The sequence below is a fragment of the Chiloscyllium plagiosum genome, unplaced genomic scaffold (genome assembly GCF_037043375.1).
Source record: "Chiloscyllium plagiosum isolate Xiang-an unplaced genomic scaffold, Cpla_swu_hap1 HiC_scaffold_2, whole genome shotgun sequence".
Classification (NCBI taxonomy): Eukaryota; Metazoa; Chordata; class Chondrichthyes; order Orectolobiformes; family Hemiscylliidae; genus Chiloscyllium; species Chiloscyllium plagiosum.
The window spans coordinates 88,029,523-88,142,642 of NW_028270140.1; the positions used below are offsets into that span (position 1 = coordinate 88,029,523).

At 41.9% G+C, this 113,120-nt stretch overlaps 1 protein-coding gene across 3 annotated transcripts; it reads right to left on the reverse strand.

Moving 5' to 3' along the window:
• Nucleotides 1–9,852: 9,852 nt before the first annotated feature.
• On the reverse strand, nt 9,853–100,939 carry commd10 (COMM domain containing 10). 3 transcript variants are annotated; one of them, XM_043711296.1, is made up of 7 exons: nt 100,739–100,935; nt 96,770–96,860; nt 93,192–93,302; nt 82,954–83,109; nt 81,734–81,844; nt 18,689–18,748; nt 9,853–10,481 (listed from the first exon to the last, which is right to left on the reverse strand). In XM_043711296.1, the coding sequence occupies exons 1-7, from the start codon at nt 100,765–100,767 to the stop codon at nt 10,443–10,445; spliced, it is 597 nt and encodes a 198-aa protein (XP_043567231.1). In that variant the 5' UTR covers nt 100,768–100,935; the 3' UTR covers nt 9,853–10,442. The 3 variants fall into 3 exon arrangements, with proteins under 3 accessions (XP_043567231.1, XP_087854541.1, XP_043567224.1); XM_087998415.1 differs by lacking the exons at nt 9,853–10,481; nt 18,689–18,748 and adding an exon at nt 26,700–27,107 and having other exon boundaries at nt 100,739–100,939; XM_043711289.2 differs by lacking the exons at nt 9,853–10,481; nt 18,689–18,748 and adding an exon at nt 68,390–68,653 and having other exon boundaries at nt 100,739–100,939.
• Between the last annotated feature and the right edge of the window lie 12,181 nt (nt 100,940–113,120).

Genomic DNA, 113,120 nt, shown 5'->3' on the forward strand with positions numbered 1-113,120 from the left:
AGTTCTTTATTTTATTTTAGTTAAAGCTGAATTGCATAAAACAGGCAACTGCTGGTTATGTTGTCAGAACTTTAAGCTTCCTATCCAAGCTTTTGCAAAGGATAGTCCAATATGGCAACAGAGTAGGATGGTCCCCTCCACCCATTCTTTTTTTCTCCTCTTAGTGTTGTTTCTTCTCCTTTGCTGGTCTCCGGCGATGATTCCTGGTCTCTGGTCAACTACCAACCTCCTGTGGCGGCATAATGACCATCCAGCCTGACATAGCAGCCTCCCGGCATGGCATGGAGACCTACCAGCCCAGCGCAGTAGCCTCCCATTTCGATTGTAGCAACCTCCCAGCATGGTGTCATTTGCCTGGTGTGGCAGTCTGAAGTGATCTCCCAACCTCATGATCCTCAGGATGAAGCCTGGTGCGATCTGGAGCCAGGGCCAAGTGTGAGCTGGGTTGGAAGACTGTTGTCCTGAACTTTTATTGCCGCAGTGTTAGACATTCTGTTTCCCTCTTCTCTAAGATCCTGTAACTAATGAAGCTGTGCCTAGGTACCTTTGTTCCCAAGTGGTGCTGCAAGTGGCGACTTACAAACATTTCACTATACTCATTGAGTATATGTCACAATAAATGTTAATTCTAATTCTAAGAATGATAGTTATATTTCTTTGCCTATTCAAGATTATTTTCCATTGTTTTGATATTCTGCAATGTCGTGACCAGAGCATTCATCTCAGCAGTACTAGTTCTAAATGTAACACAAAGCCATTAAGGTAGGCTGGATGATAGTTTGATTGTAATCTTCTGCCCACATAAGTGATGAGTGTTATTAATATCTCCCTTTCAAGTTTGCTACTTGGACTGCTGCACTTGACTCCTTTATCGGCTCATTAACCGGATCATCACATTGATCGCGTAGTGGTATGGCTGATGATGATTTTCAGTCTACTGCTCCACAATCAATTGATTCCAATGTGAAACTACTATGGCACTAGTGTATCAAAATACTTGCAAAAGTAGCAAGAGAGTAAGTGATAGGTGTACTTGAAAAAGAGATAGGCTACTAAAGGACTAAATATTTCTTGAATAAAAGCAAGTATGACTGATACTGGAAATCTGAAACAAGTACTGGAGATATTCAGGTCTGACAGCATCTGTGGGGAGAGAAACAGAATTAATGTTTCAAGTCTGATATGACTCTTCTTCTAAACATTACCTCTGTTTCTCCTGAAGCAGATGCTGTCAGATCTGCTGAATTTGAGACCTTTCTATTCTGATACTTCTACTGATAGATATATGGAAACAGGCCATTTGGCCCAACAAGTCCACATTGATCCTCCGAAGAGTAACCCACCCAGACCTTCTACTGAACATTTGCACCTGAACTAATACCCCTAACCTACACATCCCTGAACACTATGGACAATTTGGCACAGCCAATTCACCTAATCTACACAGTTTTGGATTGTGGGAGGAAACCAGAGCACCCGAAGGGAACCCACGCAGACACGGGGAGAATATGCAAACTCCACACAGATAGTCGCCCAGGGCTAGAGTTGAACAGGAGTCCCTGGTGCTGTGAGGCATCAGTGCTAACCCCTGAGAACTAAAACTAACTAAAAAGTACATTTAAGCAGGATCCTGAATGGGAATATTTAGTAACAAACACAGAGAAATCTAGAGAAGTTCAGCAGATCTGTCAGCATGTACTTTGGGAGAAACAGAGGCAACATTCTGAAGAAGAGTCATCAGACGTGAAACATTAACTCGGTTTCTCTCTCGCCACAGATGCTGCCAGACCTGCTGAATATCTCCAGCATTCTGTGTTTATTACTAAATATTTCCATTCAGAATCCCACTTAAATGAAATTTTAGTTCTTACTGAGCAGTAAAAGTATCAGAATAGAAAGGTCCAAAATAATATCCCTGATGTCTTGAGTTAGCTGATCTCAGCTGAGATGGTAGTAGGTGTACCAGTTCAAAGTCATTGTATGAGGACAAATATTCGCTTAGGGTCCTGCTCCTGATCACTCTTGAGTAACTTTCTGGACATGGCACCATATCCCTCTCCCCAAAAATCTCGCACTAATGTCAAGGTTCTAAAATGAAAACAGGGCAAACGTATGTGGGGAGTTCCTGGACTAGGGGGGATAGGACAGTGTCGAGGTCGGTAGAGATGATTTCAGTGGGGCAGGTGTCTAGCCATGTCGCTGGACATTTAAATCTCAGCATGGCACACTGACTGTTGTAAAAGGCAGCACAGTTGGACTTCTACTTTCCTACAGAATTTGGGAAGAGTTTTGATTTCAAGTACACACATTTCTGAAAGAGCTAGGATTGAAATTCCCAGCTAAATATACAGAGCTCGTTAGTAACGTTAAAACAAAATGAACAGATGGTAATCTGACAGTGCTTTCCACTCCGAATATTCTGACTGATAGTTGTAGAAATAGTTGTAGAAGTAATCCATGGAGTGTAATATGCTGGGGCTACAGAAATACACCTCACCATTTATGGTTAGTCGGGCTTAATAATATTCTACCAATATTTGTGGGCGGCACGGTGGCACAGTGGTTAGCACTGCTGCCTCACAGCGCCAGAGACCCGGGTTCAATTCCCGCCTCAGGCGACTGACTGTGTGGAGTTTGCACCTTCTCCCCGTGTCTGCGTGGGTTTCCTCCGGTTTCCTCCCACAGTCCAAAGATGTGCAGGTCAGGTGAATTGGCTATGCTAAAATGCCTGTAGTGTTAGGTAAGGGGTAAATGTAGGGGTATGGGTGGGTTTCGCTTCAGCGGGTCGGTGTGGACTTGTTGGGCCGAAGGGCCTGTTTCCACACTGTAATCTAATCTAATCACAAAATCTGACATGCTTGCAGTCATTGGTCAGAACATTGAGTATAGGAGTTGGGAGGTCATATTGCGACTGTATAGGACAATGGTGAGGCCATTTGTAGAATTCTACATATAATTCTGGTTGTCCTCTGAAACATGAGGGGACGCAGAAAAGATTTACAAGGAAGGTAAGTTTCCCTTTTAAAGACTTATCTCTTGAATAGGCAGAGTAAAGGCTCAACAGGGGTGAACACAGACGGGGGATTGCTGGGCTTGTGAACTTATATATTCAGTCTGTGCCACAGGCTAGTGAGATTAGGAATAGACAGCGAGTGCAGATGAACACATGGCTGCAGGGCTGGTGTAGGAGGGAGGGTTTCAGATATGTGGATCATTGGGATACCTTCTGGGGAAGGTGGGACTCGTACAAGGAGGACAGGTTGCACCTGAACTGGAGGGGCACTAACATCCAGGGTCGGAGGTTTGCACTAGATAGTCAGGGGCGTGGGAACTGGAGCTACAGATGGAGTAGGTAGTGAACAGCCAGGTACAAGATGCAGAGAGTCTGTGATAGGGCAACGGTGCAGTCAGTGCGATGGGTTGAAGTGTGTCTATTTTAATGCAAGTATTATCAGGAATAAGGGTGACAAACTCAGAGCATGCATAAGTACTTGGACATATGATGTTATGGCCATTATGGAGACTTGGGTGTCACAGGGGCAGGAATGGTTGTTTAATGTTCTAGGGTTTGGATGTGTCAAAATGGAAGGGGGGGTGGGGGTGGGGGTTGGTGGCTAAAGGAGGTGGGGGAGTGGCATTGGTCATCAGGCATAGTATCACAGCTGCAGAAAGGGAGGTTGTTAAGGAGAATATGTCCGCAGTCGGTATGAGTGGAAGTCAGAAACAGGAAATGAGTAGTCACTTTATTGGGAGTTTTCTACAGGCCCCCTAATAACAACAAAGACATAGGGGTGCAGATTGGGAGGCAGATTTTGGAAATGGGCAGAAGCAACAGGGTTATTGTCATGGGTGACTTTAACTTCTGTAATATTGATTGGAACCTGCTTAGTTCAAATAGTTTGGTTGAAGCAGTTTTTGGCGGTATGTTCAGGAAGAGTTGCTGCCTCAATATGTAGATAGACCGACTAGAGGGGAGGCCCTATTGGATTTGGTGCTTGGCAACAAACTATGCCAGGTGTCATCTCTTGGTGGGAGAGCATTTGGCGATAGTGATCACAACTTCCTGTTGATTGAAGGGTGGCAAATGTTATTCCCCTGCTCAAGAAAGGGAATATGGATAATTCTGAGAATTACAGACCTGTCAGTCTTACGGCATGGTGGGCAAAGTATTGGAGAGGGATCTGAGAGATATCATGGCTTTGTGAAGGGCAGGTTATGCCTCACAAACCTTGTTGAATTCTTTCAGGATGTGACAAAACACATTGATGTAGGTGGAGCAGTAGATGTTGTGTACATGGTGTTTGATAAGGTTCCCCATGGTAGGCTTATTCAGAAAGTAAGGAGGCACGGGACATAGGGAAATCTGGCTGTCGAGGTACAGAATTGGCTGGCCCTTAAAAGGCAGAGGGTGTTGATCAATGGAAAGTATTCAGCCAGGAGTTTGGTGTTCCACATGAATCAGTTCTGGGACCTTTGCTCTTTATGATTTTTATAAAAGATTTGAATGAGAAAGTGGAAGGGTAGATTAATACATTTGCCGATGATACAAAGGTTGGTGGAGTTGTGGATACGGTGGAGGCCTGTTGTAGGTTGCAAAGGGACATTGACAGGATGCAGAACTGGGCTGATAACCGGCAAATGGAATTCAACGTGGAATAGTGTGAAGACCTTCACTTTGGAAGGTCAAATTTGAATGCAGAATACAGGACTAAGACAGGATTCTTGGCAGTGTGGAGGAACAGAAGGATCCTAGGGTCCATGTCCATAGATCCCTCAAAGTTGCCACCCAAATTGATAGGGTTGTTAAGGCGGCATATGGTGTGTTGGCTTTCATTAGCAGGGGGATTGAGTTTAATACTCACGAGGTTATGCTGCAGCTCTAGAACCCTGGTTAGACTACACTTGGAATATTGTGTGTAGTTCCAATTGCGTCAATTAAAGGGAAGATATGGAAACTTTAGACAGGGTGCAGAGGAGATTTACCAGGATGCTGCCTGGACTGGACAGTATGCCTTGTGAAGAAAGGTTGAGGGAACTAGGACTTTTCTCATTGGAGCGAAGGAGGATGAGAGGTGACTCGATAGAGATGTACAAGAAGATGAGAGGCATAGAGAGTGGATAGCCAGTAACTTTTTCCCAGGATGGAAATGTCTATCACAAGGGGCATAATTTTAAGGTGATTGGAGGAAGGTTTAGGGTAGAAGTCAGAGGTAATGCAAACAAATATTCCAAGACAATACACAAAGTTTTTTTTAAAAGGTAGAATTATTTATGCACGAGGTTCTGAAGTGTGGAGCCAAGGGTGAGAGTGGATTGCTCAAAAGAAAGATAGATAGCCCAAATTAACTCTGGAGGTGAATGGTTTTAAATTAGGTAAAGCTTCACCCATCATGAAAAAGGTTGGTACAAAACCAAGGGTGGTTTGTACATTAGGGCAGTGATTTCAAATTGACCACACAATTAGATTAGATTACTTACAGTGTGGAAACGGTGGGAGATGCAGCAGGGGCTGGTTGGTGTAGGTCAATGAGGGCTGGTGATGGGTGAATGGAGAAGGGCTATTTTGGAGTTTTTGGTAGATGGAGTATGGGTAGCCAGTAAAGAGCATTAGAGGCACGAACACTGGAGGTCACAAAGTCACAAAACAAAGGTTTCATCAAAGTAGGAATAATGTAGTAGAAAAGGGATTGATATAGCATTGGAAATAAAGCATTTGGCAATGTAAAGTATTAGGGGTTAAAGCTCAGCTCAGAATCAGAGTGCTAAGTTTGTGAATGTTCTAATACAGGAGAATGGTTAAGGAGGAAGATGGATTCAGTGTCAAGATAGCAGTCAGAGTGTCTTGACTGATGGCTAGAGGAAGATAAATCCATCCAAAACTTGACACTAGCTAAGCACTATAACATGAAGGCAGACAAGATGTTGAGAGAAGTGGAGGAGAGAGGAACTTAAATGAGTGCGCATGAGAAAATTTATGGTTGAGGTCATGGAGGAGAAGTATGTAGATAAAGAGGAAGCCAAAGATCGGTTAATGAAGATCATCAAAATGGTTGTGCAAGGGAGGCAAAGGGAGTTATAATGAGGAATTGATTAAATACTTGTATTTATAAGAACAACTGCTTTTCTACTGTTATCTCCTGGGATAAGATGATGAAGGTGAATACTGCCATTTGGTATGGAATGTTTTTGAAATAGCTACTGATTGTATCTCTAAAATAGACATTAACTATGCATTTTACGTACTTCAGACCAAAATAGTTGTCCTTTTAGTTCAATAGGAAGGGTAGATAGTATATTGGGTGGATAAATATGTTGCTTTCTATCTGTTCCTGGGATTATTAGTAATTAAATTATCTTTAATAAAAGAACAAAGGCTGGACTGAGTTTATGTAACTAATCAAAAGAAGGAGCTGATCAGTAGCAGAAATTTACAATAATGTTAATACACTGACCATCCTCATGCTAGTGTTTCACCAGTTGGCCTACATGAAAAAATAAATGTGTAGAGAATAAAAGTCATTGTTCTGGATATGTACAACATCTAAATAAGTCTCTTTCCAGCTCTTTTAGGAACAATAAATCATCACAGAGTTATAATAAACCTGTTCTTTTCCTGCTGTCAAACAGCAAGCTACTGAATACCTAGAGAGTTCGACTGTGATAACATCATTTTTCTGTTTTTTAAAAACATATTTATAATATCACTCATCAGAATTACACAAGAGCTGCCTGGCCATTATAGAATCCTTGATTCTGTTCATGTTACTAAATTGCAATGTTGATAATATTACAGATAAAGACATACATTCACATCTTATTACAAGGGAATCAATTGTACAGCCCAGTTTTGCACAGTCTCAGGTTGTTAAACAGAGAAAATTCTCCCAAGGTGAAGGAACTGAAGATGTATTACGGTACAACTCTGAAAACCTAAGTAATTGTTTACTGGGTAATTTGAAAATATTCTCACTAATTTAAAGTTAAGGCTCTAAAACAATTAGGAATCCGTATTAGAAAATGTAATAGTAGCAATTTATAAATAAAAGGCACAGAAATCTTCCCTCCTGATGAGTTTCAATGTTTTGCATTGTCATCATACATTGTAAAATCAATATCTTCTGATAAGCATTAACAGGACTAATTTAGGCAATAATATTGTTTGCATTGTTTCTCCTTTCCGCTCTGAGCAAGTTAATTCAGTAATTATCCCTTGTACTTCTGACTTGCTCTCCCCTTTCACACTCTCATTTCATAATCACTGGGAGAATCAATGCCACACAATAGTTCAACCTTTCTGTCAGAAGATAGGACTTGGACGGTTTAAAAAAAAAATCAACTCCCCTAATTGCTCACTAAATATATTGGAGTCATGGAGACCAAGCAGATCTCTGTTCAACTCCAAAGGACGATAAATACCCTTGGTATTAGTGCACCAACTCACTGCCTAGAGCCTCTTTCTTGGTTCCTATTCTAGTAGTCACCTCTTGGTGGTCTCCTCCGCCACTCAGGAGATTTCTGCTTCCTATTACTTTTTATGTTTTCTTGCTTTTCTCACCCTCCAAGGCTTTCCCAGATCTCCAGGATTCTCTCTCACCTGCATCCAATACTTTTTGGACCACACGTGCAACCAGCATTTCACCATCCTGGCAACACCCCTGGGTTCTGTTTGCTCCACTAATTGTAGGGCCCAAACCAATTCTTGACTCCTGGTTTTCACTCCAGGTCTGTGAACCCCAATAACCTCGATTGCTAGACCCTTTAAATGTTGAAGGGGAATACTGGATGAAGCACTTGTTGCACTTTGCACATGCATCACGGCTCTCAGCTTGCTGGGGACTGAAGTTCTCAGCCTCCACCCAAACGCAAGGTAGTTTAGTTTTACAACATGTTACAAATAGGAACTTGCTGGAGACTGTCGTAATGCATGACACACCACAAAAAGACTGACTTCTTCTCTGCCTCTCAGGAGATTGAAATTTTTGCTTCCTGCCTAATTAGGCCACATTGCATGCTACATTTCTTGCCCTTGTAGACTTCATAAAATCATTCTCTATCCCACCACCCCCTCCAACAGAGTGCGGTAAATAGGAACTGTTCTGTAAGCAGTTTCCTCTAAAGCTGAAGTGATTCCTGGACTCCAGGGGGTCTTTAAGACTGTAGACGTCAATCCATCTGTGATCAGATTTTGATTCCTTCCATGTGTGTCAATTTACTGGCATGCTATTTTGTTGGTAAATTCTAAATGAAAAACATTTTCTGTAATGATGAAACTTTTTTTTTGTTTCCAAGACCATAGGATGGATTTTGAGGCTGGGAATGAAGGAAGGAGGGCTGCAGTAACACAGCTGACTGGTGTGGCAATTCCCTAGCTCCATCTAACATGTGGTAGCCACTTAAACTAACAAAGCATCAGTTAAGGCAAATTAAAGGAGTTCCTAGAAGTTGTTTGGGCCAGTTTACCTGCTAGTGGAAGTAACTATTTGGTGGTAGATTGGAGGTCCAGCACTCCAGGAAGGCTCAGGACTCCTGTCTATTTATAAAGTCATACAGCACAGAAACAGACCTTTTGGTCTAACTAATGCGCACCCCAAGCAGACATCCCAATCTGGCATATTCCAATTTACTAGCATTTGACTCATATCCCTCTAAATCTTTCCTGTTCATATACCCATCCAGATGTCTTTTTCAAACTAGTAATTCATCATCTGGCAGTTCTTTCTGACAAAGATTCCCCTCAGGTCCTTTTTAAAATCTTTCCCTTTCCACCTTAGACTGATGCTTTGGACTCCCCCAGCCTAGGAAAAGGTCCTTCGCTGATGTGGCAGCAGCTCCAGACTACCATGTAGAAGGGCTTCCCCAGATACCCATAGTAGTGACCCAGCAAAAAATACCGGTTTATTTTAGAGAAGGTGGAGGCAGGGCAAAGCTGTCATCCCTTTCCTACCCTGCCATGGCAGCTTCTTGCTGTTTCCAAGCAAAAGGCCTCCCTGGTATCTTTAACTGAGTCGAGAATCCCTTCTTGCTGTCCCTGCTCGTTAATTGGCTGCCCGAAGGAAATGTCATATTGGCCAAGATGTTTTCCAGAGTGCAGACTTTTAATCCCCATATGACCCTGCGTACAGGATTCACATAAAATATCCTTCCTTGTCTTTTAAAAGCTGGACTTCACAGCACTCTGGGAACCAAGCATATTAGACAGGAGTTGCCACATGGAAAAATTTGAAAATCGTTGATGACTAGATACCTTTACACAATGCTGCTGAAACAAAAAATGAAATTAATCCCTACTAACAGTCTGCATTACGATGAACAAAAATACATGAAACAATCTTTTAAAATATTACCTCTAGTATAGTGAAGTATGTAATCTTACGCTGTTTAGAAAATCAATAAAAGATTATGAAGAAAATAGTTGAAGATCCAATAAGAACACATTATAAATAGCATAGACACTGTTCTTTACACCACATAGAATGAAGTGAAGAATTATTAACACTACTCATATAAAAGGTCATCTAAGAGACAGTTGGCCATTGTAATTGCATGACCACGTGTGTGTACATGTGTAAGACAATAACTTACTTCATGCTGATAGGAATTTGATATAGATTATATCATGTCATGACATGCTAAAACATCTACAGCGCAAATCATCAATTCTATATTTATTTCATCTTATGCAAGTAATGATTCATGACTTGGGTTTCAATCCCATTATACTTAGCCTGAAAGGTCACTACCATTGACAATCTACTAACAGTTATCCAGGTATCTTAATTCAGCAGACAATATAAACCATGGTGACTCAACATATACATATTCCAGCCATTACTTAATCAAAAACATCACAAATTATGGGAACAAAAAATTAGCTTTATTAAGTGTAGCTTCGTAGAAAGGTTTGCTACTTTAATGTTATGGAATTAGTTAATAATAGATTTATATACAATGTTATCACAAAAGCTTAATTAACTGCAATACTTAAAAGAGGACATTGAATGTTAAGACCATCTATCTTCTGGTCTTCACAAGACAATGAAAATGAAAACCCTTATTGCTGCTCAAACCCTTCTAAAGCTGTGTCAGAATTTTATTTTCAAACAGCATTCAATCTTGCCCAATCTTCCGATAAATAAATCCAAACATCACATGTTGAGAATATTAGAATTTCTTAACTGACATTGATAACCCTGAATTAATACAAGACAGTATTTAGGCAGCTGATACTCCACTCGTGTGCTATTGAATTTTATGTAACAATTTGTCAAATTCCAGATTCACTGGTTTGCAAAGATCTCCAAAAGTAGTACTTTATAGCTATGCTGTGATATTTAATAGAAACTATTCATTTTATTTCTCCAGCATAGAGTGTTATGAAAATTCTTCAGTTATTCAACCTACAGTTGACAAGTACATATTTGCAAGACTATTTGTTCACTCAGTCACGTGAGAGAGTCCAGTTGTGCTTGTATAGTTTCCAACTGTAGAAAATGAAAAAGAAATAATTGTTAGTGTATAATAGCTAATGTCTATGCTTTTGAATGTTCCTACAACTGTTGTTTAACACCAAGAATGCAGAAAGCCAATGGTTTTTGTTCAGTTTTTTTCCCAAGGTCAACCCCTAACAATACAACAGAATTTGAACCTGCATGATAAATCCACCTTACCTCTCAGATAGATGTCTATAAAGCATACACCCAGACTGAATACACACTTGTATATAATACTTGCTGCTAACACAATTAAATTTAAAAGTACCATTAGACACCAAAAAGTGTAAAGGATAACTTGCTGATTAGAAAATGAGTGGCAATGAACCCTCATTAAAATAGTCAATTTTCCTTAAATTTTAGGGTGAGGAGTGGAAGTTACAGTCTTTGAGACTGGGGTTAATTTTCTTTTGTGTGGAAAAGGAATATTAGAGACCACTGCCCTTAAATTGGTTAATGGTGCCACTACACTGCTGAAGCTTGGAACAAAGTTCTAATAGAATCTGTTGAGTCCTAAGAATTGAAGCACCTCTTTCCGAGGTTGGTTGTGGAAATGTCTTGATGGCCTTCATCTTTACATTCTGTGGGGTCAACCTTCCGTGACCGACATTATGCCCCAAGAACATCACCTATGCTTTCATGAATTCAGTTTTGTTTATTACCGGATTTACTTCTCATAGTCATTCAAAGAGCTCTGCCAACTGTACATGTGATCTTTCCAGGACTTACGAAAGATCACTATATCGTCCAAATAGACTGCACAGTTTGTTAACCCAGCCACAACTCTGCTCATGAGTCTTTGGAATGTGGTGGGGGCATTCTTCATTCCAAATGGCATCACTTTAAATTGATATAGCCCATTTGGGGTCACAACTGCAGAAATTTCTTTCGCCGTCTCTGATAAAGGTACCTGCCAGTAACCACCAAGCAAGTCCAACTTGGTGATGTAACTGGCTACTCAGACTTTCTCAATACATTCCCCAATCTTGGAATTGGATAGGAGTCTGATTTTGTAACGGCGTTGATGTTCTGATAAGCCACTCAAAATCGTTGAGTCCCACCTGGTTTGGGAAACTAAGACGATCGGTGAATTCCACTCGGTCTGGCTCAGTTCGATGAAATCCTCATCAAATATGGCCTCCACTTTCTTCTGGACCTGTCTGGCTTTGAGTAGATTAAGCCGATAGGGGTGTTGTTTTATCAGAGCAGTCTTCCCTACATCTACTTTGTGCACAATAGCATTAGTCATCCCCATCTGATTCTTATGTATGCCCTTATACTGCACTAACAAATCTTTTAACTCCATTCTATGCTCCTGAGGCAGATAGTTCACTAAACTAACCCCTTAAGAACTTTTTCATTTTTAAATCTGTTTTGAGGCACCTCAAAATCCACATCATCTGGATTTGATTCCCCTCTCTGCAAGACAGTAACTAACACCTGTTTATCCATTTCTCTCTCTCTCCGGTATAATATGGTTTCAAAATGTTCACATGACATACAGATAATCCTTTTTACCCCTATCTGGCATCTTTACTAGATGTCAAAAAGTTGTGTGCACAGGTCCACTATTTGGAGACCTACCCCACAAAGGCAACAGCAGTCTTGCTGTTGGTGTCCAGTCTGGCTGCCCCAGAGGGGGTGGTTGCGTTCAGGATAGAGCGCCAGTTTGCAGTGTTGGACGGGGTTGGGGGGGCGGTTTAGGACAGGGTTGAGGGGCAGACGGGGGTGCTGCGTTGGAGGGGCGGATAGGGGATGTGTGTTGGATGGGGTGGGGGTGGTGTTGGATGGGGTGGGTGCTCATGTGCGGAATGCTTCTGCCTAGTCTCCTGAATGGGGAGCAGACTTAACAGAAAACTCCGAGCCCAGAGGAAAGGCATTGAATCAATTAACCGAATAATTAATTATCCAAACAAAATAGTGCCCGCCCATCTCTTTCGGATAATCGAGGTTCCTCTGTATTTGTTTATATCACTACCTTCTCTTTTAATCTCCATCCTGTTAACTTGACTTTGCTGACTAAGTTACAACTTAAAGTTCAGATTCTCTCTTTTTGATTTGGAGGTGCTGGTGTTGGAATGGGGCGAACAAAGTTAAAACTCACAACACCAGGTTATGGTCCAACAGGTTTATTTGGAAGCACTAGTTTTCAGACTGCTGCTCCTTCATTAGATGGTTGTGGAGTCTAAAAGTATGGTCTTTTTCTTTCCTTCTAAACTTTCTTGGCAAATTTGAGAACTATATTCAAATCCCAGAACCTCTTTAGCAATTTTAAGAGCCATTTCTCTCGCTTTTAATTTAATAAAACCAGAAGCCACTGAAATTAAATAATTGTCTCACGTACATTTTATTTAAAGATCTAGGACACTAACCTGCAAGTGTTTAAGTCTACTGGGCTTTTTCTATTTAAATCCATCCAAACCTCAGAGTGGATTTATCTAAACCTGTTCAAAACACAAATCCAAAACCCTAACTGTTCAAATCCTGGCAACAAATCCCCAAACTGGAATGACATGGGATAAACCCCTCTGTTAATTTAAACCAGCAACAAAAAAAAAATCACTCCGTGCTGTAATCTATTAAAATTAGAGGCAAATCACTACCCAAAAGTAACTAAAGTAAAAATTAATACTTTTATTTTTAATTTGCTGGCTACGTAGAACAGTTGATCTTCCGTAATTACACTGACACCACTCCCCACCTCTTCCTCCGCTACATTGATGACTGCATAGGCGCCACATCGTACTCCTGCAAAGAGGTTGAGCAATTCATCAACTTCACCAACACATTACACCCTGACCTTAAATTTACCTGGACCATCTCTGACACCTCCCTCCCCTTCCTGGACCTCTCCATCTCCATTGATGACGACCGACTTGACACTGACATTTTTTACAAACCCACCGACTCCCACAGCTACCTCGATTATACCTCGTCCCACCCTACCTCTTGCAAAAAATGCCATCCCGTATTCCCAATTCCTCCGCCTCCGCCGTATCTGCTCCCAGGAGGACCAGTTCCACCACAGAACACACCAGATGGCCTTCTTCTTTAGAGACCGCAATTTCCCTTCCCACGTGGTTAAAGATGCCCTCCAACGCATCTCGTCCACATCCCGCACCTCCGCCCTCAGACCCCACCCCTCCAACCGTAACAAGGACAGAACGCCCCTGGTGCTCACCTTCCACCCCACCAACCTTCGCATAAACCAAATCATCCGCCGATATTTCCGCCACCTCCAAAAAGACCCCTCCACCAGGGATATATTTCCCTCCCCACCCCTTTCCGCCTTCTGCAAAGACCGTTCCCTCCGTGACTACCTGGTCAGGTCCACGCCTCCCTACAACCCACTCTCCCATCCTGGCACCTTCCCCTGCCACCGCAGGAATTGTAAAGCCTGCGCCCACACCACCTCCTTCACCTCTATCCAAGGCCCTAAAGGAGCCTTCCACATCCAAAGTTTTACCTGCACATCCACTAATATCATGTATTGTATCCGTTGCTCCCGATGCAGTCTCCTCTACATTGGGGAGACGGGGCGCCTCCTAGCAGAGCGCTTTAGGGAACATCTCCGGGACACCCGCACCAATCGACCACACCGCCCCATGGCCCAACATTTCAACTCCCCCTCCCACTCTGCCGAGGACATGGAGGTCCCCTGGGCCTCCTTCACCGCCACTCCCTCACCAGACGTCTGGAGGAAGAGCGCCTCATCTTCCGCCTCGGAACACTTCAACCCCAGGGCATCAATGTGGACTTCAACAGTTTCCTCATTTTCCCTTCCCCCACCTCACCCTTGTTCCAAACTTCCAGTTCAGCACTGTCCCCATGACTTGTCTGGACTTGTCCTACCTGCCTATCTCCTTTTCCACCTATCCACTCCACCCTCTCCTCCCTGACCTATCACCTTCATCCCCTCCCCCACTCACCTACTGTACTCTATGCTACTTTCTCCCCACCCCCACCCTCCTCTCGCTTATCACTCCACGCTTCAGGCTCACTGCCTTTATTCCTGATGAAGGGCTTTTGCCCGAAACGTCGATTTCGAAGCTCCTTGGATGCTGCCTGAACTGCTGTGCTCTTCCAGCACCACTAATCCAGAATCTGGCTTCCAGCATCTGCAGTCATTGTTTTTACCCAATTTTATTTTTAAGTCTGACAGAATATCTACTAACAGCTATTTACAACTCTTTCCTCTTAAACCTATCTTTTACCTTCCCCTCTATAGTACTGGTCAAATTTTTAAAAAAAATCCCAATTACAATTTACAGAAAAATAATAATTTCAAAAGCAGTCAGCTTTGCAGAGTTTCCTCTGTAGATTCTCTCTCAAGGTCAGTTTTGATGTTTTTTCTGTGCAAACTCCTTCTCCAGACAGGTACCTTTCAGAGAGCTCTTACTAGCAGCCTACATCTGTTGGTCTTTTGACAGCTCTCTTTGCCACTCTGGCTAACTGTTCAAAATGTCTGATATTCATACCCCAAAACATTGAATTGTTTCATTGGTTTTCATATTATCAAAATACTAAATTCAAACTTGATTGGAGTTTGGTATCTTGGGGCATAATTTAAACTGATTGGCTGAATGTGAATTTGTTTTTGTCTCATGGCAACCCAGCTACTGCAGCTGTTTCAACCAAACCTTACACTGTTATCTTGTTCCAGACTCTGCTTCTCTAAGGCCTTGCTAGCTTTTCAATGCTCTTAAAATTACAGTACCCCTACATCTTCATAACAGATCAGAAAAGTAGCCAGTTCATAGTGACTCATGCTCTATTTGTCTTTCAGAGTTGCTTTACTTGAATAGCGTATGATGAACTCAATATCATGGCTTGATATCCTGATTAGAGAAAAAGAAACTGCAGATGCTGGAATCCCAGGTAGACAGGAGGTGGGAAGAACTTAGCAGCTTCAGGAGGTAGAGAAGTCAACCTTTCAGATGTAACCCTTCTTTCTGAATGGGGATGAATATAAGGGGGGATACAGATAAAGGGGGCAGAGGCAGCAGGATGGTGAGTTAGGGATAGGTGAACACAGGTAGAGGGTAGGACCTGGATGGTCAATGGGAGGAATGAATCTGGTTGGTAGCTGGAAGGAAGGGTCAATCAGAGGAATGGATGGAAGGGCAAGGGGCTGGGTAGGGAGTTCAGGAATAGTAAGGGAGGTTACTTGAAATTGGAGAACTCAACGTGGAGCCATCTGAGCTGTAGGCTGCACAGGCAGAAGATGAGGTTTTGTTCCTCCAATTTGCAGTGTGGTTCATTGTGGCAATGGAAGTGACCAAGGATGGTCATGTCGGAAAGGGAGTGGTTGGGGGAATTGAAACAGGCGATGACTGGGAGGTCAGGGCGACCCCTGCAGACCTGGATGAAATGTGCAGAGTATGTTTGGTCTCCCTGATGTAGAGTAGACCACATCAGGACCACCAGATACAGCAGACTAGATTGAAGGTGAGGTAGCTGTCTCAGGCTAAAGGACTGCTTGGGGCCCTGGATAGAGGTGAGGTGGGTGGTATGCCAGTGGCTTCTGTATCTTTTACAGGTTGCAAGGTAAGTTACCTGGGCATTCAGGGAGGTTGGTCGGGAGAGTGGCACGAACCAAGGATTGGTGAAGGGAACAGTGGGGTGGGGACGGAAAGATGTTCTGATTTGATAGCACTAGTCTAAGTCAGAAGGTATTGGATTCAAATCCCATTCCATGACACGTGAACAAAGAAAATGTCTGGTTCTTGAGCATAATAGAGGCAGTGTTACAGTTCTGAGACACTAAATTAAGGACCAGACTGCCGTCGCAGAAGGGTGTAAAAGATTCCATTGCACGATTTTGAAGAGGAGTAAGGAAGTTATCGCAATGTCCAGATCTATATTTAATTTTCAATCAGCATCAAAAGCTTAGATTATCATCACACTGTAAAGCTTGCAGTGTTTCATCCATTGTTTTATGTTCTACAATGCTGCAATAATTATACTGAAGGGTCTCTTTGGATGCAATTACGGAAGTTGCTACATGAATAAAGTCCTCCTTTCTTCACTCGCTAGGTATCAAATACTGAAGTATGCATTTGCTGACAACATCACTTAAAATTGCAGATGAGCATTTAAAAGGCAGCCTGGGAAGAAGTGTATGGGGGGGGTGGGGGTGTGTGTGACAGAGAAAGAGAGGAGTTCCCCCCAACTCACCCCGGCATTCTCAACCCTCTAACCCATTCTCTCCCCAGTCCTCCCCTTGCCATCACCAGCCTTTGTCCACTGTCTCCTCGCCTCTCTCCATGACTATTCTCTCTTCACTCACTGTCATCATACCCCCCACTGCACTATCCTTTCCTCTTCCCCAACACGCCCATCCTCCATGCTCTCCTTCCCCACTACCTTTTGTGCTCTCTTCGCACCCCCCCCCATACTGTTCTCTCCTTCCCCCTATCTGCAACCTTTCTGCTCTCCTTCCCCACTGTCCTTTGTGCTCTCTCCACCCCCCCAGCATACTGTCCTCTCCTCTCCCCACCATCCACCACCCTCTGTGCTCTCTTTTCCCTCATTGTCCTTTGTGTTCTCTTCGCACCCCCCACAATGTCCTGTTCCCTCACCTCATCCCCACTATCCTCTCCTCTCCCCCTCACCTGCCATTCTCCGTGCTCTCCTTCCCAACGCTATCCTTCGTGCTTTCTTTGCACATCCCCATACTGTCCTCTCCTCTCCCCCAATCACTGTCCTCGTTCCTCACCATTGAATTCAATTTCAAAAAAATGTGCCTCTTCTCAGCACATGTGCAGTGTGGCCTTTGTGCCTGATGCCATATGTAGATTTTATGGAATGATATTTTGGGTGAATTGTGCACATATGCCTTTCCAGATTAGCGAGTATGCACAGATTCCCACGGTTGCGGGTGTCAGCAGACACTGATAATACTTATTTGAAGGGCTTGTGACTGGCTGCTGAAGCTAAGATACATTGTTGCATTCGGTAGCATGTGGCCATAACCATGTCATTATAGGGAACACCACATCTGAATTTCTCTTCTCAATGTATTTTCCAACCTCTAACTTAGGAGCAGAGTAGAATGAGACTTGATCTTCCTTCTTCACACTTGATCTCGTGTTGCATCTTGAAAAGTGACACTTTAAAAAGTAAATCTGAAACAGTAACTCCAAAGGCTTCCCCATTCACTTAATTAGATTACCCTGTTATTAAGTTATGCATATCAGGAAGTATCAATTTCAATCTTTAGTTTTCACTCAGTTACTTGATCTCTATTTTAGTGATGGCACTACACTTAGCTTTGGCACCTTTGAATTGAGAGAAGATCAGCCAAGGTTCTAGCTCCTGATCACCAGCAACGTTAAGGTGTTATATACAAGTTGTGGGCAGCACGGTGGCACAGTGGTTAGCACTGCTGCCTCACAGCACCAGAGACCCGGGTTCAATTCCCACCTCAGGCGACTGACTGTGTGGAGTTTGCACGTTCTCCCTGTGTCGGCATGGGTTTCCTCCGGGTGCTCCGGTTTCCTCCCACAGTCCAAAGATGTGCAGGTCAGGTGAATTGGCCATGCTAAATTGCCTGTAGTGTTAGGTAAGGGGTAAATGTAGGGGTATGGGTGGGTTGCGCTTCGGCGGGGCGGTGTGGACTTGTTGGGCCGAAGGGCCTGTTTCCACACTAAGTAATCTAATCTAAAAAAAAGATGTACAATGCAAACAGGATAAAAGGTCAACTGCTAAACCCCTACCAATCAGGTAGTCTGCTGCTAAGGGCTCAACTTAAATGATGACCGCTTAGCTGAAGTGCCTCTAGTACTGTTGAATTGCAGGTCAACAAGCCTCCATCCTAATGAGAGGAAAGGTTGAGAATTACAGCTAAAATGGATTCACACTCACCAGAAGACCACTTGTGTAGTAGGAGCTGATATCAAGTGATTAGGAACATTATCAGGCAAGCACCCCTAACTCAGAGTGGTAGTAGCCTTTTTAACAACTCTAAAACTAGGGTCCAACATTAAGTACTCAACATTTCTCCAGATAAATGAGCTCACTTATAAGTGAGCAACAAAGGCTCTTTAAGACAGCTGTCACACTTAAACTAAGTTGAATGTTCAAAGTGGCAAAAACATTTCCCAAAAAATTACCAAAAGCATAAATAGTCAGCATGTTTGTAAAGTCATGAAAAATAGACTGTTAATTTGCTGACTTATTGCAGAGAACCTACTCACCTTGTTGTAAAATTCTAGAAGTTCTCCATGGTTAAATTCCACTAAAATCTTTTCTGTGTTCTGTATTCAAAACAAAACGTTTATTTCATTAGTCACAAAAAATGATATTCAGCTTGATTTATTACAAACATAATAAATTATGTTGTCCAAATACACACATCAATTATGAGATGCATGGATTTGCACCTGACACCAATTGGTTGCAATACATCTCTTACATAGCAGAGATGAATGCACTGCAGCATTCAAACACTACTTTCCAGTTTCAATTCAATCCTACAGTTACTGGACACATTTGCAGCTGCTATAACAGCTTGAAAATTTAAGTTATTCATTAATTATGAACACCTCCCTGAACATCAAGTACCCTTAAGCAGCAGAGAGAGAAATTATGTTTCAGGTTGACTGGTGGCCCTTTGACAGTACTCAATTCTGAAATGACTGAAATGGTCATCAACCTAAAATTTTACTGCTTTCTCTCTTCACAGATCCTGCCTGAACTGGTGAGCGTTTGCAGTATGTTTGGCTTTGTTTTAGATTTCTAGTATTTTGTTTCTCCATTAGGACTTTAAGTATCCCCTTATCTAGTCACTGCTACATTCTGAAATTATTCAGATAGCTACATTTCAAAGTAGTAACTCAAGAATTTTAGAAAATGTCAAAAACAGAATTCAATGTAATAAAATGAACATTAATAAATCTGTGGCAATTTACATAACCAACATGAATGGAGACTCAATAATATTTATTGTTTGGAGATCTTAGAGAAGAGTTGTAACTTAAGTTTTGGATCAGGTTGTAAATTTGCTCGCTGAGCTGTGGGTTTGTTCTCAGATGTTTCGTCACCATGCTAGGTAACATCAGTGAGCCTCTGGTGAAACACTGGTGTCATTCTGCTTACAGTTCATGTGTCTTGGTTTGTTGTGGTGGGTGATATCATTCCCAGTTCTGTTTCTGAGAGGTTGGTAAAATAGGGTCTAAATCTATTGGTTTATAATGGAGTTCTGATTTGAATGCCAGGTCTTGAGGAATTCCTACGAGTGTTTCTGTTTGGCCTGTCCTAGGATGGATGTTTCGTCCCAGTCGAACGGGTGTCCTTCTTTGTTTCTGTGTACGAATACCAGTGATTGTCGGTCATGTCTTTGTGGCTACCTACCTGCTGGTTTCTTGAACGAACGAGATATTCAAAGTACCCTGCAAGGACTGCACCAAACAATACATCGGACAAACCTGTAAGAAACTAGCTACCAAAAGCCATGACCAACAATCACTGGTATTCATACACAGAGACAGAGGGACACCAGTTCAACTGGGACAATACATCCATCCTGGGACAAGTCAAACAGAGACATGCACGGGAATTCCTAGAGGCCTGGCATTCAAACCAGAACTCCATTAACAAACATATCGAATTAGACTCCATTTACCAACCTCTTATTAACAGAACCGGAAATGATATCACCCACAACAGACCAAGACCCATAAATAGCAAGCAGGACAATACACCAACAGTTCACCGGAAGCTCACTAATGATGTTACCTAGCATGATGACAAAACATCAGAGAACAAACCCACCAGCTCAGCGAGCAAACCGACAATCTAATATTTATTACATCAATTAAGCAATCAGCATTTTCCCCACTGCAACCATATTCAGGAAATTTATTAATTTTTGCAGAGGTCTTTAAAATTTGAAGTCAGTGCAGCAATTGTAATGAACAACAGAGTGGTTAAATCTAATTCTTAGAAATGGGTCTTCAAGTTAAGGCAGCACTCAATTACAAATACTAATGAAACTCCAAAAATGCTGAAAATTGTTTATCGGAAAACTAAACCAGCTCAAATTTATTAACAATGTAGCTTTTTTGCATATAATATTTAAATTATTGCACTTCTTTTTCAGGTCTCAATTGAGAAATCTAGGTTTTAGATAGCAATCAAAGGAATGCAGATGAAATTTCGCATCACACAACAACTGTTGGCACAGCTGAGTGACTGTTTTGGCTCCATCATTATCAATGCAAACAAAATAGATAATGTTACCAAAAAGATATTTCTATTCACTATGCAATGATTTCTCCAACATCCTACTACTGTACACACAGATGGAAAACAGAGTTCAACAAGACTAAATATGAGTGTACATTTTTATTGCCATGTTCAGAGTGAAGTTCAGTTTTCTATAGCTTTAAAAAAAACTTTACCTAAAGCACCTGGGCAAATCAGAATGTATGAAGTATTGATTTAAAATGCAAAACGCATTGGAAAATAACAAAGAACACTTCTCAGAAAAAAATTCATTAGCATAACCAGTCAATTAAGCAAATTACCCTTCAAATGCACAATAATTTAACAGTGATTGAGTGCCATTAAGATACACAAACATGAATATTAACCACACAAATATCTCGAATGAATGTCAACACTACATCATTGATGCAATATCAAATGACTGTTATTTCTATAGTTGGCTTTGCTGGCTAGATATAAAAACATCGGAACATCGAAAATAGAAGCAGGAGTAGGCCATTCGGTCCTTTAAGCCTGCTTCATCATTTGTTATGATCATGGTTGATCACCCAACTCAATAGACTGTTTCAGCTTTCTCCCCATATCCTTTGATTCTGTTAACCCCAAGACATATCAAACTCCTTCTTGAAAACAACTCATGTGAGACTAACCTACCTTTTTATGTAGAAGTTTTGTTGAGATCCTCCTCTCTGCCTGCTGATTTTTAAGGGCAATTTCCAGCTCTTAGCAATGACGGAACCAGGAGAAACTGAGGACTGCAGATTTCTGAAGAGTCAGAGTCAAAAGGTGTGGCACTGGAAAAAGCGCAGCAGGTCAGACAGCAGAGGAGCAGCAGAGTCGATATTTCAGGCATAAACCTTTCATCAGGAATGAGGTGGAAGGGAGCTAAGGGATATATACGAGGGTCAGGGTGGGGGTAAGGTAGGTGGGGAATAATAGGTGGATACAGGTAGGAGGTGATTGCAATAAGTTGGTGGGGAGGGTGGAGCAGATAGGTAAGAAAGATGGATAGGTAGGTCAGGTCAGGTGGGCAGTGCCAGGTTGGAGGTTTGAATCAGGAATGAAGTGGGGGGAGGGGAGATTTGGAAACTGGTGAAGGCAATGATGATGTCATGAGGTTTTCGGGTTGCGGCGGAAGATAACGTGTGAGGGGAAGTTGAAGTGGTTGGCCACAGGGCGGTGGGGTTTTTTTGGTGTGTGCAGACCACAGATGTTCCCTGAACCACTCCGTGGGTTGGCGCTTGATATCCCTGCAACTCACCCAAGGACATGCAAATCCTGTGTGGCCTCTACTTCTAAATCAAAGCCACCCACCAACTGGAGGAAGAACACATCATCTTCTGCCTTAGGACTCTACACCCACACAGCAACATTGACTTCACCAGTTTCCAAATTTCCCCATCCCCGACTTCATCCCAGATCTGACCCTCCAACTCGGCAATGCCCTCTTGACCTGATCCATCTCTCCATCTTACTTCCCACCTAACTGCTCCACCTTCCCAACTGACCTTTCATATTTACCTCTCACCTGCCTGCCTCCCAGACCCACCTGTACCCCACTATTTATCTCTTAGAGCCCTTCCCCCTCCACATTCCTGATTAAGGGCTTATATCCAAAATGTTGACTCTCCTGCTCCTTGGATGCTGCCTGACTTGCTGTGCTTTTTCCACTGACAAGTGATGGAACTAGTCCACAGACAGTACCATAATTCTATTTCTTCCTGACTAAATGTCAGTACTATGTTTTGGCTGCGTTTCCCCATCCAGTTGAGCAAAGAAACAATTTCTAACGTGATTCAGTCAATTACCACTTGGAGTTGCTGATTATATACAAATTAGTTCATTACCTTTATTATTTGAGCCGAAATCTGGAACATTAAAGAACACACCTTAAGTTCCTTTTACCTTTGGTGTGTCAGGACAGAAAGTTGTAGTACCCATAGAATGGCAACCTAAATACTGTCATATCAAAAGCAGGTAATGCATCAACGAGTGCCCAAGGATGGTCCTGACATGAGAAAATAGAGTAGTTCACAAACAGCATTGCCTCAATCATGCTTGAGGAGGAAGAAAAAAATAAGGACATGAAATTGTAACTAGGAAATCAACAGTGAGACAGAGGGGTCAGGGAGCCCCCCCCGCCATAAAATATAATTTTGACACCTAAACAATCAACTGGCTTTTAAACTTAAAGAAAATTACATTTGCATTTTTAACAGAACAAATGAATCATAACTTTCCTAATTATCTAAAGAGGAGCTTCCTTACATTCATTCATCACTTTTTCACAGAGTCACATTCTCCTATTGCAATGGAAAGATCAAACACTCACTTGATTGTTAGTGTGAATACCTACTTGGATTTGCTATCGCTCATTACAGATTTAAAAGAATTCTAATCTTCCACAAAGTGTATCAATGTCAGGTGAGACTCAAGAAAGATGTAACCACATCACTTGCCCCCAATGTAAGTTCCAGATAAGTAGCTGAAGAAAACAAATTTGGTTTTACAAAGCTGGTATATGCATTAATTCTATTAGAAATGTTCCTGTGCTTAACCATTACCTGCTCAATGTTACCATCTAAGAAATTTGCAAAGCACTATAGTCAAGCAACACTATAGTTGGGTTCTAATGTTAGAAGTATATTCAGACTCAAATTGTTGTTCTGCCCATATATGTTTGATAAGCTCCACTTAGATATACATCAATTGTATTAAACTTGAATTTGTAAAAACAGCCTCACACGCTGATTGATTAATCGTGTTTTTACTGATATACTCTAAGTTTCTGACCAAAATCCAATAAATACAAAACTCCTCTGCTCATTACAAATCCTTCTGTGATTTTTTCTTCTCACTCCTGCCCCTACAACCTTCTCCAATCTCATGTGTGCTTCATTCTTGGATTTTCGTTTTCTAAGGATATACCACTATCATATACTCACCATTGGTGACAGAATCAGTCTCAACTGTATTAGCTCAATATCTCCTAGAACTTTTTACCCCTCTACTCTGCCCCATTAAGAAGACTTTAAAAGGTAAAGCAAAGCACATCTATTTCACCAAGCCTTGATCAACTGGAACACAACATGGTCTTTTCTACATCTGGATTAGAATTTTGTTGACCACCACAATACTGGACATTACAAAAAATGTCTCAACAGTCCCATAATCTTTCCATTCATCTTTTAATTCCTAACTTCACACAGTCTTCCAAGCTTTTCAAACTGCATCCCATTGTCTCTATCAGTTTGACCACCTTGCTCTATTCCACTTGTATAAATTTCTCTTCATCTGGGTGCCTTTTACTTTGTCTCTCTCTCATGCGTCAATGTATGGCTTTTTCATTTCTTTCACCAGGTCTTTCACACATTTGTTTACTGTTGCAAGTTGTCACCAGCCTTCACTGAGTCAAGCAGTAATGAGTCTGAAACTGGGCATTGCAAAGAACTGTTTTTTAAAAAAAATGTGGGGCACTGAATTATCAGATTTCAATTTGTCGCTTTCAATGGGCCCTTTCCTGATTCCACAATAGAGCACTCAAATTATACTTCCAAGTACAAACAGAACTTCCTTTCCTGTTCCTTCTTATACAAGAATTTTTAAAAATGTTTTTGATGCAAAGGATCAACTTGGAAAGCAAAGCTAAACCCCTGTCACTCAGTCTTCCTTTCTCATTTGTAAACCAGATTCTTAAACCGGTCTCTCCCACTCCTTTCACATTTACCTACAAGAATAAGTGAGAGGAGCTCATAGACTGTTATTTAGATTGGGACAATATGATCAGCTGCCTGTGGAACTTTCCTCCCCCATCCTCAAATTTCCTCCGATCCCTTTGGTCTTAGAAAACTAGGTTTTTTCCCCCAACTCTTCTTTCCAGAATAATCTTTTCCATGAGACCCGCCTCTTGCTTTGTTAATTTTATTCTCACTAAGTGGCCACTGATTTTCCTCTCCCATGTTCCACACTAGCTGACATTGTTGATGGCTCTTTCTTCAGATGTCAACCCCCTCTTTATATTTGCTGTCATCACCACTTACCTCAAACACCAAACCATTTGACATTTCCCTTTTACTTCATTCATTCATGGGAACTAATAATCATATTCAAGGTCAGCATTTGTTTCCATCCCTAACTGTCCTTGAAAAGGTGGTGCTGAACTGTTTTCTTAAACCTTTACAGCCCATGTGGCACAGGCATGTTCAAATAACAAGAGGAAGGGAGCTCCAGAATTTTGATCTAAATGACAGCAACAGAATGGTAGGGTAGTTCCAACTTGAGATGCTGTGCAACCTTGGAAGAGGATCTTGTAGGTGGTGCTGCTCCCTTGCCTTTAGTAGCGGAGGCTACATGCCCTTGCAAACTATCACCCTAACCTCCAGTTGCCACTTCCTCTCAAATTTCTTCGACTATGCTACCACTCTCAAATCCATTCTAAATTATACTTGAAGTTGGTGTTTGGATAAATCCCTCCAATCAAGTTTCTATCCTTACTACAGGACTTAAACAGCTTGTATCAGTCACTTTCCTTTCAATTCCTTCTCAACTGTCTGTAGTTTTCTGACATGGTTGAAATAATCACCCTCCTCCAACATCTTGCTGAATGCCAGTTGATTCCATTCTTACTTCTTTAAAAATAGCCAGTATCACTTTCAATGGCTGCTCTTCTCACTCCTTTTATCTCTGGTAGGACCCATCTCTCTCTCATTTACATTTTAGCACCTTGACAAAAAAAAATTCAAAAACAGAGCATTACGTTTACTTGTCCAACATAGAGCACTACGTGAGCAGATATTTTCTCCAATTAAACATGGGGCAAGCTATTTTCTTCAGTTCCTCTTCCAAACAGTTTTTTTTTGGTTCTCTGTCCTTTTCTGGTAAACTGTCAATGGCTATTTTAAATGCTGATGTCATATTTGAGCCAGAAATGAGCTTCTGACTACCTGTCTGCACCATCACAAAAAAACATCTATTTCTATCTAAGCTATTCTGAAATCAGAAGAGCCTTAACACATCTGCTGCTGAAACTCATGTTTTTGGTAACTCTAGATTTGACTATTCCATTGCATTGCTGATTGCTCTCCCACATTCTACCCTCTCATTATAGACCACTTGAGATCATCCAAATGGTTGTTGCCTGCACCCTTACTTGCAGATCATTTTATTCACCTTTCACACCTACGTTCGCTGACTTAGAGTGGTGACCAGTCAAACAACACATTCATATCAAACCACTCATCTTGGTTTCAAATTCATCCGTAACTTCACCCCTCCTCTGCTCTTCAAATTGCTCGCAACCCAAAAACCCTGAGATAGGTGCGTTCATCTAATTTAAGTCTGTTCACCAATCCCACTTTAATTATTGTATCACTACTGATCAAGCCTTCAGCTGCATAAGCCCCTAGTGCTGGACGTCCTTCCTTAAACCTCTCTTTTTTTTCTTTAAGGCGCAACTTAAAACCCAACTCTTTAACCAGGTTTTTGGCCATCTGCCTTCTTATAACTTAAGTTTAATTTTGCTTTATAATATTCCTGTGAAGCACCTTGGGAAGTTTTAATTCACTAAATAAAGATATAAATATCAACTGTTAAAAAGCATTCGAATTTACACTGTCTCTGGTTGTGAAAATTGTTTCTTTTGCAAAAGTAGTTGCAAAATTCTAATCTAAAGCAGTTAAATAATGCCTATGGAACTTCTGGGACAAGTATGAGATTCTGATTTATATTGTTTTAAAGAAATGCTTGAAACACTAGCAAATGTTGTTAAATTGGTTTTTGGAAAAAAATAGTTATGTGAACAGAATGAAAGAATCACTAATAGCGATTATAGTCATGATTCTGTAAAAAAAAACTACAAAGCAATGCTTTACAACTTTAGAGATTTTAGATGTGATTGTCATGCCTCAAGCCATCAAAACTTCAAAGTGCCAGAGACCAAATGCTAATAAATCTATAATCACTAGTTAACATCATTCTTTTATTAAAATAAATCTGCCATTTTATGGAGCAAATATAGAGTTGATGATTGCTACAGAATGCTGCTTTTGGGCAATCAAACATTAGCAGTTTAGGTGGATTTGTTCTGACAGCATGCTTGACTTGTTACTTTGGTGGTTCAAACCAATGAGTAGTAATATCTAAATTTGTATTATACTGTACAGGAGGAAAAATGATGGTAAAACTGGGAGCAATTACAATTAAGAAATGGTATATGCAGTAGGAGTAACAAAGCAGTAACTGAAAAACATTTACACCAGTTTAGAACTGGAACCATTAGGGAATTTAGGTATGCACAATTGTTATAATACTTCCAATAAAAAAAATACAGCAGTGCTGGAAATCTGAAACAAACAGAATGCTGGAAAACTTCTGCAGATCTGGCAGCATCTGTGGAGAGACAAACCGAGGTAACATTTTGAGTCCATTATGACTTTCATTAGAGGTCAATTGTCATCCATGACTACATATTGTGTAACAAAGGAAGGAATAATTGCCACTTTAGTTGTGCATAGACCCTTAAGGAAGGGTGACCACAATAAGATACAATTCTTCATTACGATAAAGAGTGATGTAGTTGTTTCTGAGACGAAGGTCCTGAATTTAAATGACGAAGGTTATAATGGTATGAGATGCCAGCTGGCTATGATAAAATGGAGGACAGTTAAAGTAGACAAGCAACGGCAAACATTTAAAGAGCTCATGGATAAAACTGCAAAAGTTATTCAATCTAATCTAGCACAAAAAGGAAATGGGAAAGGTAGTCAGACCATAGCTAACAAGATAGATTTTAATGCTATCCCTAATTTAAGGAAGACGCATACATTTTGGCCAAAAATAAAACAGACCTGAGGATTGGGGACAGTTTAATTTCCAGCAAAGGGAGACAAAAAGATGGATAAGAGGCGCAGAGAGCGTTTCAGGGGTAATTGAAAGAGGAAGTTTGTAGGGAACATACAAATCAATAGTAAAAGTCGATAGGTATGTGAAGAAAGAAAGAGATTAAAGACAAAACATAGGTTCCCTACAGGGAAACGTACAATGGGGAATAAAGAAGCCAATCAAATACATGCATTCACAAAGGAAGACACAAACATCACCACAAAAGTATGGGAGCACTTACGGTCTAATGGGAAGGAGGAATTGAAAGCTATTAGAACCAACAGGGAAACTAATGGAATTATAGACAGATAAATCACCAGGGCCCGATAACCTTCATCGCAGAATACTTAAGAAAGTGGCCCTAGAAGTAATAGATGATCTAGTTCCTATGCATTGGTGGGTAGCCAATCTAATCCCTACTATTGAAGAAGAGAGGCAGACATATAACAATTAATCATAGACTGGTTAATGTGACATCAGTGGTGGGAAATGTACAGTCCATTATAAAGAAATGTAATAGCAGAGCACATGGAAGTTAGTGACAGGATCAGAGAGTCAGTGTGGATGTAAGAGGAAGTTATGCTTTACAAATCGGCTGGAATTCTTTGAAGATGTAACCAGTAGAGTGGATAAGGGGGAGCCAGTAGACGTGATTTACTTGGATTTGCAGAAGGCTTTCAATAAGGTCCCACATAAGAGATTAACATGCAAAATTAAAGCACATACACTTCGATATTGTGTACTGAAATGGACTGAGAACTGGTTGGCATAAAGGAAGCAAAGATTAGGAAAAAACATCTCTTTTTCTGAGTACCAGGCAGTGACTAATGGGGTACTGAAGGGATCAGTGCTTGGACACAAATTACTTACAATACAGGATGTCCTTCATTTATGAACCCTCGAATTTACATACCTAACCCCATACAGGTGTGTAATTTTAAAAAATTGATGTACAAATGTTTCCTATACTTAAGAGTATCTATTTGTGTTGCCCTGCCTGGTGTTCCAACTTGCATACAAATTGACTTATGAATGGACTCAGGGAGGGAACCTGTTCACAACCTGGGACTGCCTGTATGTATTAATAATTTAGAGAAGGAAAACGTGTGTCTCCAATATCTCAACATCTGCAGATGTAATTCTGGGTGGGATGCTATGCTGTAAAAAGGATATACAGAAGATTCAGTGGAATTTGAACAAGTTCGGTGGGCAAATGCCGCTAGATGCAATATAATGATGATAAATGTGCAGTTATCCACTTTGAGGTTGGGAAAGGGGGAAGGTGCAATAGGGAGTGGCTGCCCATGTACACTGGTTGCTAAAAATAAGCGGGCAAGTTCAGTAGGCAGTGAAGACAACAAATGGTATGTTGGTTTTCATAGTAAGAATATTCAAGTACAGGAACAAGGAGTCTTGCTACAACTGTGCAGAGTATTGATAAGAGCACACCTGGAGTATTGTGTGGGGTTTTGTTCTTCTTCACAAAGGAGAAATGTTCTGGCTATTGAGAGAGAATGCAAAGAAAGTTTCCAGACTGATTCTCGAGATGGCATGTGTAATACACATGAAGAGACCGTTTAGTTGGATTGGTTAAGTCTATATTCACTAGTGTTTAGAAGAATGAGGGTAGGCTCTCACAGAAGTCTATAAAGTTCTAACAGGATTAGACAGGGTAGATATAGGAAGGATGTTCTTGATTACTCAAATTCAGGGACAGGGGTTACCATTTTCAGGATAAGGGGCAGACTTAGGACAGAGGAGGAGACCTTTTTTCACCCAGAGAGTGCTGAGCTCATGGAATTCTCTGCCACAGAAAATTTTTGAGGCAAAAACATTTAAGACTTAAGAAAGATGTAGATATTGTTCTTAGGGCTAAAGGAATCAAAGGAAATGGGCGAAAGTGGGAACTGAGCTGGATGATCAGTTATGATCATATTGAATGGTGGAGCAGGGTCAAAGGGCTGACTCCTGCTTCTAAATTCTGAAACCATACAATGTTCTTTTGTGCTAGATATGACTTCACTAGCAGGGATTTACCCTGATTCCAGGTTTGCTACTGCCTCATGATAAGGTCTGAATGTCAGGGACAGTCAAACTCACCTCATCTTTCGAATTCAGCTCTTTTGTTCACATTTGGACCTAGACTGTAAGGAGGTCAGAAGCAGAGTGGCCCTGATGTAAATCAAACTAAGCATCACTGAATAATTTACTTCTTTGCAAACACACTACATGGGCTATATAGTTTCCTATATGTCTTAACAATTCTTTTTAACTAAAAGCAAGGAAGGTACTGAGAGCTGCAAAACCATATTAGAAACAGCCTCAGAGTAATAAAATGCCCATCAGTCATTACCCTTTGCTTCTTGTCAGTATGCCAATTTTAGATCCAACTTATCTACGAATTCCACTAATCCTTTCAATTCTCAACAGGCTACCACTGGGACCTTACCAAAAGCACTGTTACACCTATGCAGAATCCATCAAACACCTTATTCTCATTGATGCTCTTTGTTGTCTCCTGAAAAAAATTAAAATCAAGTTTGTCAGACACAATTTCACTTCAATCCATGCTGACTCTCCTTAATTAATTTGCAACTTTCTAAATGATGCTTTAAATTGTTTCTCCACTGAAATTAGGCTGTCTGTCACTTCCTGCTCTTTTAAACAGTGGTATGTTAGCTGTGCCTCAGTTTTCTGGCACCGCATCTGTAGCCAGACAGGATTGGAAACAGATGGTCTGAGACACTATTTCTTCCCTTGCGTCTCTTAGCAGCCAGGGTGTGAATTACATAGGTCGTGTGAAGTATCTGTTTCTAAAGTTGCTGAACCCAAGATCATGCTCTGAGGATCCAGATAACAATGCAAACGTTGTGACTCTTAATCCCAGATCTTTCATAATATTGTTGATTGTTGTAAACTCATCTGGTTCGATAATGGCCTTGAGGGAAGGAAAAACACTGTCCTTACCTAACATGCCTGTGTGTGACTCCGGATTCACAGTAATTCAGTTCACTCTTAACTGTCCTCTGAAATGGCCTATCAACTCAATCGTATTGCTTGCTGGAAGCATCAAAAAAGGACTTAAACTGGGCTGACCACCAGGCAAAAGATAATGGCAAGCACATCCCTGGTGACACTGCAAAGTCATCCTTACTAACATCTGGGGGTTAGGACTAAAATTGGGATAACTGTCTCACAGGGAATTCAAGCAACAGCCTGACAGAGTCACATTCTCAGAATCATACCTTATACACAATATCTCAGGTACTGCCATCACCATCGCCGTCTTTGTCCTGACCCATTGGTAGGACAGACCAGAAGATGGGATAAAACAGTGGTATACAGGTAGGAGGGAGTTAGCAAGGGAGTCTTTATCATTGACTTTGAAGTTTGATGACATCAGGTCAACTATGGGGAAGGAAACACCTGCTGAATACCACAGTATCCCCCCTCTGATGAATCAATACTCCTACATGTTTAACATCACTTGGAGGAAGCACAGAGTGGCAAAGGTGGAGAATCTACTCAGGGTTGAGAAATTTTCCAAGAAAGGCCCAGCAGCAGCACTACAAATCATGCCTGATCAATCCTCTGGACATTGCTGCTAGACAGGATCTGTGGTAGCTGGAAAGGGAACCAATTAAGGGGAAGGAATATACTTGAGCTAATTTGTTTGCCACAGATGCATCTGTCCATGACAGTTTCGGTAGAAGTGACCACCATACTGTTTCCACAAGGAGCAAGCCCTACCATCACATTTTAGACATCGTTCTTCGTGTTATGTGGTGCTACCACCAAGGAATTTGGGGAAATAAATAGTGACGTCTTGAGAAGTGTCCATATTACAGAAGAGATGGTGCTGGAGGTCTTAAAACTCAAAGTAGATAAATCCCAGGGATGTGATTAGTTGTATCACAGAACTTTGTAGAAAGCTAGGGAAGTGATTGCTGGACCCCTTGCTGAGATCTTTGTATCATCGACAGTTATGGGTGAGGTGAATGGTATAATTTAAGAAAGGTGGTAAGAAAACTATAAACTGGTGAGCCTGACATCAGTGTTGGGCAAGTTGTTGTAGGGGCTTCAGAGGGACAGAATTTATATGCATTTGGAAAGCCAAAAATTGATCAGGGATAGTCAAATGGCTTTGTACGAGAGAAATTGTGGTCTCATGAACTCGATTGAGTTTTTTGAAGAGGTGACAAAGATAATTGATGAAGGCAGAGTGGTAGATGTCCAAATGGATTTCAGCAAGGTGCTTAACAAGGTTCTGCATGGTAGATTGGTTAGCAAGGTTAGATCACACAGAATCCAGAGAAAGCTAGCCAATTGGATACAAAGTTGGCATAAGCTAGGAGACAGAGGGAGGTGGTTTCTCGGATTGGAGATCTGTGACCAGCGGTGCACTGCAAAGATTGGTCCTGGGTCTACCTCTTTTCATCATTTATATTAATGCAAATATAGGTGGTATGGTTACTAGGTTTGCAGGTGACACCAAAATTGGTGATGTAGTGAACAGCGAAGAAAGTTACCTCAGAGTACAGTGATTAGATGAGCCAATGGGCCAAGGGGTGGCAGAAGCAATTTAATTTAGATAATAATGAGGTGTTGCATTATGATAAGGCAAACCAGGGGTTATGCAGTTATTGATAGGGACCTGGGAGTGTTCCTGAACCAAGAGATCTAGGGGTGCAGGTCCATTGTTTCTTGCAAGTGGAGTCCCAGATAGACAGGGTGATGAAGGTGGCATTTGGCACACTTGCCTTCATTGGTCAGAACACTGTACAGGTTCATGAATAGGAAGGGTTTAGGGGAATATTGGCCAAATGGGATCAGTTTAGGATAACTGATTGGCGCAGATGAGGATTGAGAGTCTGTTTCCATTCTGTAAATTCTATCACACTTTGAATAAAACAAATTTCCTCTTCAACTTTATTAATGCCACCTATTATTTCACATTGGTCCTCCTCAACTCAAATGTATGCACTGTCAATCTTCAGTGAAGACAACCAAAATGTGTTCATTAAGTACCAGGCCCACCTCTTTCATTGCCACACATGGGCAAGTGAAGGTTTAGAAATCCCACCAGTTGAACATATGTTCTAAACCCTCATCTTAAGCGCCTTCCACTGTTCTAATACGGATTTATCTTCAATTAGCTGTCTTCAAACCACATTTGTCAAATCAAAGTAAAATTAGTATTCTTCCGCTCTCTGCCCCACCTAGTTCAGAGCTTCGATTTTAGTTGCTCAAAATATTCCGTTAGTACCCTAAATCTAAAACTAAATTATGATGAGGATCATCAAAATGCTATTCTCTTGATAATCCATCCATCTGCCCAGTTTCTTTTCATAAATCTAAATCCAGAACTGTCCTGTCTCTTGTTGACTGCTGCATACTATCAAAAGAGAGGTGCTCCTCAATGCATCTGAAGAATTCTGCATGTTTTATACAAGTTAGTTTCAAAAAGTTGAAATTTACTGCCCTATTATTTCAGCACTTCTCAGGAGTGCGCTTACACATGGAATCTCTATGCTGCTCAGCAATCTATAGCATACTTCTATTAGTAGTACTGCCCTTTTTTTTGTTTGTCAATTCAATGCAGGCCAGCTGAATTAAAACTGAGCACATCATCCCTCCTTGCAGCTGTGATTGTTTCTTGAATAAATATTGCTGACCTCTTACCAGGTTGAGTCCACAAACATCAACAAATCAGCTTGCCATTTTCTCAGTGCTTGTCCAGTGGAAATACAGTCCAGCTGGCTTCTAAAGATCCCATCTCATCCCAGAATCAAACTCAATGTCCCAGTAATCTAAAAGTCTCCTCCCCCACCTTGAACCATCTCTCCAACCACTCATTCATCTGTATGTGTTCAATTCAGTGCCATAGAACAGACTTATGAACAAAGGTCATTGAATAAAAGGGACAACAGCAATGTGGTTGCAAAATTGGTTCAGTGAAAGGAAAGGGTATTTTTCAGACTGGTTTGCAGTCGTCGAGTTCTCAAGGATATTGTTACAAAAAAGCAAATTGCTAGAGAAACTTAGAAGGTCCAACAGCATCTGTGGAGAGAAAGCCAAATGAATGCTTTGAGTTCAATGATCTTTCTCTACAACCATTAAAAGCTAAGAAAAGGTGCTTTTATGCCGGTGACAGTGGGTGGGGACACAGGGAGAAGGAGTGAGAGAATACATTAGAGTAGACTGCATGAAGTGCTGGTAAATTGCTGTGTCTGGATCTTCAATAGGAGGTAAATGGATATGGATTGCACCTTCTGCAATTGCTTTGGAAGGTGACGTAGGGGTATGGGGTGGTGTTGGGAGTGGAGGAGGGTGTCCTGGTGGGAATGGTTCTTGCAAAATGCTGTATTCACTGCTCAAAATGGAGTCTCCTTTATACTGGGGAGATGAAATACACACTGAATGACTGATTCTGGAGGGTCACTGGATTCAAAATGAGAACTCTACTTTCTCTCCACAGATACTGTCAGATCTGCTAAGTTTCCCCAGAAATCATTTTCCAGATTTTCAACATCTACAGATCTTTGCTTTATTGTAGTCAATATTGAGGCCTTTGCTTTTTTCTGGTATTTGTGAATGAACCAGAACTTGGTGTGTAGGAGACAATTTGTGGATGACATAAAATTTGGAAGATTTGTAAATGGTGAGGAGGACACTATAGCATGGACAGATAGGCAAAAGATTAACTTCAATGCAGAGAGGTGATACACTAATAAAAGGAATGTGAGAGACAGCACAAAATGAAGGGTGCTGTTCAAAGATTGTGCAGGAGCAGAGAAACCTCGGTGTACAAGTGTGCATGTCATTATGAGTGACAGGAGGGAGTGTGTGTTGTTAATAAAGTACACGGTATTTTTGATTTCATTAACAGGGGCACCATTCATTAATAGGATACTGGTTACACTTCTGCTACAGTACTGCATACAGTTCTGGAAGACATTTTAGGAAGGATGCAATGCACTTGAGAGTGTGCAGAAAAGGGTCCATGAATGAAACACCTCAGTTATGAGGAAAGATTGGAGAAGTTGGGATTGCTTTACTTAGAGGTGAAAATTGACAGAAGTTTTCAAAATTATGGAGGCACATGGAGAGAATAGATATGGAGGAATTTCTTCAGCTTGTTTAAAAAAAAGAGAACTAGAGGGGAGGTTTAAACAGTGTTTTACAAAAGAAGCAAAAGTGAGTTTTTTTTCCCCTCACAGTGGTCTGGGCTTGCTATGCACAAAGTGAGATAGGGACAAGCTCAGTTGAGGCATAGGAGAGAGCACTGGATGGTTATTTATATAGAAATGATGTGCACGATTATAGGGAAGGGCTGGAGATTAGCACTTAGTTGAAGTGTTCAGCGACCTTACATAGACACGATTAGAATCCCTAGAATGTGGAAACAACCTATTCGGCTAAATAAGTCCACATAAACTCCGGAAAAATGAGGGAGAACTGTTAAAAACATCAAATGATTAGAACCTGGGATGTGGCATTTGAGAGTGTAATAGAGACAGTTTCAACGATGGCTTTTCAAATGCAATTGGACAATTATCTAAAGAGAAAAACATGCAGGGTTAGGAGGAAGAGACAGGAGAGTGACGCTAGCCAAGCAGGTTCTGCTATAATTAGTTTGAGTCGATAAAGATGACAAAAGGATTTTTCAGATAGATTTCTTAAAACTTAAAGAAATAGCTGATTTGTCATTTCTTACCAACATACAAGTAAAAAAACATATAGAGTCTATTTTTGAAAGGCAACTTGTACCTCCCAAGGAGCATACAAATTTGGTTGAAAAATGGAAAGTCGTCTTCTAGTTGCTCACTGGTGAGGAGCAAAGCCACACATACAGGTCCCAGCATCATTCCCTCAGGTTAGCTGCTTTCAACAAGGGGTTCTGGGGAACAGCAACTGATCTCAATAAAAGGTAAGGTGCAGACAGACAAGTTAAACCAGACAAGTTGCAAAAATACGTGTCTCTTGCCTCCCAAACTTAATCTCTATTATTTAAAAAATTGTCTGTGTGGATAATTAGCAAGGGCAGGATCAGGCTTGACTGTGATGTTTCTCAGAGCCAAAACATCTGCTTATTACTTATTGTTTTATTCACTTCGTCAATGGCAGCTAAACCTTTATCTGCGGAGGCTCCAAGCTGACGTTCTCTCCATAAAACTCATCAGCGCTCTCTTCTTAGAACCTACCTACCAAGCTTCCAGTCAACTGTATCATTTAATAGCAACTTTAGTTTGATAATCAGTCATAAGTAGTACCTAGAGATGAACCTTGATTTATTGCTATTGTGATTCAGAATTACACAATAATGATTACTTCAGCTAGGCAACAGAGGTCTGAAGCATTGTTGAATTGCTCCCAAGTACTACTTTCTGGAAAGGGTAGAAAACATGGAGTGAAATTAAGGAAAAAAACAAAGAGAGTATTTTAGGTTACAGGTCACAAGTTGGTCTTTGTGGTCGCTACCCTAATCATGAATCTTATCTATGATAATCGATAAAGAAATGGAACCAAGGGAAACAAGTCCAAGGAATAAATCTTGCAACAAAATAAATCTGAATTATAGTATGAAAAAATATCCATCACTATGCTGAATAGATAGGCAACCTGTATACTTAATATAAGCATTGAAGGGTTAAAAAAAAAGCTCAAGTTAATTACAATAAGTGGGGGAGAGGGAGAGAGAGAGAGATGAAAGAGGCCATGAAAAGAAATTATGGTTTACTAGTTAATCCACACCAAAGGGGTTTATGCTCTTGAAAGCTAGTTTTGTGGTTGGCCCCATGAACAAACCTCCAGCTTTATTCATGACAAAAGATCTTGAATTGAAAACAGTGTGTGGTCTAACAACTAGTTTGCTGCCAAGTAGATTTAAATGTAGGTTTTAATGTCTCTTACAATTAGATACTAGATAGATTATCAGCATATTAATCCAGCACTACTAAAAGTAGTATTTGTTCAAACAGATCTGCCTCACTCCAACAAGCACATCTATATATTTTTGACTTTTATAAATTCAAAGTGAATACGAGACTCCAATCCTGATGGCCTAATACCAAAATGTTCATGTATACTACTTCTGTATTCACTTAAAAGTTAAATCCAAACTTATAAAAGGACAGAACAAATAAATGGTGCAATTCTGCCAAAATAACAATCTGCTGCATACTAAGGTATTACTTAGTTTATTTTAATAAGAGAATAGCCTCTAGACCACATGCAATGAATTGCTCACAAATACCTACTGAAAGACAACCACCTTGAGAAGAGGAAGCTTCTCCCTTGAACAGCACATTTTAAAATAGATATTTCTCTTTTGAACTATTAGAATTACTAACCAGTTTCATTACAGCTCTCAAAACGTTCAAGTATAATGATCCTTATATTTTAAATCCTAAACAGCCAGGTAATATTTACTGCAATATTTGCATTCCACAAAAAAAAAGACTATTTTCTTTCCTCCTCCTCCTGCCTGCTAAGGAGAACTAAGAGCCAGATTTTAGCTATTGAAGCAGCAGCTCAAGTTGGCAAACTTTCCAATTTGACAAGTCCGCCTTGTTAAAGACAACATCTCATGGGATTGAGGTAGACATGCTGATCCTGATGCACTTCAGCCATGGATGCAGACGAGTGTAGAGACAGGGTGGTTAGATGCCCTCCATAAAATGTCATGGTTCCCCACCCATCCTTCTATCCCCTCATGCTCTCAAGGCCCTCTAATGCCTTCTATCCCCACAGCATTTCCGTAGTTGCCTACTCAGTATCTACGTTGATTAGACAAGAGGACCCATATGGAGGTGAAAAGAATTAATTATGTCACAACCTAATGGATTAGTACACACAATGCAGAAAACAAACTCACTTATGAAACACATTCAAAATTTTAAATTCCCTCAACTGGTCAATCTGACACAGAGATAAACAACTTTTATTCAATAATTACAAAGAGAGCTAAGCTTTTAAGAATCCATTTAAAATTGTCAAAATGTGAACTTAACACTAAGTAATACAAAAGCTACTGAAACTCAGCCACTGGTTCATAATGGTTTTTGCTACAATAACAGGTCTTCCAAAAACTTAGTTACTGAAACTGTAGGAACAAGTGACAATACTTTTTTTCCAAGCTACAGCAGGTTTAGAGGGCTGGGAATTTAAATAACTTTAAATCATGACACTTACACTTTATTCATTCTTCAAACATTTATATCTACTCCAGAAATTAAATTGCTCCCACATTGTGGGAGCTTCTGAAACCATAAAAATGATATTCAAACTTGACACTAATTTCTATTGGGTCTGTGCATTTGTGGTTTTTGCCTGTATTACTTATAGCCCATTTCCTTCCCTAGCTAGTAAAAATGGGATATGTCATAAATGATGGTAGAATAGAGAGACAGGGAGAGGGAATGACTAAGGTGTTTGGAGCTAATTTTACATACACACTCACTTACCTGATTAAGTTAAGAGAAGATAACTCCTTTTAGATGATTAACTAAACATTTTTGAAGTTCATTTGATTGTTTACTCATTTATGACCCAAAAGGCACAGCAAGATCAGTATACATTACTGCAGAATTGCAATCCTGGCAAGTGAAGCGAGTGAAGGGCAAGGAGGTTATTTTTAAATAGGTCCAGCAGGCTCTTGTCTTTAACAAAAGAATACTTTTAAAAATGCTCAAGCAGCATTTCTTCAACTTAGTTAATGATATATTTATAACGAAAAATATTTTCACAGTAAGTTCTCAATTGCACTTATCAAGACATACAGATGCATCAAAAGAAATTCATAGATAATTAAGTAATTTTGAGGTGCAGTCACTCTTGCAATGCAAGCAAAATGCGGAGGTGAGGAGCAATAACTGGAGGATGCCTCTCAGTGGGCCCTCCACTTTCAAGTCTTTGGAAAAGGCATTCCTGCTTCATTGCATATAAACCAGTAAGCAAATACGCCAGGTTTTGCAGATACGTGCAGTACAGAGTAAACCCCAGGCCAACCAGAGAGTTAATAACAGCAGGAGTAGGCACTTTGAATGGCAATTAATTAGTGACAGGACAGAACACACTGTCCATTGGCCTTCTCACCAAAAAACTTGATCAAGATAGAGGAAGGAAGGTGGCGTGGTTCCCCACCAGCCATCCTCCATCTGATTAAACCTTCTCGTCCACCATCACTAAAGCGACCATGGGAAGAACACAAGTTTACATCTGTAATCTATGTTTTGCTTTACACAGCTGCACCTGTTTTTATTCATTACTACAAGTCTAAGCATTTCTGAAGAATGACCATTTCTCACATCATAAGAGCTCAAAACAAGTCCATACAGTGCTCTACTAGGTCTATCCACAATATAAAACAGAGAGAAAGGGGATAAACATATGATTAAGGTGAAATATAATGAGAATAATGCGATGCCCTTCAGGCTACAGATTATATTATGATTGTTGAACTTTTGAAATTTCAACATAATTGAAGTCTGTAAAGCCATCTTTAGAAGTGTTAAGGCAATGATTTTAACAGTTGAAAGCTCTTTATCACCTTGCTGCCTGCTGGTGCTCAACATCATTACATTCACAATGTGCTTGTAACAATATTTCTGTTGTTGTTACATTTGATACATCAAAACTAACTCCAAAGCCCGAGGTTCCTGGCAGAATTTTAAACCATTTGTACAATCTTTCAACCATTAAATAAGAAGATTTGATTAAATTTAATTGCACACAAAAGTTTACATAACCAGTGCCAATAATTGCTAAAGCCATCTGTTCTCCTGAAAATCAAGATTCTAATACACTTTATGCAGAGATAACATATCAATGAAACCACTTTCTTATGTGCAGGAAAATTAAGAAAAATAGCAGCTTTCAAATAAAGCTTTTATCTTGTAGCCCAGAATTCTTCGCTTCTATATGTACAGCATAGAATTGTGGGATATGGAACTGTATCTGTTCCTTTAGATTCTCAACTGATATGTTAAGATGGACAGGGCAAAGCGTTGAATTTAAGGAAAATGAATCAAAACAACATAACTTCTCATACCCTGTTACATCACCTTTGCATTAGTTCTACTTTGTTAATTCAGCTGCATTTAACTACTATTGTATCATACAGCAGGATTTCTCTTAAGAAAAAGCTCTTCACCATTTTGTAGCTCTTACCAACAGATTGAGACCATGTCAACTTTTGGCAAGCTTGCCTTTATTGGTCTGCGCACTGAGTATAGACGTTGGGAGGTCATGTTGCTGCTGTACAGGACATTGTCAGGACATTTGCAGTACTGTGTGCAAATCTGGTCTCCCTCCTATAGGAAGGATGTGGTGAAACTTGAAAGGGATCAGAAAAGATTTACGATGATTTTGCCAGGGTTGGAAGGTTTGAGCTATAGAAAGAGGCTGAGTAGGCCGGGGCTGTTTCCCTGGAGCGTCAGAGGCTGAGGGTAACCTTATAAAAGGGTTTTAAATCATGAGGGTCATGGATAGAGTAAATTAGATTAGATTAGATTAGATTAGATTACTTACAGTGTGGAAACAGGCCCTTCGGCCCAACAAGTCCACACCGCCCCGCCGAAGCGCAACCCACCCATACCCCTACATGTACCCCTTACCTAACACTACGGGCAATTTAGCATGGCCAATTCACCTGACCTGCACATCTTTGGATTGTGGGAGGAAACCGGAGCACCCGGAGGAAACCCACGCAGACACGGGGAGAACGTGCAAACTCCACACAGACAGACAGTCGCCTGAGGCGGGAATTGAACCCGGGTCTCTGGCGCTGTGAGGCAGCAGTGCTAACCACTGTGCCACCGTGCCACCCACAAATACACAAGATCTTTTCCTTGGGATGGGGGAGTCCAAAATTAGAGGGCACAGGTTTAAGGGAAAGATCTAAAATGGTTTTAAGTGGCAATCTTTTCACAGATGTGATGCATGTATGGAATGAGCTGCCAGAAGTTGATACATTTGCCAGGGTTGGAGGATCTGAGCTACAGGGAGAGGCTGAACAGGCTGGGACCGGTTTACCTGGAGCGTCGGAGGCTGAGGGGTGACCTTATAGAGGTTTACAAAATTATGAGGGGCATAGATAGGATAAATAGACAAAGTCCTTTCCCTGGGGTCGGGGAATCCAGAACTAGAGGGCATAGGTTTAGGGTGACAGGGGAAAGACATAAAAGAGACCGAAGGGACAACTTTTTCACGCAAAGGGTGGTATGTGTATGGAATGAGCTGCCAGAGGATGTGGTGGAGGCTGGTATAATTGCAACATTTAAGAGGCATTTGGATGGGTATATGAATAGGAAGGGTTTGGAGGGATATGGGCTGGGTGCTGGCAGGTGGGACTAGATTGGGTTGGGATATCTGGTCGGCACGGACCGGCTGGACCAAAGGATCTGTTTCCGTGCTGTACATCTCTACGACTCTATGATTACAATATTTAAAAAGGCATCTGGATGGATGTATGAATAGTAAGGCTTTAGAGGGATATAAACCCAAATACTGGCAAATAGAACTAGATTTATACAAGATATCTGGTCTGTAGGGATGAGCTGGACCAAGTGTCTGTTTCAGTGCTGTATATCTCTCAACGTACGACTAAGAAAAATGCAGGGTGGGTAGTAAGACTGTTTTCAGAGAGCCTGCATCAACACAAGTCCATTTCTGTGCTATAAACAAACAGTCTAATATTTAGCTTTAATTAAGAAGATAGAAACCATTGTCTGTGATTCCCCCTAAAAAAATCTGCTTGCTTAATGTTGCCCCCATCCTTTTTCTGGCAAGTTGGAGAGGCTGAATTAGATAGTTTGCAACCTTGTTGTTGCACTTGATCTCAAAAACAGCTTCCAAGTACACATCCACATCATTATGATCACCCATTTTCCGTTCTGTAAAATTGTCCAACTTCAATTTCTTCTCAGTTGCTGCTGAAACACACTACTCTTGATTAATGCAACACACGTTTCACCAGCCTGCCACAAGCTACTCAAAAAATTTGAGGTCATTTCAACTCTGTTGCTCGATCTTAACTAGTAGTAGGTAATGTCCACACATTTATATTTCCCAGTTGAATTACACTGCTTCATGATCAAGTAATGCCTCAACTTCAAATTGTTCATCCCTGCTTTTAAATCACTGCCTTGTCCCTCCCTGTCAGAAAACAGAGATTGAATTAAATGGGGAATGTTAAAAATCACAACACCAGGTTGTAGTGCAACAGCTGTATTTGGAAGTTTTTGAAGCGCTGCTCTTTCGTCAGGCAATTAGTGGGGCAGGATCATAGGACACAGAATTTTTAGTAAAATATCAAAGTGTCATACAACTGATGTAATGTATTGAACAACCTAGATTACTGTTAAGTCTTTAATCACTTAGAATGGGTTGCAGGTTTTGATTCATTAATATGTAAATCCCAGAACACTAAGTCACATCATGCGCAACAATCACCATTCAGGGATGTTCCCTCCCAGCTGGTGAATACTTCAGCAGTCAAGGATATTTAGCCTTGGATCTTTGGGTGACCGTCATCCAAGGTAGACTTCGGAATAAGCAACAACATAGAGTTGCCAAGTTGAGGCTGATAGCCAAGTTCAGTATCCATGAGGATGGCCTCAAACTGGATCTTGGGTTCATGTCACACTACAGGTGACCTCACTACAGTAGCCACTCACACAGGCATATACTCGGTCTGTCACTGTCTCTCTCACACGCACACACGCGCACACACACACACACACACAAAGGAGTGAACTTGCATTTGCAGATACATTGTGTGTTTTGAACAAAATGTAATCTATAGGCAGTCAGTCCATGTGACATTTTATAAATTCCTATTCAGAAATAGAACCAGTCTGACTCAAGTTTGGAATAGTTTCTAACCTCACACCTTTAATGCATTGTCTGAGCTGAGCTGAGCTGTCACTTTATTTTATGAAACCTTAAGTTATCTTGGGCATGTGACTTGAAAAGTGTTCTGGGAGTTACATATTACTAAACTGAAACCTGCAACCCATCCTAAGTGATTAAAGACTTAAACAGTAATCTAGGTTTATTCAATACATTGCATCAGTTGTATGACACTTTGATATTTTACTATAAACTATGTCCTATGACCCTACCTCATTAGCTACCTGACTAAAAAGCAGCACCCTGAAAGCTTGTACTTCCAAATAAACCTGCTGGTCTCGCTACACCTGTTGGTGTTGAGATTTTCAATTTTGTCCACCCCAGCCCAACACTGGCACCTCCACATCATAAAAATGGAGAATGACTGCGGAATTTGAGGTGTAGAGGAACCAGAGTATACTGATGCATGAATCACAAAACATTAGGATGCAGGTGCAGTGCGCAGTCAAAAACACTAATGGGATGTTATCCCTTTTTCTAAGAGGAACTGGTAAGAGTGAAACCACATCTTCAATACGTGTGCAGTTTTTGTCTCCTTATTTAAGAAAGGATGGCAATGCGTTGGAAGCAGTTCAGAGGAGGTTTACGAGATTGATAGCTGGAATGAGGTGGTTAGTTTAGGTGGCTAGGTTGGCAGGCTGGACTTATTTCTACTGGGGGTTTAGAACACAAAGGGTGACTTGATTGAAGTGTATGTGATTCTAAATAATCTTGACAAGGTGGGGATGCAAGTATGTTTCTCATGAGTCAGTGCAGAACACAGGGCACTCTGAAAATAGGGGGTCTGTGTTTTCAGAGTCAAAAAGTGTGGCACTAGACAAACAGTCAGTCGGGCAGCATCCAAGGACAGGACAGTCGACATTGAGCATAAGCCCTTCATCAGGAATGTTTAATGATCCTCAGATGCTGCCTGACTGGCTGCGCTTTTTCCAGCGGCACACGTTTTGACTCTGATCTACAATTACAACATTTAAGAGGCATTTGGATGGGTATATGAATAGAAAGGGTTTGGAAGGACATAGGCCGGGTGCTGGCAGGTGGGACCAGATTGGATTGGGTTATCTGGTTGGCATGGACGGGTTGGACCGAAGGGTCTGTTTCCGTGCTGTACATCTCTATGACTCTATTTGCAGTCTTCACATGCTCCTGGTTGTCTTTTCAGGTCAGAGCTAAATAGAACTTTTTTTTCCTCAGAGGGTTAAGAGACTTTGGAACACTGCCTCAGAAGGTAGTGAAGGAGGGGTCATTGAATAGTTTTAAAGACAGAGGTGGATACATTCTTGTTAGGCAGGAGTTTCCTGGGTTATTGTGGGTAGATGGGAAAACAGAATTTGAAATACAAACAGATCAACCAGAACCATATTGAATTGTGGAGCAGGCTTGAGAGGCCAACGATTTACATCTACTCCCATTTCAAATGTTAATAGTTTTGTAATCCCCTTCAACCCTACAATCCCCTTTGCACTCCTTCAATTCTGGCCAATTGAGCATTCCTTATTTCAATCATTTCACTAATAATAACTTCAGTCGCCAAGAAGTCAAGTCTAGATCTGCAGCCTTCTTCCTTCTTACCTCCTTTGGGATGAACTATAAAACCTACCACTGATTAAACCTTTAGTGACCTGGCTTATTAATTCCCGACTTGGTTCAATGTAAATTATGTTTAATAGTGGTTCTTGTGATAAATAGCACTTAATGTACTAAAGTGAATGAAAGTTGTTGTGAAGGCAAGTATGTACAATGGGCAACAATGGAACAAAACGTAATATTAATCAACTGAGAATTCAGGGATCCCTTTGGACAATTCACAGAGACTAGCAGCCTGAAATATTTGAGACATTACAAAGAGCAGAGGTCAAAATTTAGCCATCTATAGATATGAAAGGTTCATGGTACAGTTGTCACATTTTTAAAATACAGATTCAGATTCTTTAACATTGTAACAAAGTAAATGCTATAGTTTTGAGTCAGGAATGAAGGGGCACAACCTCTCAGTTGTTCTTAATGCAGGCTTAGAGCAAAACACCATACTTCTCAAAGAGATAATGAGTATGGAACATTAAAATTGCAGCAATGTGTGTCTATCTGAGATCAAAGCTAAAAAATATTGTCTTATCATCTGCAGTTTAGAGGAAAAATAGGAAGTAATGAAAGGTTCAATTCTGGCAAGGCATCAGAGCTCAGAGACAAAGTAACTGAGCAGTTAGAACCAAGAAGGTGATCAAAGATGGTCAACATGAATCTATCAAAGGTAGCTCATGTCCAACTAACTTTGGTGATATTTTTGATTCGATTACAAATGTGATAGATGAATGGAGTGGCAACTCAGGCTGTCTCAAAGGATTTGATATGTTCCACACAAAATAGTAGAAATAAGAGTATGGAATTAGAGGTAACCTTGGGACACTTCAGTAACTGGGAAGTGAATTACTGGAAATATGGCAAATGGTGAATGTCTAGGGTCTGCACTGGATCTTTAGCTTTTTGTTATACATGATAATAACTTGGGTAAACGAAAAACGCTGAGGAGAGTAAAACTAATCAGATAGTTTGTTCAAAGACAGAACAGGCATGATAGTATCCTTCTGAGCTAGGAGGTTGTACAGTTCTTTAACTCTTATGAAGGATCAAAGCTAGGAAGATAGGAACAGGAGTAGGCCATTCAGCCTGTCAAACTTCCTCTGCCATTCAGCAAGATCGTGGCTGATCTCTGGCCCAACTCCAAATCCCAGTCTTGGGCCACCATTCCCTAGATACTCTTGCTTAATAAAAGTTAGTCTCAGAATAAAATTTAACAATTATCACCATTCGTTGTTTGAGGAAGCAAGATCCAAACCTCCACTCTTTGCTTTCCAGCATCTCTCCCGAAAGCCTATCCCTAATTCTTACACCCAATTCTAGGATCTTCAACCAGTAGAAATAGTTCACCTTAACCTACCCAGCCTTTCCTGTTAATATCCTGAAAACCATTATTAGATAGCTTCTAAACTCTAGAGAATAAAGGCCTGATTTGTCTAATCTCTCCTCATAATTTAACCTCTGAAATCCCATTTAATCTTTCTAAACCTGCGATAAACTCCCCCCAGGACCAAGACATCCTTCTCAAGGTGTACCATCCAGATCTCAGTGGGGTCTAACTTGCATTTGTGTAACTGCAGCACAACACCTGCATCCCTAAATTCCAGCTCTCTAGATATGAAGGTCAGCATTTCATTAGCCTTCTTGACTATTTTTTGAACCCTAGAAATAATAAAGTCACAACCCTTAAAACCATAGCTAATCCATTTAGGAGTGAAATGAGGAACTATTACCACACAAAGTAGTAGAAGGCTAAGACACTCCCTCAGAGGCTACAGATACAAGGTCAACTGGAGCTTCAAATGCTAACACAGATTTTTGTTGGCCAAATTATTAGAGGTCAGGGAATAAAGGTGCCTGCATGGGGATTGCTCTAGCATGTTCACATGGAATGCCTATGAGTTCAAGGGGTTAAAAAGACCACTGTTATTGCTAAGTTCTTTCAATGATCATCCATGCCATGCCTGACCTGAAAGAATTTCATGATTGTCAAATGTTCAATTAATCAATACCAAGCTAATGAGCACAGAAAATAACCAGTGCAAAAGCAGGACAGGTTACATTAGGACTTTTGTATCTACCTGGGAGTTGTCACTTACATCAGTAGCTGACAGAAATATTCTGAGTGGGGAGGGGGGTGGTGGTGGTGTTAAAGTGGAGGCCAACGACGTGATATGTTACAATGGAGACCAGAACAGTCACACACCACTGACAAGCAGCAGTTTTACATGCATCAGTGGTGCCTCACGTATGGCAATCTGGTCCTTTAAGTTCCAATTTCACTTATTTTTCTATTTGTCTAAGTTTTTGTTAAAAATTCATTAAGGTTGAACATTTATTGCTGCTGCCTCAGAGGTGGAAATTCCAAATCAAAACACTAAATCTTGTACCCAGAGTATAAAATAATTTTTCTAAAGCTGTCTGTATGGAATTACATATGTTCTGTTGTTAATTAAAGTTAGGTGTTTACATATTTGTTGGTCTCGAGTCAATTTGCTCCAAAGAACTAACACATACATTTGCTATTTGTAAAGAAATGATATTTTTAGGCACTTTTGTATTGTAAAATTTCAATTAACTGTTCACATACTACTCCTGGCAATTTATGTTCCAGCAATAACAGTGATCCATTTATGTGCACCTTCTACCTGCCACTGGATGCTTAGTACACAACAGTGCCACTGAAAATGCAAATAATGGGATAAATGACATCAAAAGATTGGCACAGCATTGTTCTTTCAAAGTAGTACGACAAAGTAAAAGATTCTTGCATTAGGTGTAACCATTACCTGGGTATTCTCTCAGCCCACATTAGGCCATGAATGCTTATGCCAGGCCTACAAAATTAAAAGTAAGCTCATTGGACTATTGAAGTGCTGTACTGCTGATGCTACTGCAATGTACTCCAGAATGAACTCTTCACCACTGGATGACAGCATGATAGAAACATAAACAAATGAACTATAAAAATAAGTGTACCACTACATCTGCAGGATGTGAGCATGCACTATCCTTCAACTCCCTTAACCATAAATTTGCAGACACTAATAGCAGGTGACAACACTCTCTTTAAGTGAGGGATTTAAAATACAAATTTGCATTTGCTTCCTCATAACGCTGCACAGCAACAATTATTTTTTTTCAGAGCAAAGTGATGAACATCTCCTTTACAAGTTCCTTTATCTACAAGGGCACATTGGCATAAATATTCCAGTTTCAGAGCAGACTTCCCAGGATATACTGTATGCAGAAAAGATACACTGGAAGCACTACTGAATCAAATAAAAAAGGTAATTTCTCAAAAAAAATTTGCTAAATTTAAATTTCAAACTTTACAAGGGAGCATTTCACTTGGCCTCACCATATGGTTTACTACGTAGTTTAAGCTGAAAGTACAAGTACACGCTACCAATCAGCTAACAATTTAACATAAATACTAATGATCTATTTATGATTACTATCATTAGTTGTAAGCATCTTATTTTCTGGCAAGTTTAATGTTGATTAGATTGTAAATGTGGCAAGTTTTCTTGAACAAAATTGAAATAATTTTGAAACTGAAAAATGTCCTGCGGTTAAAGAAAGGAAAACTCACCCAGTCTTTCTGTTCACAAATGCTATCTAGTGTTGCTCATCACAAGTTTTAGCTTTTGAACATCAGGTTAAGATCCAAAGGTTTTGTGGATAATTAAACAGCAACTTTGACCTCAGCTGATTCAGGAATTTCAACGGTAACAAACGGTCTTGATTCATTGGCTTAGGGAAGAGAAATAAAACTGTTGGGGATTGCAATGTACTGACCCAATGAGTTGGAGGAGGGATAAAAGGAAAATATTGCATGCTGTGGATGCTACAAATCTGAAACAAAATTCTATGTCAGAGAAAGTCAGCAGATTCGGCAGTATCTATGCAGACAGAAACAGAGTTGAAGTTTTGAGTATAGCATGACGACTCTTCCCAATTGAATTACTTGAGGAAACCAAGAATATGGCATTTAACTTTGCTGACAATACCATGCTAAATAGCAAAGTAAAAAGTGCAGCAGGTCAGGCAGCATCTAAGAAGCAGGAGAATCGACGTTTCGGGTATGAGTCCTTCTTCAGATTCCTGAAGGGCTCATGCCCGAAACGTCGATTCTCCTGCTCCTTGGATGCTGCCTGACCTGCTGTGCTTTTCCAGCAACACATTTTCAGCTCTGATCTCCAGCATCTGCAGTCCTCACTTTCTCCTAAATAGCAAAGTAAGCCAAGAGCATGGCACGAAACAGCTGAGGGGAGACAGATTGCCCTGCATTCGTACTAAGCCAGAATGACTTGGTTGCCCTGTAAAATGTTGGGTGGTTCCTGATCTTGGGATTCCTGATTACATTCCTGGGTTTCAGACTTTCAAGAGTGTTTAAGTGCACTGGCTAATTCATTCATAGACCTACCCCCTGCATTTCAGACTTGGCCATGTCCATTGTAGAGACATGCATGTTTCGTCATCTGGAATGTTCCTGGAGTCAGACCATCTCTGTGTAGAGTTGTGGTTCACAGCACCACAGAGGTATTGCAAACCACAGTCTGCTTGAGGAAATTGTTCAAAAAGGTCTCCCTCAAGCCCCACTCCAAATTATGACCCTCCACCAAACTCCCATGGCCTCTGGGACTCAGTTGTTTCAACAGACAATGGATTTCCAGAAGTCAAGCCAAAAAATGCATGAAGTGGCTTGACTGAGAGCCCAGAAAGTTGTTTTTTAAAAAGAAAATGGAAGACTAAATTAAAGACATTAGAGTTTTTAAAAACAAAATTAGATATTCTATTTTCACTACAGGGTTACTGGTTTCTATAGATTGCATAATGGTTGAATGTGCATGAAAGTGGCACTGTTTGGCAGAGGGGTAGGTGAAGGGCATGAGATGCATGCAACGCAGGCCTTACTTTTCTCACAATGACTCAGACCAAGTTCCATAGTACTGAGCTGCTCCTCTTAATCAACCATCTTTGATACCGGCAGCCTGTGAATGCTTGCCAATTCTTTGGGCCTGTTAGCCAGATTGTAGTCTGCACTCACCTCAGTTATGAAGAATGTGACTTTTGAGCTACTTTTTCCCTCCCCAAGGTGTGTGCGCAAAGTAGGGAATTTTTCTGACACTAACTACCTTCAAAGGATGAAAATCCAGGCCATTAAGTGAAAAAGAAAGTAGATGAAATTAATGCGAACCAAGGTGAACATGTACATTTTGGTTGTAATGAAACAAATGCAGAATTTTTTTTAATAAGAGACTAGGAAAAGTTGGTAAGGAAAATGATTTGGTCATTGAGCACTGGGATAAGTCAGATTGAATTGAACTTTTGAAAATCTCTCCCTAGACATTGGGAATTATTGCACACAGATTTAAGGAGGAGATCCACAGACTTTTAGATATCAATGCAATCAAAGGATAAGGGAATTAAGGTGGGAAAGTGTACTTGAGATAGATCAGTATGATGATATTGAATGGCAGAGCAGATTTGTGGGACAAAATAGACAATTTTTGTTCCTTTTTTAAAAAAAAAAAATACTTTTAGGGCCCCTGCAGATAAGTGCACACATATTTTCTAATTAACTTGTGCAGATACATTAATACACACCTTTGGAGGAGGAGGGACTTGAATTCAGGCCTCCTGGCTCAGAGGCAGAGACATTACCATGGTACTGAGAGAGCCCTTAAGTGAACATAGATTAGTTGAGATCAGATTGGGTTCAGCTACGATGCCAACATGACTGAATTTTCTGACAAATCTCTCAGATCACTTCATAAAAGATTTCGAAGAGCATCAATCCCTTTTTACTTTAGCCTCTAAGTAATCAGATAAATGACAGTAAAAATTCAAATTGACATGTTTGGTATTTGTGCAATGCATTCACTTCATATTTTTAGCTTTAAAGATGAGGTCTATGACACTTTTCAGTGACAACTGAAACCTTTGAGGCATCATACAGTTCTGAGCAAGTTGCTGTATGTTCCTGTAGATCACAAAGGTGAGACATTTGCAAATTTTGTAATCAATAATCATTCTTAAATATTAACAAATTCAGAAATAATGCAGAACGTGACTTGAAAAACAAAATTAAAAAAATACAATGTCCAGAATAGCTTTTGCTTTCTGGTAATGTTTCTTTGCACAGCTACAGTGTTCACACCATCTATTTCCAAAAAAAAATCCTGCCTGAAGGTTTTAAACAGATTAGATGTGCAACTCAACACTCCTGTTAAAATGGGATGCCTTGGGCAATGGACCACACCCTATCTTCAGTATTATTCACATACCTGTGTTGAATAGTGGACCTGAACCACTAAGTGAAACAAACCTTTTATCTAGTATATAGACATGCAGGTCATTATAGTGTACTGACAGTAAGTTCACTTCCAAGACATATAAAATTTCTTGCATTCTTTTCTATTAGAAGATGGCCTGTAGTGCTTCTGTAATTGAACAGTCATTTGCATAAAAGATTTTCTCTGGAAGCAGCTGTGTATATGCTATTTGGTCAGCTTATTCTAGTTCAGCAGTTGGAACACTCCAACACATGATCTTTTCTATGTTGGTGTAAGGAATAAAAGTAGAATCTATTTCCTGATTAAGCTCAAGTTCTACTTTTTTTTAAAAGTCACTGGGTAGGGACAAGATTGCATTCAACTGTGGTGTCCTCCAAAGTCAAAATGCTTAGAGTATTATTGATCAGAACCTGAGGTATCAAATTTTGAACAGTTTTACACAGAACCACAACCCAATAACAACTTTGACAGAGAAGACAGCAAATTGAATTTGAAATTCAAAAGAAAACTCATAAGGTAAATGATAAAACCAAGACTGAACCATGACTTGCAACTGAAATCATGACGCCTAAAAATGCTTGAGCATTAAACTTAAATCCACTCAGGTGTTGACATGAGGGGTTTGGAAATTAAATTTATCCTGGTCTGCCTTCTGAATGAGAAAGTTTCAAAAAGTTATTGGCGACCCCACAGTCCTAATCAACCAAAAGTCAGCAGAAGAGCACATGATTTAGACACAGATTTACATGGAATCATGAATCACTGCTGAAGTAATCACACTCTGAGAATCCTAATTAGAAAGCACTTTCCTTTTTAAAACTAGGACTACTTGTTGGACCAATTTACAAATAACAGATGATAAGCATGTTCAAGTGCCTGACATCAGTGGGGCTTCATTTTCAAGATGGGAAAAGCCAAGAGACTTAACAACTTGCAATCAAATAGTAGTGTAGGTTTATGAACAGGGTGCACAAGAATGTTGCACATTTAACTGAGGTTCACTCTTTTCATATTGCGTGTAAGCCAACAGTAGAGTAATTTTGTTCGCCTCAAGTAGAATGAGAAAAACATTCCATTTATAAGGTTTTAAAAAGTAAACAGGTTATATGAAAGTGGGGAAGCAGTAGAAACAGGAAGGGGAGAAAGAATATGTACTAGATTGTAGTGGATTTTCAGTCTGTTCCTTTTGTTTGTAAAGTTCTCTCAAGACTTAGGCTTTAAGTCGGTTAAATCAACCCAACTAAATTTAAATTTTGCATCACAATACGCACACATAATATTGCTAACTTGGGTTGCATCACCAATAAGCTACTGGATTTAATATCTAGCTCAACCTCATATGACCTATGGACAATACCACAACTAGTGAACTATCAACCAACCAGAGTTGCATTTCCATACTGTACTTCCAATTTAAGCAAAGTACACTGCTAATTCAAAAATTCTGAAAATCTGATCAAAGTAACAGTCCCAAAATACTTGAGCAGTCCTTTTAGATTTTTGGGATAGGAATACTTTAATTACTATACTGGTAATGCAAAGCCCTGCATTTTAAACACAAAATAGAAGTGTCTCCTAACTACAGCATACTTCCCATGTTAAATTCAATTAATTTAAATTATTTTATCACTTCTTTTACCTTCATTCCTCACTGTTTATTGTTACTAATAAAATCCTAAACAATACAATTTTAAAATACACAAATAGTCTTGTATTATCAGACCAGTGTTTTGTACTGCATAAGATTATGATAGGTCATATAAAAATTGGTATAGAAAGATTTAAATGAAAATTTTGCATAAGCATTTGCAAATCAAAGTGACCATTGTTAGCATGTATTAAAAATTTGAAAATGCATATACACTGTTCAAACAAAATGTTTAACTACAGTTTATTTTAAAATTGCATCGTTTAGAATTTTATTAGTAATAATAAACAGTGAGAAATTAAGGTATAACAAATGATAAAATAAATGAATTGAATTTATCATGAGAAGTATGCTGTAGTTAAGAAACACTTATTTTGTATTAAAATGGCTTTGCATAGCCAGTATAATAACTAAAGTATTCCTATCCCAAAAATCTAAAAAGGAGCTGCTCAAGTATTTTGGGACTGTTATTTTGATCAGATTTTCAGAATGGCTTTTACTTGAAATGTTGATTTTCCTGCTCCTCGGATGCTGCCTGACCTGCTGTGCTTTAACATCACCACACTCTCGATACGCATAAGAGTTAATAGAGTCATTTTTTAAAAATATACAGTTCAGCATATAAGAAATATTACAATTTTCCAATTATAACGCATACCTTGGATTGCAAAATAAAGTGGATAAAACAGCAATATCTTTGTAAACAAATGGCACTCATTCAATGATGACCTATCTGGGAAGAGCAAAGACTAAATTCAATGAACCTTAATGGAAAGTACTTTTTGAGGCTCATAAAGAGGTTACAGTAGTAAAGGTTAAAAAGGTGCAAAACATATCAGTCTGTTTTTTGAACTGGTTGTATGAATGTGGGTTAGGGGCAATTCATTTTGGTCAAAAGGAGCAGTTCCCCACATTTGAAATTTGTTGAAAACACTGGAACAATGAAGTCAATTCATTGTTTAACTAACTGATAGAAGACAGGAAATATAGTCTAACTTCAAAATTTAAAGCCACTTGTACAGCTATGTTACAAGAATTCTCAAATCTAAAAAAAAAGTGTTTAATGAACAAAAAGATTGGTTATGTTGAATCAATGATTGCAATGATTTTTGTTATATCAAAATTTACAATATTACTAAATATAGAGACTCCTTCACTTTCCAGTAATAAATCATTGCAATTGTACTTTGACCTGTTTAGTTCTACTCAATTTATATTTTTCCCGAAATAAAAAGTAGGCTTAATGTAATGAGGAGTCTCATTATTGCTGGGACACCACAGTTAACCTTTCTGGTATGCAGGCTTCACTGATCAACACTGTGAAAGACAAGATCGACTTTACAGTATTACTGTGGGAACAGAAGTCTAACAGCACAAACATTCACAAAATAGTTTCTTTAATGGTGAACTCAGAACAGGCTGGAATTCACTTTTTCCTCAGAATGTCATCAATAGGCCAAGGACTGACATAAATACTGAAATAACTTCTTTGTGTATTCATATTTGATCTCAGATTGTATATGGTTGAATTCCATTTACTAATTAAATTAAGTTTTAAAGTTAGAAAACATCATAAAATGATTTGGCAGCGAAATGATTGCACTGGCCATGTGATTTTACTCCAGTGAGTAGTTTTAAAAAATCTGAAAAACTTAAAAAAAACACAAAATACCATAGGCACACAACTTGCCACAAGTTATTAATTGTCCTATTAGAACTACCACTTTACTAGATTCGTGAAACAGAACACATCCATCATTATTTTTGTTGGGATTGCTGTGAACTAATGTACAATGGAGATGTTAGAAGCCAAGTTTGGATACCTCATTTTTGATCTTTTACCTCTGAAGGTAAAATAGTCATCCTAATTGAGAGGCATGAGAACATTAAGTGAATTGCAGCTTTTTATTGGAAAAATATATCCAAAAATATTTCATGTCGTATTCCATGCAAAAGTAGTTAATGCTATGTTCACTTGCTCCACTTGAATGTAGTTAGGAATAGGGATGATGGACCGGATATTCTGATAGCAGGAACACAATTCCAGTCTGTGGCAGAAGCTATGCACTGGAATCCCTGATGTAGAAGACACCACTGGAAATGCGAAGGATAGTGAAGATTTTGATAGGAAAGTCTTCCAATTCTGGAAGCCACAAAAACCTCTTCATCCGGAGTGCTCTACTTCCTGTAAATTCATAGTTACCCAAGAACAGTTAGACAACTAAAAACCTGGTCTAACTTCTGGTTAAGTATTAAGCTGCATATCCCCACATATTCACACACTGAACTACATTTCCCTTTAACCCCTTGATGAGATCATTGCCACATTCTTAGCTCCAACCTGATTTGATTTGATACCGCCTTGGGTCAGCACTGACTCCCACTCTGCCGCCTTAGTTACAGAAGGGATGTGCTGGTAAGTCTGACCTGACCACCACCCAGTCTGCCACAAGGTCACAATCACTTATCTGGCACCCTTACCCTATGCCACCCTTCCCTAATATCCTAACCCATATGTATCTTAGATATTTACAGAACCTGTCATGGTGGTAAAAACAATTACTGCAGATGCTGGAAACCAGATTCTGGATTAGTGGTGCTGGAAGAGCACAGTTCAGGCAGCATCCAAGGAGCTTCGAAATCGACGTTTCAGGCAAAAGCCCTTCATCAGGAATAAAGGCAGAGAGCCTGAAGCGTGGAGAGATAATCTAGAGGAGGGTGGGGGTGGGGAGAAAGTAGCAGAGAGTACAATGGGTGAGTGGGGGAGGGGATGAAGGTGATAGGTCAGGGAGGAGAGGGTGGAGTGGATAGGTGGAAAAGGAGATAGGCAGGTAGGACAAGTCCGGACAAGTCATGGGGACAGTGCTGAACTGGAAGTTTGGAACAAGGGTGAGGTGGGGGAAGGGGAAGTGAGGAAACTGTTGAAGTCCACATTTATGCCCTGGGGTTGAAGTGTTCTGAGGCGGAAGATGAGGCATTCTTCCTCCAGGCGTCTGGTGGTGAGGGAGCGGCGGTGAAGGAGGCCCAGGACCTCCATGTCCTCGGCAGAGTGGGAGGGGGAGTTGAAATGTTGGGCCACGGGACGGTGTGCCTGATTGGTGCTGCTGTCTCGGAGATGTTCCCTAAAGCGCTCTGCTAGGAGGCGCCCAGTCTCCCCAATGTAGAAGAGACTGCATTGGGAGCAACGGATACAATAAATGATATTAGTGGATGTGCAAGTAAAACTTTGATGGATGTGGAAGGCTCCTTTAGGGCCTTGGACAGAGGTGAGGGAGGTGGTGTGGGCGCAGGTTTTACAGTTCCTGCGGTAGCAGGGGAAAGTGCCAGGATGGGAGGGTGGGTTGTAGGGGGGCGTGGACCTGACCAGGTAGTCACGGAGGGAACGGTTTTTACGGAAGGCGGAAAGGGGTGGGGCGGGAAATATATCCCTGGTGGTGGGGTCTGTTTGGAGGTGGTGGAAAGGTCGGCGAATAATTTGGTTTATGCGAAGGTTGGTAGGGTGGAAGGTGAGCACCAGGGATGTTCTGTCCTTGTTACGGTTGGAGGAGTGGGGTCTGAGGGCGGAGGTGCGGGATGTGGACGAGATGCGTTGGAGGGCATCTTTAACCACGTGGGAAGGGAAATTGTGGTCTCTAAAGAAGGAGGCCATCTGGTGTGTTCTGTGGTGGAACTGGTCCTCCTGGGAGCAGATACGGCGGAGGCGGAGGAATTGGGAATACGGGATGGCATTTTTGCAAGAGGTAAGGTGGGAAGAGGTGTAATCCAGGTAGCTGTGGGAGTCGGTGGGTTTGTAAAAAATGTCAGTGTCAAGTCGGTCATCATTAATGGAGATGGAGATGTCCAGAAAGGGGAGGGAGGTGTCAGAGATGGTCCAGGTAAACTTAAGGTCAGGGTGTAATGTGTTGGTGAAGTTGATGAATTGCTCAACCTCCTCGCGGGAGCACGAGGTGGCGCCAATGCAGTCATCAATGTAGCGAAGGAAGAGGTGGGGAGTGGTGCCGGTGTAATTACGGAAAATCAACTGCTCTACGTGGCCAACAAAGAGACAGGCATAGCTGGGGCCCATACGTGTGCCCATGGCTACCCCTTTGGGCTGGAGGAAGTGGGAGGATTCGAAGGAGAAATTGTTAAGGGTGAGAACCAGTTCGGCCAAATGAATGAGTGTCGGTGGAAGGGTACTGTTGGGGACGTCTGGAGAGGAAAAAACGGAGGGCTTGGAGGCCCTGGTCATTGTGGATGGAGGTGTAGAGGGATTGGATATCCATGGTGAAGATGAGGCATTGGGGGCCGGGGAAACGGAAGTCTTGGAGGAGGTGGAGGGCGTGGGTGGTGTCTCGAACGTATGTGGGGAGTTCCTGGACTAGGGGGGATAGGACAGTGTCGAGGTCGGTAGAGATGATTTCAGTGGGGCAGGTGTCTAGCCATGTCGCTGGACATTTAAATCTCAGCATGGCACACTGACTGTTGTAAAAGGCAGCACAGTTGGACTTCTACTTTCCTACAGAATTTGGGAAGAGTTTTGATTTCAAGTACACACATTTCTGGAAGAGCTAGGATTGAAATTCCCAGCTAAATATACAGAGCTCGTTAGTAACGTTAAAACAAAATGAACAGATGGTAATCTGACAGTGCTTTCCACTCCGAATATTCTGACTGATAGTTGTAGAAATAGTTGTAGAAGTAATCCATGGAGTGCAATATGCTGGGGCTACAGAAATACACCTCACCATTTATGGTTAGTCGGACTTAATAATATTCTACCAATATTACCAATATTTGTGGGTGGCAAGGTGGCTAGCACTGCTGCCTCACAGCGCCAGAGACCCGGGTTCAATTCCCGCCTCAGGCGACTGACTGTGTGGAGTTTGCACGTTTTCCCCGTGTCTGCGTGGGTTTCCTCCGGGTGCTCCGGTTTCCTCCCACCATCCAAAGATGTGCAGGTCAGGTGAATTGGCCATACTAAATTGCCTGTAGTGTTAGGTAAGGGGTAAACGTAGGGGTATGGGTGGGTTTCGCTTCGGCGGGTCGGTGTGGACTTGTTGGGCCGAAGGGCCTGTTTCCACACTGTAATTAAATCTAAATCTAAATAATGTTCAAATTTCACTGGATTGTTATGGAGCCTGGAGGATAGAACACTGTTTGAAGAAATAGTACAGCATTTGGTCTCTTTCTTGGAGCAATTTCCCTCACTCAGTTAAAGGTAACAGAAGCCAAAACAAACAAATTATAAAACTGAAGCTGAAGTAAGATGCTCTGCAATCATGAAAAGATTAAGACTTCGAGTCAGATGTACAGCACGGAATCAGACCCTTCGATCTAACTTGTCCATGCCAGCCCAGACATCCCAACCTAATCTAGTTACACTTGCCAGCACCTGGCCCATATCCCTCCAAACTCTTCCTATTCACATACACATCTAGGTACCTTTTAAATATTGCAACTGTACCAGGCTCCACCACTCCGTGTAGCAACTCATTTCAATAAATGTACCACCCTCAGTGTGAAAAAGTTGCCTCTTAGATCTCTTTCATACCTTCCACCTCTCACCCTAAACCTATGCCCTCTAGTTCTGGCCTCAGCCAACCCAGAGAAAAGGCCTAGTCTATTTATTCTACCCATGCCTCTCATGATTTTATAAACCTCTATAAGGTCACCCCTCAGCCTCCAACGCTCCAGGGAAAATAGCCCCAGCCTGTTCAGCCTCTCCCTATAGCTCAAATCCTCCAACCTTGGCAACATCTTTATAAATCTTTTCTGAACCCTTTCAAGTTTTACAACATCCTTCCGATAGGAAGGAGACCAGAAATGCACACAATATTCCAACAGTGGCCTAACCAATGTCTTGTACAGCTGCAACATGACCTCCCAACTCCTATACTCAATGCTCTAGCCAATAAAGGAAAGAATACCAAATGCCTTCTTCACTATCCTATCTACTTGTGACTCCACTTTCAAGGAACTATGAACCTGTACTCCAAGGTCTCTTTGTTCAACAACACTCGCTAGGATCTTACCACTAAATGTATAAGACCTGCCCCAATTTGCTTTTCCAAAATGCAGCACCTCACACTTATCTAAATTAAACTCCATCTGCCACTCTGCAGCCCATTGGCCTATCTGATCAAGATCCCGCTATAATCTGAGGTAACCATTACTGACCACTACACCTCCAATTTTGGTGTCATCTGCAAACTTACTAAATATACCTATGTTCACATCCAAATCATTTATATAAATGACGAAAAGTAGTGGGCCCAGCATCGATCCTTGTGGCACTCCACTGGTCACAGGCCTCCAGCCTGTAAAACAATTCTCCACCACCATCACCGTCTTCTACCTATGAGCCAGTTCTGTATCCAAACAATTAGTTCTCCTTGTATTCCATGAGATCTAACCTGGCCAACCAGTCTCCCATGGGGAACCTTGTTGAATGCTATACTGAAGTCCATATAGATCATGCCCACCGCTCTGCCCTCATCAATCCTCTTTTTTGCTTCTTCAAAAAACTCAAATCAAGTTCATGAGATATGATTTCTCATGCACATGACTTTCTGAAGCTTACCCAATTGTTTCAGAATCTAGGTAGAAATTTTCAGAGGTTTCACATTTGGTTTGTCATCCCAGGTGTGGTGGCAGTAAAATGGAGGAGAACAGTGGTAATGAAAGGGAGGGTTAAAGAGGAAAATTGGATAGGAGAATAAAATTGAAGAGGAAAAAAAAAATGGAACAGCATACTTAAGGAATTAAAATAATGAGGACCCTTCATAAAACACAAATCTGGCCTCAGCCAGAAGAATGCACTTCATTCTGGCAACGGCACTTTACAAAGAATATGAAGGCTTTGGAGAGGGGTTAGAAAAGATTTATGGAAAGAGTTTAGGAAAGAGAGCTCAATTGCACGGTTAGTTTGAACAAACTATTGTTGTTTTCCGTAGAGGAGGGGCGAGGGAGGTTTTGAGAGGAAATGCTAAAAGTCAGGATCCAGAAACAGTAAACAGAGAGAAACTGCTTCCATTGGTGGGAAGATCAGGAATTAGAGGACAGTGATTTAAAATGATTGACAAAGGAACTAATGATGACACAGCAATAACATTCTTGCAGTTAGTAATTAGGATCGGAATGCACTAACAGAATGGCGAAGTCAGATGTGATCATGGCTGTAAAAAGCAGCTAAAGTGAAAATATTTGTAGAGCTTTAGAAAAAAAGAATGGTGAAAGCAGACAGGATGAACATGATGGGTCAAATAGAGTCTAGATTAGAGTGGTGCTGGAAAAGCACAGCAGGTCAGGCAGCATCCAAGGAGCAGGAAAATCGACGTTTCGGGCAAAAGCCCTTGAAGGGCTTTCATTTCTGATGACTGGCTTTTCCAGCACCACTCTAACCTAGACTCTGAACTCCAGCATCTGCAAACATCACTTTTGCCATGATGGGACAAATGGCTCGTTTCTGTGCTGCAACCATTCTATAATTCAAATGAGAAACTTGGCTAGTAAAAAGGGGTGGTAGTTGAAGGTACACACAGCCATCACCATCTCAAAAGGTATTTTGGGATCAGTTGTACAATAACTGTCTTGTAATATATACAGAAAATTCTTTGCATTCACTTCTGAACTAGACAATGGTTTGCACCACAAAACTTCACTTACCGGACTGTCATGCTGGTATTAAGACATCTTGCAGATATATACAAATGATGCTGGTTTTGGGCGACACGGTGCTTAGTGGTTAGCACTGCTGCCTAACAGCACTAGGGACCTAGGTTTCCTCTGGGTGCTCTGGTTTCCTCTCATCAGTCTAAAAGTGTGCAGGTTAGGTAGATTGCCCATAATGTGTAGGGATGGGTTGGCTAGTTCAATTACTCATAGGACGAGGACGAGGACCTTGGTGAAATGCTCTTCAGAGGGTTGATGTGGACTCGATGGGCTGAATACCCTTTCACATCAAATCATTCTGCTTGATGCATCCATCTGATTGTCCATCCATTTTGTCCCCACTTGTGCACAATGCTCCAAAACAAAGATTTATATGCACAAGCTGGATAACAAATCAACACTGTTCAGATTGTAAAGCAAAACTACAATCTCACAAAAGAGTAAGAGTTTCATGAACCCAATACATCACAACCAGAGTCATTACAAAAGTTAATTGCATTGTTAGGGATTACAATTAAGCTTGTAATACGTTTCAAAAGAATCCTTTCAAACAGTAATGCCATGTCATTGACCCAAATACAGAACCTTAAATGATTTAGTTTGGAGTGTTAATAATGAAATCTCTCACTTCCTATTTCATGCAATTAAAGTAATTAACTGCACCTAATGGTGACGTCAAGGATGAAATTTCATCATGCTACTTCATCCATTAACTACCTCCAGCAGTGAAAACAAATAAGTTGAAAATCTCACTTTGTGATGTGTAGAATCAGTGGGAGATACTTACCTATTTAAATAAAGCAATTAGTTTCTTAGGTATTAGTAAATTAATAGAAATAAACGTTTTGCTCAGAATCAACAGATTTTGCTAGAGAATTCAACTTCCTGTGACATTGTTTACTAAGGTAGCACAGTAACATTGGATAATCAGCTGGACACACCAGCTAGTATCATGAATCACATAAGAGTGTTACATGCACAAGATATGATTTGGAGATGCCAGTGTTGGACTGGGGTGTACAAAGTTAAAAATCACACAACACCAGGTTATAGTCCAACAGATTTAATTGAAAGCACACTAGCTTTTGGAGTGACGCTCCTTCATCAGGTGATCACCTGATGAAGCAGCGTCGATCTGAAAGCTAGTGTGCTTCCAATTAAATCTGTTGGACTATAACCTGGTGTTGCGAGATTTTTAACTATGTACAAGATAATGCAACTGATACAAAGAGGCCTTTGTTAGCAATTCAATCACAGTTGTAGAGAATTGGAATTAATTCAGGGAGAGATTTAAGAATAAGGAACGGATGTTTTCCTGTGATGTCCCCAGGTAGAATTGCTTTCGAATAACTATTACAATTTTCTTCAATTGAAACATTTATAAATTGGGAACTATCAAGAAGCATTGGCTGCAAAACATGATCCTGAAGTCATGAAAGGCATCATATAAACGCAAGTCTTCCTTTGATTATTTACTGGATGAATAAAGGCTTCCCAAATGGCTAAAGTACAGACATAGATGCTGAGAAAAAGAGCTAGCAATCTCACCCCCCCCCCCCCCCCCCACCCCCCGAGTGTAGTAGGCTGTTTTAAGCTAGCTAATTCAAGGGACTGCATTATTTGAACATTAGAAAATAAGAAATAGGCCAGACATCCCCATAAACCCATTCTGCCATTCAATAAAATAATATTTGATAAAATTAAATCAGGTTTTCCTTCCCCAGAGTAGGGGAATCCAATGAGTATAGGTTTAGGGTGAAAGGGGAAAGATATAAAAGGGACCCAAAAGGGCAACTTTTTCACACAGACGATGGTGTGTATATGGAATGATCTGTTAGAGGAAGTGATGGAGGCAGGTACAATTGAAATATTTAAAAGGCATCTGGATGGGTCCATGAATAGGAAGGTTTTAGAAGGGATATGGGCCAATCGCTGGAAAATAGGACTAGATTAATTTAGGATATTTGGTTGGCATGAACAAGTCAGACCAATGGGTCTATTTCCATGCTATACATCTCTATGACTGAGTCTATAACTCAATCTTGGTTTCAATTCAACTTTTCAGTCTGTTTCCCATTACCTGCATTTGCCTCAAAGTTCAAAAGTCTGTCGCAACCTGGAATACACAATAGAAACCCAATTGAATGAGTTTCTATGTTTGAACCTTTAGTCACAAAACACAGAACATTTACATGAGTAACATTTTGGAGAGACTGAAACCCTCTGATCATCTTGTTATCTCAGAGTTACAGTGCAAAGGCTGCTCCCCCCAAAAGATAGGACAAAAGCAGCCAAAAAGATGTGCACAGACAAAAAGGAGTTGAACAGTTGCCCTTAATGGTTTACTATTGTATGATTCTATCAAGTAGATTTGGACCAACAGGAGGTTTACTTCAGTGGAGAGTGAGAGCGCAAGACTGAGCGCGAGTCAGGGGTCAACATATGCATAAGATTATGAAAGAAAATGACTTTGTGGCGAAGTCATGCAGCAACCTTTACACACAACTGGTTATTCCTTAAGTTCAGGGTTTACACAATATCTCAGCTATTTTGGGTACAGAACTCCAAATATTAACAACCAAAGAACAAAATAAATTCTTCTGCATTTGACTTAAATGAGACCTGTGCTGAAACTAGACTTGCTGCATGTGGGGAGAGATCCTCTGAGCATCTCTCAAGCCCCATCGTAATCAGGTGTTTCAGTAAGATAACCTCTCATTCTGCTAAACATCAATGAGTACAGGCCCAACCTGTTCAACCATTCCTCAATATTCTCACCCCAGGAATCAGTGACATTTTCTGAACTACCTCTAATACAAGTATCCACCTCTTTAAATAAGGAATCGAAAACCTTTTCTGTATTATAGTTGTGTTCACACTAACAGTCTATCCAATTATAGTAAGACATCCTGATGTAGAGGCTCCACCCCCTTAACATTCCAATTGCCTTTTTAAGTACTGTGTGTATGATAATGTTTATGGAGTTTCATATGGGACACCACCCAGATACCTCTAAACTGCACCATTTTGTAGTGTCCCCATTTAAACAGTATTCTGTTTTTCTCGGGTGACTGGACCAGAAACACTAACTCTGCTTTTTCTCCACAGATGCTGCCAGACCTGCTGAGTGTTTCCAGCAATTTATTTTAGTTTGTTTTTCTAACCCTATTATAGTTGACAACTTTGTAATTTCCCACATGATGGTCCATGTATCAAATTCTTCTACATTCACTCATCCTATCCATATCTCATTGCAGATTCTGCACCTCAGTTTGCTTTCCACTTATCTTTGTATTGTCAACAAACATGGCTACACTACAGTGGTCCCTTCATTCAAATCATAAATGCAATTCTAAACAGTTGAGGCCCAATCACTGATCTCTGTGGCAGCACATTAGTTATAGTTTGCCAAATCTGAAAATAACATCTATTCTGTTTCTTATTAGCAATGGAGTATCATGGTGCTAAGTAGAGCATCACAAAGTCTTACCTCGTGTAGTAACCTTTTTTTTAAAAATGTGGTTCTTATCAAATGAGCTTTTGGAAATCCAAGAACAGCAAATCTACCAGCTCCCTCTTATCCACCATGCGCAGTACATTCTCAAAAAGAAAATCAACAAATTTGTCAAAACTCAAGGGAGTAAATGCCTGCTTATGTTCCCAGTTTGTATGCCAAACACTATTCCCTTCCTTAAAATCAAGTTGACTCTGCTTAATTGAGCTGAATCTGTAAGTTACAAAGATCCTGACTAAAGTGAATTTCTAATTGAGCCCATACGGAGATGTGATAGTGAAGAGCAAACATATTCAGGTGTAATCTGATTACAATTTAGAGACAGTTTAGCTATTAACACTTGCGTCATGATAGGATTACACAAATCCAAACAAAGGACAGATGTGCTAATAGTCTTGATTTTTCAAGACAGCATACTTGTCTACTATTCACATTTTTTTATTCTGTTCATCGATCGGTAGCAACTTTTGTTTTCTCTTCAGTTGTTACCCTACCATGTGCTTCTGTTCACGCTGTCAAAGCTTTGCATTTCTTCACATTTGACACTAAGATTTTGTCTACTAACCACCAATCTGACCACATTCGAACACCTGAGGTTAAAGCTATTGTAATGAAGGGTGCACCTACACTATTCACTGCAATCAGTGGGTGCCTGCCTCATGAACAGCTGAGCAACTGTGTAACATTAAATGGTACATGGTATTACAGTTGGTGATCTCCTAACAGCAGGCAACTGTTTTTTTTTGTCCGAGCAGAAAAACCTACTTTGCTAAAATTTTATCCTGATAAGCCAGTATATTGACAACAAGCTTTGAACTCAGAGGTGATGGTACTTCTAGGATGTCTATCACATGAATAGTTTCTACTGACAGCAAGATAATTTGTGGGTCAACCCACAGCAGGTGAACGGCAACAGTTTCAAGGCAGCTCACCACCACATTCACAAGGGTAACAAGAGACGGACAGTAAATGCTGGTCAGTGATGTCCACATTCCACAAAGTGAATAAAAAAAGGTATCTGCAGACACAAAATTGAAACTCTCACTTGTAATAGATTTGATCAACTAATATAAAAAAATTGGCATCCTGTCACACAGCTCCTGTATCTTTTGATTTTTGATTAGATTAGATTCCCTACAGTGTGGAAACAGGCCCTTTGGCCGAACAAGTCCACACTGACCCGTCGAAGCGCAATTCACCCAGACCCATTTCCCTCTGACTAATGCATCTAACACTATGGGCAATTTAGCATGGCCAATTCACCTGAGCTGCACATCTTTGGACTGTGGGAGGAAACCGGAGCACCCGGGAGGAAACCCACGCAGACACAGGGAGCATGTGCAAACTCCACAAAGTCAGTCAGTTATCGGAGGCTGGAATCAAACCTGGGACACTGATGCTGTGACCAAGGTGAACATGAAAAGGTCCACGGCACTGTTCCAAGAGAAGCAGAGGAATTCTTCCAACGTGTGGCCTTGTTGAATCTATACGCTCAATCTCGATACCCTCATTTTATTGATCCTGATCAGCTCAGAGGGCATTCCATAAATTTGCTGAGTGAATCCTTCCGCTTCTGCTGAACGTCTTCTAGCATCAGTATCAAAAGGCCTGTTAGGTGAGGAAGGGAAACACTCTCTGCTTGTCTTCTGACCTGATGGATACTTATTTGAACCAACTCTAAAGATACTCCTTCCAAGTATATCAGATTTTCAATTGTTGAATGGGAAGGTTTCTATTGCAAATGATCCCAAAACTGAAAATTCAGTCAGGCTTAATAACAGAATCATACAGAAGAGGCCCTTTGGCCCATCACGTCTGTGCTGCCAAAAATACATCACAATCCACACTAGTCTCACAGCCGTGCATGTCATGACATGTCAAGCGCTCAACTAAATGCATTTAAAAGGTTATGAAGTGACCAGTCTCAACTTCCGACAGTACACTGCAGGCCTCCACCACTCTGTAGGGGAAACAAACAACATTTCCTCAAGTCCCTTCTGATCTCCTGCTTTTCACCTTAAAAGTGTGCTTTCATGTTCTTGATCCTTCAAATAAGGGGAACATCTGCTTTCCATTCAACATGTCCTGCGCATACTCCATTTTACAAACCTCTATCATGTCCTCCCACAATCTTCTCTATTCCAAAGAAAACAATCTGAACTTATGCAGCCTCTCTTCAAAGCTCCATCCAAGGCAACATGCTGGTAAATTTCCTCCAAACCCCCTCTCACAATCACATCCTTCCTGTAGTGTGGTGACTACCAAAACTGCACTCTGACTGTGGCCTGACCAAAGCCCTGTACAACTCCAATATAACCTCCCTGCTTTTATAACCTCTGCCTCAACTAATAAAGGCAAATATCTCATATACATTCTTTGATAACCTATTAATCTGCCCAGCACCTTCAGAGATCTGTGGCCAAGTGGATAATAAACTGAAGTTCTAAATTCTGTTTGACAGCTGGATTTACCACTCATTGAGCATAGCAAGATGTGCCATTTACCATTACTCCCTGATCTGCAATGGAAAAGGATAAATCCTAAAATGTAGGAAAATTATAAAGGAAAGATAGACACTTAACTGCATCTGTGATTTTTCTTTTGACAGTAATAATGCAAATGTGTTGTTAGAAAGAACTAATCTGCCACTGACTCCCTCCCTCTGGGCTTATTCCAATAGAAGACTTAGGTTATTAGTTGCATTCAAAAGCTGTGTTACATCCATTTGCCAGACAACGAAGAGACACCCAGCATTTCAACTCATTTTTAAGTCGAACTCCAGTTATCCCTTTGGCACTCCTCACGAGATTAGTCCAATTTCCATCCCATACTTTATTCCTACACAAATACTCCACTTCCCAACATTCAAGACTTCCATGATCATAACCACAGGAAATATAATCAAAGGAAAAAAAGACAATATCTATGAATTTTTTTTTAAATTGCATGAGTCACAATATTGTATTTCAGAGATCAAAAGACAAGTTCAATCCCCAACAAACTCTAATTTAACTTATCAACTTTTATTCGTTACATGGTTGGTAGCACTGAATGGAACTTCCAATATAAAATGTTTGGCTTCAGTTTTACTTTACATGGGAGCTGAACTATACTTCATTCCTAAAGTGAAATCACTCAAGCCATACAAGTATAGAAAGAACTTAATTAAACAAAATTGCTATAAGATTGTCAATTAATTCTGAAAGTCTGCAATGTGGTCCAAACTGTAATATGCTCCTTTATGAGTAAAAAAGTAAAGATTTTCAGATGTTTAAACTTTTAGTATCACTAAATATACACTAAATTATTTGTTATTCTTCCAACCGCACAGACCCACTTCAAACTGATTTTCCATTGCAAATTTCAGTTTGCTATGGATAACCGGTCAGATCACTGGTGTCAGTCACTAGGTAAATGATCTGTGCATTTTACTTTTATCAGAGCTGATTTGCAAAAACTTAGTGATGTAACAACAGCACCCTCTTGTGAAGTAAACTGGAAATGTGCTCTTCAAACGCATATTTTTTCAATTGTTCTTAACAAAGTCTAAACAAATGCATGGTGAAACGAGATTGGACAGAAAGCCATAAATTATTTCATTTCAAACAGAACCATGAAGAAAGGTGATATATCTAGATTCAATTAATCTGTATAATTTATTGTTACTGAATGTTACAAAATAAATATCGCTGCACAGGGTGTCTTTCTTGATTATGATATCTCAATACCTGGTAGCATTTCAAGCTTTTTGTTCAAATTTTTTTTAAAACTACCACAAGCTCACAATAGCAAAGAGAACAAGGAGCTTGGTGAAGAGGTTTATCGCACTAAATTGCCACATGAAGTCTCTTATTACTGGCAGGGATTGCTCAGCTGCATGTGACCTCTGGTTGATGGAGTTCCATCAATTCCTCCTGGTGACACTGCCCAGAATGAAAGATGTTAACCTTAGAATGGTCAGTAACTTCTAGCAAACAGGACTTCTGTGGAAAGTTGACCGATGGCCTGTTAATTGGTTGATTGGGGAATATTATTGGACGACTTGATAAATTGATAAGGACTCAAAATCTTTACAATGTTTATTTAATCTATATGCAAGGAAAGCTAGTTTTAGCATCAGAGTATAAAACTAAAGGAATATGCCCAAGCTTCCTACTAACAATTTCAACACATTACACTATCTACTGTTTTCCAACAGATTTTCACAGGCATAGTCTGTATTTCATGTGAAATCAACTCTATATTGCTGATGGTGCACTACCATCCTAGCCTGCCTTGCACTTCTATGATTCCCATTTGCTTTTACAATGTAACTGATAATTTAACCCTTAAGTGAAACCGATCCAACTCCCTCAGGGAATGTCTGTTGAAATAGAAGCCAAAGAGGCAACGTGGGTGTCAGCCTGGCTCACTACTCAGTGACCAAGTATGTTTATGCACCAGAAGCTACAGGCATACCCCAGTGCTAGTTGTTCCCACAAAAAAGAATTTATCAAACAGTTGACATATCTGACATCTGGAAGGGCAAACATTTTAGTGTACAAAATGTCTGATGATATCTTCACTGGATTTATTAATTTACATTCAAACATCATATACTTTTTAAGTTTTAAGCTATCAAAAGGTGTTCTTCAGATCTTTCATGTTACTCAGAGACAAGCAAAAGGAAACCCCCAGAGGTCACAACACAGATTCCTTTTAAGCTCACTTTATATCTCCAGGCCACATGAAATGTTAACACTGGCCCAAAAAAAATTTGAACTTTGGCTGCATGATTGTCTAATTACTTGGCTGTGTGGGAAACTGTGGCATTATTCTCAACTTCTTATTGAAGAGAGCCTGTGATCGATTTTTGAGAGAGAAAAATAATGGCAGCTGAGCTTGCTCATTTAACCATAAAAATAAATCGAAAAAGGGCAGTTAATCAATCTGTCAACAAGTGTATATAATTTACGATGGTATAACACGCACAAGAGGTTGCTTAAATGATGTTTTTTCAAAATCACCAAATGCTACAGGAACATTCTAATTAGCCGCCACATTATGTCATTAATGAAGAGTCTAGGATACAAAAGAAAACCTGTGTCAAGATAGGGGAAATCTTTCACTGTCCCACCCACAGCATCAGTATTTATTTACATTTAACTCACATTTTGTCAATTTTAAAAATACATTTATCAGCAGAAAATACAACTACAATTTATTAAAACAAGACAACCTCAGGGTAGTATTGGTTCAGGACATGTTCAATGATAGCTTCTGTCAGCAACAAATATGGGCAGCTTCAGTGTGCATTCAATTCCTTCATGTTTCTTTTGGAGCAGGGAGGGGGTCAGAAATCAGTAAAATGCTTTGTACTGAAAACAGACAATCCCCAGGTTGTGAACTGGTTCCGTTCTGGAGTCCATTCACAAGTCAGAACACTATGCAGGATAATGGGAAGCAGCTGTTGGTAGTGCAGGAAATTTTTTTTTAAACAGTACAATCCCATATAGGATAACATGCATTAGTCAACATTTGTAAATCATGGAGCTCCCCCATATCAGCACAGGACAGCATAACTACTCATCAGCATGAATGAATCTAAAGTAATTTCATTGGCTTACAAAAACTAACGTTAATAAGATAATTCAGTTCTACAACCTACTGCAGTGTAAGAGTCCCTTCAACACCGTAAAGCAGGAAACACAGTCTAAAAGAAGCATTTTTCAGTTAATACTGCCAACAAGTGTTTAAAACGTCAAGAACAGCAGCTTGTATTCAATAAGGAAAACAAAGCGCATTTTCAGTGGGGCTAAACTGCATTATAGGTCAAAAAGTTATTAAATTCTGGCTATAGTTTAGTACCCTCTTCAATTCAAGATAGATTTCTGAAAAGCAAGAGTTGAAAAGTTAGAGGGTTGGTGGGAATGTAGAAGAATCAACTCTACAGAGACAATGATGTAGAACATGCAAATAGATCCTTCGGTCTGAGTCGCTCATACTGACCAATTCCTACATTAACCTATTCCTATTTGCCAGCATTTGGCCCATATTCCTCTAAACCCTTCCTATTCATGTACCCATTCAAATGCGTTTATAATGTTGTAACTGTACTAGCCTCCACCACTTCCTCTGCTCATTCCAGACACACACCACCCTCTGCATGAAAACGTTGCCAGTTAGGTCCCTTTTAAATTCTTATTAAGCCTCTGCCCTCTAGTTCTGGACTCCCTTACCCTAGGGAAATGACCTAACTATTCAGCCTATCTGTGCCTGTCGTCATGATTTTATAAACTTCTGTAAGCTGGAAATGTGTTGCTGGAAAAGCGCAACAGGTCAGGCAGCATCCAGGGAACAGGAGAATCGACGTTTCGGGCATAAGCCCTTCTTCAGGAGCCTTGAAACGTCGATTCTCCTGTTCCCTGGATGCTGCCTGACCGGCTGCGCTTTTCCAGCAACACATTTCCAGCTCTGATCCCCAGCATCTGCAGACCTCACTTTCTCCTTTAAACTTCTGTAAGGTCAACCCTCAGCCTCTGATGCTCCAAGGTAAATAGCCCCAGCCTATTCAGCCTCTCCTTATAGCTCAAATCCTGGCAACATCCTTGTAATTTTTTTTTCAGAACCCTTTCAAGTTTCACAACATCCTTCTGATAGCAGGGAGACCAACAGTGGCCTAATCAATGTCCTGTACAGTCGCAACGTCACCTCCCAACTCCAATACTCAATGCACCGACCAATAGGGCAAGTGTACCAAGCACCTTCTTCCCTACCCTGTCTATCGGTGAGTCCACTTTCAAGGAACTACGAACTTGCACTCCAGGTTTTTTTTTGTTTGGCATCACTCCCTTGGACCTTACTATTAAATTTAGATGTCTTCCCCGATTTGCCCGACTGAAATATAGCACCTCACATTTATCTGGATTCAACTCCATCTGCCACTCCTCAGCTCATTGGCCCATCTGTCCAAGGTCCCATTGTACTGAGGGAACCTTCTTCGCTGTCCACAGCACTACCAATTTCAGTGTCATCTGCAAACTTTCTAACCAAACCTCCTATATTCACATCCAACTCATCCATATAAAATGACAAAAGGCAGTGGACTCAGCACCAATCCTTGCAGCACACTGCATATTAACAGTCAGTCAATTAGGTTCCAGGAGCCCAATGGGCTGCTCTTTATTCATATGTTCATTGCAGATGTTTAGCTTACAAAAGGCACAAAACTAAAAGAACACAATAGGAAAAGGCTGTCTCATTAAACTTTTATACAGCTGATTTAATTATAGGCTTAGCAAAGACAGACCAATAAGGGATCATTGCGTTTAGACTTCATACTCCAATGGGACCATAATATACCATGAAAAAGTTTGACTTTAGTCATTACAATTACATTTTAATTCCAGCAACAGAAACAGCATATTTATCAATCTTTGTCATGGCAATCAGTGGCTGAATTAATGGATCAATTAATCCAATCATGCTTTTTCATCACTGCTTCATTGGTATGGCTGATTAAAGCAAGGAGGTAATAGTGGTTCGCTGTTGGGCTCTCCAAAGCAGCTCTCAAAAGGCACAGTCCTTGATAAGCACTATCAGGACGCTGGTTTCTCCCCTAACCACCTCAAGTCTGCAAGCAAATTTTACAAAATTTGTTTTACAAGGCACGAGCATAGTGACTGCCTCATCTGTCACTGAGTGGACACTGTGAAGCTGGAAGAGGCCTTTAAATGGGTATTATTGCTTAGGTGAGTCCTTAATTGGCCTAGAAGTAAGAAGGCCATCCACTGGACTTCCCACCCTAGACTTGAACGGGGCAGAGCTGGACAGCAGGGTTCTACCCATCCACTAACTGCACCTCACTTCCAAATATGCCCGATGGCAGAATTTGATCCTCTCCCCGAAATATCTGCCACTATACTTGATGAAATGTACGAAAGAACGGAGAAGTCCTCATTTGATGTAAAGTGAAAGTTTACTTGGAGCTTCTTCGCAACCTAGAAGCTCAGCATAGAACACCCAAGTAAATAAGATTGAGTGCAGAATAAGGTCATATTGAAATGTAAAGCTTTGAAACTATGATGAAAATATTTTACAAGTGCATGACTGATAAGTCATTCATCACAAAAACATGCTCAGATAAATTTTATCTGGCTGTTTCTTTTCAAGTATTAGGGGGTGATATGAAAGGAAACTGAGAGAAACACTATTTTGGATAAATCCACTGCAAGAATTGTTCCCAGGATGCAAAAGCTATAAGGTTACTCCCTTCAGGCTCATTTATATTTAGTGTTGTTAGCTGCAGAGCCAAGGGCAAACATGATATAAAGGAGGTGAAGTGCATTCCTTTATTGGAACCCTATATAATTGATCCAGAAAATGCAAATCTGCAAAACAAAGCAAACATTTGCTCACTACTGGCCCGAATGGCAACTTTTGGAAGAAAGGCATTAACAATGCTTTGTCATTGAGAGTCTCCATTTGGAGTTCACAGATCTTTCTAAAACAACATCCTCACAACTTGAACACCAATATAAATCTGTCTTATGATGACACTAATGCTTGACTACTCCAAGCATAGTAGTCATATAGTGCAGTCATAAGGTAGTCATAGTAGGCAACAGACATTCAATTTTAAAAATCGATTCATAATTTTAAGGACATTATAATTAAGCTCATTTTTTTTTTAAACTTAATTTTGACTAAATAAGAAAAGCTAGGTCATTGCTTTCAGATGCAAGCAGCACTCAAACCACTTATTTTTCAATTTTAAACCAATAACAGTGTTGATTGTCTAATAGCTTACACAAAATGATGGTACCTTTGTAATCCAAACAAAGCTTGATCCTAAAACACAAGTGACAATAACAGAATCATAGAATGCTTACCGTGTGGAAACAGGCCCTTCAGCCCAACAAGTCCACCGACCCTCCAAACAGTAACCCCCAGACCCATTCCACTACCGTAATACTCTACATTTACCCATGACTAATTCACCTAACCTATACATCTTTGAACACTATGGGCAATTTAGCATGGCCAGTTATGAAACAAAGATTCAAAACCAGTAAGAAGTGGTTGCTAGGTGTGCTGCAAAATAACAGAATTAAAGGGCTACACAAAGCACAGATGAAACAGAATATAACTAAAATAACACAAATAAGTTAAAACTAGTTCACTTTGCATCAAATCTTCATGTCATCTGCACAGTGACTTTGTCCAAGGAGATATGACAGAGCTGTAATTTTTCATTTATTAGATAAGGGAGAGACTAATTGCAATTGCCTCTTGCACATGTTGCCAAAGTGAATGTTTGCTTAGATATTTGCTTAATTTTTCTTGTGAAGCTTAATTCATAATAGTCACATTAATAACAGAAAATGATCCAAGCCATTGTTAGCTATTCTATCCAAAGTCTCCAGTATCCACTACAGCTGCAACTCAAATGCAAAGATCAGCTTAGAAATACAACATTAAACTCATACCTTTAGAAATGCATTGCAACGTTGAGGGAATGCCTAGATTATCAGCAATATCACAGGCAGAATCCAAAAGAAAAAGGCATTTCTTTTTAAGTGCAGATGAGCTGTCAGTCTTAGAAGATAACACTGGTAGAAAAACTCTAGTGGATCCCATGTGGCAAGGAAGTGCAACTATAACACATAAGGGTGGCCACAGGTATTGGATTCAGTGAGATGTCTGTAAACCAGGGGCCTCCAATGGTCTGATGAATTGGATATTTAAGATGCCAGTTGAGTACCAGTAGTTACTCCATCACAAGTCATGCCAGAAACCATTTAAAATCCAAGTCAAAGTAGCTCGCACAATGGAATCTTCACATATACATCAAGGTCAAAATCAGTCTTTAGTAGAAAAGCAACTCTTCAAACTCCAGTCAAGGTCTTTCCACAGTTTTTTTTCTTAATTCACTTGTGGGACATGGGCTTCGCTGGCTAGCCAGCATTTATTGCCCATCCCTAGTAACCCTTGATAAAATGGTAGCAAACTGCCTTCTTGAACCACTGCAGTCCATGTGCTCTATAGGTTGATCCACAGAGTCATTTGGAAGGGAATTTCAGGATTTTAACCCAGCAACAGTGAAGGAACAATGATATATTTTCAAGTCAGGGTAGTGAGTGTCTTTGAAGAAAACTTGCAGATAATGGAACTCCCCTGTATCTGTTACCCTTGACCTTCTAGACGCAAGTCATTGTGGGTTTCAAAGGAACTATCTAGGGATCATTGGCCAATTTATGCAATGCATCTTATAGATAATACACACTGCTGTTACTGAGCGTCAGTGGTGGATGGAGTGGATGCGTTGCCAATCAGGTGGGTTGTTTTGGCATGAACAGTGTCAAGCTTCCTGAGTACTTCTGGAGCTGCAGGCAAGTGGGCAGTATTCCATTACACTCCAGACTTGTGCCTTTCAGTTCTTGAAAGTCTGAATCAGGAAAGCAGAAATCTTTTTAGGAATAGGAAACCATTTATTAATGCTAATTTGTGAACAAAGAGAACAAGGAATGTTTAGATGGTTTGAAATGCTAACATACTGTAACCTTTTCATTAAGGGGGAAGAGAAGTATTCTCATACCAAAAATCAAAGGCAATTTCTCATTCTGAACATAACTTCACTCACCAGCACTACGAGGGCAAAAGACAAAGCCAATCCCACCTCTTCTCATATAGTTATCTAACATGAAAGATAAAAGTATCTTCTCCATATGGAGAGGACTCACATGCTAGCCTAATTTCCTTGGACACAGTCTGGCCAGTAGAAAATTCCAGCAGTTACTCCAGAGTAAAACAGAAGTTGAACATGGGAACCCTGCTGAAGTTCCATCACAGCAGACGCCAATGGAATTGCCCAGAAAATTGAACTTTCTGCTAGGCAACTCTTTTGTCTGGAACTTTCCAAAACTTCTATTTAAATCGGAGTCTTCAGAGGGTTTCAATGAATTTAGGTAAAATGTTTACTCAGGAAAGGTTAGACAAACAGATACATAGTCCGACTCCTAACAAACTGTTAAACTGACCAGTACTCACCTCACATGCCAACCATACCACCCCCAGACCAGTTACACCCCTACCTTCCAAGACGCCTGACCAGACCCCAAACCTCACTGTATCTGAACCCCTTGCCATCAGACCAGACCTGACCATCCAAAACTATGAATCAACCTGACCACTGTAACTTGTGATATTACAGATCAGTTTCTGCAGTGAGGGATTAAAACTGGCAGTTAATTTATTCAACCAACTCAGACAATTGCCAGAATAGCATTTTTCTGTGCTGTAACTTTTCTGTGGTTCATTTCTACTACTGAATGCCGTCATTGGAATCTTATACTTACTCAAAAAGAAATGGATGGGAGAATTTAGATAATAGAGAAGCAACAGATAGAGTTATAGAGTCATAGAGATGCATGGAAACAGACCCTTCCATCCAATTCGCCCATGCTAACTGGATATCCTAACTAATCTAGTCCCATTTGTGAGCAATTGGCACATATCCCTCTCAACCCTTCCTATTCATATATCGAGATGCCTTTTAATGTTGCAATTGTCGCAGCCTCCATCAGTTCCTCTGGCAGCTAATTCCATATATGCACCACCCTTTGCATGAAGTAGTTGCCCCTTGGGTCCCTTTTAAATCTTTCCCCTCTCACTCAAAACCTATGACCTCGAATTCTGGACTCCCTCACCCCAGGGAAAATACCTCATCTATTTACCCTGTGGCCCTGATGATTTTGGAGATCATGATAATTTCTCTCTTTCCCAATTCTGTAGATTACTTAATTCAGCAGATGCCTGACAGAATATAACTTGAGTTCAGAGTTGTCAAGTCCACAGGCATTGCAATTTATCACAGTTAACTTATAAACATGGTTTGCCAATATCAACTTACTGTAAAACTACCCTACAATGCTCTCTTGAAATATTCCAATTTCAATGAATGGACAGAACTTTCAAAGGCATTCAAAGCTCTCCAATGACTTCACTGGGTAACCGATTCCTCATTATGAAACAATAGTTCCTGCAATCTCCAATAGTTTGGGTTTGCATTGCTCTTCAAGCGTGATCATGATATACCACAGCCAAGAGTCCTTTGCCTGGAGAGTTTAAGTGAATTCTTTGGCTGTCATATATACTTCTGGTGCAGCTTCAGTCAAACATTTCACTGCCCACTTGACAACTGGATTTTCAGGATCCTTAAGGACACTGCCAACAGTGAAAACATCTCTAGCCAGTTCAAATACCCACCAAAAATAAAATATTCAATCGTGTCTCCTCCAGGCATCTGATAGTACCGACTGACACATCAGTCTTTTGAAAACTAACCCACTCACTAATTTTTTACTCAGACATGGGATGTGGACATTGGCTGAGTCAGCGTTTATCATTTGTCCCTAATTGCTCTTGGGAAAGTGGTGAAGAGACTTCTCAAGCTGCCACAGACCTCGGGGTGTTGGTCACTCAGTGTTGGAATGGAGTTAGGAGGTTTCGATCGAGTGTCAATGAAGGATCGGTGATATAGTTCCCAGTCAGGACACTGTAATAGAGTGCTAATACATTTGCTGCCCTTGTCCTCCTAGATGTAGAGGCCACAAGTTTGGAAGGTGCTGTCAGAGAAACCTTGGTGAATTACTGCAGTACATTTGTAGTTTACACACTGATGGCTCTATACATCAGTGTTAAAGGGAATGAATGCTGAATGTCATGGATGGGTGCCGATCAAGCTGCTACTTTGTCCAGGATGGTGTAAAGCTTCTTTAGTGTTGTTGGAGACCCACTTGTTCAGGCAAATAGAACAGCATTCCTTCACACTTCTGACTTGCGCTGTGCTGATGGTGGTCAGATTTTGAGGAGTCAGGATGCAAGATGCTCACTAAATTACTCCTAGAGTCTGAATCTGCTCTTGTCACCACAATACTTACATAATTGATTCAGTCTAGTCTCTAGTCAATGATAACCCTGATGGTTTTGATAGGTGAGAATTCAATGATGGCAATGCCATTGAACATCGAGAGACAGTGGTGAGATTCTTTTATCAAAGATGGCCATTGCCTGGTATTTGTGTTATTCAAATTTTACTTGCTAGAAGAAAGTGAAGACTGCAGATGCTGGAGATCAGAGTTGAGACAGTGTGTTGCTGGAAAAGCAGAGGCAACATCTGAGGAGGAGAACCAACATTTCAGGCATAATCCCTTCGTCATGAATGGCTTATGACCGAAACATCGATTCTTCTGCTCCTCAGATGCTACCCAATCTGCTGTGCTTTTCCAGCACCACACTCTCAACCCTTGCTACTTCTCAACCCAAGCAACACATGTACAACACTGGAAGCTTCTCAAAAAATTGCTTGGCTGAAGGAACCCGTGAATCAACAATCATCGCCAGACAGTGATAACTCTGCAAACAAGTCAATCATGGATAGCATGAGCATCTGCTGTATAGTAAATCAGTTTAATTTATACACAATGACCAGAAGAGGGTGCTCTTACATTAAATCAGTCCACATAGCTCAACCTTCAATTATACTTTATTTAGAAACTACCATAGTATCAACTGGATTGGGTCAATAAATACAATAAAGAGCTGATGGGATGGGATAACAATTGGAAAATACCTACCAGAAAGCCAGTTAAGTTTATTGTTTAAAAACAATAAAAACTGATGAAAGATCAACAATAATGCACTATAATAGAAATAGCAAAATTCAGTTAGCTTAGAAATCTGCCATGGTGTTCCGGTAGCAAAGTGACACTGTCCCTATATCTGAGCCAGGAGACCTGGGTTCAAGTCCACACCTGCTCCAGTAGTGTTTAATAACATTTCTGAAAAGGTTGGAAAATGTCGAGACATTGTCCAGTTAACTTCTGGCCAGAATGCTTAATTGGTCAGCAGTTCAACAGTGAGAAATCTTTCAATACAAGCTATATAAAAAAAAAGTTAATGTGCTAAAGGGAAAAGTGCTGAAGACTACAGAATTTTGGGCTGGATAAAAATTAAAATAAATCAAAACTAATTGAATAAATAAATAATAAAGACAGGCCCAACAACATGAAAACATAATGGAGGAAAAATGGGTTAATGAAAAGGGAGATGATGAAAGATATCCAGCAGATAATATGAAAGGGAGCAAAAATACCATTTGCAATAAAAAAAATAAAATGTTCTAGAGAGAATGACTACTCAGGGATGAACACCGGAATCAAATTCTTTGAGTTGAAGACATGGGTGGTCCACATTTTCCTAATAGTGAAGTGAGAATATAGATGTGGCAGATGAAAATATTAAAGAATTATTAGCAGTAAAGATTAAAATAAGGAATTGGATAAAAACATTAACAGAATATGACTTTGAAAAACCTCCCAGACTAAGAATATTTCAAGGAAGTTTGAAATATTCTGGTCAAAGTTTGTGCATGATGAATTAGAATGTAAAGAAAATTGAAGAGTATTAGTTGAAACATTTCAAGAATATTCCAGACCACAGAAAATTATATGCCAAACATACCTTTAGGGCCAGACTTCCAAATTGATCAATATTCAGATTGTGAGCAAAAAGGTCAAAGATGGAGACTATGGATCTCACGCTGATGGCCCAGACAGAATTCCAGTTAACAGAATAATCAGCCTCTGACATTTTCGTTGTCAAGTGAATATAGGCTGAAGTAATGATGTGGAACTAACGGGAGTGGAGTTAAAATTAAGGACATGACAGTCTTTAAGTATTTTTGATATGCTCAATGTCTGAATGTTATAGCAATATCAGTCAATGCAGCATATTATTCATTGCTACACAAAGCAAGGGAATAAGGAGAACAGAGAATCAAAACACAACTGAGTTACCATGGAAATCAGCAGACTCAAGACTGAAGGTTAAGACAACACAACAATGAACAAAGAACCATAAAGCACAAGAACAGGCTCTTCAACCTACCAAGACCACGGCAACATAGGTTTTTAAGGCTTTTAGGTTTTGTTAAGAACTAAGAATATTTCAAGGAGGTTCAAAAAATTATGACCAGAATATTTCAAACCTCCTTGAAATATTCTGAGTCTGGGAGATTTTTCAAAGTCATATTCTGCTAATGTTTTTATCCAATTCCTTTCTAAACTAAAAACCTTTTGCCTCTACCCAGTACATATACCTCTGTTCCCTGCCTATTCATATACCTATCAAACCTTAACCATTACTCTGGTACCGCCTCCAATACCACCTCTGGCATCTGATTCCAGGCACTCACCACCCTCTTTAAAAATCTTTCCTCTCGAACCTCCTTTAAATAGAGTTGAGAATTATAAATGTGGGTTGAAAAGTCTATTTCTGAGGAGTTCTTTGGATAATCAAGACGTCCTTTCCTCTTGTATGTTTGAATAAAACCATTGTTTGCCACAAGACCCACTGAAGGCAAACTACAATCCACAAGCTAAAGCAACTGCAGAACCCATGCAATACCAGCTAGAAGTCAGAATACTGCAAGTGGAGCAGCTGTTCATGAATGGTACTGAAATATATGTCATAAGGGAAAAAAATGACTATACATATACAGTATTACAAACAAACCCAACACAAGTCAAATGGCAGGTGAGCAAAGAATAAAGTTCAGAGACCAGAAAAGCAATCTGAACATGAGTGAGAGATGACAGTATTTATGAATTCAGCTCAAATGGAGAAAGATCTGATAAATGGACAAAAGAAATTTTACACTTGTAGCTTAAAGTGAAAGTAAGGTTATGCCAATACATATTTACACAGAACCAAACACTAAAATCAGCAAGTCCAGTCCACTGTGTATCAGCAAGTCCATACTCAGAATTTTCACGAAAATGCAATGATACGTTTGTTCAAGAATTTAGATATATCTAACGGTCAAAGAAAAATGTTTGTCCTGAAACGTTAAGTATGTTAATCAGTAAAACTAGGTAAAATAATCATCCAAATAAATGTCTACAAAGTGAAAGAAGTTTGCTGCTGTAAACTAAGCTTTGAAATGCACAAGCAGAAAGTAATCATGCATCCACAAGGTAAGGTGAGTTTGAATGTTGTCACAAACTTCATGATGAGTGAAGTTTGAAATAAGTAATTGCAGAATGAATCTGGACCAAAGGAAACAAATGAGGCCACAGGTAAACATTAGTCAAGTTTAGCAGCAAGTAGGTGAAAACAGAATTCAATCTTTAGATTTAAATAAAGCTCTACAAACTATTAAATGCAGATCCTACAGAAAGCAGTGTTCCACATGAACATATGAATTTGGTGTAGGAATCAGACATTCAGTACCTCAATTATGGCTAATTGGATTAAAATCTCAATTCCACATTTACACCAAACTTTGAAAATTCAATAACCCTGCCTTTACTGGAAAGAGAGCTCCTAAGTCGCTCAGCCCTCAGAAAATAAGTCATCCTCATTTCTGTCTTAAACTGTACCCTAGATATCCTTTCAATGCCCACTCTGTCAGTATTATGGTTATTAAATAGCAAAATCATGTTTGATGCAGGTCGTTGGATGAAGTCCAATTTAATGGTGAAAGATATGTATTTAACTAAATGTTATGTGCCACATATTTGGAGTTGACAAAATCCTAGCATGTAAAGTGCCAGATATTAGAAGGCATTGATGGAGCAGGAGCTTTTATAGATTCACTACTTATGGAAAGAAAAATTAGAAACAATGAACATTTGAAATGCAACAGTGTACAATACATGGCTGAATGTGTACTAGTATACATTCAAAATACAATGAAACAAGCAGCCTCAATGCCCCATTGGAAGGACACAGGTCAATGAAAATAAATGAAAGTTATCAAACAAAACATCGGTAATACCAGTCTGGGACGCTGAACACAAAGACAAGTTGATGCTATTTTTCCAAGACATAACAACCCAAAAGTTCTTGGCCCTGCTGACCTAAGGGAAATCATTTCTGTCATTCTTCTTAAGAAAAAAAGGTTGAGAGAAGATTTCAGCAAACTGTTCAAAATCAGGAGGGCTGACGATCTCTGTGGCAGGAACTTCACCTCTGTTGCTGCACAGTGGAACTATGACTAAGTACAGCATTCTTCACTAGACATATGCAGCATAGAGCTCAAGTGTTAGGAGACTGCCCAAACAGTGAATCACATTAAAGCATTTTCACAATTACAAAAAGCAGGAAAGCAGTAAATTGAAATCACCTTTTAAAAAGTTATTTCCTTCTCCTATTTCTTATGTTCTAATGTACTGACATATAATAAATGTTGACTCCACTGTGTACCAGTGGTGAAGGAAGGGAATGCTTCTGGTGGGTAGGGTGCTGATCCGGTGGCTGCCTTGGCCTTGCTGCTATCCATCTTGATGTGGTATAATTTGAGGAGTACTGTAGACTATAAGTCGGTCATTAGCAAGACATTCAATGGCATTACCGTCACTGAATCCTTCACTATCTTCGATGTTTCGATGAGGTGAACTCTCGTTCTTCTAAACTTCAATGAGTGCAGACTCAACCTGTACAACTTCTCATAAGAAAACCCTTCCATAACCAGAATCAACCAAGTGAACCTTCTCTAAACTGCCTCCAGCTTCTTAGATATGTGAATCAAAATTATTTACTGCATTCTAGGTGTGATCTGATGAGAGCCTTATACAGCTTCGCAAGACCTCCCTATCTTTATACTCCATTCCCTTTGAAATAAAAGCTAACAGCTCATTGCCCTTCCTCATTTTCTTCTGAACTTGTATGCTAGCTTTTTATGATTCATGCATGAGGATCCAAGACTTAGCAAGCCTCCACCTGGAAAACTGCACAATTCTGGTCTCCTTATCAAAGGAAGAATGCACTAGCTATAGATGGAGTGCAACAGTAGTTCACCAGATTAATTTCTGTGATGACAGAACTGTCTTTTCAGGACAGATCAAGGAACTTCAGTCTGCATTCTTTTGAACTTTGAAGAATGATGGGGATCTTACTGAAACTAAAAATTGTTGCAAGACATGACAGGATAGATGCAGATAAGATGGTTCCTTGTACTGGTGAGTCTAGACCTAGAGTTCATAATCCCAGAATAAGGGGTTGGCCATTTAAGGCTGTGACGAGGAGGAATTTATTCATTCAAGAGTGGCACAAATCTTTGGAATTCTCCAGCGCAGAGGGCTGTGGAAGCTTAATTCATTAAACAGATTCAAAACTAAAGTCAATAGATTGCCGGCAACTAATGACATCAGAAAGTATGGAAATAGTACAGACATTGATGTAGATGATTAGCCATGATCTAACTGAATAGTCCCCTCCTGCTTTTGTGTTTCTATTAAAGGAACAGTGATAATGAAGATACAAAATGAATTCAGGGACAGAAAAGTGACAAGTGGTGAACAATTAAGAGTATTTAAACAACAAGAGTGAAATGTGCAAAGACTATCTTTGCAGGAGAGATTGATGCCCAACACACAACACTGAAATATACATCTGAATAATTACAGTTTTATATTGCAAAATACTGAATTAGTATTTCAAGCATTTACGATTAGCATTTCTTTATTGGATTTGTTTCGCTTACCTCAGAGTCGTCACTATTGATTCCAAGCTCAAGAACAGCAAGAGGAGACTTTACTTTGGCTTGTGTTGAATGTCCCATTTCAAGGTTAAGACAGAACCCAATTTTGTCAAGCTGTAAATATGATCAAATTTAAAATGTTAATGCAGAACAGATGTCTGATATTGGAATAGTAGTTCAAATTTCTGTTTCTGCCTCCTCGATATCTCCCACCTTAGTCAAAATTTCCTGCCCTATATTACAATCCTGTTTGAGTTAAAACAATTGGCCTCAACCCAGCACGTGCAATACCACAGAACATTTACTAGCGGCATTTGTTCTCTTTGTATGAAGGAGTTTATATTTCAGTGTATAGGGAATTAGCAAATTAACATTCTCCAGATTTCTCATGAGCTCAATGAGATAATATTTGTTGCAAATCAAAAATAATTAGTGTGCCATGTAAAACAGGCTGTTGTTTATTCACACCCATCTTGCACAATTACAGAAGAGCAAATTTCTCCCCAGTAAGCTTTCATTTACAATATTTGCTAAGAAAATGCAGAACAGTGATTTGGACACTCAACTTCTCTACCCTAGAACTCTAACTGCTTTGACAGAACAGTGCCAGATGTTTTGAGACAAGTGATGTGAAATTACAAATATTCTTTTGTACGCAACTAAAATATGCTATATTTTTCAGAATTCTTGGCTTTTTATGATTAATTCTAAGAGAAAATCACAAGAATTTGTTGTGTAGGAGAAAAAATAAAACAAATAACTAGCAGTTTTAAGGCATGACATCATAGATTTTATTATAGATTAACTGACAGCATTCTTCTGTGAACCAAGTAAGTTCAGATTCAAGGCTCGCACCAAAATACCCCTGTATAATGCCGAAGGACTTTTCCATCTTCAAAAATAAATATAAATTGGGGCATCCATCTTCATATCCCATTGATTTAGACAGACATTGAAGATTACGTGACACCATTTGAAGAGAGATAGAAAAACAGATCCAAGGATCATGGCCAAATCTCTCTCCATCATTGTCAAATATTAGTAAACTGATTATTTGTTCATCTGCTTCATGAGCGCAATAAACAGGAGTGGTAACTGTATTTCAAAGCAATTCCCTGCATCTGAAGCACATTTGAATTTTTTTTTGTGATATTTACACACAAATTCTTCCCTTTCCCATGGAAATCCCAGTATTTAATTTTGATCTTCTCAACTTCTATTACCTTTTTAGGAGCAAAAGTACTTTGCCTCAATTTTTCAACAATATCTTGGCCCATATTTGTCCAGGCCTGGGCAAAGGCCTCAGCCTTCTCTTGACTCAGGTGAATATTTTCTAGTTGTTGTTGAAGAGCAGTGGGTTTCATGTTGTAATAGGCTGCCTGATAAGAGACATAGAAGTACAGTGAAAATTCAAAACAGAGTCAAATAGTTGTAAAGCAGCAAATAGAAGACAGGATCAAACGAAAGGAACTTAATAGTATTAGAAAAGTGGTACTGAGCGAATTGCTGGAGATGCACGCTGACAAGTCCCCAGGTCCTGATACAGTGCATCCTAATTTCTAATCCATTGTAGTCACTTAAAATAAGTGGCTAGTGATATTTAACACATGAGTTTTAATTTTCCAAAATTTCTAAGTTTCAGGGAAGATACAATTAGAATGGAAAATAGCAAATACAACTCTTTTACTCAAAGGTAGGGAGACAGAAAACAGGAAATGACAATCCAATATGCTTAATAACCAAAGAGAAGATACTGGAAACTGTGATTAAAGTGAATATAGCAGGGCACTTAAAGTTCAAGGTAATTAGGCCTGTGAAAAGGAAATCATATTTAACCATTTATTATATTTCTTTGAGGAAGTGGCACATTGTGGGCAGAGGGAAACCAGTGTACTTGGATTTCCAGAAGGTATTTGAAGTGCCACATTAAAGACTATTCCAGAAAATAAATGGTATAGGGATAGCACACTAGCATAGATAGCAGAAATAAAGAGTAGGCATACATTGATAATTTTCTGATTTGTAAGATGTAGGGTAGTATGCAACAGGGATCATTGCTGAGGTTTCACATTTTACAACATATATGAATGATTTAGATGGAAGGACTGAAGGCATGGTTACCTGCAACTGATGACATAAAGACAGGTCTAAAACTAAGTTGTGACTAAGATCAAGTACTTGGGCAAAGATTTAACAAATTGAAAATTATATGGAAAAATGTGAAATTGCCCATTTTGTTCAGAAAAATAAAAAAAATTATTTAAATGGTGAGAAATTCCAGAGCTCAAAGATGCAGAAGAATCTGGTGCTCGAGTACATGATTCATAAAATGTTAGTATGTAGATGCAGCATATTGCAAGGGGAACTGAATACATAAGTAGGGAGGTTATGCTTCAATTATAGAGCATTGGTGAGACCACACCTGGAGAACCGACACCTTCTTCTGACCCTTCCACCCACCACATCTACAAATATTTCTGGTTGAAAAAATATAGATTTACACAGTTCAGTCTTAAAATTACATTTTTGTCAACTTTCTCCTTACTATTTACCAGAATGTTGCCTCGGTGCACAGTCTGAGCTAGGAGGAGAGACTAGATTGTTTGAGGTTGCTTTCCTTGGACCACCAAGGTTTTAGAGAGGACATGATAGAGATATTTAAGATTATAAGGGATATAGATAGGAAACCACTTTTTCCATTAGTAGAAGGTCAGTAATCTGGGCGTGTAGATTTAAGTTATGAGATAGAAGATTCAAAGGAGACTTTGAGGCAATTTCTTTCACTCTGAGGGTGTTTGGAACCCGAAACTCACTGCCTAAAAAAAAAAAAGGTGCTCGAGGGTAAGAGACTCTTAGAATATTTATGCTCTAAGTATGTTTTCACTTTTAGTCCATAGTACTGGAGGACATAGAGTTAAGCTGAAAAATGGGATTTGTCAGATCTTTGTTGGCTGTTATGGGAACAATAAGCCAAGTAGACATTTACAGTGTAAAAAGAGGCGATGCGTCTATTATCAATCCAACTATCCATACTTTATAATACCATCACCAACCCAAAGAAGTATAGCTTTCAATGTGACCCAGCCACCACAAATCAGACAAGATATTTCCATCTACCTTTTTTACCTCAGTAATATTCCAACTGCAGATTTAAAACAGAAAAAAATCCATAACATACTATGATGAAATATATTGACTGAGTTGTGATTTTTACTTAATTCATTAAAATGCTTGCTTTAAGAGGCCTCATGTTTCCAAATGAGTTTGGATTTGATACATTTCACCAGAGGAGTAATGCAGTGAATTGAATCTGAATGTTATTTGCTGAGAATTTATGGATAATTCCCAGGATATTCTGGCATCAGCAGTAACTACACTGATTGAGAATACTTGTGTGGTTTCTGGCAGTTTCAGTCCTAGAGCTTTCAAAATTATTTGCAGAAATACAAACATAATATTTACATGGAGTGCTCTGGAAACTTGGGAAAGTGCGCCAAGCAGGGCGAGTCTCATTTCTTTGCTGACTTATTAATGACTAAAAAAGAGTTGTTGCTTTTTCCTGCTAGAAAAGCAAAGGTGAAAAATATTTGCTTTAAGTATCCTGGGTATTTGCTTTTGAAAACTAAGCATCAGCATGAACAAAGGCTTATCCAAATCTCACCACAATATTGTTGTGTAAATTTCAGAATATTAAAGTTACAACAGGCACGTGACCCTTGGACACAGACTCAAGGTAAATTAAACCTGAATAAAGCTTTTGAGATTTGCCCTCATTTTCAGAATTAAGAATATACTTCAAGGAGAAAAATGCTGGAAGCTGAAGCAAATTGTTGGAGCAGTACTGCTGTTAGTGTTATTAACGCACTTTGGGAACTTGGGTGCATAATCCAAATTCAGTTCAGACAAAGTCATGAATCTCAGCAAATGTGTAATCGTGACAAAGCTTTTTTTTTAAAACTTAAAGCTGTTCCTTGTCAAGGAGACGCTGTCCTTAATTTTTTTTTCAGAGGGGCAATAAGCCAGGCTGAGCTCCGATGAGTCTGGTTTGGTACAGAGATGAAAAGAATTTTGAGAGGCCTTTTGTTTATATCTAAACAGATGAGACTTCAGGTCAAAGTGGTCATATGTTTTAGAAGTGACCTGTATAATGAAAGGGAAGTGGTCAGTTCTTTAGCTGGGCTGAGCAATTTTACTTGATTCTTAAACGGGAAAGTTCAACAGGGAGCTGTGAGAAATCTCTCTCTCATCTGCCCTTCAACTTAAACCTGTAAGCAAGGTGTTCCATTTACACTGGATTTTAAAAGGGAGTTTGCTTATTGGGACTGTTGTGTATATTCGGAACAACATACTTAAGTCTAGTTTGGATAGACTGAGTTTTGTAGGGGTTCTTTAGTCTGTTCTGTGTGTTTCATTGTGTAATTTTGTGAATACATTTTTGTCTGTTTTAAAAGCTAGGTTGTCTACTAGATATCTTACTCTGGGTAATTTTTACTGTACACTTACCGAAACAAATTGCAAAGTTATGGCCTGGGGCTGCCTGATTAAGAATATTTTGAGTGGTCTGGCTTCATCGATAATAGATGTGGAGCACTTTGCGGGATTTTAACCAGCAAGTGGTAGGTGCTAGCGTCTTTATTTCGGGTGTTAGTTTGGTTGGGTAGACAAAGCTTGGGATAGGAATGGCTCTTTCAGTCGCCAGAAGTTTTCTGGATGTGGATGCGGTGACTTTGGAAGTTTTGCAAAAAATGAATAAGACCAAGTTGCAAGACTTAGCGGACAAGCTGGAATTGGAACTGCCTGTGTCTGTGAGGAAAGGAGAGATAATTACAGCAGTAGCTCAGCATTCAAACTTGCTGGAGAAGCCATCAGAATCTATAGGGATGGCAAGAATTCAATTGCAAATGAAGTAGCTTGAGTTAGAGGCAAGAGATAAGGAAAAGGCAGAAATGAAACAGTTTGCGTTATGATTAAAAGCAGAAGAGAGGGAAAAGAGGGAGCAGCAGAACAAAGAAAAAGAGAGCAGCCGACAGACAAAATGAGAACAGTTTTCGAATTTCAAAAACTGACACTTAAAAAGGAAAGTCAGCATAAAAGGCTGGAGATAAAGACTGAGAGTAGACTTAGTGCAAAAGAGAGTGAGGATGAGCAAACCCCTGATAGTCATAAGCCTAGTGAGGAACTGGTTAAAGTATGTTCAAGCATTGCTTAAATTTGATGAGAAGGATGTGGAAGCCTGTTTCATTTCATTTGAAAAGGTGGCTAAGCAAATACAGTGGCCAGTGGCAATATGGGTTTTGCTGATCCAATCAAAACTCGGACGTAGGGCTAGTGAGGTATTCACATCCCTATTAGAGGAGGTATGTGGGTAGTATGAGGTGAAAAAAGCCAGTTTAAGTGCAGATGAGCTTATACCAGAAGCCTACAGACGTTTCAGGAACCTAAGGAGGAAGCCTGGTCAAACCTATATTGAGTTTGGAAGGATCAAACAATGTAATTTCAACAGATGGACAAGAACTTTAAAAATCAAACAAACCTATTGCCCTTAGGGAGGTAATTATTTTGGAGGAATTCAAAAGTTCATTGCCTGTAGTGCAAACTCATGTGGAACAGCAGAGTTAAAACAGCAAGGTTAGCAGCTGAAGTGATTATGAGCTGCTCCATAAAACACAATTTGGCTTCCAGAATCAATTTCAGTGCATGAGGGATAGAAACTGAGGCAAAAAGGATTCCTCACGTGGAAAGGGAAAGGTAAATCTCAGTGAAGATCATAAGGATAAGTTACCACAGGGTAAAAAAGAAACACTTGAGGGGGACAAAGATGTTAAAAAACTCCGGCGTTTTCATTGTAATAAAGTGGGCCGCACAAAATCAGTGTTGGTGGGCTAGGAGAAAGCCAGATGTAGGGAAACCAAACAAGCTTGGCAGTTTTGTTGGACTAGTAACAAAAAGCACAAGGAAAGTTAGACAACTGCCTCAGTGTATAAGATGATCATAGGTTAATTAAGGAGGAAGTGCCTGATCTGCTTAAAAAAATATACATGCAAGGGTATAGTTTATTCACATAGGCCAGGAGCAGTAGGTAAGGAAGTTACAATATTAAGGAACACAGGATCCTCTCAGTCTGTGATGCTGAGGGGACATGCACTCCTGAGGGACTATTGCCAGAGAAGGTTCTTATTACAAGAATTCATGGTGAGACAAAAAGAGCTTAGTCATGTAAAGTGAGGCTAGAGAGTCCAGAGAAGAGTGGAAAATTTGTAGTAGGAATACTGAACAAACTCAGTTCCAGGAATACAATTTGTCCTTGCAAATGATATTGCTGATTCATCGGTAGGCATGCTGCCTACTGTAGTTGAAAATCCAGTGGAGACGCAGACAATTGAAAAAAAATGAGGGACCTTTATCCAAGCATTTTCCCTGATTGTGTGATCATAAGATCACAGACGCACAAGTTGAAGCAGGAGATATCAAAAGGCACAGGTAAGGAAGCTGACAGAGTTATCCAAAACTTTCTTTGATCAGATAAGTGGAACAGATAAGGAGCAAATACGGAGACATGCAGGTATCTTTAGCTCTACTAAGCTGACTGAATTACAACAGAAAGATAGAGTTTAAACAGTTATATCAAAAGGTATTTACAAATAAAGAAAGTGAATGTATTCCTATGTGTTATTACTTAATAAATGATGGCTTAATGACGAAATGGAGACCATCACACATTCAAGCAGATGAGAAACAGGCAGAGATTCATCAAATTGTTTTGCCAATAGAGTATAGAAAGGAGGTGCTGCAAGTGGTGCATGAGCTACCACTGGGAGGTCATTTAGGGGTGAGAAAAAGCAGGCTAAGATGCAAAGACATTTTAACTTGCCTGGACTAAAGAAAGATGTCATTGAATTTTGCCAGACATGTCATACATGTCAGCTAATCAGCAGTAATAAAACACACACCTTTAATAGCAGCATTTGAGGAACATTTCACAAGAGTCATGATTGATTGAGCAGGTTCCCTACCTCAAACAAAAAGCGGGAATAAGTATTTATTAACAATAATGGATGTGTCAACTAGATTTCTAGATGCAATCCCATTATGCAACATCATAGAGTCATAGAGATGGACAGCATGGAAACAGACCCTTCAGTCCAACCCATCCATGCTGACCAGATATCCCAACCTAATTTAGTCCCAAATGCCAGCACCCAGCCCATATCCCTCCAAACCCTTCCTATTCATATACCCATCCAAATGCCTCTTCAATGTTGCAGTTGTACCAGCCTCCACCACTTCCTCTGGCAGCTCATTCCATACACATACTACCCTGTGCATAAAAAAGTTGCCCCTTCGGTCTCTTTTATATCTTTCCCTTCTCACCCTAAACCTATGCCCTCTAGTTCTGGACTCCCTGACCCCAGGGAAAAGACTTTGCCTATTTACCCTATCCATGCCCCTCATAATTCTGTAAACCTCTATAAGGTCATCCCTCAGCCTCCAACGCTCCAGGGAAAACAGCCCCAGCCTGTTCAGCCTCTTCCTGTAGCTCATAGATAAAAAGGTTTGTTGAGGGAGAATTACTTCATTTTTTTTCCCCACTGGATACGGACTACCAATAGAAATCCAGTCAGATCAAGGATCAACCTTCCCATCCAAACTATTCGAAGTGGTTATGGATAATTTGGGAATAAAGTCATTCAGATCTACTGAGTACTATCCGGAATCGCTAGGAGTGCTGGATAGGTGGCATCAGACTCTGAAGACCATGTTGAGAGTTTATTGTCAGGATTATCCAGATGATTGGGATAAGAAAATTCTGTTTGTACTTATTGCAATCAGAGATGCACCGAATGAATCAACCAAATTCAGACCATTTGAATTAATATTTGGGAATGAAGTAAGAGGACCATTAAAATTGATTAAGAAGAAATTAGTTAGTCAGAATTCAGAGATCACCCATTTGGACTATGTGTCAAATTTTAGAGAACGATTAAATAGAGCCGGAGAGTTGGCTCGACAGCATTTAAAAGTATCACAGTAACAAGACAGATAAGAAATCACAAATATGTAATTTTGCAATTGTGGAGAAGGTATTGGTGTTATTTCCAATAATAAGTGAGCCTTTGAAAGCAAGGTTTAGTGGACCTTATCAAATGGAGAAGAAATTGAGTGAGGTGAACTACTTGATAAGGACTTCAGACTGGAAGAAATCTCTATGTGTCAGAATATGCTCAAAAGGTATTTTGACAGAGAATGTAAACAAGAGGAGAAGGTATTAATGATTACAGCACAGAAGGAAGAACCAGGTTCAAAGGATTCTGAATTGGACATTTCTCAAATCAAATTGGACAATGAGGAAGTTGTCAAAAATTGGGATAAATTATTGGGTTACTTTCCACAAGAAAATCAAAGACCTTAAAGAGTTATTACTATCACGCGGGGAGATATGTGGAAATAAACTGGAAAGTACTAACCTAATTGTGCACAATGTAGATATAGGAGATGCTGTTCCAATTAAGCAACATCCTTATAGGCATAACCCTCTAAAGTTGGCACAGGTTCAGAAGGAGATAGAGTGCATACTCCAAGATGGCATAATTGGAGTGAGTTACAGTGACGGGAGCTCACTGATAGTCATGGTGCCAAAGTCAGATGGTACCCAGGTTATATGTGGACTATCAAAGTCAATGCTGTTACAAAGACTGATGCATTTCCAATTCCATGGTTGGAGGACTGTGCTGGAAAAAGACAGCGCAAAGGCACTTTCGGCTTTCATAACGCTAAATGGACTAAATCAGTTCAAAGTCACACCATTTGGCATGAAAAACGCTCCAGCCACATTTCAGAGACTGACTAATAAGGTCATTGCCAGATTACCCAACCATGTGATGTACATTTACGACTTGGTGATTTTTAGTCACTCATGGAAGGAACATTTACAGCGTTTATCAGACTTGTTTGATCGACTTGGGAAGGCAGGCTTGGTGACAAACCTAGCCAAAAGTGAATTTTCCAAAGACAAGTCACCTTCCTGGGCCACGTTATTGGAAATGGATAAATGGCCTCATGGGATGCGAAAACAAAAGTAATTGGAGAATTTCTCACACCGATGATAAAAGCAGTCCTACAGTTCCTGGAGTTGAGTCGATTTTATCACAAGTTTGTGCCGAACTTCAACAGTGTGGCTGCTCCACTCACTGAATTGTTAAAAAGGGAAAGATGCTTCAATGGACAGCGGACTGTCAAAAGGCATTTGACAATCTAAAAACTATGTTAACCACTTTCCCAGTATTAGCCACACCAGATTACATGAAGCCTTGCAAGGTGGCTATCGATGCCAGTGATGTGGGTGCTGTTGCAGTACTCCTGCAGGATGATGACATGGGAATAGAAAGCCCCATCGGGTATTTTTTCAGGAAGTTGAACGTTCATCAAGAGAAATATTCAACGGTGGAAAAAGGGACTTTAAGCTTGGTGTTGATCTTACAACATTTCAGTTTATATTACCAGCAATGCATCTGCGACAATCGTATACACTGATCACAACCCATTGACATTTGTGGAAAAATGTAAGGATAAAAATGCTATTGTTTAGATGGAGCTTGTGGTTGCAGCCGTTCAATTTGACAATTGGGCATATGGCAGATCACAAAAACACGATAGCCGATGCATTATGGAGACTCAAATGAGATACGGAGGCGGTCGGTGGTGGGTTTACTGTGGCCTGAATTTGCATGTGGTTGTGCGTGTTTGCATGTTTATAGTTAGTATAGTGTATATGTGTTTTTAGATATTAACTGGTTTTTGAAGGGTTAAAAATGAAGCCATCTTTTGGTATTGTTTTTTTTGGGGGGGGGGGGGGGGGGGGAGAAGGTGTCACAAAGCTCGTTCTTTTTTTTCCCTAAAAGCTGTTCCTTCGCTCAAGGAGACTTTGTCCTTGATTTTTCTCAGAGGAGCAATAAACTAGGCTGGGCTCCAGTCAGTCAGTCAGTCAGTTTTGGTACAGAGAGGAAAAGGATTTTGAGACTTCAGGCCAAAGTGGTCATGTTTTAGAAGTGCCCTGTATAATGAAAAGGGAGAGGCCAGCTCTTTAGCTGGGCTGAGCAGTTTTACTTGAGTCTTAAACTGGGAAGTTTAACAGAGAGCTGTGTGGAAACTCTCTCACTCTGCCCTTCAACTTCAACCTGTAAGCAGGTGTTCCATTTATACTAGTTTTTAAAAAGGGAGTTTGCTGATTGGGACTGTTGTGTATATTTGGAACCGCATAATTAAGTGTAGTTGGATAGGTTGAGTTCTGCAGGGGTTCTTTATTCTGTTCTGTGTTTCATTATGCAATTTTGTGAATACATTTTTGTCTGTTTTAAAATCTAGTAGTCAACCGAGCTAACTTAATCAGAGTAATTTTCACTGTACACTTACCAATACAAATTGCAAAGCTATGGTCTGGGGCTGCCTGCTTAAAAATATTTTGAGTGGTCTGGCTTAGTTCATAACATAATCTACAAGAGTTTAAGAGAGGTTGAAGTCCTCAGGTAGCTTTGGGACATTGGTCACAGCGTTGTTGTGGTGAAACCCAATCTTTGACAGGTGTTTCCCATAGAAATTTGGTTCCAGTGACCCAGCCGTAAGAAAGCCTTCTTTTTGCACTATTCCTCTCGCCTTACATTAACCTGCTTTACCTTACTGCCACTTACTCATTAGCAGGTGGTACAGAAAGAAAAACATTTGAGAAAGTTGGTGGCTAGTAGTTAAAACACGGAAACTTTGCAAGGAATAATTAATTTTAAATCACCAGTTTTCAGAAGAGAGCTTAGAAAATGTCTGAAATGCTACTGTCCTAATTTATGGAACTTTAGATGTGCAACAGATCCCTCATTGGAATTATTTCACAGATCAAACAGTAATCACTGACCAAACCAACATGCGCTGACACGTTGACAGCACAGTGACTTGGTGGTTAGCACTGCTCCTCATAGTACCAGGGACCCGAATTCAATTGCAGCCTCAGGCGACTGTCTGTGTGGAGTTTGCACGTTCTCTCCGTGTCTGCGTGCATTCTCTGGGTGCTCCGGTTTCTTCCCACAGACCAAAGATGTGCAGGTTAGGTGAAGTGATGTGCTAAATTGCCCATAGTGTCCAGGGATGTCTAGGTTAGGTGCATTAGTCAGGGGTAAATATAGGAAAGGGGGAATAGGTGTGGGTGGGTTACTTTTCGGAGAGTCAGTGGGGACTTGTTGGGCCGAAGGGCCTGTTTCCACACTGTAGGGATTCCATGATAATTTACACAAACTGAACTCCACTATTTTAGAATCATAATATACAAGGTGAATGGTTTATTCTTTTGAGAACTTTTATAAAATGCAAGATTATTCAGTGAAATGCTTTTGTTAGTCCTCGAAAACGTTAATCAAAACCAAGAAAAGATGAACAAATCCAAATATTTATAAAATATGATTTCCTATAATTTCACCTGTTCCAAGATAAAAGATACAGTTTCCAGCACCAAACGGAGATCTTGTTTTTCCAGAGAGAGTGCAGCTTGTAGCTTTTCTTTCTCTTCTTCATTAAATGAATGTTCATCCTAAAACCACAACAAAAAGGATTGAAAGCAAGAGGTTTAATCAACACTGTAAAAATATACTAATAAATTGTACACAATTAGTTTTGAATGGCACCTTATTGAGTTGCAAGAATGCTTTTATAAAGTTAACTTCAATTCAAACCAAGATGAGGTGAGAGAGATTGCCCTAGATTGTTTCAGTATCTGAAGAGTTGCAAACTGTGCTGGACATTATGTGACCATCAGCAAACATCCCCACTTCTGACATTATGATAGGGAGAAAGTGGGTGATGAAGCAACTATGATGGTGGTCCTGAGGGGTTCTTGCAAAGATATTCTAGAGTGAAGATAGCTGACCTCCAGCAAGCAATTATATTCCGACAATTCTAACTGGCAAAGGTCTATCTGATTTCCACTGGTTCATTTTGCTAGGGCTCCTTGATGCTACATTTGGTCAAATGCAGCATGGACAAAGGGCGATCTCACCTCATCCCTGGAATTCAGCTCCTTTGCCCATGTTTGAACTAAGGCTGTAATGAGGTCAGGAGCTGTGTAACCCCAGTGGAACCCAAACTGGATGTTAGTGAGCAGGTGCTGATTGATAGCACTGTTGATGACACCTGCCATCACGTTACTGATAATTTAAAGGAGCGATGGGGTGGGAATTGGCCAAGCTGGATTTGTTCTGGCGGTGTATACCATCTCTTCAGTGTCAAAATCCTGGAATTTCTTCCTTAACTGCATGGTGTGTCTACCTATAGCAAGTGGACTGCAGAAGTTCATGGAGGATACACTTCTTAAGGGCAACTGGGAATGAGAATTTTACGCTGTGCCAAAGACAACCATATCCCTCGAATGAATTTTTAAAAAGGTAACAGAGTAGCAAAGAAGTTCAAGGATAACAGAGGGGTTAAATGGTTAAATGGGAGGATCAACAATGGTAGAATCCAATATGACTGACAGGAGAGGATAGGAGGTTTGGCCTAAAGCCAACTGTTAGATGATTTCTCCTTATATTGTCTCTTATCACTTCTCATTTTTTCATACTCCCTCCGAACTTCTTATATTTGCCCTGTTTTCACTTGTTTAATCAGCCTGACACCTGCCTTTTCCATTTTTTTTGCTTTGTCTTAATCTTCACTTCTTTTGTTAGCCAAGAAGTTCTGATTTTGTTTATATTAATTTGAATTTCTTTAAGAATGTACTTCAAAAATCTCTTATAGCAGCCTATTTTTCTGCTTGAGATTTGCCTAGCAATCTTGGTTCTGATGAACATCAAATCCATCTAGTTTCCTTGAAGTTGGCTCTTACTCGATTTCTTTTTCCACTAACCCAAACCCTTTAACAATAATTATTTCAACCCCTCACCCCAAATGTTCACTTAATGACATTTGGTCCATTTAACTGACTTCATTCCACAGAACCAGATCCAGCAATCCATCCTTCCTCATTGGGTCTAAAACATCACTGATTAAGACAATTTCCCTGAACTCACGAAAGAAACTCCTCCCGTTTTGTTCTTTACACTAGATATCCTAATATAGAATACAGTAATCATAAAGTTCCCCATAACTACAGTTCGAGCTTCTCCAATTATCTTGCAAACTTTTTCCTGCATGTAAATTCAATGAATGGTACAATAATCCGCTTGTATAATAATTCATCTATTATTTATTAGCTCCAACTAAAGACCAGCTCAAGAGCATCCATTTTCTCCAGCATAGTACAATATTCGGAGATATTATAATCACATACTGTCTCTTCCAATCGCTTATACGCTTTGCTCTAATGTTCCCTCCCTGTCAAAGTAATTTAAATCCAGTCGAACATTACAAGAATACTACCCACAAGGACACTAGATCTGTTGGTTGAGATGCAACAAGTTTAGTTTCCTATAGAACTTATCCAGGTACCCAGGAATCTAAGCTCTATTGCCCCTACCAGAACTCTAGGAATTCATCCACTACTTCTAACCTCCACTTTTGTACCCAGCAACTCAAGTCACTTGAGGTAATCAGATTACTTTGAGGTCCTGCTTGCAAGCCTCCTCCGAGCTCCCCAGGATACCAGTTGCCAAAAATCAGCCAGCAAAATATGATCTTTCTCACTACACACACTGTTGGAACCATTATGCTGGCAGTCTACCCAACCTGTCAAAGAACTCAGCAGCTGCTCAGGGTCACCTTGACTCTGACACCATGAAGGTATCATACATTCTGTATTCATATATACAGCAGAGATGCCAGTTTCCTCCTTAACTGTAGACTATATAACTTAGCTATAAGATGATATTAAACAAGATTAGATTCTATTCTCTGGAAGTCAGGAGGTGAGGAATTAGCAAAATTAGTTTTCAAAATGTTAAGGAAAATTGTTAGGATAGGTAGAAACATTTCTGCAATTTGGGGAACTCAGAAGTCAGACAAGGTGCAAAAATTAGAGAGGACCTTTCGGGAGTAAAATTATGAAATAGTTCACCAAGCAAGTGATGCAAATGGTAATTGATGCAAGATCAAAATTTAGTTTCAGGCAGTTATTCCAAGATGATAAGGCCCATGAGCCAGAGAGATTATAATGCAATAGGAATGGTCTAGGCTAATCACCTGCAGGCAGGGATGAAAATCCCACCACAGCACTGCTGGAATCTAAAGTGTTTTTACTTCTAGTCCAGAAGATCCAGGCTCAAGTCTCACCTGTTCTCAAGGTGTGTTATTGTAATGTTAGAGCAGGTTGATTGAAATACTTAGAAGGCTCATGGAAGGGGCTCAGAGGCCAGGGTTCAAATCCCATCTGCTTCAGAGGTGTGTAATGACACATCTGAACAACAGGACTCTGTTCTGAGGAAGAGTCACTCAATTTGAAATGCTAACTTTGATTTCTCTCCACAGATGTTGCCAGACCTGCTGAGCTTTTGCAAAATTTTCTGACTTACAGCACCTGCAGTTCTTTTGGATTTTATTTAGAAAAATCTGTTTTTTTTCCATAAAGCACCATTGCGTTAAATGGATTGAATTATATTATTTAAATCAAAACAGGGAGCACATAAAAGCAATCCATTTGTAATGGGAACTAAATACTTTTTAAAACATTGTCAGTTCATATTCTGGGGGCGGCGCAGTGGCTAGCACTGCTGCCTCAAAGCTCCAGGGTTCGATTCCTGCCTCGGGTGACTGTGTGGAGTTTGCACATTCTCCCCTTGTGTGCCAGGGTTTCCTCCAGGTGCTCTGGTGTCCTCCCACAATCCAAAGATGTGCAGGGCATGCGAACTGGTCGTGCTAAATTGTCCATAATGTTCAGGGTAAATGTAGGGGAATGGGTCTGGGTGGGTTACTCTTCGGCGGGTCAGTGTGGATGTGTTGGGCTGAATGACCTGTTTCCATACTCTATGTAATCAAATCTAATTATACCATGACAGTAATAACATTTAGTTGTTTCAGTGTGATAGCCTGCTGCCATAAAGAAAACATTTCTATTTTTTAATTAAGTACCTTCAAATGAAGTTTCTGAAGAATGCGAGACAGCAGGCGGGGGAATTTACCATCATTGATTCCATTGATTAAAATTACAGCTTGCTTTATGCTGAAGAAAAAACAAATTGGATGATTAACTTTATTCAGTTTCTACACAAGTTCTAAAGGTAGATCTAAACAAAATTAAAACTAAGACTTCAGTTCAGTAAAAGGGAAATAAATTTATTTAAAAAGTGCAGTTTGAGGGGCACCCCATATCCTGAGATGCCATTTTTTGATAACCCACTAAACTGAAGTCTCTGATCAGACAGACATATTGTTGCTGACCAGCAATATTCAAAAAGCCAGTAATTCTCCCAGAGTCTGCCCAATTCTCGCCAATCAATACTAGTATCTAGCTCAGTATTTGCTGTTTGTGGATCTTCCTGACTATAATTTGGCTGTGACGTTTCTCTACATAACATAACTACAATTCAAACAGAGTGGTGCTGGTTGTAAAGCACTTTAAACATTCTGAAGAAACAGTGTTATTTAATTACAGGAAAAACAAACAAAATCCCAAAGAACCGTGGATGCTGGAAATCAGAAACAAAAACAAATTGCTGGAAAAAACACTGTCGGTCTGACAGCATCGGTGGAGAAAAATCTGTTAACGTTTCAGGTCCAGTGACCCTTCTTTAGAACAGGTTCGAACACGTTGTTAACTCTGCTTTCTCTCCACAGATGCTGCCAGACCAAGTGTTTTTCCAGCAATTTCTGCTTTTGTTTTTCTTTGCACTTAAATGGGAGATTATTTAAATAACATGTGTTCAAATCATGTTGTAACACCATGCTTAGAAGTATTAAATTGAGCTCCATTAACGAAAATGCAGCTGAATCTGTGAGCTGGCGTCCTAGAGTTTAATCTTATGCCTTAAGAGACATGCTTTGGTATATCGTGTCCAAAACTTGCAAGGGATTTAACCGACTTTATTAAAATAAGTAATTACAAACTTCAAAATTCAAAAAAGTGAATTCAGATTACATCAGACTTGAAGTTTATCAAACCAGTGAGGATACCAATATTTCCCATTTGCCAAAGATCAAGGTAGCAATCAAGAGCTCTTACTGATACATCAATACTGATACTTTGCTTTCATTCCATAAGATTTTAAACATTGAAGTTTTGCCATTTTAATTTAATTGCAATAACACTGGATTACAAACAAGCATCGATGTGGGACTAAGCACAAAGTGTTAGCACAAGCATAGTAAGTCAAATGACCTCCTGTACACTTCTATGATACTTGAGCAATAACTGCTTTCTTAAAATGTACTGATGCATCTTTTTATTTATAAAATCACTAGTCACTGTTTTAACAATTTGTTGGAATAGATTTTTACCTCATGGTTTACTTGTCTGCTTATCAAATGCAGTACTAGACAACATCAAAAGGGGGCATAGTTTAAAAGTAAGGGGCACCTTTACTTTAAAAGTTAAGATGAAGATAGAGATGAGGAAACATGTTCCTCGCAGGAGGGTTCTAGGTCTTTGGAATTCCCTTCCTGAAAAGTTAATTGGATGTAGTATCTTTTAAATATTTTAAAACTGAGCTAGACAGATTCTTAATTATCATGGGGGCAAAGGATTATCAGGAATATGCAGGAATGTCAGATTGAGGTGAAAATCAGATCAGCCATTATCTTACCCGAATGGCAGAGCATGCTCAAAGGACTCAGATCTACCCTTGTTCCTTGTTTGCATTAAAACATTCCTACCCTAAGTCACCAATGGCATCCTTAGAGATTATGAGCAAGTAATATTACCTCACCTTCTTTTTCAAAAGGAAGACGATTTCCCTATAAGTTCTACTTTCATTATTCAGCTCAATAAAATAGCCCTTACTTGGTAGAGCTTGCAAACGTCTGCTTGTATACAGAGATTTCCATGAATATTTCTGCACTGTCACAGTACATACAGAACTCTTGACAACTGCACCAAAGGATCTTTCCTTTATTCCCTTCTATGCTTGCTGTTAACATCATCTTCCCTTCACATGGGGACGGATTTCCTGCTGGTCCGACAGACTGTCATTATGCCAGCACAAATCAGTGTTTGGGGACCGTGAAGAATAGAGGTTCTGAAGGAATTTTCCAGGAAATTGAATTTTCTTCTGTGCTATTCCTTAATGTCTACAGCCCTCAAAGTGTCCATAAAAATTGGATGGTACGGACAAAAGTAAAGAACAACTGTTACTCAGGAAAGGTTAAACTGTTAAATACATAGTCCAACTCCTGCGCAACTATTAAAGTGACCCCATACTTACTTCGCACACATTTCGCCGAATACACTCAGCCCGATGCATTGACTTGATGTCCCCAAGATCTGATACATCCTGCTAGGAAAACGGCAACTCTCCGCAGCCTACAACACCGCCCTGGACTCTGAACACCTCTCCTGTTCCTGATTCCCAAAACCCTTCCCTTACAATATACCCAACCCATCCCAATCAGACCCACTATTATGACCAACCCAAGCCTAAAACTGTCGCTACTGGACCTGATCCCAAAACCTGTCATCGGACCTAACATGACTCAACCCACCCTCACCTTACTGAACCTGAAGTCCAAAGATTCGCAGAGTTATACAGCACAGAAACAGACCCTTCAGTACAACACACCTGCGTCAACTAGGAATCCTCAATTAATCCAGGCCCATTTGTCAGCAATTGGCCCATATCCCTCTAAACCTTCCCTATTCAAATACCCATCCAGATGCCTTTTAAATGTCATAAATTGTACTTATCTCCATTACGTTCTATGGCAGCTCATTCCATACATGCACCAGCCTCTACATGAAAAAGTTGCCCCTCGGGTCACATATCTTTCTTCTTTCACCTTAAATCCATGTTCTTTAGTTTTGGATTCACCCTATCTATACCCCTCAGGGTTTTATAAACCCATAAGCTCATTCCTCAGTCTCAAAAAAAAGCCCCAGGGTATTGGGGGGAAAAGAGCCCAGGGAAAAAAAAGCCTCAGGGTATTCAGCTTCACCCTTTACCTGAAACACTCCAATCCCAGAAAAATCCTTGTAAATCTTTTCTGAACCCTTTCAAGTTTAACAGCATCTTTCCTATAGAAATACCAACCTCCTCACCTGTTGCCAGACAATCTCTCCTGATCACATCAACCTACCTTAATGAGCCTCCTTGCCACTTACCCACTGGCATCCTACCCCCCACAACAGCTGACAGTGTATCCATCTGGTCTACTTAACTGGCACCCAACTCTCTCAGTACCCTGATAAGACATTTAGGTTATGTACTTAACGCTTTGACAGCAGGTGTCAAAGTGCTTGTCCGGAACTTTAAACGTCAGAATACTGCAACAGACTGCTGTGAAAAGAGGCGAGGCTTGCCTTCCCATTCTCAAAGTTCTGCGGGAGCCCACATTTCTTGACCAGAATCTCCTCTCAGAAGTCTACAGTTCTCATCTTCCACTAAAAAGAAAGGCCAAAGTAATAATCTGCAGGAAATTGAAACAAAATCAGGCCCATGCATTAATTGACAATATCCTATTCTGCCCTGCCATCATTTATTCTGATTTCACTAACTTCTCCCTCACTGAATGTGTGTGTGTAACATCTAAATAATGTACAAATTCTCGGTCATATATTGAGAGAACAGCCTTTCGCGCCCAATAATTTTATAATCCGGCTTCCAGCTCGATGACTTGTTTCAGACTAAACCAGTTCACAACCTGAACATCCAGTTCAACACCCAGGTGAAGTTCCCATCCCAGGACTGAGAGACCATCAACCAGTCACCTCAGTCACTCACCCGCTGCCGAAACCTCCATCCGGGGCGAGACAAACGCAAGCAGTTGCTGTTCACTAGATTTATTTTGCAGCTCATCAGAACAGGTTTTAAAATATAAAGTGCAGGCCATTTTAAGATAAAACATTGAAGTTACGAATGTGTTAAACCTTTCTCCTTTATCTGCGTTTACCTTCCGGTTTCTTTAACAATTGCAGCCATTTGGCCGGGAGCATACACCCGGCTGAGGGTCAATGTCTGGTCACTCTCCCTGTTCGGCCACTCGCTCGCGTTGGTGTCTCTCTCCGATCACTTTCCCTTTATCTCTCTGGTCACTCCTTGCGAGAACACACGTTGTTCATCAGCCTCTCACTCCCCAGGGCCCAATGACCGGTCGCGACACGGGACACTGCAACCCATTTCCGGTTCCGGTCCGTGCTAAGGGATCACGTGAGCGGTGACAGTTGCTCAATGCTCGAGCAGGAGGAGGCGGATGCGGAGCGGTCACGTGGCTGATCAGTTGAGAAGTAAAGCCGGGCCCCTCTCTGCAGTCAGGTACAGATCATAGAGCGGGCACACCCTGTGTGTGGGAGATATCACAGAGCGGGGTACAGCCCGTGTCAGGCAGAGATGACCAGAGCGGGTATAGCTTATGTCAGGTGCAGATCACAGAGCAGAGTACAGCCCGTGTCAGGTACAGACAACAGAGCGGGGTACAGCCCGTGTCAGGGAAAGATCACAGAGCGGGGTACGGCCCGTGTCAGGGAAAGATCACAGAGCGGGGTACAGCCCGTGTCAGGTACAGACAACAGAGCGGGGTACAGCCCGTGTCAGGGAAAGATCACAGAGCGGGGTACAGCCCGTGTCAGGGAAAGATCACAGAGCGGGGTACAGCCCGTGTCAGGTACAGACAACAGAGCGGGGTACAGCCCGTGTCAGGTACAGACAACAGAGCGGGGTACAGCCCGTGTCAGGTACAGACAACAGAGCGGGGTACAGCCCGTGTCAGGTACAGACAACAGAGCGGGGTACAGCCCGTGTCTGGTACAGATCACAGAGCGGGGTACAGCCTGTGTCAGGGAAAGATCACAGAGCGGGGTACAGCCCGTGTCAGGTACAGACAACAGAGTGGGGTACAGCCCGTGTCTGGTACAGAGCACAGAGCGGGGTACAGCCCGTGCCAGGTACAGACAACAGAGTGGGGTACAGCCCGTGTCAGGGAAAGATCACAGAGCGGGGTACAGCCCGTGTCAGGTACAGACAACAGAGCGGGGTACAGCCTGTGTCAGGGAAAGATCACAGAGCGGGGTACAGCCCCTGTCAGGGAAAGATCACAGACTGGGGTCCAGCCCGTGTCAGGGAAAGATCACAGAGCGGGGTACAGCCCGTGTCAGGTACAGACAACAGAGCGGGGTACAGCCCGTGTAAGATACAGATCACAGAGCGGGGTACAGCCCGTGTCAGGGAAAGATCACAGAGCGGGGTACAGCCCGTATCAGGGAAAGATCACAGAGCGGGGTACAGCCCGTGTCAGGGAAAGATCACAGAGCGGGGTACAGCCCGTGTCAGGTACAGACAACAGAGCGGGGTACAGCCCGTGTCAGGTACAGACAACAGAGCGGGGTACAGCCCGTGTAAGATACAGATCACAGAGCGGGGTACAGCCCGTGTCAGGGAAAGATCACAGAGCGGGGTACAGCCCGTGTCAGGGAAAGATCACAGAGCGGGGTACAGCCCGTGTCAGGGAAAGATCACAGAGCGGGGTACAGCCCGTGTCAGGTACAGACAACAGAGCGGGGTACAGCCCGTGTCAGGGAAAGATCACAGAGCGGGGTACAGCCCGTGTCAGGGAAAGATCACAGAGCGGGGTACAGCCCGTGTCAGGTACAGACAACAGAGCGGGGTACAGCCCGTGTCAGGCACAGACAACAGAGCGGGGTACAGCCCGTGTAAGATACAGATCACAGAGCGGGGTACAGCCCGTGTCAGGAAAAGATCACAGAGCGGGGTACAGCCCGTGTCAGGTACAGACAACAGAGTGGGGTACAGCCCGTGTCAGGGAAAGATCTCAGAGCGGGGTACAGCCCGTGTCAGGTACAGACAACAGAGTGGGGTACAGCCCGTGTCAGGGAAAGATCTCAGAGCGGGGTACAGCCCGTGTCAGGTACAGACAACAGAGCGGGGTACAGCCCGTGTCAGGGAAAGATCACAGAGCGGGATACAGCCCGTGTCTGGTACAGATCACAGAGCGGGGTACAGCCCGTGCCAGGTACAGACAACAGACTGGGGTACAGCCCGTGTCAGGGAAAGATCACAGAGCGGGGTACAGCCCGTGTCAGGTACAGACAACAGAGCGGAGTACAGCCCGTGTCTGGTACAGATCACAGAGTAGGGTACAGCCCGTGTCAGGTACAGACAACAGAGCGGGGTACAGCCCGTGTCAGGTACAGACAACAGAGCGGGGTACAGCCCGTGTCAGGTACAGACAACAGAGCGGGGTACAGCCCGTGTCAGGGAAAGATCAGAGAGCGGGGTACAGCCCGTGTCAGGTACAGACAACAGAGCGGGGTACAGCCCGTGTCAGGGAAAGATCACAGAGCGGGGTACAGCCCGTGTCAGGGAAAGATCACAGAGCGGGGTACAGCCCGTGTCAGGGAAAGATCACAGAGCGGGGTACAGCCCGTGTCAGGTACAGACAACAGAGCGAGGTACAGCCCGTGTCAGGGAAAGATCACAGAGCGGGGTACAGCCCGTGTCAGGGAAAGATCACAGAGCGGGGTACAGCCCGTGTCAGGTACAGACAACAGAGCGGAGTACAGCCCGTGTCTGGTACAGATCACAGAGTAGGGTACAGCCCGTGTCAGGTACAGACAACAGAGCGGGGTACAGCCCGTGTCAGGTACAGACAACAGAGCGGGGTACAGCCCGTGTCAGGTACAGACAACAGAGCGGGGTACAGCCCGTGTCAGGGAAAGATCAGAGAGCGGGGTACAGCCCGTGTCAGGTACAGACAACAGAGCGGGGTACAGCCCGTGTAAGATACAGATCACAGAGCGGGGTACAGCCCGTGTCAGGGAAAGATCACAGAGCGGGGTACAGCCCGTGTCAGGGAAAGATCACAGAGCGGGGTACAGCCCGTGTCAGGTACAGACAACAGAGCGAGGTACAGCCCGTGTCAGGGAAAGATCACAGAGCGGGGTACAGCCCGTGTCAGGGAAAGATCACAGAGCGGGGTACAGCCCGTGTCAGGTACAGACAACAGAGCGGGGTACAGCCCGTGTCAGGTACAGACAACAGAGCGGGGTACAGCCCGTGTAAGATACAGATCACAGAGCGGGGTACAGCCCGTGTCAGGGAAAGATCACAGAGCGGGGTACAGCCCGTGTCAGGGAAAGATCACAGAGCGGGGTACAGCCCGTGTCAGGGAAAGATCACAGAGCGGGGTACAGCCCGTGTCAGGTACAGACAACAGAGCGGGGTACAGCCCGTGTCAGGGAAAGATCACAGAGCGGGGTACAGCCCGTGTCAGGTACAGACAACAGAGCGGGGTACAGCCCGTGTCTGGTACAGATCACAGAGCGGGGTACAGCCCGTGTCAGGGAAAGATCACAGAGCGGGGTACAGCCCGTGTCAGGGAAAGATCACAGAGCGGGGTACAGCCCGTGTCAGGTACAGACAACAGAGCGGGGTACAGCCCGTGTCAGGTACAGACAACAGAGCGGGGTACAGCCCGTGTCAGGTACAGACAACAGAGCGGGGTACAGCCCGTGTCTGGTACAGATCACAGAGTAGGGTACAGCCCGTGTCAGGTACAGACAACAGAGCGGGGTACAGCCCGTGTCAGGTACAGACAACAGAGCGGGGTACAGCCCGTGGCAGGTACAGACAACAGAGTGGGGTACAGCCCATGTCAGGTACAGACAACAGAGTGGGGTACAGCCCGTGTCAGGGAAAGATCACAGAGCGGGGTACAGCCCGTGTCAGGTACAGACAACACAGCGGGGTACAGCCCGTGTCTGGTACAGATCACAGAGCGGGGTACAGCCAGTGTCAGGTACAGACAACAGAGCGGGGTACAGCCCGTGTCTGGTACAGATCACAGAGCGGGGTACAGCCCGTGTCAGGGAAAGATCACAGAGCGGGGTACAGCCCGTGTCAGGGAAAGATCACAGAGCGGGGTACAGCCCGTGTCAGGTACAGACAACAGAGCGGGGTACAGCCCGTGTCAGGTACAGACAACAGAGCGGGGTACAGCCCGTGTCAGGTACAGACAACAGAGCGGGGTACAGCCCGTGTAAGATACAGATCACAGAGCGGGGTACAGCCCGTGTCAGGGAAAGATCACAGAGCGGGGTACAGCCCGTGTCAGGGAAAGATCACAGAGTGGGGTACAGCCCGTGTCAGGGAAAGATCACAGAGCGGGGTACAGCCCGTGTCAGGTACAGACAACAGAGCGGGGTACAGCCCGTGTCAGGTACAGACAACAGAGCGGGGTACAGCCCGTGTCAGGTACAGACAACAGAGCGGGGTACAGCCCGTGTAAGATACAGATCACAGAGCGGGGTACAGCCCGTGTCAGGGAAAGATCACAGAGCGGGGTACAGCCCGTGTCAGGGAAAGATCACAGAGCGGGGTACAGCCCGTGTCAGGGAAAGATCACAGAGCGGGGTACAGCCCGTGTCAGGTACAGACAACAGAGCGGGGTACAGCCCGTGTCAGGGAAAGATCACAGAGCGGGGTACAGCCCGTGTCAGGTACAGACAACAGAGCGGGGTACAGCCCGTGTCTGGTACAGATCACAGAGCGGGGTACAGCCCGTGTCAGGTACAGACAACAGAGCGGGGTACAGCCCGTGTCTGGTACAGATCACAGAGTAGGGTACAGCCCGTGTCAGGTACAGACAACAGAGCGGGGTACAGCCCGTGTCAGGTACAGACAACAGAGCGGGGTACAGCCCGTGGCAGGTACAGACAACAGAGTGGGGTACAGCCCATGTCAGGTACAGACAACAGAGTGGGGTACAGCCCGTGTCAGGGAAAGATCACAGAGCGGGGTACAGCCCGTGTCAGGTACAGACAACACAGCGGGGTACAGCCCGTGTCTGGTACAGATCACAGAGCGGGGTACAGCCAGTGTCAGGTACAGACAACAGAGCGGGGTACAGCCCGTGTCTGGTACAGATCACAGAGCGGGGTACAGCCCGTGTCAGGGAAAGATCACAGAGCGGGGTACAGCCCGTGTCAGGGAAAGATCACAGAGCGGGGTACAGCCCGTGTCAGGTACAGACAACAGAGCGGGGTACAGCCCGTGTCAGGTACAGACAACAGAGCGGGGTACAGCCCGTGTCAGGTACAGACAACAGAGCGGGGTACAGCCCGTGTAAGATACAGATCACAGAGCGGGGTACAGCCCGTGTCAGGGAAAGATCACAGAGCGGGGTACAGCCCGTGTCAGGGAAAGATCACAGAGTGGGGTACAGCCCGTGTCAGGGAAAGATCACAGAGCGGGGTACAGCCCGTGTCAGGTACAGACAACAGAGCGGGGTACAGCCCGTGTCAGGTACAGACAACAGAGCGGGGTACAGCCCGTGTCTGGTACAGATCACAGAGCGGGGTACAGCCCGTGTCTGGTACAGATCACAGAGCGGGGTACAGCCCGTGCCAGGTACAGACAACAGAGTGGGGTACAGCCCGTGTCAGGGAAAGATCACAGAGCGGGGTACAGCCCGTGTCAGGTACAGACAACAGAGCGGGGTACAGCCCGTGTCTGGTACAGACAACAGAGCGGGGTACAGCCCGTGTCAGGTACAGACAACAGAGTAGGGTACAGCCCGTGTCAGGTACAGATCATAGAGTGGGGTACAGCCCGTGTCAGGGAAAGATCACAGAGCGGGGTACAGCCAGTGTCAGGGAAAGATCACAGAGCGGGGTACAGCCCGTGTCAGGGGAAGATCACAGAGCGGGGTACAGCCCGTGTCAGGTACAGACAACAGAGCGGGGTACAGCCCGTGTCTGGTGCAGATCACAGAGCGGGGTACAGCCCGTGTCAGGGAAAGATCACAGAGCGGGGTACAGCCCGTGTCAGGAAAAGATCACAGAGCGGGGTACAGCCCGTGTCAGGTACAGACAACAGAGCGGGCTACAGCCCGTGTCTGGTACAGATCACAGAGCAGGGTACAGCCCGTGTCAGGGAAAGATCACAGAGCGGGGTACAGCCCGTGTCAGGTACAGACAACAGAGCGGGGTACAGCCCGTGTCTGGTACAGATCACAGAGCGGGGTACAGCCCGTACCGGGTACAGCCCGTACCAGGTACAGACAACAGAGTGGGGTACAGCCTGTGTCAGGGAAAGATCACAGAGCGGGGTACAGCCCGTGTCAGGTACAGACAACAGAGTGGGGTACAGCCCGTGTCAGGGAAAGATCTCAGAGCGGGGTACAGCCCGTGTCAGGTACAGACAACAGAGTGGGGTACAGCCCGTGTCAGGGAAAGATCTCAGAGCGGGGTACAGCCCGTGTCAGGTACAGACAACAGAGCGGGGTACAGCCCGTGTCAGGGAAAGATCACAGAGCGGGGTACAGCCCGTGTCAGGTACAGACAACAGAGTGGGGTACAGCCCGTGTCAGGGAAAGATCTCAGAGCGGGGTACAGCCCGTGTCAGGTACAGACAACAGAGCGGGGTACAGCCCGTGTCTGGTACAGATCACAGAGTGGGGTACAACCCGTGTCAGGGAAAGATCACAGAGCGGGGTACAGCCCGTGTCAGGTACAGACAACAGAGCGGGGTACAGCCCATGTCTGGTACAGATCACAGAGTAGGGTACAGCCCGTGTCAGGTACAGACAACAGAGAGGGGTACAGCCCGTGTCAGGTACCGACAACAGAGCGGGGTACAGCCCGTGTCAGGTACAGACAACAGAGCGGGGTACAGCCCGTGTCTGGTACAGATCGCAGAGTGGGGTACAGCCCGTGGCAGGTACAGACAACAGAGTGGGGTACAGCCCGTGTCATGTACAGACAACAGAGTGGGGTACAGCCCGTGTCAGGTAGAGATCACAGAGCGGGATACAGTCCGTGTCAGGGAGAGTCCACAGAGCGGGGGATACCCCGTGTCAGGGAGAGATCACTGTAGGGCTACAGCCCGTGTCAGGTACAGATCGCTGAGTAGGGTACACCCCGTGTCCGGGAGCGATCACTGAGCGGGGTACAGCCCGTGTCAGATACAGATTACAGAGCGGGTACAGCCCATGACAGGTACAGATCACAGAGCGGGGTACAGTCAGTGTTAGGGAGAGATCACAGAGCGGGATAGAGACCGTGTCAGGGAGAGATCGCAGAGTGGGGTACAGTCAGTGTCAGGGAGAGATCACAGAGTGGGGTACATCGCGTGTGAGGGAGAGATCTCTGAGCGGGGTACAGCCCGTGTCAGGTACGGATCACAGAGCGGGGTACAGTCAGTGTCAGGGAGAGATCACCGAGCGGGGTACAGCCCGTGTCATGGAGAGATCACAGAGCGGTGTACAGCCTGTATCAGGGAGAGATCACAGAGCGGGTACAGCCTGTGTCAGGGAGAGACTACCGAGCGGGGTACAGCCCGTGTCAGGTACAAACAATAGAGCGAGATACAGCCCGTGTGAAGTACAGATCACAGAGCAGGGTACAGTCCATGTCATGGAGAGATCACGGAGCGGTGTACAGCCCGTGTCGGGGAGAGATCACAGAGGGAGTACAGCCTGTGTCAGGTACAGACAACAGTGCAGGGTACAGCCTGTGTCATGGAGAGATCACAGAGGGGTGGGTGGGGGGGTGGGGGGTACAGCCCGCGTCAGGTGCAGATCACAGAGCGGGCTAGAGCCCGTCTCAGGGAGAGATCACAGAGCGGGTACAGCCCGTGTCAGGTAGAGATCACAGAGCGGGATACAGTCCATGTCAGGGAGAGTCCACAGAGCGGGGGATACCCCGTGTCAGGGAGAGATCACTGTGCGGGCTACAGCCCGTGTCAGGTACAGATCACTGAGTAGGGTACACCCCGTGTCAGGGAGAGATCACTGAGCGGGGTACAGCCCGTGTCAGATACAGATTACAGAGCGGGTACAGCCCATGACAGGTACAGATCACAGAGCGGGGTACAGTCAGTGTCAGGGAGAGATCACAGAGCGGGTACAGCCGGTGTCAGGGAGAGATCACCGAGCGGGGTACAGCCCATGTCAGGTACAGACAATAGAGCAAGATACAGCCCGTGTGAAGTACAGATCACAGAGCAGGGTACAGCCCATGTCATGGAGAGATCACGGAGTGGTGTACAGCCCATGTCAGGGAGAGATCACAAGCGGGTACAGCCTGTGTCAGGGAGAGATCATAGAGGGGGGGTACAGCCCATGTCAGGTACAGATCACAGAGCGGGGTAGAGCCCGTCTCAGGGAGAGATCACAGAGCGGGTACAGCCCGTGTCAGGTAGAGATCACAGAGCGGGATACAGTCCGTGTCAGGGAGAGTCCACAGAGCGGGGGATACCCCGTGTCTGGGAGAGATCACTATGCGGGCTACAGCCCGTGTCAGGTACAGATCACTGAGTAGGGTACACCCCGTGTCAGGGAGAGATCACTGAGCGGGGTACAGCCCGAGTCAGGGAGAGATCACAGAGCGGGTACAGCCCGTGTCAGGGAGAGATCACAGAGCAGGATACAGACCGTGTCAGGGACAGATCATAGAGCGGGGTACGGCCCGTGTCAGGGAGAGGTCACAGAGCGGGGTACAGCCCGTGTCAGGTACAGATCAGTGAGTAGGGTACACCCCGTGTCAGGGAGAGATCACTGAGCGGGGTACAGCCCGAGTCAGGGAGAGATCACAGAGCGGGTACAGCCCGTGTCAGGGAGAGATCACAGAGCGGGATACAGACCATGTCAGGGAGAGATCACAGAGCAGGATACAGACTGTGTCAGGGAGAGATTGCAGAGTGGGGTACACCGCGTGTGAGGGAGAGATCTCTGAGCGGGGTACAGCCCGTGTCAGGTACGGATCACTCTGCGGGTACAGCCCGTGTCAGGGAGCGATCACATAGCAGGGTGCAGCCCGTGTCAGCGAGCGATCAAAGAGTGGGGTACAGCCCGTGTCAGGTACGGATCACTGAGCGGGTACCGCCCGTGTCAGGGAGAGATCACAGAGCGGGGTACAGCCCGTGTCAGGTACAGATCACAGAGCGGGTACAGCCCGTGTCAGGGAGAGATCACAGAGCGGGATACAGACCGTGTCAGGGACAGATCACAGAGCGGGATACAGACCGTGTCAGGGACAGATCTTAGAGTGGGGTACGGCCCGTGTCAGGGAGAGATCACAGAGCGGGATACAGACCGTGTCAGGGAGAGATCTCTGAGCGGGGTACAGCCCGTGTCAGGTACGGATCACAGAGCGGGGTACAGCCTGTTTCAGGTACAGATCACAGAGCGGGGTACAGCCCATGTCAGGGAGAGATCACAGAGCAGGGTACAGCCTGTGTCAGGTACAGCTCACAGAGCGGGGTTCAGCCTGTTTCAGGTACAGATCACAGAGCGGGGTACAGCCCGTGTCAGGGAGAGTTCGCAGAGCGGGATACAGCCCATGTGAGGGAGAGATCTCTGAGCGGGTTACAGCCCGTGTCAGGTACGGATCACTCTGCGGGTACAGCCCGTGTCAGGGAGAGATCACAGAGCGTGGCACAGCCCGTGTCAGGGAGCGATCACAGAGCGGGGTGCAGCCCATGTCAGCGAGTGATCATAGAGCGGGGTACAGCCTGTGTCAGGTACAGATCACAGAGCGGGTACAGTCGATGTCAGGGAGAGATCACAGAGCGGGGTACAGCCCGTGTCATGGAGAGATCACAGAGCGGTACAGCCCATGTTAGGTACAGCTCACAGAGCGGGGTACAGCCTGTGTCAGGTACAGATGACAGAGCGGGGACAGCCTGTGTCAGGGAGAGATCGCAGAGCGGGGTACAGTCAGTATCAGGGAGAGATCACAGAGCGGGGTTCACCCCGTGTGAGGGAGAGATCTCTGAGCGGGATACAGTCCGTGTCAGGTAGTGATCACGGAGCGGGGTACAATCCGTGTCAGGGAGAGATCACAGAGCGGGGTACAGCCCGTGTCAGGGACAGATCACAGAGCGGGATACAGACCGTGTCAGGTACGGATCACAGAGCGGGGTACAGCCCGTGTCAGGTACGGATCACAGAGCGGGGTACAGCCTGTTTCAGGTACAGATCACAGAGCGGGGTACAGCCCATGTCAGGGAGAGATCACAGAGCAGGGTACAGCCTGTGTCAGGTACAGCTCACAGAGCGGGGTTCAGCCTGTTTCAGGTACAGATCACAGAGCGGGGTACAGCCCGTGTCAGGGAGAGTTCGCAGAGCGGGATACAGCCCATGTGAGGGAGAGATCTCTGAGCGGGTTACAGCCCGTGTCAGGTACGGATCACTCTGCGGGTACAGCCCGTGTCAGGGAGAGATCACAGAGCGTGGCACAGCCCGTGTCAGGGAGCGATCACAGAGCGGGGTGCAGCCCATGTCAGCGAGTGATCATAGAGCGGGGTACAGCCTGTGTCAGGTACAGATCACAGAGCGGGTACAGTCGATGTCAGGGAGAGATCACAGAGCGGGGTACAGCCCGTGTCATGGAGAGATCACAGAGCGGGTACAGCCCATGTTAGGTACAGCTCACAGAGCGGGGTACAGCCTGTGTCAGGTACAGATGACAGAGCGGGGACAGCCTGTGTCAGGGAGAGATCGCAGAGCGGGGTACAGTCAGTATCAGGGAGAGATCACAGAGCGGGGTTCACCCCGTGTGAGGGAGAGATCTCTGAGCGGGGTACAGTCCGTGTCAGGTAGTGATCACGGAGCGGGGTACAATCCGTGTCAGGGAGAGATCACAGAGCGGGGTACAGCCCGTGTCAGGTACAGATCACAGAGCGAGGTACAGCCCGTGCCAGGGAGAGATCACAGAGCGGGGTACAGCCCGTGCCAGGGAGAGATCACAGAGCGGGGTACAGCCCGTGCCAGGGAGAGATCACAGAGCGGGGTACAGCCCGTGTCAGGGAGAGATCACAGAGCGGGGTACAGCCCGTGTCAGGAAGAGATCACAGAGCGGGGTACAGCCCGTGTCAGGGAGATATCATAGAGCTGGGTACTCCCCGGTCAGGGAGAGATCACAGAGCGGGGTACGGCCCGTGTCAGTGAGAGATCACAGAGCGGGAATGAGCACGGAGGCGATTTGGCCCTTCCTGATCGTGCCACCGATTTGCAAGAATAACTCACTCAGTGCCCCACCCCTTACCTTAGCCTGGCAATCAATTTCCTTTCAAAAACCGTGATTGAATCTGCCCCCTCTCCACTCTTGGACAGTGTATTCCAGATCCTAACCATATTTTTATTCAAAACATGTTTATATGTTTTCCTTACGTCTAAGATTATAAAAAATGTCAAATACGCTCCTTACCAAATAGGATTGTGCTTGACCTAATTGTGACATTAACTAGACTTCCCAGTTTGTACACTATTACCCTTAATTTGCTTAATGACTAAAAGTTGATTTGACTTAGCCTTAAATATACCCAATTCCAACTAATAATTTGTTTTTCTATCTCCCTTTGTACCGTCAGCTAAATTTGGCTTCAACACGATCAGTCCGTTCAGCCAAATGCTTAATGTGGTTTGTAAATTGTTGAGCCTCTAGTATTGATCTTTGTCGTATCCCACTAGTTACCACTTGCCAGCCTGAAAAGAATTACATATACTGACTCTTTTTTCTGTATGGTTCTCAATCTTCTATCCATGATAGTATATTTTGTTCTTTTGCTAAATACCCTAAGTTGGGTGTCCGTTAGGGTGACCAGCACCAGAGAACACTCATACCAGACATCTTTGCAGTGTATAGGAGTGGCATACTCATTTATTGGAGTGATGCTGTCGCATACAGACATTCACATATGTGGTGATTTCAGCACATAAAATATCATCACCACGTTCAGCTTTTTTAAGGGGACAATGAGGTGAGGTGGAGTAGAAAAATGTAAAGGACTGCTTTCTGATGCAGATGGAAAGGAATGAACACAGGTTGCTGCCAATGCATTACCAAAGTAAATGTACTCAGTACCAGTTATGAAGCTATACTATACTAGACCAGGTAAAAACTGGGTAAAAACAATGACTGCAGATGCTGGAAACCAGATTTTGGATTAGTGGTGCTGGAAGAGCACAGCAGTTCAGGCAGCATCTGCTGCTCCTCAGATGCTGCCTGAACTGCTGTGCTCTTCCAGGTAAAAACTGGGCTGGCCAATATAATGCCCTCTGCTTCACAAGCATTTGCCATTAGAGGCTTACCTAACCATCCCAGCCTCTTTAGATTTTGAACACCATGGCTAACCCACCTATCCCTGGACATTGCAGGACAATTTAGCATAGCCAATCCACTCAATCTGCATATCTTTGGATTGTGACAGAAACCCATGCAGACACAGGGAGTCTATACAAACTCCACATAATGTCACTGAAGGGTGGAATTGAACACAGATCCCTGGCATTGTGAGGCAGTTGTGCTAACCACTAT

Bases quoted from the DNA above. Each gene is read 5' to 3' on its own strand.
- commd10 (XM_043711289.2), bottom strand. From the start codon at position 100,767: ATGGCTGCAATTGTTAAAGAAACCGGAAG. The intron at 96,861-100,738 runs GTAAACGCAGAT...TTTTTTCTTCAG, and splicing joins ATTGTTAAAGAAACCGGAAG to CATAAAGCAAGCTGTAATTT. The intron at 83,110-93,191 runs GTGAAATTATAG...GTCTCTTATCAG, and splicing joins TATCTTTTATCTTGGAACAG to GCAGCCTATTACAACATGAA.